Source organism: Acipenser ruthenus, chromosome 5 (genome assembly GCF_902713425.1).
Source record: "Acipenser ruthenus chromosome 5, fAciRut3.2 maternal haplotype, whole genome shotgun sequence".
NCBI classification, from domain to species: domain Eukaryota; kingdom Metazoa; phylum Chordata; class Actinopteri; order Acipenseriformes; family Acipenseridae; genus Acipenser; species Acipenser ruthenus.
This window is the reverse complement of record NC_081193.1, coordinates 31,977,281-32,099,667: the sequence shown is the minus strand read 5'-3', so window position 1 is coordinate 32,099,667 and position 122,387 is coordinate 31,977,281. Positions and strand designations below refer to the sequence as shown.

Below are 122,387 nucleotides of genomic sequence, written 5' to 3'. Positions count from 1 at the left end.
TTTAATATACTATAAGGGAACTGTCTGACCTTTTATATGGAATTGTGTTATGTACAGATATGTGTACATAACACAATTACTCAAAGAAATGTGCAATCAAGTTTCTGTTTGTGAAATCTTTCTGCGGCTTGCAGATTACACGATACAGTTGTAATCTTGCGACATCTTTTATTTAGTATTATATATATATATATATATATATATATATATATATATATATATATATATATATATATATATATATATAATAGTGCCTTGCAAAAGTATTCAGACCCCTGACCAATTCTCTCATATAACTGAATTACAAATGGTACATTGAAATTTCGTTCTGTTTGATATTTTATTTTAAAACACTGAAACTCAAAATCAATTACTGTAAGGTGACATTGGTTTTATGTTGGGAAATATTTTTAAGAAAAATAAAAAACATGAAATATCTTGCTTGCATAAGCATTCAACCCCCACACATTAATATTTGGTAGAGCCACCTTTCGCTGCAATAACAGCTTTAAGTCTTTTGCGGTAAGTATGTACCAGCTTTGCACACAGTGTCGGAGTGATTTTGGCCCATTCTTCTTGGCAGATTTGCTCCAGGTTGTTCAGGTTGGTTGGACGACGCTTGTGGACCGCAATTTTCAAATAGTGCCACAGATTCTCAATGGGATTGAGATCAGGACTTTGACTTGGCCACTGTAGGACATTCACCTTTTTGTTCTTGAGCCACTCCAATGTTGCTTTGGCCTTGTGCTTGGGATCATTGTCCTGCTGAAAGGTGAATTTCCTCCCAAGCTTCAGTTTTTTAGCAGACTGAAGCAGGTTCTCTTGCAGTATTTCCCTGTATTTTGCTCCATCCATTCTTCCTTCAATTTTAACAAGATGCCCAGTCCCTGCTGATGAGAAGCATCCCCACAGTATGATGCTGCCACCACCATACTTCATTGTACGGATGGTGTGTCTTGAGGCACACATAGCGCTTTGAGTTTTGGCCAAAAACATCTGACCACAAAACCTTTTCCCACATCGCAGCTGCGTCACTCTCATGCTTTCTGGCAAACTCCAGACGTGCTTTCAGATGGTACTTTTTGAGTAACAGCTTCTTTCTTGCTACCCTCCCATACAGGCCAGTGTTATGCAGAGCTCTTGATATGGTTGACTGGTGCACCATTACTCCACTCCCAGCCACTAAACTCTGTAGCTCCTTCAAAGTGATTGTTGGCCTCTCTGTGGCTTCTCTCACAAGTCTCCTTCTTGTTTGAGTGCTGAGTGTTGAGGGATGGCCTTTTCTTGGCAGTGCCTGGGTGGTGTGATGCAGCTTCCACTTCCTGATTATTGATCCAACTGTGCACACTGGGCTATCCAAACACTTGGATATTATTTTGTACCCTTTCCCTAATCTATGCATTTGTATTACTTTATCTCTAACTTCTGTAGAATGCTCTTTGGTCTTCATTTTCCTTCAGATTCACAGCCTGACCAATGATCCTTCAACAGTGGGGTTTTTATCCAGAAAGTGTGACAGCAACTTTAATGGTGCACAGGTGGAGGCCAATGGTAAGGTAATTGTGTCCTCGTTAGGGCAATTTCTTTCATCGGTGTAAACTGGGAGCTTCCACAGCACAGGGGTTGAATACTTATGCAAGCAAGATATTTCAGTTTTTTATTTTTCTTAAAAATATTTCCCAACATAATACCAATGTCACCTTACAATAATTGATTTTGAGTTTCAGTGTTTTAAAATAAAATATCAAACAGAACGAAATTTCAATGTACCATTTGTAATTCAGTAATATGAGAGAATTGGTCAGGGGTCTGAATACTTTTGCAAGGCACTGTGTATATATATATATATATATATATATATATATATATATATATATATATATATATTAAATGTATTTCCACTGATGAAACAAAAAAACTACTTAGGCAACCATTATACTTTTTTTTGCAATGTTTATTCATTGGTTTTGTTAATGTGTTTTGTGTTCATTTTGTAAATAACATGATTTGTTCTCCTTTCAAAAACAGGAGTTAATTAAAGGATGGAGGAAATGCTTTGAAAATAAGGCCCTGCGTCTTTTCAAGGGAGGTGAGGTTAGGTTCTCATCCCTATAATATCATTAAACACCATTAGTGCATAAAAATGCATTCCACACAAGTAGAACAAATGCCTACTTAACATCCACTCCCACTCATAAGCCTTCAACAAAGAAAAGGAAACACATGCAGTATGTATCACATACTTTTGTAGAAATTGTAGATACCCCTCAGATGTGTATTCTAGCAAAGCTACATGTTCCCATTGACAGCCAGTTTCAGTCAATGTAGACAAGACAACACATTTGGCAAAATTTGATCGAGAGTTGATAGTAGGCACTCAGTTGATCAGATATTTGTAACAAAAATTATCAGTAAGAAATATAGAGCATATACAGTACTTAACGCTATATTAAATCTTCTAAATTAGGTGAATGAGTACTTTTTTGTGATTGAGTTAACCCCACATTGACAAGCAGCTCGTAAAAAATTATTATTATTATTATTTATTTCTTAGCAGACGCCCTTATCCAGGGCGACTTACAATCGCAAGCAAATACAAATACATTCAAGTGTTACAATACAACTCATACAATAAAAGCAAGAAATACAATAATTTATTTCAAGTGTGAAAAAATGTGGTGCATAAGGTCAGCAAGCAAGTGTGGGTGGTTGTCATTACCTTAATTGAGTGTGAGAGGAACAAAGAAATGGCACAGGATCCAGGGTACCAGGCTGAACAGGAATACTGATAAAAAGCCATGCTCCACAGATGGGGCATGAAGGAGCAAAGTACTGTGTGTATGAGCAGCAAATAAAAATAAACAGAAACACTCCGTTGCCATGCAAACAAATCTGCATGAGCACTACAACAACTATAACAAGAGGAATGAGTATGACTCAAATTACATCAATGTATAGTGGCAGCAACAAGTATTCATACAGTCCATCATTGTGTCATTCTTTAAATATCAGAGCTTGTAAACTGAATGCTCATGAAATGTGTAGGAACCAGAAGAACCTCCCTTTCTCAGAGCACATCTCACTCATGACTTAAACATCCCTTGTCCTTTAATCCTGGGTTTCTTTTGAGCGGCTTTGGCAAATTGTGTTGTGGTTTTGTGATATGTACTAATGGTTAGGCCATTTCTCTTGTGATCTCAGACTGATACAAATTGGAAAGGCAAGTGAATTCGCACACTATGCCATTTAACCCCTTTACTCTTAGCTCAAAATCAACAAGTGGTGTGGGTTACTTGATTCTAACATAGCTCCCCCATAACATAGGGCTTTGTAGCTAAGTACTATAGCAGTCTAGTAGTAATCAGGTTTAACCTGAAGTGTTGTGGGCCACTCTTATGTGAACTTATACAGACATGTAGAAAGATACTGTACACTGTAGAGTATGATACCTAGTTATACCAAATTAGGCTATTTACTGGCAGTCTTGTTTTTAGTTTTGTTTATGTTATTTTGTGTTATTGTCTCTGCACAATAGTGCTTAAAGCAATGGCAGGCAATTTGTTCCAATACAGTGTCACTGTAAATGTGTTTTTCAATGTCAAAAATACAAGGGTGTTGCTCACTTCACTTGTTGCAACTTGTTGCACAAATAATTCAATGCTTATTAGCATTAATACAAGCAACACTATATTCACACCCTTTTAATTTGGATAGCACACATTCCTGTCATTTTTATCGACTGACTCTTTGGTAAATGTTCAACATAGGCGTCATTCACACTGGGTTTGTTTCAAACGGTCTCAATTCGGTTAATTTGCTTTGAAACAATGTATCCATGTACTAGCTGTTCACACTGTCCTTGTGTATAAATGAACCAAGTTCGTTTGGATGCAAACTGGAGTTTGTTTTCTTGGTTCACTTCTGTGTTTTCTAAGGACTCAGTTCACTTGTGTTCACATAATAATCAATCAAACTCGGTGCCTTTCTTATGAGAAATGGACCGGATTTGCAATGTGGAATGAAGAACAGGCATACAAGGACATATAGATCCACTAGGAATGTGATCTAGATCATCGACATGAATTTTGCCTAAACGTATTTGTAATGTTGTCAGACTCCCCCCGCACTTTATGTACAATGTACACTTTCACCTTCACACGTCTGTATGCATATAAAATGTTCTTATAATACTGTAAGTGTTCGGTGGCTACTTCTAATCAAGTTGAGTTTATTTATAAACACAATTGTGTATTGGGTAGGCCGGGAGTTCTATCATAATTGTAAAGGTTTAATACACATATAAAGAACTGTTATACACATGGTATACATATATAATATAACTAACAACAACAAACACAAATGGCACCTCAATCGTATTTATTTATAGCCTACAATCGTACATGCTAAAATGCATACAAAATTAGATATCAATATAAGAAAATAAATTTCAACCAATATACATACAGACGTGCTCAAATTTGTTGGTACCCCTCCACAAAAAACGAAGAATGCACAATTTTCTCTGAAATAACTTGAAACTGACAAAAGTAATTGGCATCCACCATTGTTTATTCCATATTTAATAGAAATCAGACTTTGCTTTTGATTTTTTATTCAACATAATATTGTAAATAAGAAAACAAATGAAAATGGCATGGACAAAAATGATGGGACCCCTAACCTAATATTTTGTTGCACAACCTTTAGATGCAATCACTGCAATCAAATGTTTTCTGTAGCTCTCAATGAGACTTCTGCACCTGTTAATAGGTAGTTTGGCCCACTCTTCCTGAGCAAACTGCTCCAGCTGTCTCAGGTTTGATGGGTGCCTTCTCCAGACTGCAAGTTTCAGCTCTTTCCATAGATGTTTGATAGGATTCAGATCAGGACTCGTAGAAGGCCACTTCAGAATAGTCGAATGTTTTGTTCTTATCCATTCTTGGGTGCTTTTAGCTGTGTGTTTTGGCTCATTATCCTGTTGGAGGACTGTCACAAAGACGGCCGGAGTGGGTGGCGTCAGACCAGACAGGAATACACACACAGACAGAGACGGTGGTGATGATGAGCTGAGTGCAATGGCTGCACTCAGCGTTTATTTAACAAATAAAAGGGTTGTAAACAGCACAAAACAGGACACGGCACTGGTAGCCAAAAGAAACATATAAACAAAACGGACTAAACACTTAACAAACGGTGCACGGAGACAAACAAACACGGTGAGTACAAACAACTATTATATTTACGATCTTTCTATTTCAATTACTCCTCTCTCTCTCTCACCCGTTCTCCACTCCCGAACACCTAACCCCGACTGAGTGAAAATGTGCATCTATATATACTGTTGTGCTGGGATTCAATTACTAATTAATTATTCACTTGAATCCCAGCACGTGAATTAATTCTGTGCAACCCCGTGCTCACATATTACATTTAACCAGCACGTGAAGTGATTTGTGCTCTCCTCGTGCCTAAATACAAATCTACACTTTAAATATACGTGAAACACAGACCCGTTTATATCCCGTGTACCAATCTATACACCAACATTAACACACGCACGCAACATACAAATGCACACAGGGACGGGGCACATTGCCACATATACCCCCCCTTGTGCGCAGCACACATGGCCTCAACGGCCACCTCCCCCCTTAAAAATCCAGCAGTCCAGGACAAAGTCTCGGGCTGGGAAGGGAGGCTTCAGTGGGCCCTTGGCTGGCAATGCTGTCAGCACCCCTGCCGGTAGTGGCACGGCTGACAGCCTGTTGGTTTGCTCCTGCAGCGAAACTGCTGCAGTGGGAGCAGGTCTCCGGACCTCCCCCACGATCTCCGGCAGCGAAACTGCTGCTGGGGTTGGTGGTCTCCAGACCTCCTCCCCCTTCTTCGTGGCCGGCAGCTCCCCTTTCTGGGGCTCCGGCCACCGTACTCCCTGCGGAGGTACGGGCAGCAGAGGCAGCTCCTGCTCCTCTGCTCCGGGCGGTGGCGGAGGCAGAGGCAGCTCCAGCTCCTCTGCTCCTGGCGGTGGTGTAGGCAGAGGCAGCTCCAGCTCCTCTGCTCCTGGCGGTGGTGGAGGCAGAGGCAGCTCCAGCTCCTCTGCTCCTGGCGGTGGTGGAACCAGCAGGTATTCACCCTCTGCTGGTGGAGGTGGGAGGGGCCAGCAGTCCTCCCACTGCGGTGGAGGTGGAACCAGCAGGTATTCACCCTCTGCTGGTGGAGGTGGGAGGGGCAAGCAGTCCTCCCACTGCGGTGGAGGTGGAACCAGCAGGCATTCACCCTCTGCTGGTGGAGGTGGGACCAGCAGGTATTCACCCTCTGCTGGCAGCTTGGGTCCTAGGGCTGTGGAAGCCCCGACTTCCCTCTCTTCGGGCTGTGGACGCACCGACTCCTCCCTTTTGGGCTGTGGACGCCCCGACTCCTCCCTGTTGGGCTGTGGACGCACCGACTCCTCCCTGTTGGGCTGTGGACGCACCGACTCCTCCCTGTTGGGCTGTGGACGCACCGACTCCTCCCTGTTGGGCTGTGGACGTTCGGGCTCCCCCCACTCAGGCGTAGGACGTTCGGGCTCCTCCCACTCAGGCGTAGGACGTTCGGGCTCCTCCCACTCAGGCGTAGGACGTTCGGGCTCCTCCCACTCAGGCGTAGGACGTTCAGGCTCCTCCCGCTTGGGCTGTGGACGCTCAGGCTCCTCCCGCTTGGGTTGTGGAGGCAAAACCAGCAGGCATTCTTCCTCTGCTGGTGGAGACGGGGACAGCAGGCATTCTTCCTCTGCTGGTGGGACTGCTACCTGGGCTGCTGTTCCACTTATAATTGCCTCCAGGTAGCTGAGGACCAAACCCACACCTTCCTCCCAGGTGCTTACGGTCTGCTCCCTTGCATAAGCCTCCCATCGTTCCCTATCCATAAACTGCAGGAACTGGACGACTACTGGTATAGACTGGGCCTCCAGCCCAGCATTTTCCAGCATCCAGTCCCGCACTTTGATGGCGTCTTCTGCCATTTTTTTTTTATTTTATTTTTTTTTAAATCCAAAACTGCGGTTCCTGCTCTGGCCTGAGTCCTGGAGGCACTGTCGATCCCACGCAGGACACCACGTGTCACAAAGACGGCCGGAGTGGGTGGCGTCAGACCAGACAGGAATACACACACAGACAGAGACGGTGGTGATGATGAGCTGAGTGCAATGGCTGCACTCAGCGTTTATTTAACAAATAAAAGGGTTGTAAACAGCACAAAACAGGACACGGCACTGGTAGCCAAAAGAAACATATAAACAAAACGGACTAAACACTTAACAAACGGTGCACGGAGACAAACAAACACGGTGAGTACAAACAACTATTATATTTACGATCTTTCTATTTCAATTACTCCTCTCTCTCTCTCACCCGTTCTCCACTCCCGAACACCTAACCCCGACTGAGTGAAAATGTGCATCTATATATACTGTTGTGCTGGGATTCAATTACTAATTAATTATTCACTTGAATCCCAGCACGTGAATTAATTCTGTGCAACCCCGTGCTCACATATTACATTTAACCAGCACGTGAAGTGATTTGTGCTCTCCTCGTGCCTAAATACAAATCTACACTTTAAATATACGTGAAACACAGACCCGTTTATATCCCGTGTACCAATCTATACACCAACATTAACACACGCACGCAACATACAAATGCACACAGGGACGGGGCACATTGCCACAAGGACCCATGACCTGTGACTGAGACAGAGCTTTCTGACACTGGGCAGTACGTTTCGCTCCAGAATGCCTTGATAGTCTTGAGATTTCATTGTGCCCTGCACAGATTCAAGGCACCCTGTGCCAGGCGCAGCAAAGCAGCCCCAAAACATAACCGAGCCTCCTCCATGTTTCACTGTAGGTATGGTGTTCTTTTCTTTGAAAGCTTCATTTTTTCGTCTGTGAACACAGAGCTGATGTGACTTGCCAAAAAGCTCCAGTTTTGACTCATCTGTCCAAAGAACATTCTCCCAGAAGGATTGTGGCTTGTCAATATGCATTTTAGCAAATTCCAGTCTGGCTTTTTTATGTTTTTCTGTCAAAAGTGGAGTCCTCCTGGGTCTTCTTCCATGGAGCCCACTTTCGCTCAAAAAGCGATGGATGGTGCGATCAGAAACTGACGTACCTTCACCTTGGAGTTCAGCTTGTATCTCTTTGGCAGTTATCCTTGGTTCTTTTTCTACCATTCGCACTATCCTTCTGTTCAATCTGGGGTCGATTTTCCTCTTGCGGCCGCGCCCAGGGAGGTTGGCTACAGTTCCATGGACCTTAAACGTCTTAATAATATTTGCAACTGTTGTCACAGGAACATCAAGCTGCTTGGAGATGGTCTTGTAGCCTTTACCTTTACCATGCTTGTCTATTATTTTCTTTCTGATCTCCTCAGACAACTCTCTCCTTTGCTTTCTCTGGTCCATGTTCAGTGTGGTGCACACAATGATACCAAACAGCACAGTGACTACTTTTCTCCATTTAAATAGGCTGAATGACTGATTACAAGATTGGAGACATGTGTGATACTAATTAAAGAAACTAATTAGTTTGAAATATCACTATAATCCAATTATTTATGATCTTTTCTAAGGGGTACCAACAAATGTGTCCAGGCCATTTTAGAATATCTTTGTAGAATAAGCAATAATTCATCTCTTTTCACAGCTTCTTTGCTTTATTCTATGACATACCAAAGTATACATGATAAAATAGCTTTTAATTTCATCACTTTTCAGGAGGAATGAAGCATTATTTCAATGAGCTGTAAGGGTACCAACAAATTTGAGCACGTCTGTAGATGGCTTATAGTATTTTTTCCCTTTTAACCAAAAAAAGATTTCAAAATGCACATTAAAAGAGTTGTATATGGTATTAGTAAGCTGTGGCATAATATCCCTCTGAATGAGGGTAAATGACTGGTGTGGTTTAATTATTATTATTATTATTATTATTATTATTATTATTATTATTATTATTATTATTATTATTATTATTTTTAAGTCTATGCTGTCCGATTTTTAACCACACGCCAGATAATCGTAAATCAGCTTCCCTTTCAATTCGAAGACGACCACCAAAGACATTACGTATTGGATATGCCTGCCCATTGGGTAGGTATCGCTCAGCTCTCTATACCAGAGCTGCCGATAGGCCCCTTCCTTGGATGATGCACTCGGTCCCGCCCACCGAGGGGATAAAACTGCCACCCGGGGGCTCCCGAGTGGTGCATCCAGTAAAGGCGCTCCATGTGGAGTGCAGGATGTGCCCTATAGTCTGGATGTCGCGAGTTTGAGTCCAGGCTGGCCATTCCAAATTGGGAGAAAATAATAAAAAATAATTGGCAACGACTAAATAAAAAAAAAAAACTGCCATGCAAAGGAAGCCTTTTCTCTTTTTCCTTCTCAAGACGGTACGGTAAGACCTCTATGTTAAGCTGAGTTTATTGATAGAAAAGAGCTTCTCGAGTCGAATCGAGTCGATTGTATTTCCCTGGCATTCGTGCTGAAAGCTGCCTTTTTCAGCACAACAGTATCATTAGGTTACCTAAATCATTAGGTAACCTAATTAATTTATATGTGAAGTGTTCTAAATAAGTGTACATTCTACATGACAAAATGCACAATATTAATTTAAGTTAGACAAATTATACACAAAATAGATATTCCCATTATTTTTTATTTCCATTTGGCTGCTGCTCACTAGTGGGATAGCCGTCTCCTTGTACACTAGTAGTTTCCATAACCATAGCAAATTATGCTTCCATTCAATGATTCATTTTTCTTGATCTCGTTAACATGCATTTTGATTAACAAGTTCCCCTTATTTAGTCACTGAGACAGGAAGTGATGTACGTGACCTGTGACAATTAAGCTTTTTAACGAGAAATGCGTTCGTTAACTACCTCATCGACTCAATTTCAAAGCAACAGATTGATTTAATTAACAGATTTTGTTTGAAAATCACTTGCTACTTAAGCTCTCGTTACTATACCACGAGTTCGATACAGTAACACTGGTCTTTGAAAATCCTGCCCAATGTATTGTCTTCAGATAAAATAGAGAGCTTAGTTTTATTCATGGCTTCTACAATGCTGATATACTTCACACTTCCTCTATAAATAAAAACATAAGAACATAAGAAAGTTTACAAACAAGAGGAGACCATTCAGCCCATCTTGCTCGTTTGGTTGTTAGTAGCTTATTGATCCCAGAATCTCATCAAGCAGCTTCTTGAAGGATCCCAGGGTGTCAGCTTCAACAACATTACTGGGGAGTTGGTTCCAGACCCTCACAATTCTCGGTGTAAAAAAGTGCCTCCTATTTTCTGTTCTGAATGCCCCTTTATCTAATCTCCATTTGTGACCCCTGGTCCTTGTTTCTTTTTTCAGGTCAAAAAAGTCCCCTGGGTCGACATTGTCTATACCTTTTAGGATTTTGAATGTTTGAATCAGATCGCCGCGTAGTCTTCTTTGTTCAAGACTGAATAGGTTCATTTCTTTTAGCCTGTCTGCATACGACATGCCTTTTAAACCCGGGATAATTCTGGTTGCTCTTCTTTGCACTCTTTATAGAGCATCAATATCCTTTTTGTAACTAGGTGACCAGAACTGAACACAATATTCTAGGTGAGGTCTTACTAATTCATTGTAAAGTTTTAACATTACTTCCCTTGATTTAAATTCAACACTTCTCACAATATGTCAGAGCATCTTGTTGGCCTTTTTTATAGCTTCCCCACATTGTCTAGATGAAGACATTTCTGAGTCAACATAAACTCCTAGGTTTTTTTCATAGTTCCCTTCTTCAATTTCAGTATCTCCCATATGATATTTACAATGCACATTTTTATTGCCTGCATGCAATACTTTACACTTTTCTCTATTAAATGTCATTTGCCATGTGTCTGCCCAGTTCTGAATGCTGTCTAGATCATTTTGAATGACCTTTGCTGCTTCAACAGTGTTTGCCACTCCACCTATTTTTGTGTCATCTGCAAATTTAACAAGTTTACTTACTATACTAAAATCTAAATCATTAATGTAGATTAGGAATAGCAGAGGACCTAATACTGATCCCTGTAGTACACCACTGGTTACCTCGCTCCATTTTGAGGTTTCTCCTCTAATCAGTACTTTCTGTTTTCTACATGTTAACCACTCCCTAATCCATGTGCATGCATTTCCTTGAATCCCTACTGCGTTCAGTTTGAGAATTAATCTTTTATGCTGGACTTTGTCAAAAGCTTTCTGGAAATCTAAATAAACCATGTCATATGCTTTGCAATTATCCATTGTCAATGTTGCATCCTCAAAAAAAAAGTCAAGCAGGTTAGTTAGACACGATCTCCCTTTCCTAAAACCGTACTGACTGTCTCCCAGGATATTGTTACCATATAGGTAATTTTCCATTTGGGATCTTATTATAGTTTCCATAAGTTTACATATAATAGAAGTCAGGCTTATTGGGCTGTAGTTACCTGGTTCGGTTTTGTCTCCCTCTTTGTGGATCGGTATTACGTTTGCAATTCTCCAGTCTGTCGGTACAACCCCTGTGTCAAGAGACTGTTGCATGATCTTGGTTAGCGGTCTGTAAATAACTTCTTTCATTTCTTTGAGTACTATTGGGAGGATCTCATCTGGCCCAGGGGATTTGTTTATTTTAAGAGCTCCTAGTCCCTTTAACACTTCTGCCTCTCTTATGCTAAAGTTATTTAAAATTGGATAGGAACAGGTCGACATGTGGGGCATGTTGTCCGTGTCCTCCTTTGTAAAAACCTGTGAAAAGTAATCATTTAATATATTTGCTATTTTTTTTTTCTTCATCTATGATTTTGCCATTTGTGTCTCTTACACATTTAACCTCATCTTTGAATGTTCTCTTGCTATTATAATATTGGAAAAACATTTTGGAATTGGTTTTAGCCCCCTTAGCAATATTGATTTCTATCTCTCTCTTGGCTTTTCTAACTTCCTTTTTGACTTGTGTTTGCAGTTCCAAGTACTCTTTCTGTGTACTTTGTTTTTGGTCCCTTTTAAACACTCTGTAAAGTGCCTTTTTTCGCTGAATATTTTTTTTAATTGATCTATTAAACCATTTTGGCCATTTTGTTTTAGATTTAGATTTGTCTACTTTTGGGATGTAATTGTTTTGTGCCTCTAGTACTACATTTTTGAAAAACAGCCATCCTTTTTCTCTGGATGTTTTCTCTATTTTACTCCAATCTACTTCTGTTAGTCTCTGTTTCATACCTTCATAGTTTGCTTTTCTAAAATTGTAAACCTTAGCTTTAGTCATTACTTTTGGGGTTTTAAAAAATACTTCAAATGAGACCATGTTGTGGTCTGAGTTTGCCAATGGCTCTCTGACCTCTGTTTTAGTTATTCTGTCTTTGTTATTTGAAAAGACTAATTCAAGGCATGCCTCCCCTCTAGTCGGTGCCTTGACAAATTGCGTTAGGAAGCAGTAATTTGTCATTTCCACCATTTCAATTTCGTCCGTCGTGCTCCCCACCGGGTTCTCCCATTTTATATGGGGGAAGTTGAAATCCCCCTTAGTATGGCTTCTCCTTTTCTACACACATTTCTAATGTCATTGTATAACAGATTAAATGTCATTGTATAACAGATAATTTTGCTCAGCATCTGAATTTGGCAGTCTATAGCATGCTCCTATTATTATGCCCTTTGAATTTTTGTCCATTATTCTGATCCATATTGATTCACCGTTGTTTTCTTTGTCCAGATCTAACACATGGGCTTAAAGACTATTTCTTATGTATAGCTCTACCCATCCGCCTCTTCTGTCCTTCCTGTCTTTCCTATACAGTGTGTACCCACTAATATTATATTCGTCTCCATTCGTCTCTCTGAATTTGTTTTGCAGGGATCTTGGCCTGTCTCTTCCAATGTTGTTTGTACCGATGTGGACGACTACTACCGGGTCGTCTCTTGTTCGTTCTAGGAGCCTGTCCACGTTCTCAGTGATGTGCTTGACAGAGGCTCCTGGAAGGCAGCACACTGTTGTAGTAGGGGGGTCCAAACTGCGAACTGAACTTGCTGTGTTTCTCAATATGGAGTCCCCAACAATCATGATCTCCCTTCTTTTTGCTGCCTGGCCAGCACTGTTTATAGGGTCCTGGATGTTGTTCCTTTCATTCTCTTGATGTTGGTTTTGGTCATCAAAATGTTGAAGTGGCTCAAATTTATTGGATGTTTGGATTTCTGGTGGTTGTGTTTGACGAAGTTTCTTTTTTCCCTGCTTCTGCCTATCTGAACCCAGCTGTTTCAACTCTCTTCCACCTCCCTGGTGGCTTTCAGTCTGCTAGGGGTGCAGACTTCCATGAATTGTGGGTGTCCTCCTGTTGCTGTCTCATTTCCTCCAGCTCCATTTCTAACAAACTTACTCGTTGAAGCAAGTCCTGGATCGTGCGGCACTTTACACGCACTTGGTTGAGCTCTGTTGGGTTTTCTCGGATTTCCCACATCATGCAGTTGTCACAGATTACTGGCTTGAAGACCATATTTTTTTTTTTTTTTTTTTGGAAGTTCAGTTTAGCTTCTGCAGCTGCCAACCTGCTTTCAAACTGCTTCTAACTGTGCTGTACCTGTCCACGACTGTACTTCTCCCACGCTGTCGCTTCCACACGCTGTCGCAGTGAACACTGGCTGCCTTCTGTTTGTTTCTGCGTTGTGCTGCGGGCTCCGCACCTCCCCAGTGTCTCAGAATGGCACGGAATTTGAATCAGCTGCTCCAAGTTTCAGCTTGTTATCAGAAAAAGACACACAGCTGTTAGACTTTAAGCTGCAATGTTTTCTGATTAAATCAATTCAAGATGTAATTTTCAGATGTAATTCCTCCTTTCTGCTTCTAACTGCGCTTTACTTGTCCACGACTGTACTTCTCCGACGCTGTCGCTTCCACACGCTGTTGCTTCCACACGCTGTCGCTTCCACACGCTGTCGCTGTGAACAGCATGTGGAATATTTGGTTGTATCCTGTTCGCATTGTCAGTGCCGCGTCACTTCCGCTTAGCCAATCAGCTAATTTACAATAATACACAATGCGATGGGCATTAAAACAGGCCTCATGATTAAATCAGTAATGTTCACTTTTAATGTGTTATATGATTTGAACATTGTACAGTAGAAAAGACATTTACATTTAACAAAAAAAATAAATGGTTTTGCCAAGAGCAATGTTGTCCCCGTTATCAGTTTATAGTTGTGGATTAAACAAGGAAACTATACACCATAGATTGACTCTCTCATGCACAGCCATCTTCAGTAGTCCTTTCTAAATTGCAAGTGATCTTAGAATTGGAGCTGAACAACCATAGACTCAATGAAAGGTTTACTAACACATTGGAAAACCACATTCTGTCTTTAGCACACCAAACCTCTAAGATCAACTGGAGCAAAGCAAAGAGAGGATGTGAGTACGAGTGGAGGAGACTATTTAAAATGGCATTAACCACATATGAATATTAAATATACATGTATATATTATATTTCAGATATGCAGTTAACATCTGATTATCCAATGTCTCCTTATACAGTAAATTTAATGCAACTTTAATTCTTCAAAAACACCCATTTATCAGAACAAAATTGTGTAGCCAAATGTCAATGTTTCTTAAACGTGCATCTTTATTAAGGAAAATGTCCTTCACAGTTATAGATGATCTATCAACAATGTTCAGGATTGGCTGCCACATTCCACACAAGAAGTTGTATTATTTTATATTACAATATTAATGTTGTTTTTAGTTTAAAAAGTATCATTAAAGGATTTGTTATGTGAAATACGCATAAGATGCATTGTAGTGTACGTAACTATTAAAACTATATTTTATTTTTAGACTAGCTTTAAAGCACATCATACATATGTTAAAAAAGTATATACATTTTCTATAATTGATATCCCCTTGAAATATTTATTTTATTTAATTGCCTTCTCTCATTTTTTAAATTAAATTTAGCTTCAATGCAATTTAGTTATTGTGCATTTCCTGGCCTGCACCCAGTACTAGAAGAATAGACTGAACACCCAGCCTTACTGTGGTTTGTCTCCCCTCAAGCTCGGGCTGCTATATCCAAGTATGGAGGTCCTGACATACTGATTCAATCTCTGAGCTACAGAGCAAACCAACTGGGAGTGGGGTGGGTGAAAGGTGGGAATGAGATTACAAGTGCCTTCAGTTTCAGATACTGTGCTGTTTACGATGGTTTTGTAGTATTTTTTAATTTATAATCATTTTGGAATGCCAAATTTTTACATGAAATCCATCAGTGATAATAAAAAAAATAACAAACTGTTTGTTTTTCGCACATTTGAAAACAGCGGTTCTGCAAAGATTTAATAAACCAATTGGTGTGCCTCAAGACACTCTGGTGATGACAAGTCACTTTTGAAAAAACGGAATAAACCATTTTAATTTAAGTTTGATGATGATAAGTTATCAGGTTACAAAACATTACTGTATCTGTTGTGAACAAATTGCTATTGGTGCCAAGATGTTCTTTTAAGAGAAGTTCCTGTTCCTTTAGCTGGAGATTAAACAAAGTGGTGGTTTAGGCAGGGAACTCACTTTTAATCCGTCAGTCAAATCAAGTCATCAAGCATCAATAACCAGACATTGTCAATAGAAATAGGAACACTTATCGCTAACAGCGTCATTATTTGTCCAGTGATTATCAAGGAGGCAATTTAAATCTCACCTGATCCATTACTTTCCCACTGTGAGTTAGAGTTTGCCTCCTCCTCCCCAGGCTCCATCTGTTTTTTTTTCTCGTCTAAGGGGGAGGGCAGCTATCCTGCACCCTGCCCACGGCTTTCCTACAGTCAGCCTCTCCACTTATCAGCAGGAACATTTATGAGCAGGGGTTCCCCAAGGCGAGGCCAAAGATGTATTATATATGTTAAATGTTTTATCCAAGAACGTATAATATACATAAATGTGTTATAGTGTCTAATTTGTAATAAATATTTGATCTATCGCATGAGTTCCCTAACTGAACATTTACAATGGGAAAAATGTGTTTCACCACAAGGGTGTTCCCTTAGGCGAAGTGTTCTCTTAGGAGGTGCTCCTATACACAGAGACTACTGGTTTTAATTGGGGGAGCAACTCAAACCCTCCCACCCTCTGCTGAAGCACTGTTTTACTGATACGCTGGAAGGAAAGTTTGACCAGAAAAAAAAGAAATCCATCATAACGGTAAGAGAATAAAAAAAACACATCTGGGACGGTAGACAAAAAATAAGATGCGTCACAGCTCGAAGCCAGCGTTCTTGACATGCGTGGATTACGGGAGTTGTAGTTTTCCTCTGCATTTCAGCTAATTGGAAACAACTTTCACCGTGTACCAAATAAACTAATATTCCCAGAATACACTGCGCCAGTATGCCCAATGCATTGTGACACCGGTAGCACCTGTTAGTGTTTGTTGAAAGCCGGATTTATATTATTTTAGCCCTTCCCTAGCAGTATTTGTTTATTTTCCCCAGCACAATACAGTATATCATTAGTTTGTTGGTCATTTATTTAAGTTTAGCAAATTAATTTGATAGGATGTGCTTGCTTTTTTTGTCTGTCTTTCTCCTGCCTTAACAACTTTGTTTAGAAAATATTGTATGCAAAGTATTGTAACGACCTGGCAGCCTGCATTAACTAAGAGGACTTGTTTTGCTGTTCGGACGTGGAGCATGTTGAGCAGCATGGGGCAGGCGAACATTCCCGAGTCTTAAAGATTCAAAGAAGAGAGGTCGAGCTGGCAACAGTAAAAATGGCAGAAGGGTTTGGTTCTTGAGAGAGAGAGAGAGGAGCCAACATAGGGGGTTAAATCCAGTAGTACACGTAAAAGAGGGACATCAAGACATTCATCCAGTTAAAGCGCTGCCACTGGGAGCGAAGGATGTCTTACAGCTTGAATGGCACCAGTTTGTCTGAGCTGTGGAAAGAGGCTGAACTTTGCTGGGGACTCCAAAGGGGGCGTCACATTGGCTCTGACGCTTCCGGGGTGGAGGATGGGAAACTGGTAGGGATTCCTTCTCCTCATCTCGAAACAGTGAACTCTACTTGCCAGACACCGAGTACATTCAGAGTAGATAATAAGCAGGGCTGATCTCTGCTCTCCGGGATCAGCAGCCCGCCCACCTCTACTCTGGATTGCTCGGTGTAAAAGCTATTGTGGGTTTAGGCTTGTGAGATCGGAGGATGCTCACACGCCCTCAGAACGTCTGTGCTGTCCTGACTCCTACCCCCGTGTATGCTACACTATGTTAGTGACGTGGTCTTGAAATCTAAATGCTATATATTTATGTTGTAGATAGTGCATTTTTAAACTTACTCTGGCAGTGTGTAACAGTTAAGTAAATTATAGTAAACTATGATGGCTAGTGGAGAAAATGCGTTTAACAGCTGAATTGGGGTAAAACCTGTTTATACTGCACTTGTAGATCTCTTGATCTACCCCTATGCACTGGACTTACCTGACCTATGCATAACGTTAGTGGATCCTCAGCTGATGCACTATCCTTGCACTATTGCACTACTAATATGTAATTGTACCTATAACTTGTTGTAATCCTAACTTGCTGCATCCTAGTTCATATTGTATTTAGTTGTATTATTTATTTGCATTTACTGTAAACTATACTGTATTTAAATATTAATCTTGTATTGTAACCCTGTATTCCCCTGTAACACTTATGTCACCTTTGGGTAAAGGCCTCTGCCAAATAAAAAATTAATAATTAGACAGTGCTCCCCCTTTACAAGGTGGTCCTTTATACTGCGGTACGGTCATGGCTCCCATTTGCCCCATAATGCCATTACACTAACACTAGTATTCTCGTTATAAGCGGAACACAAATAGCATGGTCTCTTAACTATGGCTCCCGACTACAGCGTTATAAAGGGGGAGCACTGTAATAATAATATGAAAAGTGTTGTCAGTCAGTTCAGGTTTTCCCTATTAGCACAAAGAGTGCAACATGTTTTTGATTGTTGCTTTTTAAAATAATAAGAACAGTAGTCTAAGTAAAATACCATGACCTAACTGAAACAATAGACTCAGGCCTCTTTTTATATCTAAAGACAGCTCACAAAATATCCTCCTGTTTCCCCATCTGAGGAACTACTGAATAATCACTTTCAAAGCATGGCATTACTGCAAATTTAACACCCTGAAATTAAGACGATACCAAGAAAAGTGCCACATTTAAGAAAGAATGAAAGTTCTGGTTCACCCCAATAAATAATTGCAGTAAATTAGCGAGTGCTATGCAGGTTGTCGATTATTCTGGCATCTGTTGTATATAATTGTAAATCATTTCACTCAAACCACTGGTGGACTGAATAGCAATTTTTCAATCTGACGGTGACTTTAAGGTTAGGAAGTTAAAGATATGGTGTAAAATTGTGATTTTGGGTTCGGATTAGGTTCATGTGTAGATATTCCAGGATGCATGGATGTTTCTGAAGCCTTCAAACAGATTGATAACATGCAAATACTATAGGTAAGTGTTCTGATATACATTTTAACATTTTTGGGTATGTTTTTTAAATAGCTGTTGACTTTCCAGATATAATGGTAGTGTCTAACCCTGGCCATGGATGGGTTTGGTAGGTTTACCATGAAACAGGCATAACAGGTCAACAGCCAATCAGGTGGAGCTTGTGAAAAAGTATTGCTTTCATCATGATTGACGCTCATTTACCTTTTATGGAAATGAATTTGCCGCAAGGGGTCGCTGCTGTTAATGTATCCATTTGAATGGAATGTAAACTGACGTTTAGTGAAGTGAAACAGAATACAAAATGCCAGATGAATCTGACAAACAATAGGCAGCTGGATGCTTTGTTTGATTTTTAACACGAAACACACACGCACATATATAAACATGTACAGCTGACCCCATCTCCCCGTCTTATGGTATGAATTCTCATAAGAAGCACAAGAAAAAGTGTGAACAAGAAGAATAGTCTTACCATAAATGACAAGGTGAATGAATCCCTGTGAATGAATAACAAAAAAGGAATGTTTGTAAATGAGCCTTAAGGTGCTCAATGATTTTAATTATAGCCTTGTTTTTGTTAACCTTTTGTTAAAAGCAGATAGTACTATGTCCTATAAACCCTTATTAAGGTTTACCGTAGTAAAAGCATGGCAAAGTGTAATAAAGCATATTGGAAACTTTTTAAAGCCTAGAGGTATGGTAAAGAATATTTTAAAAAGAAACATGGGAGACGCTTAGCATAACCACGGGAAAAGCTTGGGAAAAAACGGCAAAGTTATGGTGTAAATTTACTGTGGTAAACTTTATCATAAGAGAACTGATTGGAAGAAATGTGTTTGTTCTTTTGCCAGGAGGCTAGTCGGGTTCACTGTCATCATGTCCTATCAACCTCTCTACATACCACACAAGCTCACCTTCTACTCATCAGAAAGCCTTTGAACTATTAACCTCTCTTCTTAATTGCATTTGTGTGCAAGCTGAATCTAGAGCAAGTAAAGAAAGTAGCACAAGCTGTAAACACCATATAAGGAAATCAAAGCCTTGAACTAGTGTAGGAGCCTGGATGAGCCCCAGAGATATTGCTGAACCTCAGGTTAATGTTTACCACAACTCTGATTGATTTAAATACAGTGCAATTCATGTAATAACAGCAGCTAGGCAGTGAAGCCGTAGTAAAATAAGTGTTGTGATCGATGCAGTCTTACTGTAACGATACTGTACAGAGGTGGCCATGATGATTGCATTATTTTCCTTTTGTCTTACGGCTCATTGACAGCAGTGCAGTTAAAAACTAAAAAAGTAAAAAAAGAAATGTTATGAAAATACTACTGTAACCCAAGTATGGTAGATGAAGCTTATGGATACATCGCCACCTAGTGTTCATTCTTGATTGTTGCATCTGAGCAGCATTAAAACTATGTTTTTTTCATTACTATACAGTTTAAATGATGGATTGATGTAAGTGATGAGTTGATGCCTGCATGCTTAAATGAGAAAACATAGGAGTCAGACTCACACTATATATAGTTAAATGAGAAATGAGAAAACACTATATATATACACTATATGGGCAGCAGTGTGGAGTAGTGGTTAGGGCTTTGGACTCTTGACCGGAGGGTTGTGGGTTCAATCCCCAGTGGGGGACACTGCTGCTGTACCCTTGAGCAAGGTACTTTACCTAGATTGCTCCAGTAAAAACCCAACTGTATAAATGGACAATTGTATGTAAAAATAATGTGATAACTGTATAATGTGAAATAATGTATAATGTGATATCTTTTAACAATTGTAAGTCGCCCTGGATAAGGGCGTCTGCTAAGAAATAAATAATAATAATAATAATAATATATGTAGCTGCGGCCATTTTTTTTTAAGATTGAGACATAATTAAAAAAACAATATCTATGAACATAATTTAGATTCTTTTATTCACCATCATGTAATCAAAGAAACTACAAAATTACATTTCAAAAGTCTATCGGAAGCCATAATAGTAGTATAGTATTTCATGTTTGATTTAGAAATCAATTTTTGTCAGTTTCTTGTTAAGTATATTGAAAACTACAAAGTGGTATGCAATTAAATATGTTAACATAACATTATTCTGCAGGTTTCGTTCGACTTTATGAAGCAACATTTGTTAATTCCATAGGGTGATGCAAAACATAGCTGTACAGCACAGCACACTAGATTTTAATAATTGTTTAGAAAATAATATATTTTAGAGCTTAGATGCATAATATATTTTAGAGAACTATTTGAAAAAATATGAAGAAAAAAGTTGGATTTCTTTGTACTGGGGTTATTAATCTTTTTGCAAATTCAGCCAACCCGTATTATCCAAAAAAACCACAGTATAACCCACAGTATTCATCACCACCAAACAAAAAATTACACATTACATAATATTATCATTATTTCCTTTAGTAAAGGCACAATCAACCATTTTCTGTTCTATTAGACATGTTTTAAACAATGTAAACAATAAGTTGGGCTTTTGCTCCAGTGCCAAATTTGCTCCTCAGTGGATAAAAAAAAGTCTTGGTATAATTAGTTCTAGTGACAGCACTATTTCATCCAATCAGATCAAGGATTTTTATAATTACGATTTATCAGTCCTATATCAATACCAACAATAATTGTACAGTTTGAGGTATTCTAGAACATTCCAGAACCCCATCACCATATTACTCTTCTGTGATCATTTCCATATGAGACTGCTGTTTCTTTTAATTTATTTTCTGGCATAGGACAAATAGCTTCTGAATAACATGTTCTCTAATACTCCACATTATTTATTTAAAGTCAAATTTATCTCTGAGGTTCCAAATTTTAAATTCTGCCCCGCCTCTCTACAGCTGATCTATGTAGTCTGGTGCAACAAATAGAAATAAAAGGATAAACTACAAGCTGCTGTGATCCCCAGATTATGATACACACAATAACATGCACGAATAGCAAGTTTCATTACAATTGCAAAATAGTTTTTATATATGTAAAAATGTAAGCGTGACATTGAGATAGTTTTCATTGACAACCAGATTGTGACACACACAATAATCTGAGCTAAATAATGTTTTTTTCACAATTGGACATAGATGGACACAATTGGTCTAGATGTTAAACTCAATAAAGAATAGCGTACACCAGTTTGTATGCCTGTCTGCCTTTGACTATATCCTTGTTGTCTGGGACATAACGGGGGATGAGAACCAGAGTCCTAATGAGCTGCTACTGCTTCTCATGAACGCTCATTTTGATGGGTCATCTGATTTCACGGTCTATTTTGCCATCCACAGGAATATCTTTTAGAAAGAATATTTCCTGAAATACACACAAAAAACCATATTGGCTTATTGCTTTCAAATAATATATTTGAGAAATGCTTCAAATCTCTGAAATCTTATTTACAACAAAACAGATACACTGTCTGCTTCCTTCTGTTTGTGATATTGGTTATTTTGTCAGATAAAAGCAAACGTTTTGACCTTAACTTCAAGCAAAATACAACATTTGTCCTGCCAGCACTCCAAATTTTACAGCAAGAGCATACAAATGGAAAAGGTTCAATACCTTCCCAGGTACTCTGCTTCATACAAAGAAGCCAAAATGAGGATTTTCATCCTGAAGATATAACGGCAACATTAACCTTTTTATGTGTTTCTGAATCAAACACATCTAGGGCAGAATGAACATTTCCTGAAATAATTACATTATTTAATCCCCTGCTAATATTCACAACAAATAATGCTAGCATGTTTTCTACTAATTTCATGCACTGAATTAAAATTAATTAAACTGTGACAATATGAACCCAAGCTCTTGTACTCGCTGTTTAGTTAGTAAACCACAGTGAGTTAAGAAAATAATACTTTTTGGGATTAGTCATCATCATCATTAGATCAGCCTCCTGATAGTTCTGGTTTTATGGCAAAACTGAGTCACTTTCCATGGACACAGTATTAAAAAAAAATTATATATATATATATATATATATATATATATATATATATATATATATGTATATACAGTGCCTTGCGAAAGTATTCGGCCCCCTTGAACTTTGCGACCTTTTGCCACATTTCAGGCTTCAAACATAAAGATATGAAACTGTAATTTTTTGTGAAGAATCAACAACAAGTGGGACACAATCATGAAGTGGAACGAAATTTATTGGATATTTCAAACTTTTTTAACAAATAAAAAACTGAAAAATTGGGCGTGCAAAATTATTCAGCCCCCTTAAGTTAATACTTTGTAGCGCCACCTTTTGCTGCGATTACAGCTGTAAGTCGCTTGGGGTATGTCTCTATCAGTTTTGCACATCGAGAGACTGAAATTTTTGCCCATTCCTCCTTGCAAAACAGCTCGAGCTCAGTGAGGTTGGATGGAGAGCATTTGTGAACAGCAGTTTTCAGTTCTTTCCACAGATTCTCGATTGGATTCAGGTCTGGACTTTGACTTGGCCATTCTAACACCTGGATATGTTTATTTGTGAACCATTCCATTGTAGATTTTGCTTTATGTTTTGGATCATTGTCTTGTTGGAAGACAAATCTCCGTCCCAGTCTCAGGTCTTTTGCAGACTCCATCAGGTTTTCTTCCAGAATGGTCCTGTATTTGGCTCCATCCATCTTCCCATCAATTTTAACCATCTTCCCTGTCCCTGCTGAAGAAAAGCAGGCCCAAACCATGATGCTGCCACCACCATGTTTGACAGTGGGGATGGTGTGTTCAGGGTGATGAGCTGTGTTGCTTTTACGCCAAACATAACGTTTTGCATTGTTGCCAAAAAGTTTGATTTTGGTTTCATCTGACCAGAGCACCTTCTTCCACATGTTTGGTGTGTCTCCCAGGTGGCTTGTGGCAAACTGTAAACGACACTTTTTATGGATATCTTTAAGAAATGGCTTTCTTCTTGCCACTCTTCCATAAAGGCCAGATTTGTGCAGTATACGACTGATTGTTGTCCTATGGACAGAGTCTCCCACCTCAGCTGTAGATCTCTGCAGTTCATCCAGAGTGATCATGGGCCTCTTGGCTGCATCTCTGATCAGTCTTCTCCTTGTATGAGCTGAAAGTTTAGAGGGACGGCCAGGTCTTGGTAGATTTGCAGTGGTCTGATACTCCTTCCATTTCAATATTATCGCTTGCACAGTGCTCCTTGGGATGTTTAAAGCTTGGGAAATCTTCCAAATCCGGCTTTAAACTTCTCCACAACAGTATCTCGGACCTGCCTGGTGTGTTCCTTGTTCTTCATGATGCTCTCTGCGCTTTAAACGGACCTCTGAGACTATCACAGTGCAGGTGCATTTATACGGAGACTTGATTACACACAGGTGGATTCTATTTATCATCATTAGTCATTTAGGTCAACATTGGATCATTCAGAGATCCTCACTGAACTTCTGGAGAGAGTTTGCTGCACTGAAAGTAAAGGGGCTGAATAATTTTGCACGCCCAATTTTTCAGTTTTTTATTTGTTAAAAAAGTTTGAAATATCCAATAAATTTCGTTCCACTTCATGATTGTGTCCCACTTGTTGTTGATTCTTCACAAAAAATTACAGTTTCATATCTTTATGTTTGAAGCCTGAAATGTGGCAAAAGGTCGCAAAGTTCAAGGGGGCCAAATACTTTCGCAAGGCACTGTATATATATATATATATACACACACACACACACACACAGACACATACCAGCTATTGCTTTATATAAATTAATTATATAAAGCAAAAATTACTTATTAGGCATTTTGTTCTACTGAACCACCGAATGTATCCCATACATTATTGTGTCTCAGCTGCTTTAGCTCATTTCTAGATTTCTTAAGACATCAGCCTTAAATTTGTATTTTAAAACTCTTATTGAGTTACACTTGACACATAAATAGATAATTAAATCCCTTCTTGCTGTTCCTCTTATTTTTACTCTCGCCCATTAATATGCAAAGATAACATTTAATTTCCAAACACCTGGGCACGCTTCACATCTTTCCCCATTTCTTGGCAGAAGTCCAGATGTTCAGGCGATAGCAGGGGTGCGGTCTTCTGGTTGTTTGCCAAGATGCCCCACATACGTGTTCTGTTCAGTACCTTTCATACACTGGAAATGTGGCAGGTTACACTATGCTGTAGAAAGAGAATATTCAATGGAGACAGACAGAACACTTCATAGTAGTGCATGGTACAGTATCTTTGTTTATCCAATAGGAATTTTTGGAGAAGCAGAATGCGTTTGTAAATATGTCATAATTATAATGTACTCTCAATTGTCATAAAATTTAACAAAGCAGCCCACAAAAACAGTACCCTATCAAGTACGAAATGTTCTGGTTTCTGCTTGCAGTGTCATTGCGAAGGCTGTCAGGGCTCTGACAACAGGCTTCCTCCAGTTTTAGGGCTGTGCTGGCTAGCCAGAAGCTATACAGGTAGGCATCCCTATATATTGCTTCTTCAATAACTGTAGGTCACAGACTTACCTCCGTTCCCAACCTGGTATATGTACCGTACCAGTACCACAGTACCGTGGGTACCGTGCAGCGGGCACCATACCGATTTGTTTGTCTGCTCGGTTCAACTTCAGTTCATCACAGTTCAGACTCGATTAAAATGGCACCAGCTCGGTTTAAACAGTGGTATCACCCCTGGTCCTTGACTCACCCTGTTTAAATCTTTTTTACAGTATTTCTGACTGTAACATACTGTACAGCGTTGTTGCTGATTGTGCTGTCTGAGACAGCGGGTTTATTGTTACTGAGGTAGCAGTTTTTACAGTACTGTATACTGCAGACGCGTCCAGCCTTCCTAGAATGGCAGGGGGGGCGCAGGGGAAGTGTAACCGCCATTGTGCATTAATGTACCTCCCGGGGCTACAGACACTGAACCGGTACCAAACCGATCCTCTATCATTGCCATACCGACCAGGTTCTGACCTGCTACCGACCAGTGTTACATCCCCAGTCTTGTCCCAAGCAGGCCTTGTTGACAGTCCAGTTGCTGTCTTTAGCAAACTGAGGCAGCAACTGTACATTCTTACTGTAGATTGCTTGCTATTTGCATAATGCCTGGGTTTTATCCCCGTGCCAGCAGCCTCAGGGACCGGTACCCGGCACAGAGGCAAGAGCCTCAGGCTGAGGCACAAGGTGAGCAGTGGCCCGAAGGGTTGGCTGCCACAGGCCCAGGGTCCCTTCTCAGGGAGCCATCTGGAGTATTGCCGTCAGTGCACCACAGACATCTGGGTGCGTACTGCCGTTCAGACCAGCTACTCAATGCAGTTCAAGCACGGTCACCCTCCCTTGCAGGGCGTGACTGCAGCATCAGTCATAAACCCATAGGACCCTGTTGTGGTGTCTCAGGAGGTAGCAGCTCTGCTGCAAAAACAGGCTAGTCATATGGTACCATAGGTGTAATTTACACAGGAAATGTGGGGGACATGTCCCCCGCTCACTTTTTCAATGCTGAGAAAATGCCCACCTCACATTGCAGGATTAGTAAAACTTTTATTTCACGATAATTTATTGGTATAATCACTAGTCAGTATGGAAGTCAATGGGAAGAAAAATGGGATCGGATCTGGGATCACTGGAGCCAGAACATGAGATGGTGTTTTACTATGAGGATTTGGATCAGGCTTCACTGATCCGTAATGTTGTTCCGATCCTGGAGCTGCACACACCTTAGCTAGTGACCATAAGTGACGCGTAGTTTAAAGACCCCTGCTGACAAATCTGTATACAGGCTGAGATCACAGTAATGTTAGGGAAAAATGGCGAACGGATGGACAAAGATAGAGGAGGATGCACTACGTTACTGTGTTCAAAACACAGGAAAATAGTTTAAGTTTGTAATTCACCATAGCTTGTGTTATTTACTAATATTATCACACTGAGATTTCTGAATAATCTTCACGCATACCCCAGCTACAGAAACTGTCCCCCCCAACACTTTTGAAGCCAAAGGCAGATTAACGAGCCTTACAGAATTTGTTGCAGAAGGTTCGAGGGAGGCATGTGTTTGTCTAGGCAGACAACGCAACAGTGGTGGCTTAAGTCAACCACAAAGGTGGCCTCAGGTTGCTCAGTCTCCATTGCATGGCCCATAAGCTTTGCTCTGGGCACACGAGAAGCTACGCTCACTGCAGGCAGTACATCTGCCCAGGGGGAAAAAAACTGGGCAGCTGACCTCTTCTCAAGAAGTGTCCCAGTGCCTCAGAGCGGAGGCAAACCCTGAGGTGGTAGCCTAATTTGGGAGAGGTTCAGGGGAGCAGAAATAGATCTCTTGGGTCTGACCCCTGAATGGCGGCAGTGAGCCTATTGACACCTTGCAAAATGTCACAGCGGCATCCACACGTTTCCAGTACGGGTAAGTGGATCATCTTGCAACTTAAGACTTAAACTGGTTGTAAGATACATTTAAAATATATTCTGACAAACTGCTTTTATATCACCGTGTTACAATTTATTTTATTTTTTTTGTTCCTGGGTAGTAAGTGTTATTTCCAAATTGCTTATGCCTCAAAAGTATAGAAAATGGCTATTATTCCCCACAAACTTTGCTTTTGTGACCAGGACAGTGATATTTTGAAATTTACCTATTTTCCAGAACATTCCAGATAGATTCAGTGCTGAGTAAACCTGGAGTAACTTCTAGAACTTTCTAGAACTTTCCAGTAATATAAATAGTAGTATAACTACAGGGGCCTTAAGCCCACCAGTTCAGTTTAGTTCCAGCTGCCTAAGTGGATACATATCTGCATTTTTCTGAGATGGCATCAAGAGGCTGCAAGCATCCGGCAGACGCATTTTGCTATGTCTGCGGCCAATTTATCAAGACAAGAGCGAAAAAGTACTCAGTGGAAGCATCTGCTAAGATGTGTGAGGCCTACAAGGCATATTTCGGCATGCCTGTCGGGGATCAAGACAAACCCTGGGCACCTCATTTCACCTGCGAGCACTGCAAAAAAACTCTGGAAGGTAAGATGGACAATTGTTGCTCGGAATTTTATGTTATAAAATTTGTTAAAATTTTTTAAATTGTAAAAGTTTTTAATTTTAAAATGTTTTACAATGTTCAATGTTATTGAAAAAATATATCATATATGAAAAATGTTGCGAGAATCTCTTACACATTAGTCATGGGTGAAATAAATGTATTTTTGTAGGATGGTACAGAGGGGAAAAGAGAGCCATGAAGTTCGCTATCCCAAGAATTTGGCGGGAACCCACTGACCACTCAAGCAACTGCTACTTCTGCATGGTGGACCCTTCCAAACGTCGGACTGGCAAGAATGCACCTGCTATCACGTATCCGGACCTTCCTTCATCCATCGCCCCGATGCCACACTGCCATGAGATCCCCGTACCCACTCCTCCGGAGAGAGAGCAGCCATCTTTAGAAGAGAGCAGCAAGTCAGAGAGCGAGGAAGACGTTGTAGATCCAGATGACAATTTCAGAGGTGGAGCTGAGGAGAGAAACCCATACTACCCCAACCAAAAAGACCTCAACGACTTGATTAGAGATCTTGGTCTCACCAAGTCCAATGCCGAGCTTTTGACGTCTAGGCTCAAGCAGTGGAACTTGCTGGATGAAAGTGTGCAAGTCGCAGATCAGAGGAAGCGTCACCAACCTTTTTCCAGCTTCTTCACCAGTCAAGATGGGCTCTGCTTCTGCCACAATGTGACCAGTCTGTTCGAGGCAATCGGAATCGCCTGTAACCAGAATGAGTGGCGCCTCTTCATTGACAGCTCATCCAGGAGCCTCAAAGCCGTGCTGCTCCATAATGGTAACAAGTACCCGTCTCTTCCCCTGGCTCACACGGTGCACCTCAAAGAGGATTACAACAGCATCAAGACCTTGCTGGACGCCTTGAAGTATGATGAGTACGGCTGGGAGGTCATAGGAGACTTCAAAATGGTGGCATTCCTGGTGGGTCTCCAAGGCGGTTTTACCAAGTTTCCCTGCTATCTTTTTCTTTGGAACAGCAGGGACACCAAGGTGCACTACCACAGGCGGGACTGGCCACAGCGGACCGAGTTCTCTGTGGGGAGGAACAACGTCAAGTGGGAGCCACTGGTGGACCCCCGGAAGGTGCTGATGCCACCACTGCACATCAAATTGGGCCTTATAAAACAATTTGTCAGAGCTCTAGATAAGGAGTCGGCAGCCTTCAAGTACCTTCAAGACTTCTTCCCTAAGCTGTCTGAGGCAAAGGTCAAAGTCGGTGTCTTCGTCGGACCACAGATAAAGTAGATCCTGGAGTGCAATGAATTCCCCAAGAAGCTCACTAGTAAGGAGAAAGCGGCTTGGAACAGCTTTGTCGCAGTGGTTCGGGGCTTCCTGGGCAATCACAAGGCCGAAAACTATGTGGAGCTGGTTGAGACTCTGGTGAAGAACTACGGCACAATGGGCTGTAGGATGTCCCTCAAAGTCCATATCCTTGATGCTCATCTTGATAAATTCAAGGAGAACATGGGAGCGTACTCGGAGGAGCAAGGCGAGCACTTCCACCAGGATATACTGGACTTTGAACACCGCTACCAAGGACAGTATAACGAGAACATGATGGGAGACTACATTTGGGGGCTGATTCGTGAAAGTGATTTACAGTATAATCGTAAATCTCGAAAAACTACTCACTTCTAAATCTTTTGTAGTCATTTTTGTATTACTTTAGTATAAATACATGTTAATTTAGATTCATATGTTGTTTTTTTCTGACTTTATGTGAACGAAAAGACACAAATTCACCCGTTTTCTCATTTGGAAATAGGTAAATTTCAAAATATCACTATCCTGGTCACAAAAGCAAAGTTTGTGGGGAATAATAGCCATTTTCTATACTTTTGAGGCATAAGCAATTAGGAAATAACACTTACTACCCAGGAACAAAAATTGTGTTACATAGTGTATTCATTTGTATTTGTCTTTTAAAATCTGATTTACATGCTGTAATTCACAGGAATCGCACCTTGATAAAAAATGTATTGTATTAAACATTCAGTTTCCATGCACCTTTGGTTTTCTGATTGCAAATACAAATGGGTTGAGAATGAACCAGTTTGTAAAATTCAATTCTCAACCCACAGTGTTGTTGGTAGTTGGCTGAATAAAGTTTTTCATGAAGTTCATTTGGTTAAAATAAGTATATCTTATTTTTCTGTAAATGCAGCACCTCTACAGAAAGCTGTGCTATGGTGTACTCTTTTACCCCACACCATATTTTTGGGTACAGCAATAGTACTGTAGTTAAATATCTTAAAACAGAATACACTGTGCTACACTGAGTAATCCTATTGTTTCAGTTGTGAAATAAAATATCAAAAGGCACACATGTCTAGTAAGAAGCAGCATAGCACATGTGCATAAATTATTAAACTTCATTCTGCCATGTAAGGTATTTTACAGGCCTCAAATAATTGCTCTTTGTTCAGTTTTAACAATATTTTTAATAACTTTCCTAGTAACCCAGTAATCATGTAAGCACTGGGGTTCCAATTACTGATACAGTAGTCTCACTACAAACTCACTACACCCTGTAATGTGTTAGGGGACACTGTGAGGTGCTGGCTTTTGCATGGAGTGTTAAACAGGTGTCCCATCTACTCTATGTACATTACAGAACCAAGAGTCATGGATAAATCCCAATACAGGTCAACAAAATAAGGTACAAACTGAATTACAAATGTTCTTTGCAGTGACCCACTTAATGGGTAACTTTCTCAAAACAGTGGTCAAGTAAAGCAATAGCTCTAGTTTCTCCAAGGTACAGGTGCAGTACAAGCAAATCTACTGTAAGGTGTGGATAAGAATCTGTGCTGTTGTGAAATATGAATCCACTCAACTGCAGCGTTAACACTGGAGGAGTGAGACTCAACCGTAAAACATAGAACCCTCCGATTGGATTGCAGACCATTTGATTTATCATTCTACAGATTGTGCACGTAGAAAATGAATCACTGGGATATTAAAGTTCTTTGGATTTACACATGATGCAAAACATACTTAAATAAAATTTCTAAGGAAATTCAACACAAGATCAGTCAGCAAGGTCCAAATCTACCATTACTCACCTTGAGATTTCAGGATACAATTGCCTCAACAGTTGAGCTTTAAAAAAAAAAAAAAAAAAAAAAATTTTTTTTTTTAAATCCCACAACCATGAGGATCCTCCTTGAACACCACCCTGCCAAGGAAAGCAAAACCACAAGTAAAAAAACATTCCCAGCTGAGTAGGGATGTACATTAAAATGCCAGCACACGTCAGTGCAGGTCCTTGGATATGTCAGGTGTGATCAAGGATGCTCCAACTAGTTATTCTCTCCCTCTTCCTCCTCCGTCACAGGCTGCTCGCTCTTCAGTTGAGATGCTTGCAAGAACTGTGGAGTGCGAGTGGGACAAGATTGCGACTTCAGTCCGATTTTCTTCTTCAGGTGGAACTGATCTTGGATGAAGTAGTAAAAGTCATATTCATATTTCATGCGCTGGTAGAGCACCTGGAAGGCTTCCAGCGAAGGAGTGTGCTTTGTCACTGTCCCAGTCATGTTCCCCAACTGCCTGTATTCTGCAAACATGAAAAAGGACAGCATTATTAAATTGTATGTTTTATATTACAAACTGAGGGCCTCATATACTAGGAGAGAACCAGTGCCTCAGGTACTAAGCCACATTACAAAAACTAGTGTTGGCTGTAGGCAACTGGATGCTGGAAAGATTGATGATCTCCAAGCTACCAGTTGTCTGGTTATATGCAACTGCCAACTTTCCTGTATACAAAGAGAAGCTTGATATCATGAAGCCTATTATAAGCAACCAGTTGCTGTGAGTGTGCTTAATAGGGGCAACTTGGACACATGTACCAGAAAGTACAGCAATATCATTCACATAATACCCATTTTATCTATACAAAGCCTTTACTTAAATTTAAAAAATGATTTGACTTTCAAATTGAAGGGGTTTTCTATCATTGGTAGATTGTTACACATGGTGCTGTATGGAGATAGTTCCACAATTCAGATGGTGCGCTTACCCCCCCCCCCCCCCCCCGCCCCGCTTTGGTTAATTGTGACATTTGTAATCGCACTGTCTTCCACTAGGTGGCAACATTCAGCACGCTCACAAATGACCTCAGAAATACAGATAACAAGTGAGATCACTACAAAGAAGCAATTTGCCATTTGTTTCCAAGCAGCAAAAGAGAGAAAATACCTCCAGATTTCTGAGCTATTTATTATTGTTCCACATGTATTAGTACTCCCACTTTCCAACCCTTTCACCTTACCCCCTTCATCAGCCAGCATAATGGAAAAATTCTACAGATTTGGACAGAGGTCAGGACAAACATTTAGGGACTGTCATGTAAAACCGAGCTGTTCAAAATACAAGACCGGGTTCCCTTTTTTACAACGTACAGAGAAGGCCAATTACAAGAAAAAGGTTTTGGGGGGAAAAACAAAACAAAAAAACAAAAAACATAGTCAAACATACTGCACTGGATTAGCTACCCCCTTCACTTTACCATTAGTGGAACATTGTGGAAAGATAATATTTACCCTCACTGCAGGCGCGGACTGGCCATCGGGAAGTGCGGGAGAATCCCCGGTGGGCCGGTCTGTTTGGACCTGCGTGGGCCGCTAGTCTACGTTTGATTTATAATTATTATTAATATTTTTTTCCCCCCATTACATGCTGAGAATTACACTGTTATTAACTTGACAGTCTTGTTCTGTTGCGCGCAAACATCACCACACCAGTCATCTCTTGGGTAGATCCAATATCACAATATGTAAGGGGGGACGAGGAGTGGCCACTCCCTGATTGGACTTGCCCGGATTTTCTTAGAACGGGATTGGTCAACCAGATTTCGTCTTTCGTTTGAATTCATAGTGGATGAGTGTCAGTGTAAAAAATGGAGAGAAAAGAAAAGGTGTGACAGAAAATATTAGAGACAAACGGCAACGGTCTCTCGAGGCAGATGCCGCAAAGTGCACAAAAATAACTGACATGTTCCTTCGGCCGACTGGTAGTAGGGAGAGCGAGGGACGTCAGGATGCCAGTGTTAATCAGCCGACTCAGCCTAGGGAGCCCACTGAAGAAGATGACGCTGTGGCAGGGTCGAGCACAGCAGGTACAAGCAGTAGAGTTTATGGTTGCATTAAAATAGATTAAAGACTCGGCTGCGCTCATACCTAATGTAATATTTGGGTTCGGATGTAGTGAAGAAATGACTCTAATATCAACAACTCAATTAGATGCAGACAGATTACAATCCAACAGTTTTATTTAAAACAGCTCACACGATGTCAACAACAACTGCCACCCCTTACCCACTCTTCCTGGTGTCAATAAAGCTTATCAATACAAAACCTTTAAATAACTTTATACAAACAATTAGAAGGCAAACACTCATACACTATTAAAGCAATACTGCACAGCAAGCTTAATGCTGCCAGGAGAGTTTAACCAACTTACTTGCTAGCCTTTTAACAGTAAGTATTTTCCTTTATTATTAATATCTTATTAATGCTGTTTTAAATTAATTATTAATTTTGTAAATATAAATGTTAACCTAATTTTTAAATACTTAATAATCCTAAACAAAAAAAAAAAAAATCTTACATTTCTTCCCCCTCCTCCTTTAGAAACGTCCTCGTTTCTATCAAAAACTGTTACAACCTATAATCCTTAACTGTAAACAAACGGGATGAATTAACAATACATTGTAATCAAGAACTGGAGGGTTAGTCCACACAATATTATTATTATTATTATTATTATTATTATTATTATTATTATTATTATTATTATTATTATTACTTATTTATTTATTTATTTATTTATTTATTTATTTACTTTAAGTTGAAGACATTACGAAATCTTGAAAGCGTTTTGGGGGTTTGATTTGACGTCTCTCATGATGGACTACAGGACTTGGAGAAATTTCAGTTGGAGCTGTAGGCCCTTTGCCTGTTACTGGGAAACGATGCGAGTTAGTCCCTGGTGGCGAGTGAGTGGTCTGCTCTGCTGAAACAGATGGGCAGGGGTCCCTCACTGATGGGTTTGACTGACTCCTAGGTTGTTCAGGGACACTGCTCCCAGACAGCTGTTCTGGACATTTAAAAGGCAAGGCTCCCAACAAAGCTGTTAACTGTGGCGTCTCTAGGGATAGATGGGTGTTCTGCCAATCTCGTCCTCAGATGCTGGGGTACAGGGGAGGTATATTTCCGAAGGCGGTTATAATGTACCACCTGAGATTTTCCTGTAGGTTCCAGCAAATATCGAATCAACCATACCATCCCCTTGTGGATGATATGGGCTTGTTCTGGTCTTCTTGACACCAAGCAACTGACATAGATGGTGAACGAGGTCTGACTCAAACTGACGACCCTGGTCTGTGTGCAGACTTTCAGGAATACCATGTTCCCTAATGTAGTTCTCAAACAAGCATTTTGCTACAGTCGTAGCTCGTTGGTCTGGGAGAGCAAAGAGATTCACATACTTTGTGAAATAATCTTGTACTACCAGGACATATCGGTTTCCACGATACCACTTGGAAGGGTTCATGCCAATGTATACAGAGAAAGAGATACTGATGGCCCTAGACAGTGATGGAGTTATTGACAGGATTGCAGAGAAGTGTGCACTGCTGCGACGTCTGCTGGCAACGTAAGGTAGGACAGTCTCGTTTACTTGTATTTGGGTGAAGTAGTTGACTGTATTTTGAGATATAATTAGGGGTTCTGAAACCCTGTTGTAATTTTGGGTTGCTATTGGTGCTGAGTGCTGCTAATGGTTTCTAGAATTGCTAAATATGAGCCGATGTATTCAGAATTTTTTTTTTTTTTAATTAGGCCTATTGAGAGACCACAATCTGTGTGATATGTGTTTATACTTTACAGTTTATTATTAGGCCTACTGAGGTTGGTTTTGGTGTGCAGAGAATGGTTTATTTCTACGTGTTGCATTCACTGACCACAAAGTGGTGGCAGACAGACGTGCAGATTCAAAGAATAATGAATAGAAACGTATTTCGTAGACGAAAAAATCTATGATATTTTCAAAAGGATAGCCTATTATTTGTGACTTCTATATCATGAAGCCATGGTATGGCAACTGCTATAGCCTATACTTTGCCATACCTAAATCGCCCCTAATATGTTTGAAAACCTGGTAGTAGCTATAGCCTACAATGTACAAAGAAATTTTACCCTAACAATTTAAAACTCTATTTTTTTTACCGATACTTCATCATGATGGCGCGCTGCGTGCGCTGACTTAATTATTATTTCGGTATGTTGATTTTGACATAAATGTGGGCCGGTGGACCCGAACTTCCCAGGCCGATTTTTGGTCCCAGTGCGCCCCTGCCTCACTGTGTATAATTCACAGTATTAGTACATTACATGCATTGACCGTTATCATTATTAGTGTGGTATATCCCAGGAACTGGTGACTTAAGCTTTAGTTCAGAGTTAATTCAGAGTGTTTGTGGTTTGAGTGTCTACGTCAGTGTGGCAAAATAAACAGCGTGCTTCAGAAATATGAACACTCCACCACCCTTTTATGTTGAGCGTTAGGGTTTAAAATATTCCACATACATCCATGCTGCATCTTGTAAACTGAGATTTTATTATCTGTACTATACCATTAAACAAATATTTGTACATTCAATTCTATTAAGTAAAGCGATGGTTGAGGCAGGGAACTCACTTTTAATCAGTCAATCAAATCAAGCTTATTAAGCATTAATAACCAGACAACTGTCAATCGGAATAGCAGTACCTTATCACTAACAACGCAATTACTTGTCCAATGATTGTCTGGGAATGGATTTCAATCTCTCCTGATCCATTACCTCCCTGCTGTGAGTTAGAGTTTGCCTCCTCCTCCCCAGCCTCCACCTGTTTTTTGACTTCATCCAAGGGGGAGGGCAGCTATCCTGCCCACTGCCCATGGCTTCCCTACAGCCTCTCCACTTATCAGCAGAAAAATTTATGGGCAGAGGTCCCCCGAGGCAAGGCCAGAGATGTATTATATGCATAAATGTGTTATCGTGTCTAATCTGTAATAATTATTTTATCGCATGAGTTCCCTCACTGAATAGTACTTCCTGCAGGCTAAACATCTAACAGCAGAAACCTTAAATATTGAAAAGTAAATCATCCTGTGGATATTTAGACTGCTGATGAACATTTTTTACAGTTCAGACATACCAAGAGCTGCACTTAAGGCCTATATTATTATTATTTATTTCTTAACAGACACCCTTATCCAGGGCAACTTACAATTGTTACAAGATATCACATTATTTTTACATACAATTACCCATTTATACAGTTGGGTTTTTTTACTGGAGTCATCTAGGTAAAGTACCTTGCTCAAGGGTACAGCAGCAGTGTCCTCCAGCTGGGATTGAACCTACAGCCCTCTGGTTAAGAGTCCAAAGCCCTAACCACTACTCCACACTGCTGCCCAATTATCAACAACGCAAATTTAAATCTCCAACTACTCATTTGTGCATTGATACTTATTAACTTGGTCCACATTTTTTTTAACACTGCCAGCTTTCCAAAGTACTTATGTCGAAGACAAAGGGTGGGCAACCACAGACCCACCATCACTTTAGTTTTCTTGTCAGAAATCTATTCTCCTCTACCCATACTGACAATTTGCTGCAACAGAGAGAAATAACAAAGGTATAGTGCTACATGTAGTTTTCAGTAACACACCCAATTAGACAGAATAAGAGAATTAAAAAATAACAAAGTTAGAAACAAAAGGAGGCCATTTGCCCATCAATGCTTGTCCGGTTCCTCGTACATACAGCCACAATTATTCACTGCTGGCTGATCCTGAAATGTGTGATTCCATGTTCTAACGGTTCTGTATTACAAATCAAGTTGATTGTAGATTACTGTAACTTCATTGCATTTCAGCTACTGAAACATTATCATATGGTGCCCTTCCTTTTTTTCTAGAAATGATTTAAATCTAACTCATGCCAGAACCACCATTAATATGGTGTTTATTGGGGACTCATGGAAAAAGGTGGCCAATCCCAGTGACATGGGGTCTGTCATCAACTCCATGACCCAACCCCCTGCACCTGCTTCCAATTATCCTGCTACAAGGTAGTTGCTTGTTTTACATTTGCTCTCTTTTGTACCTGCAAGCAGTACCCTCTCTCCTCCTGGTGAGATCCCTGGAGTAGAAGCAGTGTGTAGCACTGTAGAATTGACTGGATAGATATAACATGCTCTGTTCACATTTTTTTATTATTTATTAATTTTTTTAATTCAGAGTGCCCAATTATTTTACCCCCGATTTTCTCCACAATTTAGAATATACAATTATTTCCCCCCTCACAGCTCAGGAGAACTGGAGGTTCAGTGGGCATCCTCTGATCCAATAACCAGGAACTCAAGAGCCAGCCCTGCAGGTGTCTGCCCCAGCTCGCTAGGTGCCTGGCCAGTAGGGTCAGCTGTAGCGAGATGGAGAGAAACAATCCCTGCCGGTTTTGCCTACCTTACCCGTGGGAGCAACAGAGCCAATGCGACGCTCCCTCTGGAATCTCCAGCGAAGACCGGCTACTTCACACAGCCATGACGCAAACTCGCACTCCCCTGACTGTGTGACTCACCCTGCACGCAGCACATCTGTGCTTTTACTAGGTGAGCCATTCAGGGATCCCACTGGTCACCTTCTTTGTGGCAAGAGGTGGTAGTTTTATTCTGAATTGGAAAACTCAAATACGCACCTCATGTGGGTGCAAAAGGAACATGCATCTAATATCACAAGTCTGGAGAGGTCTTTGCTCTTATGGTTTATCAAGGCATCAGGACATTTCCTTCATGAATTATAGACTTGTTGTATAAAGTTTAGGGCACAATAGCTGGCTTTCATTATTAGTCTTTATACAAAATATCCCTTAAGTATTTCATTTGTTAGCCCTGGCAGGTCAGAAGGACACACACTCTTCTGTCCAGAACACTGTACTATCGTGCAGCACATGGTATTCTTCATATAGCCATCACATTACTGCTTTAGAAAACACTACTGTGTTTGCATCAGCACAAGGAAAAATGATACAACATGATTGGCATTGGTCTGGTTTGGTTAAATCTTATAAAAAGTAAGCAGTAACAAAACAGACACTCCAAAAAGGGTGTTTTCTATAATATCTATTTAACAGACACACAGGAATGTAAATTGTATATATAATCTATACATTTTAGAAAGCTTTAAACCATACCATATTTGATTCACAAGCTCAGTGCTCCCTCCGTTTCAACCTTCCAGCCAGTCATAGTCTGGGCAGCTTTGAAGCCCTGGAGCATCCTGGTGGCGACATCTTGAAGCAATCCCCTGGCTCTGGAATATGCAATTTGCCTGGATATTAGCCCAAACTGCAGGATGTAAGGGTTTGGCAGCAAGCCTCACTGTGGTTTGGCGTTCAATCTGGGCTCTACATATTTGTGCTGACACTCCAAAACAAAAATGTGCTCTCTGCTGTTGTGTGTAGGTTATTTTGTTTCCTACTGGGAGTGCAATCTGAATAAATACAATCTGATCTATTTTAATTATCTCAACACCGGTGAATGTTATTACCGCTGCCCTGTAAATTGGTGTCAGTCCTGCTGGTGTTTTCCTCTCCTCCGAAGATTTATTAAGCTCTTCTTAACTTTACTAATAGCAAGACAAATACAAAGGAAAAAGGAGCAGTTTTCTGGGTGTCGCTATAAAGATCTGTGCACCAAGTCCTGTCAATTGATCGAATTACCCACTTCTACCCCTAACAAATGTAACAAGTGTACAGCATTCCTAATGTGTCACTGCACAAACTGGCATTATTCATTAGAGTCAAAAACTACATACCAGTTACATAACTGCTGCCAAGAAAAGTTTAAATACCCCTGTAACAGGGTGTTGTTACAGGTGTGGGTGTTCACTGTATTAAGTTGCCGGACAGAGCAATTGCACTTGTCATGTTGCACAGGCGTGCTGGTTTATTAAGAGCACAGTTATTGCAGTAGCAATGCCAATGTGCGGCCACAAAGGTACCAGCAATGGTAGCACCTAGGGCAGGTAAGGCAGAGCAGGGAACCACGTCACCATACGGGCACATATACACAAACAGGAATCTAAACAAGGTGCAGACAAATGGCAGGAAAACAATGCAAAAATAAAACAGTGAAAACACAGCTAGAAAAATAAAAAGTTGGCCAAAGCAAAGCAGAGGCTGAGCGCTACCTCCACTTAAAAGAAGGGTCCCGTTAACAGAGTATGTGCGCTACACACCCTCGTGACACTGATTGGGGATCGTTCCCTGATCCCATAAACTAACCCTAATCCACTGCAATTACATGTCCAGGTTATACACACAGCGACTCGTTGGATGCACAGATTAACAGGTCAGCAGATGCTTACTATTTTGTAGTTTTGACTGTCCCGAGTTCAGCGGCTTGCTTCACTCTCTCTCTTTCTTTCTCTCGAGCAGGCATTCACCTTTTGGCTGAACTTGGAAGGGGTGTGTAGCGCTCTTCACCCCAGCCCACCCGCACAGTGATCAAATATTTAACTAAAACATTAGGGGCCACCATGTTCCTAATGAAACTACATTGCAATCTTCATGAAGGGAACACTGCTCCACCTTCTGTACACACATTTAAACTTTAGCTGCATAAGTGTTGTCATGTATATTACAAGTTTTTTTATATCTCAATACAATTATTAAATGTTTTATGGCTTTCAAGTTTGGAGCACTTGCCATTTTCAAAAGGGACATCAGCCAAACAGGCTTAAAAAAAAATTGACCAAATGTTTACAAAAAAAAATTGGGACAAATTCATTGCGTATTAACAAGTAACAAAAATATACTGCATATCATTATCATCATTATGTGCAAGTGATTTTTCTTTTTTTTTTTTTTAACCCAAATATGAATGACTGCCAAAAACTGGTCAACCTCTTGAAGTTACTTTGAGCCCCCAATTTGCAAACCATTACTGTAGGACAACAAAACTGAAAAAAGTCAATAATGTTGGGGACAAAATATAGGCAATTCAATAGTCCCACGGTGTGCATGGAGTCAGTGATATGAAGCAGTTGTCACATCAAATGCAAATGGCCAAATGAACTTAAAAAAAGGCCAATACTCTCTATTCATAGATTTTTTGTTTTTAGCTTTTCTTTCTTCCTAAAAATGTATGGATGTTATTTTCACAGGCCATTACTATTTTGGAAACGGCAACTACGTTTGTAGATCTTTTGTTTTTTCTGTCATCTCTCTTTGGACTACATTTTTTCATTGTCTTGTCAACAAACTGAGGCTGGTAGACCGACATCCAGCTGAGGTAAACAAATATATTGTCAATTTTCCACTAGCCCTGTTTTCAATTGTATTTGATTAATTGTATGAGGCTGTCATTAGATTACGACTTGATTGTGGTTATTTTATTTTTCTGTTAATTGAATAAACTACCAGTACAAGAAGAGGTTTAAAGTCCATACAAACAAAGAGTCACATTCATCGTGGATATGTTTATATTTCATATATTAAAGCAAACATGAGAACCACAGCATTTTTATATTTTAAGGGGGATTAAGGAGCAACACATTTTAGAAATCGTACACAGGGCAGGCAGCCAAAACCATTTATTTAGTCTATTCGGTATGAAGGAGAGAAGCATATAGAGTTGATCTGATAGCTATAATTCATTTTTGCCTTAAGTCAGGGTTAGGGCTCTGGACTCCTGAACGGAAGGTTGTGGGTTCAATCCCAGGTGGGGGACACTGCTGCTGTACCCTTAAGCAAGATATTTTACCTAGATTGCTCCAGTAAAAAAAAAAAAAAAAAAAAAAAAAAAAAAAAAAATAATAATAATAATAATAATAATAATAATAATAGGAAAATAGGTTAAAAGAGTTGTAGCAATTCCCATGCTACATAATGTGGGTGTAAGTCTCACCCACCTGTCCCTTTAATTAGGGTCAGTAGCCTGGCCAGGTCAAAACTTCATTTCCCATAGTTCCTTGCAACCACCCTCTATTCATCCTCTCTCCCCATTGGCTCATTCAGATTTCCACCCCTCCAATCTCAGAGCTCCTTAGTAGCCAGCACTTGTATTAAAGCTGGCTAATCAGGCCTGAGGGAGACTCCCTTTCTCAGAGGAATCCATTAAACTACAGCATTTTCTTTACTTAAATTTCAGTGAATCCATTACCATCCTTAGATAATTCCAGTGCATCCGTTTATTTTCTTTTGTCACTGCGCTTTGTCTAAGCTGCTCTTTTTGTTTTCACTGTTACTTGTTTAAGTTTAGCTGTTTTTCTAGGTCTGTTTAGTGTTTGTTGTTTTATGTGTGACAGCCTCCATTTTTTCCTGATCCTCCTGATCTTTTCCAAACAACTGTTCACCATTCAACTCAACACTACTGGACAGTCTCAACAATTTCAACGTACTCAATGTTTTCAACCTTCTACAATCATCATCATTTCGGGACACTTTGCTGGACTGCATTATTTGTGGGTGAGATCATTTCTTTTTTGTTTGGATTTTTTCTACTTTAATTTGATACTTTGTTTCCTGTATTTTTGTTATTTTGTTACTTTGTATGGATTTCAATTACCCTACTATTACTGGACTTGTTGGGCCTACCTGTCATTCTCCCACCATTGCCACAGAGACTGTTAAATGTAATTGTTTCCACATCTGTATCTATTTATTTATCTTTTGTCTATCTGTGTGTGTTGTGTTTGTGAGTGTGGGTTTATTGGAGACCCTCCGGACACTACATTCATTTCTACTTTGTGAATCTGTTTAGCCTTCTGTTTGTCCCTACATCTGTACCAGATTTATTCTTACCTGTTACCTGCAATTATTTGAATTCCTTTCTTATCATTATTCATTTCATTCATTTGTTCATTTTTTCATTTGTTGACATTATTGTTCACAATAATAAACCGATTGTTCTTGAAATTGACACCTCTGACGTCCCTGCTTTTGCTGTCTGTCACTCTTGCTGACTTATTTAGCTATAGGAATAGGGCCAGTAGTCTCTCCTTAGGGAGGACAGTGCAACTGCTTCTCAGTTGTGCAGAGTGATCGTTACAGAATTGGTGGCCCGTACGGGGACCCTTTGTGTCATTAAATTCATATCTAAATTCATCAGTTTAAATTGTTGGGAACTTAATGTCAGAAATGGAAGATCAGACCTTGACTTCGCTAAACTTCTCTGAGATTGGAGATAGACCCCATGTGACTATCAGAGAGCCTATAATAGAGATAACCACCCGCATTAGTGACCTGTACATTACCCAGGAAGGGGCAGATCTTTCTGGAGGCGATGATGATGAAGGGAACCTTACTGACAGTGTTGTGATAGGGCAATTGACTGAGTACTGTTCCCATCTCACTGACCGTGTTGAGCAACTGGAAACACAGCTGTCTGAGTTACAGGAGAGCAGCATTAATCGTGAACAGGTCCTGCGAGGTTACATCGAAGGACGCTTCGCAGATATGGAGAATCGAAGGCAAGAGGCCCTTGACGAAATGGATCTGGAAGTGGTGAAGTGCCTGAAACGCCGCGATGTGCTGTGGGGAGAAGAGATTAAGAAACTCTTCAAAAAGACCAGCACCCCTCGTCTACCACTTTCTTTGCCGTCTCTCTCCTCTAGAAAGCGTTCTGCACCACAACAATTCTCCTTGGATGGTGGGTCTGCTGATTACCATGGCTCCAGAACTGAAGGAAGTCTTTCCCAAGCAAAGCTGCCCATTAAAATCAACTTCCCAGAGTTTGGCAGGGAGGCCAGCAGCGATGCCATTGACTTCCTGGACAAATGTGATGAATTCCTAGCGCTACGATCCATGACACCAAATCAGATCCTGGCAACCATGTCCAGTGTGCTGAAAGGCTCAGCAAAGAGCTGGTGGGTTGCAGAGCGCAAGGGAATCCACTCCTGGGAACAGTTCAAGACTGTCTTCCGTCAAGCCTTTCTGCCGTCTGACTACCAGACCGAAGTGGAAGACCGACTCTGCTCCAGAGTCCAGCTGCCTGACGAGCGAATCCTTGACTTCGCCTATGACTACCGTGCCCTATGTCTGCGCTGGAAGCCAGACTTGGAGGAGACTGAGTTGGTTTGTCGCATTCTCAACAGCTGTAATCCCAAACTGGCAAGCTCCCTTAGGGGAACAGTGAAGACAGTGGCAGAACTGGTGCGCATCGGGACCCAGGTGGAGAGAGACAACGCTGCCCAGCGGGAATACTGGGTCAAGGCAAACTCCAGCAAAGCCGTTCAGGACAAGAAGAGCCATAAAGGAGCTACGAAGAAGCCGGCAGAGGTCAGCATGGTGAGAAGCCAGGAGAAGAAAAATATAGTTCCTGCTGCAAGCCTGACTCTGCTGATCGTGGATGTGGGCGTTCGAGGGATCCAAGGGCCTGCAGTCCTGGACACTGGGAGCACCTTCACTCTAATGAGAGAGAGTCTCTGGAGGAAGATCGCTCATCCAGGGGAAGAGCTGGAGTCTGCACAGGACCAGTATTTCATGCTGGCGGATGGACAGTCACACCAGGCCAAAGGTCAAGTTCGCCTCACTTACCTTCTCCACGGAGAGATCTGGTTTCTAGGCACATATGTCCTACAGGATCATCACCTGACGTTTCCCCTTGTTCTAGGCTTGGATTTCTTGGAGAAAACTCATACCCAGATTGACATTGTCAATAGGCAGTATGGTGTCAAACATCAGAAGGATTTCTCCTACCATCCTTTTTTGCCACGGTATGAGGGGGAAGCTTCCTGGGACAGGTCCTTATCGAGTGTCAGCCTCTACTTCCATACATCTTGCCAGCCACCTACCACCTCTGATCCAAAACCATGCCAACCGGCGAAGGTGACCATGACCATCACCTCAGCTGAACCATCTCCTGTCGAGCAACAACTCCAGAACCTCCAGCAAAAGTGGTCTTCAGTCTGCACTGATAAGTTGGGAATGACAACAGTCACCCGTCACTCCATCTCCACTGAGGACAAAGTCCCTGTTCGGGGTCGACTGTATAGAGCGTCTCCACTGAAGAAGGCTTTAATCAAGGAACACGTCCAAGACATGCTGCTGGACGGAGTTATAGAACCATCTAACTCCCCATGGTCCTCTCCAGTGGTGCTCACAGAGAAGAAAGATGGTGGTTACAGGTTCTGTGTGGACTACAGAAAGCTGAATGCAAAGACTGTCTTTGATGCATATCCCATGCCCCTCATTCATGACATCCTGGAGTCCCTGAGTGGTGCTGCGGTATTCAGTTCCCTTGATCTACGCTCAGGTTACTGGCAAGTGGCGATGGACTCAGCAAGTAGAGCGAAGACTGCGTTTACCACACCCTTTGGTTTTTATCAATTTAATGTAATGCCATTTGGGTTAAAAAATGCTGCAGCCACTTTTCAACGGCTGATGGAGAGAGTGTTAGGAGACCTCCGAGGGAAGATCTGTTTCGTCTACATAGATGACATCATTGTCTATTCACCAAACTCCGCACAGCATCTTCAAGACCTCGAAGCTGTCTTCCACAAACTTCATCTGGCCCGTCTTACTCTCAATCTCAAAAAATGCCACTTCTTTAAACACACTCTCCATTTCCTTGGTCATGTGGTTTCAGGTGAGGGTGTAGCTGCTGATCCCCACAAGCTCCAAGCCATCCAGGAATATCCCATTCCTACCAACTTGAAGGAGGTTCAACGGTTCCTAGGTTTGGCAGGGTGGTACCACAAGTACATCCCCAGGTTTGCGGATATTGCTGCCCCACTTAACAACTTGAAAAAGAAAGATGTCCCCTGGAAATGGACAGGAGAGTGCCAGAAGAGTTTCAAACTCCTCCAGGAAGCTTTGATCAGTCCTCCAGTCCTCGCTCACCCGGACATCAACAAGACGTTCCGAGTCTTTACTGATGCCAGCGATGTAGGACTTGGAGCGGTTCTGACTCAGCTAGAAGGAGATGATGAGAAGGTAATAGCCTACGCCTCCAAATTACTGAACTCTGCCGAAAAAAACTACTCCACATCTGAAAAGGAGTGTCTCGCTGTCGTGTGGGCAGTAGAAAAATGGCGGCATTATCTGGAGGGGATGGAGTTTGAGGTTGTCACTGACCACGCTGCACTCTCCTGGGCATTCAATAACCCAAAAACCTCTTCCAGACTGACCCGCTGGACTCTTCGCCTACAACAATTCACTTTTACCGTTATTTACAGGAAAGGTAGTCTGAATCTTGTACCTGATGCACTCTCCAGAGCTCCACTTGTACCACCTTCAACTCCTTCTGCATCAGTGTGTGCTAGCAATGCCCCTGCGAGTAGCATGGATCTTCCCACCACCATGGACCAGATTGCGGCCGCTCAGTCCAAAGACCCAGCTATCTCTGACATCATCAATGACATTGCTTCCAATACTGCCAATGATAACCGCATCTCCTTCATCCAACAGCAGGGACTTGTGTATCGCCGGGTGCCCATTCCTAAACAAGGATTCCGATACCAGCTGGTAATTCCGGAACAGCTGACGGATTCCTTCCTCCACCACTACCATGACAACCCTTTGGGAGGTCACCTGGGCAGGATGAAGACCCTGTTGCGCATGCTGGAGGTTGCATGGTGGCCCTCCATCCGTAAAGATACATGGCACCACATAAAGGAGTGTCAAACCTGCCAGAAGTACAAACCGTCCAACACCAAACCTGCAGGTCAACTCCAGTCCACTACTGTGAAGGAGCCCGGAGAGATGCTGGGTCTGGACCTAATGGGACCTTTCCCAAGAAGTAAAAAAGGTAACACTTACATCCTGGTCATTGTTGATTACTTCACAAAGTGGGTTGAGCTGTTTCCATTGCGGGACAGTAAGACCACCAAAATTGTGAACATTTTGACGCAGGAAATATTCACTCGATGGGGAACACCGCAACACATTCTTTCAGACCGTGGACCTCAGTTCACGAGCCAGCTACTCGCAGAGGTGTGCAAGACCTGGGGAGTAGTACAAAAACTCACCACCAGCTACCACCCACAGACCAACCTGACAGAACGCGTGAACCGCACCTTAAAGACCATGGTTGCATCTTTTGTCGGGAAAAACCATCAACTGTGGGATCAGTGGCTACCCGAGTTTCGTTTCGCCCTCAACACCGCCAAACATGAAACCACTGGCTTCTCTCCTGCAGTATTAGCGCTCGGAAGGACCATCAGAGGCCCATTGGACCGATTAATCGCTGTTGCTCCTGCTCCATCCACCGATCCCTACCAACTGCTAGATCGCCAGCAGCAGATTGCCGAAGAGGTGAGGGATCACGTTGCCAAAGCTCAGAAACGGCAAGCTCGGAATTACAATGCCCGGAGAGCACACTGTCAGTATGAAGAAGGTGAGTTAGTCTGGATAAGATCTCACCCCTTATCTGATGCCTCTGGGAAGTTTTCCGCAAAACTTGCCCCTAAATGGTTTGGGCCTGCTCTTGTAACCAAGAGACTTGGACCCAACAACTACAAAGTCAAGTGGGGGGAGCCAGATTATTTCAAAGAGGATACCGTCAATATTGTTAATTTAAAACGCTACTATGGCGTTCGTCCCTTGCACCTCCAGTGTGGGGGGGGGGAATATGTAGCAATTCCCATGCTACATAATGTGGGTGTAAGTCTCACCCACCTGTCCCTTTAATTAGGGTCAGTAGCCTGGCCAGGTCAAAACTTCATTTCCCATAGTTCCTTGCAACCACCCTCTATTCATCCTCTCTCCCCATTGGCTCATTCAGATTTCCACCCCTCCAATCTCAGAGCTCCTTAGTAGCCAGCACTTGTATTAAAGCTGGCTAATCAGGCCTGAGGGAGACTCCCTTTCTCAGAGGAATCCATTAAACTACAGCATTTTCTTTACTTAAATTTCAGTGAATCCATTACCATCCTTAGATAATTCCAGTGCATCCGTTTATTTTCTTTTGTCACTGCGCTTTGTCTAAGCTGCTCTTTTTGTTTTCACTGTTACTTGTTTAAGTTTAGCTGTTTTTCTAGGTCTGTTTAGTGTTTGTTGTTTTATGTGTGACAGCCTCCATTTTTTCCTGATCCTCCTGATCTTTTCCAAACAACTGTTCACCATTCAACTCAACACTACTGGACAGTCTCAACAATTTCAACGTACTCAATGTTTTCAACCTTCTACAATCACCATCATTTCGGGACACTTTGCTGGACTGCATTATTTGTGGGTGAGATCATTTCTTTTTTGTTTGGATTTTTTCTACTTTAATTTGATACTTTGTTTCCTGTATTTTTGTTATTTTGTTACTTTGTATGGATTTCAATTACCCTACTATTACTGGACTTGTTGGGCCTACCTGTCATTCTCCCACCATTGCCACAGAGACTGTTAAATGTAATTGTTTCCACATCTGTATCTATTTATTTATCTTTTGTCTATCTGTGTGTGTTGTGTTTGTGAGTGTGGGTTTATTGGAGACCCTCCGGACACTACATTCATTTCTACTTTGTGAATCTGTTTAGCCTTCTGTTTGTCCCTACATCTGTACCAGATTTATTCTTACCTGTTACCTGCAATTATTTGAATTCCTTTCTTATCATTATTCATTTCATTCATTTGTTCATTTTTTCATTTGTTGACATTATTGTTCACAATAATAAACCGATTGTTCTTGAAATTGACACCTCTGACGTCCCTGCTTTTGCTGTCTGTCACTCTTGCTGACTTATTTAGCTATAGGAATAGGGCCAGTAGTCTCTCCTTAGGGAGGACAGTGCAACTGCTTCTCAGTTGTGCAGAGTGATCGTTACAGAGTGCAAGTCTGATAAAATGAAAAACATTGAGTGAAAATGTAAATATGTTAGCCTAAAGGCAACTATACACCTAGCACAGAAAAGGCAAGCCAGAATGTATTGGAGTCAGCAAAAATAAAAAAATAAATAATTCCTAACAAAATCACTGTTAATGCATTCAACAATGGATGCCCCATATTATTGTAACAGCAGGGACGAGTGCAGTTGTGTGTCCTTTAACTGCATTTCACATGAGAATATGTCGTGTCCCCGTCCCCCCCCATTTGATTAAAAGCTCAGAGCTCTATCTTGTCTCAGTCTGGTATCCCACTCTTTAACCCCCTTGTTCTTGTTTATGACGACAAATTACGCCTGCACTGTACAATGAAAGAGCCACACTGTAAAAAGTAAAGGTTCTAGTAAGAACCTTTTAGGGTTCCTGGGGTTGATACTGTGGAAGAACCTTTTAAGGTGCTTCGAAGAACCTTTTTACAAGGGTTCCATGAGGAACCTTACAAATAAGGATCTTTTAAGAACCTCAAGGTTCTACTTGGAACCTTTTATGTTTATTTACAAACTTACATGCATAATATTATATATATATATATATATATATATATATATATATATATATATATATATATATATATATATATATATATATATATATATATATATATATATATATATATATATATATATATATATATACACACACATTATAGATAGATATATATATATATAGATAGATATATAAAAAATATGCGTGTCTGCATAATTTGTCTGGTTAAATAACATGCTAGGAATTACTGGTTTGCAATATCAATAAAAACAAAGAAATACTTTTTATAGAAACCCTTTATTACAGGTAGAGCAATAAAATAAATCAATACAGTATAGGAGTTATACTTTTAATTAGAACACATAAATAAATGCATACAAATAAAACAGTCTGTATATGTTTCGTTACTCTTAGAATAACAAATACACAAATAAGTGAAAGGCTGACAACATTTCTTGACAGGTAGATATATAAATATATTAATAACTAATCATAATATATTATCCATAATGTAATTAATTTAATTACAAACAAAACAAGCAAAAACCTAACTTTAGTCACAAGTATTTTATAAAACAAGTATTATAAAAAATATTAACACATTTATTTTTATTTATTTATTTATTGCATTTATATAGCGCTTTTTATACAAAAGTATCGCAAAGCACTGTATAGTACATAGCAGGAAAAAAATCACAATCCGTTTGTATAGCAGGTCACACATATAACTGCTACACTCAGCCCATTTAAATACAGATTTAAACAGTATACACAATACAAAAGCACCAACTTTAAAGTTACATTAAAACCCACTAAGATAAGCGAGCCATTTTATAAAAGTGTGTTTTTAGTCTTGACTTGAAAACTGTAATGGACCCAGATTTCCTGATAAACGAAGGCTGAGCATTCCAGAAAAAAGCCCTGCCTCCCGTGTTGTTTTGTTGACCCTAGGAATAACCAGCAGCCCCACATCCTGTGATTTCAGAGTGTGGTTTGGAAGACACGGTGTCAGTAACTCCTGTAAATAATGAGGTGCTAATCCATTCAGGGCCTTATAAGTTAACAGCAAAATCACCATTTAAAAAAGTACATTACAATAATCAATTCTAGATGAAACAAAGACATGTATTATTCTCTCGGCATCAGATACAGAAATAATTAGAACATAAGAAAGTTGTTTGTTTGGTTGTTAGTAGCTTATTGATCCCAGAATCTCATCAAGCAGTTTCTTGAAGGATCCCAGGGTGTCAGCTTCAACAACATTACTGGGGAGTTGGTCTAAGTTTGGCTATATTTCTCAAATGGTAAAAATATACTTTAGTAACTTCCCTAGTATGAGTCTAAAATGATAGATCAGACTCAAAGATTACCCTCAAAATCTTAATTTCGAGTTTAAATTTTGATGAGAGACTGCAAGGGTCGTGCTCATGTAATCCTACATTTCCTTTTAGTTGGTTCTGTGAGCCCACTAGCATAACCTCTGTTTTATCTCAATTCAACATTAGGAGATTCTGTGACATCCAATGCTTGATGTCTGTAAGGCAAGTAGCTAATAACACCCAGGCAGAAGAATGTCCTTGCTTTACGGACAGATAATAGCTGGTTATCATCAGCATAGCTGTATACAACTGTAAGTTGCCCTGGGTAAGGGTGTCTGCTAAAAAAAAAAAAAAAAAAAAAAAAAATAGTAATCCCTGGGCCTGTGGTTATTATAGCACAACCAACACCCTTATTGCTTTCCCGACCTGGTGCCTGACAAAAGAAAGTTTACTATTCCCACTATACTAGGTGGAGTTTTCTGATCTTTTTGAGTACCCAAAATACATTTCTCAATATAATATTAGGCTGTTTTTTCTCTGTGGGTATTTGATATTGTACACAAAATACAAGGAAAAAAGAAGCCCAAATCTCTGGGTGAGGGCCTCAGGTTATTATTATTTGTTTATTTAGCAGACACCTTTATCCAAGGCTTACAGAGACTAGGGAGTGTGAACTATGCATCAGCTGCAGAGTCACTTACAATTATGTCTCACCCGAAAGACGGAGCACAAGGAGGTTAAGTGGCTTGCTCAAGGTCACACAATGAGTCAGTTTGCTGAGGTGGGATTTGAACCGTGGACTTCCTGGTTACGAACCCTTTTCTTTAACCACTGGACCACACAGCCTCCTCAGCAAGTAGATGTTGTCCATTCATTCTCAGACCAATTTTTGTATCAAGATGGAAGGGGTTTCCCCGGATAATAACAGGTGTGGGAGTTGTAGGGTTCTTAAAAAAACAAAAAAAACAAAAAGAAAAACAGAAAAATAAATCACTTACACTGTATTTTAAAAATAAAATGCTGACGCAGCGTCTCACGTTATATTGTGATCATCTTTATTTCCATATTCCCATTCCCTTAATTCTTCGATTTCAACACCATCCCTCTCCCATGATGTAATAATTCATAGCTGTTAGTTTTTAATACTTTTCATGTATTGTATTTGATGCCATGGGCTAGAAGAATTGGAGGTAATTCTATTTATAAATTCACTGTTTGGCAACAGCAGTTTAAAATTATATATATATATATATATATATATATATATATATATATATATATATATATATATATATATATATTCCGAATGTTTTCGTTAGACAAAAATCCAAAGTTTTTAATACAGGTGATTTATTTATTTATTTATTTATTTATTAATTAATCATTTTCAGCATCTTTAAACAGCTTGTTCAGTGGTAACCACGCACTGGATACTGAAGTAAACTGCAGCTACGTTCCAGCATGAATGAGACACGGACAGTGCGCCACGTTCAACCTTGACCTCTGTACACCAGAAGCAGTTTAAAGTAGATTCATGTACATTTAAAGCAACATTGTCTTTGTTCATGATTATATATGATAAGTGTATTAGTTTGGTTCTCAAACAAACAAACAAAAAAATCCTTGCATGTTTTTTGCCCCGCCCCAAGTGTAAAACCAAATATTCTCTGACAGCATATAGACAGTACGTGTTTTCCGCAGCAAACAGATTCTTACGGTCTCTGTTCATGATGAGAAAGAGTTTAACTGAGTGCATTGTTTTGGTATGTTTGATTGGTCTCGCAGCAGTATGGGTAGAAATAGACTGAATGGCCTTGCCCTGCTAATAGGTCCGGACATGTCCCAGGAGGAAGTGTTACAGCGTTTCGATAGATCAGGCCATAGCAGGATTAGCAAACCCTGATTTAAAGTAAAGTCTTCTAAATCAGTTTTTAATTGTGGCATCATACAGTCTCAGCAGTCCGATCAGTCTTAGCATTAGTATCAGCAATCTTACCAGTCCCAGCAGCACCAGTCTTACCAGTTCCAGCAGTAGCAGCACCAGTCCTGCCAGTCCCAGCATCAGTTCCAGAAGTAGCAGCACCAGTCTTACCAGTTCCAGTTGTAGCATCAGTGTCATCAGTGTCAGCATTAACTTCTATAGCAGTGAACCAAACGCATGTCTCTCAATGAAGGTATAAACCCATCTACGTGTTCATATCTATAACTTCTATTCTTCTTGTCCTTTTAATATCACATATTTCTAACAGTGTGAATAGGGTAATTTTAGAAATTTGTTGTATCGCTTTGCAGTTTGCATTAATAGTCTCCAGGCTTTAAAATATGATAAATTTCACCTTCGTAACATGAACAGGGTATGCACAGGGTTTTGTTTGTTTTTTTAGACAAAAATTTGATTTTTGCCTCAGTAAAAATCTATTCCTAGCTAAGCCCCTGGTAACATTAAACTGGTAAGATGGACCATGTCTAGGCAAAATGATCACATGCTTGATATGATAAAACAAGCCCCACCTTGCCCAGACTTAGAGCCAAAGGATTGTATGAACATGTGCCCATACTCACCTTGCCCAGTCAAGCAAAAGGATCAGCTGTTTCATATCATACAGCATAATGCATCTTGACCAAACAACATGGTCAATAAAGTCTGCTATGTGAGCCAATTAATATATATATATATATATATATATATATATATATATATATATATATATATATGTTTCTCTACAGCAGTTGAATTGACAGTAGAAAGTTATGTAAAATAGTTTTTGAAAGAAAACCTTTTTTTCATGAAAGAATATTTGTCTGTTAGTTAAAAGGACGGCTTGAAATTGTGTTTAGTTTTTCCTGAAGCTTACAGTACTCCCGAAAACATTTGTGGATCACTCACTTTTTTCCTTTGCACTTTAAGATATATGCTGTTTGTTGGCAACTGAAACTGCCCCTCCTCTAAAGTGATCAGATTGATTAGAGGTACAGTACTTGTGTCTCCCAATACCAATGCATCAAATTAACTTCATATGCAGAATTACATTGATTTTTTCTATCATGTAATTGAAAAACCCTGTTAGAAATAATATGTAGTGCCTCTTTTTCTTATTAAATCTGTTTGTGTGTTTACGTCTTTGTCTACATGCCTGGTGACATACGAACAGAAAAATATTATCTGCTCTTTGATTTCCTCTCAATACCGTATACAAACTTATAACCATTTATGGTGTTTACCTTTTTATGACAGACTTTTTCTCTCATCATGTATTGTGTATTAAAAATTGCGATTTGCACATCAATATTGTAGAGCACAATTTACAATGTATTGATATAAAGAGTTCTAAGATGAACCCTTTGCAATATTATATTAGACAGAGCAACCAGAGGTTCCCAAACGAACCCTTACTGAGAAAAAAAAACTTGCAATAGAACCCTAAGGTTCCCTGAGGAACCATCAAAGAACCCTTACTTTTTAGAGTGTAGTTTTGAATGTTATTTCCGAAAATATCCTTTAACATGTCTGAAGGGGACACTGTATTACTTAAAAATTGAATTAACGTCTTAAAACGTGTTAACAGTGAGCAGTTACCTTAGGATTACACACCAGGTTCAGACGCATTGATTGGACTAATGTATCCGTATACAATATTTTTCTGTATGCATTCTTTTCTGTTGAGCACTACTGACACCGTTGAAACGGTGAGTCTTAGGTCGCCTGCGGATACATTAGTCCAATCAATGCGTCTCAACCTGGTGTGTAATCCTAAGGTAACTGATCACTGTTAACACGTGTTAAGACGTTAATTCACGTTTTAAGTAATACAGTGTCCCCTTCAGACATGTTAAAGGAGAGATTCGGAAATAACATTCAAAACTATGCACGAGTAAATACCATCCTAACTCCTAACATCGAAAAAAAATAAAGAAAATAAATAACAATAATATATATATATATATATAATTGCATGCCCCGGAAGCTACGATATGAAGTCTTTCCATCCACCTCCGGTTGCTTCATTCCGGAGGTGCATGCAATTTTTATATATATATATATATATATATATATATATATATATATATATATATATATATATATATATATATATATATATTTGCATGCCCCGGTAGCTAAATGCTTAGTTACGGCTCTGGGCAAAACCAAAGCCCATGGCCAGTATACAATATTTTTCTCTATGCATTCTTTTCTGCTGAGCACTACTGACACCGTTGAAACGGTGAGTCTCAGGTCGCCTGCGGATACATTAGTCCAATCAATGCGTCTCAACCTGGTGTGTAATCCCAAGGTATCTGCTCACTGTTAACACGTTTTAAGACGTTAATTCACGTTTTAAGTAATACAGTGTCCCCTTCAGACATGTTAAAGGAGAGATTCGGAAATAACATTCAAAACTACACTCTAAAAAGTAAGGGTTCTTTGACGGTTCCTCAGGGAACCTTAGGGTTCTATTGCAAGTTTTTTTTTCTCAGTAAGGGTTCGTTTGGGAACCTCTGGTTGCTCTGTCTAATATAATATTGCAAAGGGTTCATCTTAGAACTCTTTATATCAATACATTGTAAATTGTGCTCTACAATATTGATGTGCAAATCGCAATTTTTAATACACAATACATGATGAAAGAAAAAGTATGTCATAAAATGGTAAACACCATACATGGTTATAAGTTTGTACACGGTATTGAGAGAAAATCAAAGAGCAGATAATATTTTGTCAAATATTTAACTAGAATTTATAATAGTATATGTATGTATAACATGTGTATTGTAGTTTATTTCCATTTGTATCCATCTTGAACAGAACCTTTAATTGGATAAATATGTAGGAGAAACCCATATGACGTTCAACACAATAATAAAACCTCAGGGCAAGATGCCCCTGCACAACACAATACAACATAAATAAATAAATAAATAAATAAATAAATAAATAAATAAATACATTATGTTATCGCTGGCAAAAGGCTGTTTGAAATGTTTTAACTACTAAATGTAGAAAAAGCGCGGTCCACGAAGAAATGCCCCAGCAACAGCGGTTGCCCTCTCAACCAATCAGCTGCCATCGCAACCCACAGCGCGAGGCAGGTGTTCAACGTTTCTTCACAGGCGGGAGAGCTTTCTTCACTGAGAGGTGAGTAAAACCTTTTAATAACGCTAATTATCTTTATTTGTGTGAATGAATGAAAAATATAAACTAAAGACGTACAGACAGTTGTACAACATCCACGAGTAAAATAAAAAAAAGGTTATTTTGCTTTTGTTAATGATGCAGGTCAATGATAGAATTTCTGAGGTAATTTTTTTTATTTATTTATTTTTTTACTAAACCTGATGACGATAATCAATTGGCCTGAACTGAGAGAGGAAAAAGGTAATACTTATGATACTTCTGGGAACTTTCTGACGTAAAATGTTTCATTAAGTCTATTAATTAGTGACGATTTCTAGGATACATGAGTATTAAGTATGAGGTAAATATAAGATTTGCTTCACTGCTACGATTTCTCGGGCGATTCTGGTACGAAAATAATAAAACACAAATTACTGTATCTTTTTCTCTTGACTAAATGAGACTTTTTTTAACGACGTTCTTTTAAAACCATGGTGTTTAATATAATTTGTCACTCATGCAAACTGAAAACAATTTTATTTTAGTACTACTGTAAAAAAAAAAAACAACGTTAAAATACAGTACTGAATAATAATTCCTGGTAATTGTGTGACAAAGCATTAAGTATTGTAGTTTACGGTGTCAATATATGACAGCGTCTGAAATGGTGCGCATCACTTGAACAGTTGTGTAAACGTTCTTTCGCGGGCTAGGATGTAGGCTACACCGCCTTGCAGGTCCAGTGTGCCTAACAACAGAACATTAACATAACATTAAACACCAAATCACAAATCACAAAGCGCACACACACACACACAGTCCAGTGGCCACGCCTTCCTGCTCGCACACAACATTATAAACATAAACATTTGCCTGCCGAGAAAAGCTTAGCTATTTTTCTGTTCGTATGTCACCAGGCATGTAGACAAAGACGTAAACACAAACAGATTTAATAAGAAAAAGAGGCACATGATAGAAAAAATCAATGTAATTCTGCATATGAAGTTAATTTGATGCATTGGTATTGGGAGACACAAGTACTGTACCTCTAATCAATCTGATCACTTTAGAGGAGGGGCAGTTTCAGTTGCCAACAAACAGCATATATCTTAAAGTGCAAAGGAAAAAAGTGAGTGATCCACAAATGTTTTCGGGAGTACTGTAAGCTTCAGGAAAAACTAAACACAATTTCAAGCCGTCCTTTTAACTAACAGACAAATATTCTTTCATGAAAAAAAGGTTTTCTTTCAAAAACTATTTTACATAACTGTCTACTGTCAATTCAACTGCTGTAGAGAAACATATATATATATATATATATATTAATTAGCTCACATAGCAGACTTTATTGACCATGTTGTTTGGTCAAGATGCATTATGCTGTATGATATTGTGGCGACCGCCACATAAATGATGTTAAAAATACATCATCATCTGTTCTTTAATTAGAATGGATTATACCTGGCCAGGTTAGAATAAATTGTTCATTTCTGCCTTGTTTATTAGCCTATCTCCCGTTTGGCTTAGTTGTCCAGGCTTGGGGGGGGGGAATTCATCGGGGTTCATTTTATTTCTTTTTTCTATGTGAAGGCTCTTATATTCTGCCAGTTACGGTAATTGTTTTAATTCAATCCACCTGGGTTTCATTGATAAAGAGCGTATTGTGGGAAATGAGAGGATGGCCTGGAAGGAGAGCTGAGTGTCGTTTGCAGTTTTGTTGCGGTTTCTTTTTTGCTTTTTAAATTATTTAAGCTTATCTAGAAACGATGTAACATTTTTTATGGAGTGTCACTGAGCTAATTGTCCCGAATACAGCTTTGGAATACCGTTCGTTTTATATGGATTATTTGAAACTGAAGAAAACAGATCGATTTACGTCCCAGGAACAACGCGCAGCCGGTCCTCGGACACACGGCAGGAAGGGGTGAGACGGTCTGGTAGACTTTTACTTTTTGTGCTGGACAGTGCTGGATTACAATTGTTTTTTTTTTCTTCATAGTACTATGGGCGTTTATTTTGATACTTTATTTTTCTCTGGAATATGTTTTTTGCAAGTTTGTTTTGTTTTGAAGCACGTTTGACTTTGTTTTTTGGATTGACTTTGTTTGGTTTGTTTTTTTTCTGCAATAAGGAACTTTATAACCGCATTAATTTACATGGACTGGTTAATTTTTGTTAATACTACTTCATTGTGTTTCAAGCTGTTTTTGCGAATCGTTTTTACCAGTAATACCCAGGGTTAACAGGGTCATTTTGACTGTTTACTGTATTACTTGCTGTTTCACTGCCAAAATATTTATATCAGTGTATACACTATGCATTCTATTGTGCTATGAGGTTTCTTAGAGCAATGTTTAAGGTATATTTTGCTTCCTTTGTATCGACATTGTACTGTTCTACAGTTTTTTGCCACTATAAAAAGGTTACTGAAGATTATGACACTCTTACCCACGAACTTTTGGTCCCATTATTTGCTGTCAATCAGTCTTTAATTATCTGTTTTTGAAAACAGTTAGTCTTGGCTTGTGTCTTAAAAGTCTGGTTGTTACAATATGAAACAGCTGATCCTTTTGCTTGACTGGGCAAGGTGAGTATGGGCACATGTTCATACAATCCTTTGGCTCTAAGTCTGGACAAGGTGGGGCTTGTTTTATCATATCAAGCATGTGATCATTTTGCCTAGACATGGTCCATCTTACCAGTTTAATGTTACCAGGGGCTTAGCTAGGAATAGATTTTTACTGAGGCAAAAATCTAATTTTTGTCTAAAAAAAACCAAAACCCTGTGCATATCCTGTTCATGTTACGAAGGTGAAATTTATCATATTTTAAAGCCTGGAGACTATTAATGCAAACTGCAAAGCGATACAACAAATTCCTAAAATTACCCTATTCACACTGTTAGAAATATGTGATATTAAAAGGACAAGAAGAATAGAAGTTATAGATATGAACACGTAGATGGGTTTATACCTTCATTGAGAGACATGCGTTTGGTTCACTGCTATTGAAGTTAATGCTGACACTGATGACACTGATGCTACAACTGGAACTGGTAAGACTGGTGCTGCTACTTCTGGAACTGATGCTGACACTGCTGGGACTGGCAGGACTGGTGCTGCTACTGCTGGAACTGGTAAGACTGGTGCTGCTACTGCTGGAACTGGTAAGACTGGTGCTGCTACTGCTGGGACTGGTAAGAGTGGTGCTTCTACTGCTGGAACTGGTAAGACTGGTGCTGCCACTGCTGGGACTGCTGGGACTGGTGCTGCTACTGCTGGGACTGGTAAGACCGGTGCTGACACTGCTGGGACTGGTAAGATTGCTGATACTAATGCTAGGACTGATCGGACTGCTGAGACTGTATGATGCCACAATTAAAAACTGATTTAGAAGACTTTACTTTAAATCAGGGTTTGCTAATCCTCCTATGGCCTGATCTATTAAAACGCTGTAACACTTCCTCCTGGGACATGTCCGGACATATTAGCAGGGCAAGGCCATTCAGTCTATTTTTACCCATACTGCTGCGAGACCAATCAAACATATCGAAACAATGCACTCAGTTAAACTCTTTCTCATCATGAACATAGACCGTAAGAATCTGTTTGCTGCGGAAAACACGTACTGTCTATATGCTGTCAGAGAATATTTGGTTTTACACTTGGGGCGGGGCAAAAAACATGCAAGGATTTTTTTGTTTGTTTGTTTGAGAACCAAACTAATACACTTATCATATATAATCATGAACAAAGACAATGTTGCTTTAAATGTACATATCTACTTTAAACTGCTTCTGGTGTACAGAGGTCAAGGTTGAACGTGGCACACTGTCCGTGTCTCATTCATGCTGGAATGTAGCTGCAGTTTACTTCAGTATCCAGTGCGTGGTTACCACTGAACAAGCTGTTTAAAGATGCTGAAAATGATAAATAAATAAATAAATAAATAAATAAATCACCTGTATTAAAAACTTTGGATTTTTGTCTCTAACGAAAACATTTGGAATATATATATATATATATATATATATATATATATATATATATATAATATATATATATATATATATATTAAACTGCTGTTGCCAAACAGTGAATTTATAAATAGAATTACCTCCAATTCTTCTAGCCCATGGCATCAAATACAATACATGAAAAGTATTAAAAACTAACAGCTATGAATTATTACATCAGGGGAGAGGGATGGCGTTGAAATCGAAGAATTAAGGGAATGGGAATATGCAAATAAAGGTGATCACAATATAACGGAAGACGCTGCGTCAGCATTTTATTTTTAAAATACAGTGTAAGTGATTTATTTTTCTGTTTTTCTTTTTTTTTTTAGGACCCTACAACTCCCACACCTGTCATTATCCGGGGAAACCCCTTCCATCTTGATACAAAAATTGGTCTGAGAATGAATGGACAACATCTACTTGCTGAGGAGGCTGTGTGGTCCAGTGGTTAAAGAAAAGGGTTCGTAACCAGGAAGTCCACGGTTCAAATCCCACCTCAGCAAACTGACTCATTGTGTGACCTTGAGCAAGCCACTTAACCTCCTTGTGCTCCGTCTTTCGGGTGAGACATAATTGTAAGTGACTCTGCAGCTGATGCATAGTTCACACTCCCTAGTCTCTGTAAGCCTTGGATAAAGGTGTCTGCTAAATAAACAAATAATAATAATCTGAGGCCCTCACCCAGAGATTTGGGCTTCTTTTTTCCTTGTATTTTGTGTACAATATCAAATACCCACAGAGAAAAAACAGCCTAATATTATATTGAGAAATGTATTTTGGGTACTCAAAGATCAGAAAACTCCACCTAGTATAGTGGGAATAGTAAACTTTCTTTTGTCAGGCACCAGGTCGGGAAAGCAATAAGGGTGTTGGTTGTGCTATAATAACCACAGGCCCAGGGATTTCTTTTTTTTTTTTTTTTTTTTTTTTTTTTAGCAGACACCCTTACCCAGGGCAACTTACAGTTGTATACAGCTATGCTGATGATAACCAGCTATTATCTGTCCGTAAAGCAAGGACATTCTTCTGCCTGGGTGTTATTAGCTACTTGCCTTACAGACATCAAGCATTGGATGTCACAGAATCTCCTAATGTTGAATTGAGATAAAACAGAGGTTATGCTAGTGGGCTCACAGAACCAACTAAAAGGAAATGTAGGATTACATGAGCACGACCCTTGCAGTCTCTCATCAAAATTTAAACTCGAAATTAAGATTTTGAGGGTAATCTTTGAGTCTGATCTATCATTTTAGACTCATACTAGGGAAGTTACTAAAGTGTATTTTTACCATTTGAGAAATATAGCCAAACTTAGACCAACTCCCCAGTAATGTTATTGAAGCTGACACCCTGGGATCCTTCAAGAAGCTGCTTGTTGAGATTCTGGGATCAATAAGCTACTAACAACCAAACAAACAACTTTCTTATGTTCTAATTATTTCTGTATCTGATGCCGAGAGAATAATACATGTCTTTGTTTCATCTAGAATTGATTATTGTAATGTACTTTTTTAAATGGTGATTTTGCTGTTAACTTATAAGGCCCTGAATGGATTAGCACCTCATTATTTACAGGAGTTACTGACACCGTATCTTCCAAACCACACTCTGAAATCACAGGATGTGGGGCTGCTGGTTATTCCTAGGGTCAACAAAACAACACGGGAGGCAGGGCTTTTTTTCTGGAATGCTCAGCCTTCGTTTATCAGGAAATCTGGGTCCATTACAGTTTTCAAGTCAAGACTAAAAACACACTTTTATAAAATGGCTCGCTTATCTTAGTGGGTTTTAATGTAACTTTAAAATTGGTGCTTTTGTATTGTGTATACTGTTTAAATCTATATTTAAATGGGCTGAGTGTAGTAGTTATATGTGTGACCTGCTATACAAACGGATTGTGATTTTTTTCCTGCTATGTACCATACAGTGCTTTGCGATACTTTTGTTCAAAAAGCGCTATATAAATGCAATAAATAAATAAATAAAAATAAATGTGTTAATATTTTTTATAATACTTGTTTTATAAAATACTTGTGACTAAAGTTAGGTTTTTGCTTGTTTTGTTTGTAATTAAATTAATTACATTATGGATAATATATTATGATTAGTTATAATTAATATATTTATATATCTACCTGTCAAGAAATGTTGTCAGCCTTTCACTTATTTGTGTGTTTGTTGTCTAAGAGTAACGAAACATATACAGACTGTTTTATTTGTATGCATTTATTTATGTGTTCTAATTAAAAGTATAACTCCTATACTGTATTGATTTATTTTATTGCTCTACCTGTAATAAAGGGTTTCTATAAAAAGTATTTCTTTGTTTTTATTGAAATTGCAAACCAGTAATTTCTAGCGTTATTTAACCAGACAAATTATGCAGACACGCATATTATATATATATATATATATATATATATATATATATATATATATATATATAAAATATTATGCATGTAAGTTTGTAAATAAACATAAACGGTTCCAAGTAGAACCTTGAGGTTCTTAAAAGATCCTTATTTGTAAGGTTCCTCATGGAACCCTAGTAAAAAGGTTCTTCGAAGCACCTTAAAATGTTCCTCCGCAGTATCAACCCCTGGAACCCTAAAAGGTTCTTACTAGAACCTTTACTTTTTAGAGTGTATGCATTATTTTCTGTTGACCACTCCTGACACCGTTGAAACGGTGAGTCTCAGGTCGCCTGCGGATACATAAGTCCAATCATTGCGTCTGAACCTGGTGTGTAATCCCAAGGTAACTGCTCACTTTTAACACGATTTAAGACGTTAATTCACGTTTTAAGTAATACAGTGTCCCCTTCAAACATGTTAAAGGAGAGATTCGGAAATAACATTCAAACCTATGCGCGAGTAAATACCATCCTAACTCCTAACATCCAAAAAAAAATAAAAGAAAAAAAAAATAACAATAATATATATATATATATATATATATATATAAGTAGTAATAGTACTATAGCTTATGTCAAAAGTCTAATTTATGACCCTTTTGACCTTTTTTTGACCTTATAGGTATGAATTTATGAATATATAATGAGGGGCATGGATTTATGAATTTATGAATATATAATGAGGGGCGGGGATTTTATATAAACATTTGGAATATGGGTAATGATATATATATATATATATAAAACAGCCCTTTGTATTTAATAAGTGCTTATAAACATTAAATATTTATAAATGTAAAAGAGTATGAAAATAAAATAATTACTGTTGGGAGGATTCGAACCCACACGGACAATTAAGTCCTTTGCCTTAACCACTCGGCCACAACAGTTTTTCTTAAAATATTAATAAATAAAAAATAAGTATTAAGCTTACCCTGGGTTTCAGAGAATCAAGGTGGTATGGTGTTTGAGCAGAAGGTTGAACAGGTAGAGACTACGAGGAGTTTTTTTTTTTTTTTTTTTTTTTTTTTTTTAAAGGGGCATGTCTGGGCATGTATTTCAGACCTTATAAAAAGGAGGAAAATATTTTGCCAACTTATTAGAGTGTTACACAAGATGTCTCATACCGTTGTTAGTGGCTGCTCAGAGAAAGTGGATCTTGAGGATCGGGAAATGTCTGAACTTATAAAAGCTTTTAAAAAATTGCACATTAGCCCCTCCACAGATACAAAAGAAACCACGGCTTGTAAAAAAGTTTCAAGAGAGAGTCCAAGCATGGGGCCTTCAAGCATTCTTCCCAAGGATCGTCTGTGTACTGTACAATCTCCTCTGTGGACTGAACTGAAAACAAACATCAATGAGAGAGAGAGGGGCGGATGTAATAGGGTAACTCTGAAAACGCCCACAGGGGCGGCGCCTCAAGGACCATCCATTCAAGGATCTCTGATAGGTCATCTCAAAGGATCCCCCGCGGTGCCTGAGGCGTCAACACCCTCATAGGCCGAAAACTAATCTTGGGGAGCATACTAAAGGGGCTCCCCACATGTCCTTTTGATTGAAGGAGTCTGACACCATGGCTTCTGCAAACTTTAGATACTTCTCTGAAAATGCCGTTCTTGAACCGTGCGATCTTGAGATGGATTGGACCAGTGAAGAAATGACACAGCTTATAAAAGACTTTGAAAATGTCCCGCTCCTCAATCCTGCAGAGTCTGACGACGTTGACGGGGGCCTAGGCATCTCTTTTGAAAAAGTATTAAAGATCTCTATGGGTCTCGTGGCTTCTCTATTGGAAGTGATCATTGACCGTGATATGGTGAAAAATTGCCGTGGTTGTGAAATTGACCACCCGAGCCAACTGAGACACAGCTGCCTTTTTGAAGCGGCCCCCAATTATTTTGATCAACATTTTGAAGAAATACTAGAAAAAATACACGTCCCGTGGCTGAAGCTTCTGATAGCTAAAGCTCTAGCGTGTTTCAATTTTCATCCGTCTTTAACAAAACTTCAGAAACTGGTGGAAGATATTTTAACAGAGCTAAGACCAGAACACAGCATTAGACGTAAACTGATTCATCTACAAGAAACCCTGGATGACAAGACCCGAGACATTGTTAACAAAATTACCAAAGCTTTCTACCATCGCAGTTTTACTAACCCGCGCACGCCATTAGCATATTACGGGGCCTGTGACTTTGAAAATGGGGAACGTCCAGACTCCAGCAAAACTGAGGAAAACCATGGAGGGGCTGTTGTTTGAGTTATTAGCTGAGAAAGTGGCTTGCAAGAGACTCTCTCAAAACCTGATCCCCGTAAATGTAAAAATGTTTAGCAATTTAAAAAGTGTAACTGATTTAATCCGTAAAGATATTGATACTAAAGAATGGTCAGAGTTGGTAATTACCCATGTAAAACACTGTAAACCCTTAAATGCATTTTTAATGAATATATTACCTATAATGTTTGATGAAATAGAAGATTGCAAATGTACACATATCCTTGTTTTGTATGCTTATGTGACTGATGTATGTTTTTATAACATGGCCAGGTTTTTAAGAGATGAAGATATATCAATAGTTGTGCAAAATGTCGTGGATTATTTAGTGACTAATCATGAATGTTTGTGTAAAAACTTTATAGCTCTTCTAAAATGTCCTAATCTTCTTGATAAACTGTGAATAAAACTTTTGAACGTCCCACATGTCTCTGAAGTGTTATGATAACCTTTGAATAAAAACTTTTTGAAAGTCATATTGTTCTCAGTGGTGTTATTTTGGTTAAAGATGACACACCAGCGTATGAAAAAAATATACTACGATCCCTCAAATCCTGGAGGTTTAGGGGGTTTACAGACTCTTCAAAGAGCTCTGAGGTCTGATGGACCTAAAGTCTCTGAGAGGGTCGTAACTGACTTTTTATCAGAGCAAGACTCATATACGTTGCATAAGCCCTCTAAAATAACCTTTAAAAGAAACACGGTATTTGTATCTAATATCGACACACAGTGGCAAGCTGATTTAGTGGATATGTCTAGCTTGTCAAAAGAAAATGGAGGTTATAAGTACATGTTAACATGTATAGATATCTTATCCAAATATGCATGGGTCTTACCATTGAAAAATAAGTCATCTAAGGCGGTGACAGAGGCGTTCAAGAGGATCATCGGCGCTGGTAGGAAACCTAAAAAACTACAAACTGATAAAGGGGCAGAATTTCTAAACAAAGCATTTCAGAACATGCTAAAAAAACATAATATTCTACACTTTACCACGGGGAATGAACTAAAAGCATCTATTGTTGAGAGATACAACAGGACTCTTAAAACAAGAATGTGGAAATATTTCACCGCTTTTAACACGCATAAGTATATGGATAAACTACAAGAAATGGTACATGCATATAACAACTCCTTCCACCGTAGTATTCAAATGAAACCTTCAGAAGTTAATGAAGATAATTCATTTAAAGTGTTTAAAACTTTATACTCTAAGAAGAAAAGCCCTAAACATATAAAGTTTAAGTTTGCCGTCGGTGACAGCGTAAGAATTTCAAAGTTAAGAGCTCCCTTTATAAAAGGCTATGAACAGACGTTTACATCAGAGATTTTTACTATAACAGAATGTATACCAAGATTTCCACCGGTGTATAAACTATGTGATTATGATGGAGAGCCTATAATGGGCACATTTTATGAACCAGAATTACAGAAAATAAATGTTAAGACTGATAGGCTGTTTAGGATAGAGAAGATAGTTGCCGAGAAAAAGGAAAATGGTAAAAAGTCTTATCTCATAAAATGGGCCGGTTGGCCTGAAAAATTTAACAGTTGGGTCGCAGAGCAGCAGGTGGTGGATCTAAAGAGTTAACAAGTACAGAGTGTATTTAATTACACTTAAAACATTATTCAAGATGTCTCAAGACTCTTTTTATGTAACTCTGCCTAGTAATGCTTCACAGGAGGTTTTCCCTAAAAATGCAATATCAAATTTTACTATCAAATTGGTTAAAACATTGAATCTACCGGGAAAATGGGAAGTTTGCTTAGCAGAGATTCAATATCCCCATACCTGGGATAATATTAGCCTTAAAGACAGCACTTTTATTACCAATGATATAGAAAATGCAATAAAACGTGAATATACTATACCAGAAGGATATTATGAGACCCTTCAGGATGTAATAACGACCATGAACGATGTCCTGCTCGGAAAAGGACTAGATCAGAAAGGTGACAAGGCTCCCGATGAACAAAATAATAATGATTTGAAATTATTCTATAAACCTATAGAAAGACGAATTTATATAAAAAGTACTAAACCGTATATGCTTTTTACCAAAGAACACCTCGGACAAATGTTGGGATTTCGTGAGACTATAAAGGGTGAAACTATTAGCCTATTAGGTCCTATTGAGGCTAAAGTGTATTCTGCTTATTTGAGGACCAACTACCCAGCTGACATCAGAGCGGGATTTTATACCCTGTATGTCTATACTGATATCATTACACATCAAGCCGTTGGAGATAGTTACGTGCCTCTTCTAAGATGTGTTCCTATTAAAGGCAAAAACAACGATATAATCATGATAACTTACGACAGACCTCATTATGTGCCACTCAGCAAGACCACCTTTGACACATTAACTATACAAATTAAGACGGACCAAAACAAGTTAGTGCCATTCCGTTTTGGGAAGGTTGTAGTGAAGTTGCATTTCCGACCTGTAAAGCCTCTTTTTTACACATAATTGAAAATGGGCCCTAATGGATATGTCAATCCTTATATTAATTATTACAAAAATCAGGCTGGTAATGGATTGCCAGGATTTTCTGGAGCTCCAGTAATGTATGGGGCGGGTATAGGGGGTATTTTTAGAAGTCTTTTCAGAAAAGCTTTACCGTTACTTAGAAGGGGTTTTGAAATAGTTAAACCTCATTTTAAATCAGCAGCTAAAAATATTGTTAGTGACGTGGTGTCAAATGTCCTAACAAGTCATAACCCTCATAGCCATAACAAGAGCCAGTCAGGTGAGGGCTTGATGGTGATGTCCCGAGGATACAAGAGAAAACGTAGCAAACCCCCAGGATCTCGCTATCATCCACACAAAAAGGCTAAACCAGCTACATTGAGGTCATTTAGTACCGGTAACCGGAGAAGGAGTAAGAAACCAAAGACTCCCAGAACAGCGAAAAAGAGAAACATCTTTTAAATCATGACGCTGGTACATCATATGTCTCAAGAATGTGTGAAATCAGAATTGGATCTGTTTACTATACCTTATACCCAGACAAGTATTGAAAAAAACCTTTATGTGGAAATTCCCCCCCTGTCTGCCTTGTCTGACACGGGCCCCATCGAATTTTACATAGCGGGAAATGGGGAAGATTATCTTGATTTGAATAATACTCTTTTAAGACTTTCATGCAAAATTACTAGGGCTGATGGCTCCGATTTAGTTGGAGGTAGTATAGTCGGTATTATCAATTACCCTGTAGCTACCATGTTTTCACAAGTGGATGTAACTTTAGGAAATTGCTTAATCAGTCAAAGCAGTAATACTTATCCTTACAGAAGCATTATAGAAGCAATGCTAAACTTTAGTAAGGACACTCTAGAATCACAGTTCACTGCCGGCTTGTTTTACAAAGATACCCCAGGACATATGGATGAGACTGATCCTGCAGGGGCTAATGAAGGTTTAGTTAAACGGCATGCGTTTACCAGAATGAGTCATACTGTTGAACTTTTAGGACCTCTGCATGCGGATATATTTTTTCAAGAGAAACTCATGCTGAATGGGATTGACCTGAAAATTAAAATGGTGAGGGCCAATGACACTTTCTGTTTAATGTCTGATGCTGCAGAAGAGTTCAAACTTAAAATTTTAGAAGCATCTCTCTATATTAAAAAAGTAAAAGTGTCCCCTGAGGTCAGAATTGCCCAAGCTCAGGCCTTGATGACCTCTAATGCCCGATATCCTATTGATAGAGTGTCTATGAAAGTTTTTAGCATTCCTAGAGGGAGTAGGGTCTGTAATCAGGAGAATTTGTTTCTGGGGCAGTTACCAAAGTTTGTGGTTATTGGTTTAACAGATAATGATGCATTTAGTGGTTCCTACGCTAAAAACCCATTTAACTTTAAACACTTTGCTGGGAACTTTATAGCTATGTACGTCGATGGTGAACAAGTCCCCTCAAAACCTTTACAACCCCACTATACAGCAAGACACAACCCAGTCAGGGAATATTACAGTCTAATACAGGCCACAGGTAGACATCTCAAAGACAAACCGCTGATAATTGATAGGTCAGACTTTATTAGAGGCTATACGCTCTATGCATTTGATTTGACCCCTGATCAAGAATGTGGAGATCATTCTTCCTTAGTGAAAAATGGTAATATGCGCCTTGAAATGCGTTTTGCCAATGCTCTGCCAGAGACGGTGAATATGATTGTATATGCTGGTTTTGAGAACGTGATTGAGGTTTCCCACCAAAGAGCTGTTCTCTTTGATTACTGAAAAGTTTGATACAACATTGATCCTTTTAAAATGAATACCACTCAGCTTACAGCGCTGCTAACCAGCAACCCATTGACTGCAAAGTATTTTTATGGGGTTCTAGCTAGTGATCAACTACCTAAAGGAAAAATAAAAAAATTGCCTGCAATACTCATTGTCAACACGGACCCCCAGAATTATCCGGGAGAACACTGGCTAGGGATTTATCTAAAAGAAGAGGGAAAGGGAGAGTTTTTTGATTCTTACGGTAACCCCCCAGATTTTATTTATTTTCCTAAGACTATCTCAAACTTTTTATACAACAACGTCAAACAAACAGTGTACAATAATCAGCCTCTACAAGGTCTTATGACCACGACATGCGGCCATCACTGTGTTTTCTTTGTACATCATCGATCCAAAGGACTTACTTACCCTGAGGTTATGGGTCTCTACAGCTCTGATTTAAACAAAAATGATCTGATGGTGTCCCAATTTATACATTGTATGTCTAACCCTAAAAAACAGAATTGTATAAATATATTTTCATGCGTGCAGTGTGTCAAGACTCATCATGATTTTAAAAAATGTTATGAATGTTAATCTTCAAAAAAAAAAAAAAAAAAAAAAAAAAAAAAAACTTATGACATTGTAAATGGTGAATAAATATTTTTATTGCTGTAAATATATCAGACATTGTTTATATAACATATGCATGAATATACAACAAAATGTATCAGACAATGTTTACACAACATATGCATGAATATACAACAAAATGTACAAATATGTAAACTCAATAAAAACAGTAACATCTTAATAACTTTCCCATAACTGCTGTCTTTTTTTCTGCTTCTTTTGCATGGGAGTCTCTAAGGGTCGTTTTTTATAAGCTTCTATGAGTTGTCGTGTTTGAGAATTAGGTACTGTAGAATAGGGGACATTTATTACAGACAAACCTTTGATGAATTCGGACCATCCTACAGGCAACCTATGTTCAGGGATATGGGTATGCCCCGTTGCAGCCCTGATTAAATCAACCATATGCGACCCTCTAATGTTCTTGCCCCTAAGAATGAATTCCCCTTGATCATTCCATGAGGTAACCAAAGCATTCTGAGACATAGCGTTTAAAATAAAATTAGCATTTTTCTTAGATCTGGAGGGCACACTACTCATAACAGCAGTCACTATCTTAGATTCAGATTCTGCTGCCGGTTGGTCCGTTTCCTCAGAGGGGGGTGTAATTAATGTAAGGGTATTAAACTCTTTTTCACTCTGTTTAAGCAGGGTTAGATATCTCTGTAAGGAGTTGGTGTATAGCTTAACTTTCTCATGGTCACTGATGTCGCTTCTAAGTAGAATGCTTTTCATTTCAGAGTCAAGTCGGCTTTCAACTGCTTTTTTAATAGGCTCGGGGTTTTGGGGCTCAGGCTGCCGAAGTCTATCAAGTTGATGCTGGGGTATCAGAAACATTTTCTGGGAGTGAGTCATTATTACAAATTAACTTTGATGCGATAAGAGTCCTGATAAAAAAGGCAATGCAATCCTTATTAAAGCTCCGATAAAACCACCACTCTGATTCACAGTTTTTTTCTTCTTTTTAATTGAATGCTTCTTATTGCATAGGCTCTTTATAACACGTCGCTGCTTTTTGAGAGTGTTTAACTGACTCGAAGTTAAGGGGATGTGACCCTTTAAGGCATTTAAGGCAATTTCCCCAATCGATTTGATAAAATCGTCTGAGGCGTTTCGTAAAATTGCTCTTCTCTGATGAGCAGAGCTATGAACTATGCTCTTTAAGAGATGGAGGTTACGTTTTATTCTAGCCGACATGCTGCGCTGTTGCATAGCCTAGATAAATAAAAGTTTTAGAGCAATAACCGGCCGTTTATAGGTGTTTTGATTTGGTATTTCTCAGGATGTACGCAACAGGCCAATCAGGAGTAAATAAACCAGTTCTTAGACGAAATGCTTCAGGGGTTTGGGCCTTTAAGTCTATTAAAAGATAACCATAGGGTTTTTTTGTCGCATCTTCAAACGCTTCTAAGAAAAACTTGGAGTTCCCGGGGTACATCTGACGGGCTAGTGTGTTGATTTGAAGTTTATCTCGAGGGTTTTTAAACAGAATAAGGTAATTGGCATTCAAGTTTATTGTGCGGCTCATTTTTCCTTGAAAAAAAAAATTTTGAACCAAATACAGTACGCATAAATTCCTATGATGAACGTATTTTGTAAAAGCTTTCTGTATTTCATCATTTTCGCTAGCTGCTTCCATCAAGTCATCTATAATGAGTAAATTGATTTTGTTAGGAGGCATTAAATTATCATCGGTTAATGAATCTGGTATGCCTTCAATAAATTTGATATTTTTAAATTTAAGTGACAATTCATTGTATATTCCCTGCCAGCAACTATAACTCCAAATGATATTCTCAGGGGGTTTGGAAAAGATCTGTTGAGAGTTTTCTAAAAGCTGCTTCACAAAGTAACTTTTGCCTGAATTGGAGGGTCCCGATATTATAGCTGCAAAAGGCACGGATAGTCTAATATCAAAACCTTCTTCAGAATCCATAAGGAAGCGATGTGAAATCAGAACGCAAGACTCGCTTATTGTATACTATTTGAAAGGTTTTCTGGAGTGGTTTGTTTTCCAATTGAAATTCTTTTTTATTACGATGAATCTGGGAGCCGCGAATCATGATATGCTCAGTGGGGGTGTTTCTATCATGATTCACAAAGTTTTGTACAAGGTCTTTTAACGAAGCGAGGTTAATTAATTTGGAATTCTCATAGTTTAGGGTAATCCCCTTTACTTTGAGACATGTTTTTCCGCTGTTTGTAACGTAACCGTATGTTTTAGGGCCCCCTGACACAAACTCGGTAATGTATTCCCCCGGCTTTAACTCGCTAGTTAAGTCACCAAGATAATCGCCTAGTTCGGGACGCCAAGCCTGGGGCCTGCTGACAAAGATTACAGAGTCCGTATCATGATACAGACATCGATCCTGCAGCCGATCCAAGAGGTTATAAAGCTCTAGCCTGGCGTACGCTGTTGTAAATGCCGCTATAAATACGTTTACATTACCTGTGGGAGTATAGGTATCAGAAGCGTAACGCCATTGAACCTGAGCCACAGTATCACTTACAAAACAAAAATGCGAAACCTGATATCTTTTTGAAAAGAGATAATGGAAAAACTGGTCAGGATCCTTAACCAAACTTGTAGAGAGTTGGTTAGTTCTCTGGGCAAACTTCCCCCATAAACTGTTGAGGGATAGTTTGGAGATTTGTCTTTTAGCAGGATTAACATTGATGTTTTGAGGATCTAATTGAACCCCCTCTTTCTGAAAATATTCAGCAATATAACGCTCTTTACGCTCCTCATCGGTACAATGAGCCGGGTAACCTGAACTTTCCTGTTTCCCCTTGAGATGACTGTTAATGTAACCTGTAAAGAGAGTGTCAGATTTCTGAGGAAAGTGCCAAACTTCGTGTATTTTAGACACTTTGTAACCTTTCTCAAGAGCTTTGACTACCTCTACACTGCACCATGTCCCTGTCAAGGCTCTTTCTCCAGAGGTATGATTACATACCCCTGTCTGGTTTAGTGTTTCCGCGCATGAACGGCATAGGGTAAACATTAATTTACCACTGATGCGGGCAGGCAGTACAGGGAAATAAAGACCCCTAGGAGGCAATACAGTTAATTTGAACAATCCAAAGTATTGGCTCAAGTCTTGAAAATTATGGTAAATTATGGTAGGGTGGTCTACTGGGTACAATTTTGTCTTGTTAACAAAAGGATACAAGCTAGTGAAATCAAAGTATTCCACCCTTTCATTTTCCTGGGCCACATAATGTAATGTAATGGCATTTGTACGGCCCCCAAACAGAGCCTCGCGAGGACTGATGCGTTCTGGAAAATCAGAACGAACCAGAAAATCGTGCACTTTAGGCTGTTTTTTCAGTGTGTTCCATTCATGTTCCCAAATAACTCTGACTTCCAACCCGTAAACCTTTTGCAATGTTTCAATCTTTTCATCAAAGTGATGCCGCATCGTACCACACGATACTTTGCTTAAGGGGTTTACATCGGCCGAATCATAGCACAAGGGACATCCATGAAAAAAACACCCTGCAAATTCAAAAGCCGTACGCTTACCATTAATCACAGCATAACCGTCCAAGAAAAAGGGGCCTATTTTAAGCTCTCCGTAGTTTAAAGCATGTTGAATGAAAACATTTTCAGTTTCTGCGACATACATTAACCATTGTATCGAGGCATTTGAAAAGCTTTTTTGCTGGGCACTGTAATTGTCGGGAGGAATGACAGCTATTGTGTCTTTAGGCAGGAATTTACTTTTATACATAGCCATGCACAGTGAAGCAATGGTTGTACATTGGAAGGGGTCTATCTGCCCTATTGCATAAACCTCGGTACGAAATTTGATACATGCCTCTCTCAAAATTTCAACATCATTTTTGCAGTAGAACGCCATTTCGTCTCTGAAATTAAAAACACCATTCTTAATCGAATCATACCATTTGTAAAAGTCCTCACGATCTTTAGACATCATTTGCTGAACACCATAGTAGCGTGGTTCTGGATATATCCCCACATAATTCTGGTTTTCAGCAGTATTGAAAAAATGAGGAAAATATCCTTTTCTGGCTTCAAACCCCATAGCTGCAGGCAGGGCACTTAACTTCATAGGCAAAAAGTTAAAGGAATCAATGTAACGCATCTTAAAAGCCTCGTCTGTAAAACACATCAACTTGCTACCCTGAGCTATGATATTTGGGTTAATTCCATTGGTTACTAAATAACTCATCAGTAAATAACTGTCATAAGACTTTGCATTGTGTGCCAAGAAAGTATAGCCTGCATAACAAGGTCTGCGATACCGCTCAATTTTTTCACACATTCCTCGCCCTCCCAAAACCATGATTCACCACCCATATGCATGCAGTACAAATAATTAGGAATGTGCACACCAGCTTCCTGCCGACATTCAAAATCATAAAACACATATTTGTCTGTGGGTTCCTTAGGTTTAAGCGTTTGAATGAAACATTTATGATCACTGTGAGGTAACAACACGGCTTTACATAGCTTACAGTATGGAGTAAGACATTTATGAGTCTGGGGCTTTGTCGGGTCACATTTATAGAGAGAATAGCACCTTGTACAAAGTTTTAAAATGTCACACATAGAAACCTGTTTTTCACTGTTGGCTTTATCTCGGAGAATCTTATGCTCATCATAACAGAGCTGCGATCGACAATAACGATTGCAGTCGTTACATTTTACCTTTACAGAGGACTCGCTGTTACAGGCTGGTGAAAAACACACATTACAGTGTCCTTCACAGCGATGTCCAGATCGGTTACTGTAGGCTGTGTAACAGTAATTACATAGATAGGCAACACCCAGAAAACCTTTCAAGTTAACAATACCATAGAAATGATTCTCATGAAGAAACAGAAATACAGTTTTGTTTTTTGCTCGAGTATCTGTTTGGTGTTTCAGGAACACATCCTTTTGAGGACATCTGTACCACACCACAATTTTAACATCTAGGACCTGTTCAAATTTATCTATGTCTACAAACGACACCATTTGATGTTCACTTAATCCCACACTCTGTTGAAGTTTTAAAGCCTCAGCCATACACGTATCATTGGCCTCCCTAAATTCTTGAAATAACAAGCTCAGAACGCTGTAGGCAAAACATAATTGATTGTCTCTGTTGTAACATATAATCAGATGCTTGGCTTTTTTTCTAATAAGCTCACTTTTCATTAAGGTCTGCAAACCTCTCCTAACACCACCTCCTTCTGGACACCTAACAACCTGGACAATCAACATCAAAGAGTCATCAGCTAAAATTTCACTATGACTTTGAAGGAGAGCTTCAATCTGACTGAGAAAATCGTCTAGACTTAAATTGTCTCCAGTCATTTTTACATACACTGGTATATCTAAGGATCCTGCTCGTAATTCAAGCTGAACTACGTCTGCAGGTCTTAGCGTTCTAGAAACCTCACTCAACATATTCTCTAACGTTTCATGCAGCACAGTAAAAACTTCAGCGTAGGAATCCAGATCATACAGATGTGTAAAGTTAAGAGATTGCTTCAATTCGAAATTGTTAAACATATGTCTATGTCTACGCTGTACACCTGCCCCCCCAATTCTACCACCGTCACTATCACTAGGGTCCTGTAAACCAGAAGGACCCGCCACTTGATCATCATGTATTACTCCACCCCCCGGGACTTTTATGCTAAAAGAATCATCAAGGCAACCCCCTTCGTTTAAGCCTCCCCCTATTTGTTTTTCCATAGCACCTACACTCTCTAGAGTATCATGATTCTCTCTATACATTTCATGCAAAAGCATATCCAAAGAGTCAAAATTGATCTGAGTCAATTTAGCATCATTAACAAACCCTGGGCACTGGGAATTATTGGTGTCGGTATTAGTGGAGTTGTCATTTATAGGGGGAGAAACTGTAGAAATTTCATCAATCAGAGCCCTGATTGACGGTAAAATATCTGCATTATAATTTAAATCATTTAGTAGTTTGTCTAGATAGTCAAAATTCTCAAAACCGTTTAAATTTTGGGGGTGAACAGTGTGTGGTATGCAACCGGGGTCTGGAGACATACTATGTGTATGGGAACCTATTGAGGGAACAGAATTTAAGGTATTTCGGGGGACGCTTCTAGAATTAAACACAGAATTTGACACAGTTTGACTCGGATCAATTGAACCCTTTTTATTTTTTCGAACACCATTCACAGCCTCATCATTGTCAGAATCATCAACAGTAATTTCAATGTGTTTCCTTTTACATGTTTTTTTGCGATGTGGTTCCATTGTAGCTCTACAAATACACTGTTACTGTTTTAAGAAACCCAGCGTTTTCAATAGGGTAATTAATGTAAGTATATTCTGAGACACTTCAGGGTCAGAAACTAGGGCCCTTATAGCGGGGTGTCTGTAAATGATCTGCTCTATAGTCAGATGTACATGTTTCAATAGCTCAGAGCTGTGATACCTAACAGTAGTTGAAGTTGAGGGGCGGGTCGGTTTTAGCCTTTGTGATACTTTGGAGACGGTGGGGGTGCCTCTTGATTGTAGCGAAGTATGACACCTTTCGGAAAATTTACGCGGCCTTTTAGACTTTGGGTCTCTGCTGAAGGAGGTGTCGTCCTCGGAAGATTCGCTTTCCACAAGAAGTGTACGTCTAGTGGGCCGTTCTAAATTAAAATATGCCAAAATATACAATCAGCCCAAAATGCCTTAACAGATGTTTGAAATATTTAACACACTTTAAAAAAAAACAAAAAAAACAAACAAACTTCATTTTAAATACACTTACTTTTGAGAGGTCTTTTTGCAGATTTTTGAGGTTTATTGGGAGGCTCCAAGGGGGTATACGCATGTATAACCTGTCCCTCCTCCGAAGTACAGGCCACGTCGTTCCTTTCGGCTTTTTCAAGATCTAAAATAATAAACGGTTGAATATGAATGTTTTAACCTACAAATAATTAATATTATGAAAAACGCTCAAACATATTTTATTAATCTATAAAAACAATACGGTTCATACTTTTAGACAATTCAGAGTCTGACGCTAGGTCGCTGAATGATGTCTTGAAGTACTGTTCCAAAAGCTCAGAATCTTCAATATATTCAGCTTCTAAAAACAGAATGAATCAGTTATGTTTTTAAAAGGAAATCATAATAAGATAAAAAATAATGTCTAACATGTAATATCATTCATGCACTATATATATATATATATATATATATATATATCATAAGTACATTTATGTATTTGTTATTAATAAAACAAACAGACAAATATGTCTACTATTTTACTCACTTTCACGCGTTTCTGGTATCACTGAGAAATTATTTAAAAAGTCCTCAGGCACGATTAGATCGCATGGTAGCTCAAGGGAAATGCTATGACCCGGGATTGTATCTGCAATTTAAATGGAGGTATTTATAGTTTGACCAGAAAAAATAAATAAAAAATAAATAAATAAATAAATAAATAAATTAAAAAAACATCGCAATATTTTGGTTTAGCAAATGAAAAAACTCACCATTCTGACTCTCCAAAAAACATGTTGGGGACAATGGAATGATTATAGGTGAGAGGGGAATGAGCATAGGAGGCTGCTCAATTACTTCCTCCTGATGTGAAATTAAATGTTCTTCAATAAATTCCTGGATATCTGTAAAAATGAAAATATATAATTTTAAATAATATTAATGACCACATAAAATAAAATACATGCCTAAAATTCACCGTATTAAAATGTGTATTTATAGTGATCATATATCTGAGTTACATGCCTCATCTTAACTCTTAAAATAAAACCAGCATCACATCCATACCGCACATAGGGCCTCATTCCTAAACAGTAATAACAGAAATAAACCGCGTTTCAAACATTTTACAGTACATAGACCCTTAACCGCCATTTTTAAAAACAGACCGTTCAACAAAAAAAAAAAAAAAAAAAAAGGCCACCGATTACCTTACATCACAGACACGCCGCACAGTGTTCGCTCAAACAGAAATAAACCGCGTTTCAAACATTTTACAGTACATAGACCCTTAACCGCCATTTTTAAAAACAGACCGTTCAACAAAAAAAAGACCACCGATTCAGTGGCGACGCGTAGGGGGGGCACGCCTGGTCACGTGCCCCCCCAGATTTCCAGACTTCTGCCAGGTTTTATTATTAATATATATATACATATATAATATTTTTTTGTTTTGTTTTAATGTTTTTCGTAAGTGGGTAGAGAATGTGTGAGTGCGCAGTAGTTTATTTCAGACTTTCAAACCTTATTAACATAACCACACCGTTATATTTGTTCTCGCGAGAACGAGTGTCTGACCGTTCACCGTTATACTTGTTCTCGTGAGAGACACTTTCAGTCAGCGCGGCATTCGAAAATATGTTAAAATGGCAAAAAGACAGCTAAGTTTGGAGTTTTTTTACAACAAAAAATCTAAACCACCAACGCCAGAGAAATCAACAGAAACTGAACCTGACTCTTCTGTAGTTCAGAATGTTAGCAGCAACGAGAGTGACGATACCATTTCAAACGCTCTGGTTAGTGCGGGTGCAGCAGCTGTCGAGTCTGTCGATAGGAGACCCTTGCCTTGGACCGGATGCAGCTTTGGAATATATCGAAGAAGGTCCGTATCAGCCAGTAATTGATTTTCCAGCCAGTGCCTGTGGGATCAAAACCAGAAAATTCAGGCAAGTGTGGTACAATGAGTATAAATGGCTTGAATACAGTGTACATGATGACAGAGCTTTCTGCTTTTGCTGTCGAGCATTTGGCAATGGGCCAAACAGTGACCTGGCATTTCGAGTTACTTGTTTTAAAACATGGAAGAAAGCAAATGAAAGATTTCGGGAACATTCAAAGTGTGAAGCTCATCTAGAGGCCGTTGCTAAATGGAAGGGTAGGCTGCAGTCCTGTAAAACAGGGAGTGTTGCGTCCCAGCTTGATAGTCAAAAGAAAAAAAGAGTGGCGGACAACAGAGCATATTTAGAAACTGTAATAGAGAGTACTTTATTTTGCGCTCGCCAGGGTATACCTTTGAGGGGACACGAAGAGGGAATGGATTCCACAAATCAAGGCAATTTGCGGGAATTGATGAAACTGCGTAGTACAGACAACGAACTGATTCAACGATTTATGGTTAACCGAGAGAAATACTGCACCTACCTTCACAGCTCGTGTCAGAATGAAATAATCGAAATCATGGCTTCACAAGTAACAGATTCAATCGTAAATGAAGTAAAAAAAGCTGAAGTGTTTTCCATCATTGCAGACGAAACAATGGATCTGTCAAGACACGAGCAAGTTGCTCTCATAGTGCGCTACGTAAACCAGTCATTTGAAATACAGGAGCGGTTTATTGGCTTCTACAGGACGCTGCAGACGGACGGGGCTTCACTTGCCACACTGATCAAGAGTACATTATCAGCCTTGGGACTTGATATTTCAGCTCTAAGAGGTCAATGTTATGATGGAGCCGCCAACATGAGAGGACCCTACAAAGGTGTGGCCACACGGATACTTAGCGAAAATCCTCTAGCTTACTATGTTCACTGTTATGCTCATATATTAAATCTGTGCGTAGTGGACATGGTTTCCTGCATTCCAGTTGTCCGAAATGCTTTCGGAATTCTCCAGGCTCTACGAAATTTCATTGAAGTAAGCTCAAAGAGACATGCTGTGTTTGAAAAAATTACGTCACAAAAAACGTATTCTGCGGGGCCAGCTACTCTTAAATCACTCAGCGACACTCGTTGGAACTGTCGAGTCGAGGCTATCAGAGCTGTATTGGAAAATTGATGAAATGGTTCAAGCTCTGAACGAAATTGCACATGGGGGTTCAAAAGCTGGAACTGAAGCTTATGCACTTCTCAGAAATGTGCAAGACTTCAATTTTCTGTACTGCATGTTTTTTATGCGGAGAGTGCTAATGCAAACAAACCACCTGTCCAAATTTCTTCAATCAAAAGACTTTACATATCAAACAGCAATGGCGATGGCTAAATCCACAGTGTCTGTACTAAAGGAAATGAGAAGTGATGATTTTGCATCCCAAACCTTTAATCACGTCAATGAACTGTGCCAGAAAAATGGTTATTCTGGCCCTTGTGTGCCACGCAAACCGGTTATTCCCACAAAACTGGGAGGAGGGGTAAAGTCCTCTTTTGAAAAGCCTGAGGACTACTACAGGACTGAAATACTGTACAGCACTCTGGATACCCTTATTGAGGAAGTAGAAGACCGCTTTTCCGAGAATGACCTGTTCATTTTCAAGTCCCTTGCAGACGTTCTCTCTTCTGAGAGCCCATCAGATGAAAGTGTTGGCGCTGTTTCCACCACTTACAGTATTGATCAAGAAGATCTGAACTCTGAAATCAATTTGTTTTCCCGGATGTTTAAAGATGGCATTGCTGACAAGAGTAATGAGGAAGAGGAGCGCACCCAGCTGGAAAAAAGACTGCGATTCTTTCGTGAAATGGCACTGCGTGACACCCTTCCAAATCTGTCCAAACTCTACGTGCTTTACTTAACTATCCCAGTGACTACAGCATCGGCTGAGAGAAGCTTTTCTTCTTTGCGGCAACTGAAAACTTACCTGAGGACGACAATGACAGATGCTCGTGTTTCTAACCTGGCAATACTACAGATTGAAAAAGGAGGACACGCTGTTAACATGCTGGACGTTGTAACAAGGTTTGCAAGCAGAAAGGACCGACGCCTACAATTCTTTTGACAAGGTAAGGTTTTTAAAGCATGTACATTTGTTATTGAATTTGTTATTGTCATTTACATGTGTTATTTTTTAGCTAATGGTTATTTGTCACAATAATAGGATTAGGTCATATGTTTGTTAAAGCATTTCGTATTGGGAGCCGCAAGGTGGCGTGGCTATGTTTATTATGAATGGAAAGTTAGCACGCCACAACCCAGGAAGTCGCTCTGTTTTCTTTCTGATTTAAGAACACCCGCTAGTCGTCTCATTACTGTGGTGCAGTCGTCGCTGTGTTATTTTTTGGAAAACTTGCTATGTGGTTAACAAATACCCGAGAGATTTGGGGTAATTAAAACTACTTTGTCTACTGACCCTGAACATTGCATACCACCAGGAACTTTAAATTGTGCCCCCCCACTATCAACAGTTACGCGTCGCCACTGCACCGATTACCTTACATCACAGACACGCCGCACAGTGTTCGCTCAAACAGAAATAAACCGCGTTTCAAACATTTTACAGTACATAGACCCTTAACCGCCATTTTTAAAAACAGACCGTTCAACAAAAAAAGACCACCGATTACCTTACATCACAGACACGCCGCACAGTGTTCGCTCAAACAGAAATAAACAGCGTTTCAAACATTAAACATAGGCCTTACCGTTTAGATCCTCATTGTTGTGGCTTGATTCTCCGTCCATTTAGCTGAAGTGGTTCTTACGGGATAAGGTATCTTGAGAGGAAGCGTCCTTTCCAGAAGTGTAATACATAGCTCTGTATGTGAACGATTTATACTCTCAAAGATCGCGGTAAATGCTTTTGTAACGACAGGGGGCCGGATCAGGAAAAACTATCCTATGGGAGATAAACACGACACCTGAGCGCTACCTATACAACGCGGCGCCTCAAACCCCCCCCCCCCCCCCCCCTCTCAAATCACGGCATCCATGTCCTCATATGTAATGCCGTTTTCCAAAACTAACCGTCATATTCTGAATATTATGCCTAAATTATGTTTTATTGTGCTTAAATTACGTTTTTATTGGTATGCCGTTAATAAACATGAATTGGTGAAGCATTTACATATACATGTATGTTTTGTTTTATAGTTAAAACGTTGGCTTAGTTAATTTTCTTTACTCAGTATTACATGCAGAAAATATTCTCGTTCGTTTTGTAAACGACTTTATACAATGTGTTTTATAACACGATTCATTTTAGATACACGTAAAGGAGCATTACAACAGGTTCGGGTTAACAATCGCAGTTTTTTAAAAAGAAAACATAACGTTGTACTATGCTCACATTAGTTTTAAATCTAAAAACAGTAAAATCGTGTTAATGATTGGAACGATCGTCAGAATAGTTTGACCGTGTATGAGAAGTTATTGGAGATTATCCTGAAGGTATGCTATTCAAAAATGGGCATTGATAAAGCACTTAAATAGGTTCTCTTATTTTATTTGCAATATAACACAGAATTTTCTCTTATTTTATTTTCTAATTGTCATGCCCCAAAATATATCCAGTTTGAAATACCAGGAGTCTTATTGCCCCTAGCAGACTACATGACGCCGCTGTGATCAGCGACCCATGTTTCTCAGCGGGGTGTCTTCCTCTAACATGTGCTATCTGTACTTTTAATACACCATGGGCTCCAATCTGCTCCTAACGTGTAAAATTGAATAAAAAATATTTATCCCCTATATATATATATATATATATATATATATATATATATATATATATATATGTTCACATTGAGATAACATCGTGCTTTCCAACATCAGCAGCCATACAGCCAACCTAAGTCTGATATGTTAAAGAATTAGACTAAATGGGGCCACGATTCTCACCTCACAAATGATTTTCGGTTTTTTTCAGACACGCAAAATACCCTACAAAAACCGTAACCCTTGTTCCTTAAGACATGTTTAACTCTGTTTTATTCATTTACATTAGTGTTTAATTTTCACTCATTTGTTTCCTATAGATTCATTATTTTTTGTTTTATTCAGTTATATGCAATTCCTGAAGTTTTATTGGTATGGAGCGAATAATCAAGCATATACTCATACCTGTTTGTTTGTTTATAGGTGAACGTATGCTTAGTTAAATATACTTTCTTTACGCGGTATTACAGGCGTAAAATGTTCATGCAATATATTTTTAATACGTCTTTCATTTGAGCATTTTTAATTTTACTAGCGTCAGGATAAAAAGGCTCTCATTTATCTTTTTAAAAAAAGCATACAAACAACCAAACACGCATAAACAGTTTTTATTTATAGAATTGATTCCAGGTTTTAATCTTAACAGAAGTATGCACTTTTAATCTTAACAGCAGTATAAAGACGGTATATTCATTTGAAATAGTCCTAGATGTGTCTACCATGCTGAGACCAAAACTTAAGGCATTACAAATCACACGTTTCACAAGCCTTCTCTGCAGGGTACCTTCCTCTAACAAATAGGTATCGGTGCTTTTTATTACATCGAGACGCTTGTCTGTTCATAGCGGGTGGTTAAGGGTCTGTGAGTGTCTGTGTCTGTGGGGGCTGGGGGAGGACCCCTTGCCTGTGGTCATGTGCGCGTGCATGTAAGTGTACCTATAGGACGGTGTGCGCATGTTCTAAGCCAAAGGATCCGCCCCCTATTTAAGTCACAGAGCGAGTTTGCAGTCATTCTTCTGCTAAAGTTTGATGAGTGCGGTTGGTTGCGGTTGTCTGCGAGGGAGAGAATTCACACTGTACTTAAGCGTTTGTCCTGGGGAGTTTTTATTGAAAACGGTAAGAGACAGAGAGAGAGAGAGAGAAAGAGCTTTTTTTCAGAACTTGTCCTCGGGTAGATTTTGTTTTGTTTTTTGTTCTTTTTTATAAATATTTAATTTAATATCTAATTTATTTTGTTTTAGCGATACACTTTCAAAACGACTAATGCTCAGTTATTCCGTGATTTATATGTGTAATGTTTAAACGCATTTTAAATATAAATTGTTTTTCTTTATGCTTTTAATACCCTCTTTTTAAACGTTCTCTTTTCATAAACTGTCTATATATAAATATATTGTATTTCTGTGACCCCTTTTTTAAAACGCCAAAACACTCCAAGTTTTAGTGTGTATAATGTTTGATTACATGCTTTTAAAGGGGGAATAATGTGTTTTCTTTTCTTTTTGTTTTTGTTTTTTCTTTATGTTTTTTAATAATTTCTTTTTAAACTTTTTCTTTTCATTATGTGTGTCTTATGTAAAAAAAACAAACAAAAAAACTTTAACGTTGTCTGCACAAAGCATAAGTTAACATAAGCATTTATAAAAACATGGGTATCCCACTATTCCGATTACATAAATAAACATATTAAACATGAATTTTTTTGTCCATATCTTATAAAAATATGTGCCATAAGTTTATAGGTATATATATATATATATATATATAAACCTATATTCAATAAGCATATCTGTCTTGTAACAACCATAAAATCCCCGCCCCTCATTATATATTCATAAATTCATAAATCCATGCCCCTCATTATATATTCATAAATTCATACCTATAAGGTCAAAAAAAAAAAGGTCAAAAGGGTCATAAATTAGACTTTTGACATAAGCTATAGTACTATTACTACTTATATATATATATATATATATATATATATATATATATATATATATATATATATATAATTGCATGCCCCACTAGCTACAATATGGAGTCTTTCCATCCACCTCCGGTTGCTTCATTCCGGAGGTGCATGAAATATATATATATATATATATATATATATATATATATATATATTTGCATGCCCCGGTAGCTAAAAGCTTAGTTACGGCTCTGGGCAAAACCAAAGCCCTTGGCCAGTATACAATATTTTTCTCTATGCATTCTTTTCTGTTGAGCACTACTGACACCGTTGAAACGGTGAGTCTCAGGTCGCCTGCGGATACATTAGTCCAATCATTGCGTCTGAACCTGGCGTGTGTAATCCCAAGGTAACTGCTCACTGTTGTAATTGTTTGCCACAAAGGTCAGTGGTGTCTGGGATTACGCAAGCACGGAAGACGTGACATTGCTAAAATTCCCAAAACACTATCAGCAAGGAACGAAGAAACAGATTTGTAATAAGGAAGACCCTTTAAATAACCCTCCCAAAGGAAATGCATATACAAAACCATCGTCAAAGAGGAGATAAAACAAGTCCATTGACCTAAACTGTCACCATAGCACGGGGAACAAGTTTAAACTGTCGTTGTGAAACATTGAGGAGCACAAAGTTCATACGAAGTTTCTAGTATTACGAGAAGACGAAGCTTCTAGTATTACGACAATGAAGAAGTCGTTTCTGTAAGTGAATGAGGTAAGAACCAAGAGAAGTGTTATTCATTTATAAGTGCTCTCTCAAGTTACGGGATTCAGAGGTTGTTTACTGAAGAAAAAAACGAAAGTTGAATATATTGAAGCTGCAGTTGATAGTAAATGTGTACTTGCAATGAAGAATGATCGTGGTTAAGACGTGAGCTGTTTTGTATTACTGTACATGAAGGGTGTGTGTTCTTGTTAGGAGTATGTATCGTAATTGCACAAGTGGAACTGTACTGTGTCTTGTAATTAGTGAAACTAAAACATTATTCCCAGCACTCTGATACGTCTAACCACGGTCAGTTTACCAAATAAGTCTAGGAAATGCCAATTGTTTTCACAATATTTCAGTTTTAGATCCCAAATTCATTTTCTGAAGGAGTCTAATAATAGCTGGGATGAAAGCCTACTCCAGTAAAGTATTAGGGCAAGGGCGTTTATGCTGAAGTATCCAATGCGTACAGTTCACATTGTCAGGCAGCTTTAAACCCTTTTTTTGATAACAGGACAGTAGCCTGCTACACATTAATACGCTTTGTTCCTTGTCATTGGGCTTTGGTGTTTTTTCCTTATTGAGGCCACCTTCAGTCTTAACTACATCAGAACACTCCAATTGTCTATTGCTGATTCAAGATTTGGTTTATTTATTTAATAAAATGAACTGTGCTACTGCAGCATTTTACTCCAGTATTTTGCTGTAAACACTATACTTTAAAGTGGTAATTTTTATTATACAACAGTAAACTGTAGTGGCCATACTTAGTACTGTAGTCTACTATAACATCCTTGAATAATGCATACTTCAGTGGTTATAGAAATTTTCAGAATTTACTATAGCATACTTTCAAGGAGGTGTAATTGCCAGTAGTATTTACTACAGTGCCTGTATGTTATATAAGTTGTGTGAAGTTTAGATTTTATTTTTCATAGAACATAATCCTGAATAAGGGACACTGCAATCACCACAGAGAGCATAGGGAAACTAGTACCTCTTCTGCAGACCTTCATAGCTGATAGCTTCTTTTTTTTGTACTAATTGTTACTCACATGGGACTGTAAGGATGTAACATTTTATTTACAAATTCGTCCCTCGCTGAAGCTGGTGTTTGTGAAAGTTTAACTAACTGACAAGGGGCAGGGAAAAGCTAATAAAGGGAATGAAAATTGATTATACCATACTACACCTCTTTTTAATAGCCAAAGACAAACCAGTTAACATCTTTTCTTTGAAATCTGGTGAGGACACATGGTGAGGACTGTTAAGATGGAGCAGGACTGTCAAGTCGGAAAACCCATGCCTGCAGCTGATCCCAATCTGACAAGCCCAGACAATCATCATGACCTCACTGCCAGTGCAAGAGAGGAAGTGTAAAGCACCAAGGAGAACGAGGGTGATTCCACACACATGGACCAGAGCAATGCCCAAGAGAAGCCAGTCATGAAAACTAAGATGGAACCCTCCTCCACAAAACTGTGTGGATACCTGAACAAACTGGGGGGGCCCTTGAAGGCCTGGAAAGCCCGCTGGTTTGTTTTCGAAGAGAAGAAGTGCCAGCTGTACTACTACAGAACGTCACAGGATGTCAATCCCTTGGGAAGCATTGACCTGGCTAACGCTACCTTTGTCTATCCAGCTCAAGCTCAGGAAGGGACCTTTCAAATTCAAATCCCAGGATGGGTTGTTGTGCTGAAGGTATGTCTTTTTAAAATTAAAGCAATAGGAAATCCCCTAATCTGTGAAGGTACTTGAAGCAGTAACAAGCCAGCCAATAAAACTTAATCATATACATCTTGCACTTCCATTCGTTGAGTAGAACACACAAGTGCAGTTCTGAGTTGAAACAAACACAAGTTACAGCAAACATGTATTTTCATTAACAAAAAAAAAACACTGTTTGTGCCTATACTGATGTCTTAATTAAGTTATTTTGTTAGATACAACCGCTTTGGTTGAGGATACACTAATCAGTTTGGACATCCACTTACTGTCATTTTTTTTCAAATAACCTTAAAAAACGATGTATCATTTTAAGAAAGTGCCCTTGTGCAATACCAAGGGTTCCCTTATAAATGTAACCACAGTAAATTTAATGCAGGAATTTAGCATTTTTCCCATGGTTCTACAATGCATTTACTGTAGTTTACCATGGTATATTAATGTTCTTTACCATACCTCTGTGTTCCAGGGATGGAAATAAGACTTCCATTGCATAGCAGTTTGATCCATTCCTGGTTTTACTTTGAGTTTAATATGACACATCGGAACTTGTTACTTATACACTGTGGCTAATCAGGCTAATTTTAACTGCAATGCAATAGGGGTTTGAATGTCTGTCATTTGGTGCAGGGTGTAAAATTAGCTTTTGAGCACTGGGAACCTGAAAGTTTTACATATATATATATATATATATATATATATATATATATATATATATATATATATATATATATATATATATATATATACAGACGTGCTCAAATTTGTTGGTACCCTTACAGCTCTTTGAAATAATGCTTCATTCCTCCTGAAAAGTGATGAAATTAAAAGCTATTTTATCATGTATACTTGCATGCCTTTGGTATGTCATAGAATAAAGCAAAGAAGTTGTGAAAAGAGATGAATTATTGCTTATTCTACAAAGATATTCTAAAATGGCCTGGACACATTTGTTGGTACCCCTTAGAAAAGATAATAAATAGTTGGATTATAGTGATATTTCAAACTAATTAGTTTCTTTAATTAGTATCACACATGTCTCCAATCTTGTAATCAGTCATTCAGCCTATTTAAATGGAGAAAAGTAGTCACTGTGCTGTTTGGTATCATTGTGTGCACCACACTGAACATGGACCAGAGAAAGCAAAGGAGAGAGTTGCCTGAGGAGATTCAGAAAGAAAATAATAGACAAGCATGGTAAAGGTAAAGGCTACAAGACCATCTCCAAGCAGCTTGATGTTCCTGTGACAACAGTTGCAAATATTATTAAGAAGTTTAAGGTCCATGGAACTGTTGCCAACCTCCTTGGGCGCGGCCGCAAGAGGAAAATCGACCCCAGATTGAACAGAAGGATAGTGCGAATGGTAGAAAAAGAACCAAGGATAACTGCCAAAGAGATACAAGCTGAACTCCAAGGTGAAGGTACGTCAGTTTGTGATCGCACCATCCGTCACTTTTTGAGTGAAAGTGGGCTCCATGGAAGAAGACCCAGGAGGACTCCACTTTTGAAAGAAAAACATAAAAAAGCCAGACTGGAATTTGCTAAAATGCATATTGACAAGCCACAATCCTTCTGGGAGAATGTCCTTTGGACAGATGAGTTAAAACTGGAGCTTTTTGGCAAGTCACATCAGCTCGATGTTCACAGACGAAAAAATGAAGCTTTCAAAGAAAAGAACACTGTACCTACAGTGAAACATGGAGGAGGCTCGGTTATGTTTTGGGGCTGCTTTGCTGCGCCTGGCACAGGGTGCCTTGAATCTGTGCAGGGCACAATTAAATCTCAAGACTATCAAGTCATTCTGGAGCGAAATGTACTGCCCAGTGTCAGAAAGCTCTGTCTCAGTCGCAGATCATGGGTCCTCCAACAGGATAATGACCCAAAACACACAACTAAAAGCACCCAAGAATGGATAAGAACAAAACATTGGACTATTCTGAAGTGGCCTTCTATGAGTCCTGATCTGAATCCTATCGAACATCAATGGAAAGAGCTGAAACTTGCAGTCTGGAGAAGGCACCCATCAAACCTGAGACAGCTGGAGCAGTTTGCTTAGGAAGAGTGGGCCAAACTACCTGTTAACAGGTGCAGAAGTCTCATTGAGAGCTACAGAAAACATTTGATTGCAGTGATTGCCTCTAAAGGTTGTGCAACAAAATATTAGGTTAGCGGTCCCATCATTTTTGTCCATGCCATTTTCATTTGTTTTATTATTTACAATATTATGTTGAATAAAAAATCAAAAGCAAAGTCTGATTTCTATTAAATGTGGAATAAACAATAGTGGATGCCAATTACTTTTGTCAGTTTCAAGTTATTTCAGAGAAAATTGTGCATTCTTCGTTTTTTGTGGAGGGGTACCAGCAAATTTGAGCACGTCTGTATATAAATGTAATTTTCACACGCATACAATTCCATTAAATTAGCCATTGTATGGTCTCATGTTATGCTTTACCTAAAATAAATACATTCATCCTAAACTGGTATAGAAATGTATTCCCTGTATCTACTGGCATACATTTCATCAAATGGGCAGCAGTGTGGAGTAGTGGTTAGGGCTCTTGACTCTTGACCGGAGGTTTGTGGGTTCAATCCCCAGTGGGGGACACTGCTGTTGTACCCTTGAGCAAGGTACTTTACCTAGATTGCTCCAGTAAAAACCCAACTGTATAAATGGGTAATTGTATGTAAAAATAATGTGATATCTGTATAATGTGAAATAATGTATAATGTGATATCTTGTAACAATTGTAAGTCGCCCTGGATAAGGGCGTCTGCTAAGAAATAAATAATAATAATAATAATCAAATGCTCTTATCAAATGCTCTTGTCAAATGCTCTTGGTTGTGAACACAAAAATAAGCATTACAGTTCTAGCTTTGTTGTTCTCAGTCTTTAAAATGTATATTAACAATCTAACAGCTTGCAGCTAACATGCTTAACACTGTGCGTAATAATGATCTACGGATAAGCTTGATCAATTATGAAAGAGATTGTTGAATTAATTTGAAGCAGTAGCAATTTTATATATAATGTATGTTCCGTTCTAATATCCCAATATATAGTCACTTATAAGTTACGTTGCAGTACTCCACACTATTCTTCCCATGGCCTGAACTCAGAATAAACTGTCCAGCTAACAAGTTATAAATGAAAGAAAGAAGGGGGTTCTTACTAACTTTTCACTTGTAATCTTACATGAGCATCATCCAGCCAGTTGTGCAAGAAAAGGCTCTGATTGTTGTATGATAATGTGGGAGAGGAATGTTTCCAAAGAAAAGACAAAAACTTAGTGTATGGTGTATTGAGGGTTTAGTAAGTTGAAGGTAAAAGATTAAACTTCAAAGTATATTGAATTTGGTATTTGACTGCATTGTGACCACTTTAAAATCCACAGCCTTCCTTTATAGTTTGAGTTAAGCGAACAGAGCAAGGCTATCATTTTAATCTTTTTTTTTTCTTATAAAGCTATAAAATAGCAGCTCTGTAAGTGTTTGCTGTAAAAAGGTTGTCAGTATAACAAAGGGAATCCTTTTCAGATGCTGCTTTGATAATACACAATAGCATCCCCCAAGCAGGTTTCCCTACATCTAAAATTTGTGCAATGATAAAAATGGATTACTGTGAAGGAATGGTTTGCAGTGTGCAGGTGTAGTGATGATGCAGTGCTCCAGAACAAACACACACAAGACAGTTCACAATTAACAGCTCTTTATTTTCAGCTGGGTTGCGTGCCAACAACACTTTAAATAATAAGCATGGGCTCTACACATCAATGTGTATTGCGCCATGCAAAAGGAGGGTTACAGTCCCAAAATAATAAAAACACTTTTTAAACATACAATACACAGACACAGACATGTCTCTCTGGGTGCTCTAGTGCAAGTGAATGGTGAAAGACAAACACAGAGGTAACAGTAGGTCAGTGTAGTCCGGGGTTTGGTGCTGGCGTGCAGCGACAGCTCCTGGTTCGTGTTAGCCGTCTAGCCAAACAAACAATGACAGTTAGCTGACAAACAAACAAAACACAAAACACTCACAGTACTTTTAATTCTCCTGTGCATACGGTCCTTATAGTTTAACCATCAAAACTAAGGAACAGATCACTGGGGCCACTTCCCCTTAAAACCCTCCATCATGCCCTCTTTCGGTGGCGCGGCCAATCATGTCTCCTCCAATCCGTGACTGACACAACACCTACCGCATTAAGGCATTTAAAACGTGTAGACCGGTCTGGAATAGTGTGCTTGTATACAACTTCTTGATATCTTTTATGCTTTTTAAACTATTAAGCTTTTTATCCTTTTTTTGTCCATCTTCATTCACTTTAATGGGACTTTTTTCAACATTCTAAAGCTCCCCATTGTTTAAAAACTCCCAGACTTCCAACATTCAATTTACTGTAAACGATGTAACTTTTGACACAAATCAGCTACTTTGACCACTTTCCCAACAAGTAAGACAAAAAGTTAGAGCATATGGAATCTTCCTCTACTTCTCTGCTATTCAAAACAGAAATAACTTTTACCAATCAAGAGATACAGCTGTTTTAGTAACCGCATCAACTAAAATGTTCTCTAACTTTTTATAAACAACTGAAATTTTGACCACTTTCCCAACAAGCTAGACAAAAAGTTAGAGGGTATGACATCTTTCTCTACTTCTCTGCTATTCAAATTTGAAATCAAAACATAAATAACTTTTACCAATCAAGAGGTACACCTGTTTTAGTAACTGCACCAACAAAAATTTTCTCTAACTTTTTATAAACTGCCATTTTGACCACTTTCCCAACAAGTTAGACAACTACTTAGAGCAAATGAAATCTTCCTCTACTTCTCAGCTATTCAAATATGAAATCAAAACAGGAATGGCGTCTACCAATCAAGAGGTACAGCTGTTTTAGTAACTGCATCAACTTCTTTCAGTAGGCTACTTCCCACTGTTGAATTAACTGTCATAGAACTTTGAGAAATATCAAATTCTAGCACATTCTAAGCATGAGACAATTAATAAACAATGTGACTTTTGACACAAATCAGCTACTTTGACCACTTTCCCAATAAAGCAAGCCCCACAACTTGTAAAGTTACCATCTAGTTTGTTTTGTTTTTGTTTTACAGGCATTAAACAGCCAAGCCATGCTGTATTGGTTGCAGCAGCTGCAAATAAAACGGTGGCAGCACAATACCATCCTGGTGAAAATACCTGCAGAGCCCTCCACTACCTCCACACAGCTCTGCCAGCTGCCTTCTGCACCTTGGGAAGGTAAGCTCACTGACAGCCCAGTTTTAATTCTAGCTCAAGTCGACCAAATTGTGTGTGGGGTGTGGTTCTTCAGTTTGTGATCTGATGGAGAAAAGGGTTCCAGGGTAGGTGTTGTGTGCATGCGAAACAAAAGAGCTGAACCGGAATAACCCAATTTAAATTATTTATTCTAAACGCTTACAAAGTGTTGCTATACTCTTGTAACCACCACATATTTTTTCATGTTTTGCCCTTTATTGTAATTATATCTAAGATATTTTCATGAGGTGTAATGTGAAGCAAGAAATGCAATGCTTTAATTAGGTGAGGTAACAAAAGTACCAGGACTTTGTTTATTGTGTCTGGTGTCAGATATCTTAATGAATTCAAACAATCAAAAATGATGATCATACAGGAGAATGTTGGTGCTGTGTGGTGGAAAGAACTCAAAATAACAAAAGGGTGATTTCAATTCTGCCCCATACCCATGCTGAGAATGTTCACAGTGAGAAAGTCTCATTTCTGCCGATGACTCACCGGCTCTGTTGTGCTTGAAGCCTTGAAGCAGGCTTAGTTGCTGAGAACACAAACATGGTAACTAGACAGGGATTCACTTTGTGATGTTATCTTCTGCCTTGTTTCCATTTTTATAAAAACAGCGTTGTGTGGAGGTGACTCTGGCTGTTCATCTGTCCATCTGTATGTCACACCTGTCTAATTTTGGTTAAACTAGGTGTACACATTCTGTGGTAATATTTATTGTGCGTCCATTCATGTCTTGGGACTTTTCAGGAAACTGCATTGCCATTTCATAATGCTTATGTCATGGTCATGAATTTACAGTCATGGTGGGGAATGTATGTTAATGAAATACTTGGTTCATACTTGGATTCAGGTTAACCAAATTGGGTTAATATTGCTCCCTCCCAATGCTGTTTTATTTATTTTTTCTCAATTTACTGCTGTGATAATAAAATTGTCAATTTTTATATTTTACAGTCCTTTTGCCTGTCCAAACTACTCAAAATTTACAGAAGTTATTCAAACCTGTTATGTAAACTAGTCAGCCCTATCCAAGAGAAGCAACCAGTTGAGCTTTGGATTTTGTTATTGTACTACTTTAGTTTGTGTGTGTGTGTGTTTGTTTCTATGCATTTAGTTTTGTTTTCTCTGTACTTTGCCTTCAGAAGTCAGTTTGTGTTTCCTCTGCCTTGCCCTTACAGGAACACAGTCCTCAATATCTGTGGAAACAAGCCAGCTCAGGAGCTGAGGCGGAGTGTGTTCAACTTTGACAAGATTCAGCAGTCGGAAGACTGTCCCTGTGAGGATCCTGTGACACAGATACTGGGGGAAACAACAGGTGCATCCTTCAGTTGACAGGAAACTGCCCTGCAAAGTCTGTGTCTCTGCTTAGTTCATGTCTGGATCAGTTCAATGCGGGGACCACCACAGTGGCTCTGAAACTATTACATTCTTCTCATGCAGGGTAAGAACTCTTTCTGCTGTTATAAATGTGCAGAGGTTTCCTGTTCCTAAAAGGTGAACCATGCAGGAGTAAAGCTTGTTAATAAGATAAAGAATGAGTGTCAATAAAGCCTATTTTTAAGAAATTTCTAGAAAACTCACTAGATAGCTCACAATTTCACCTTTCATTGAAAACAACAGCTCTTTTTAACAACTTTTTTCTTTTGCAGCAAATTGTAGTTTTGGCTAGGCACCCTAGAATTAACATCGGTACTATGGGTTCTATGATGATTTTTGTGTGTATAACAAATTTGAATGCCAGAAATAATCATTATTTTCTTTTTTTTGTTTAATGATTATGAAGGGTATATTGTCAGGTAGGTGGCTCCAGAATAAAATAAAGAACCAGCAAGTTTAAGAAAAAAAAAATATATATATATATTGTGAGATAGAGGGTTGTGAGAGACAGCAGGGAGGGGGTTAAAACCTCCCTGCGAAAGAAATGCACCTTTTTGTTTGATTGTTTCTGCTTTTTCAGTTAATCAGTTTTGTCAATTGTCTTATTGTTTTGTTTAATTGTTTAATTGTTTTATTATTAATTATCATCCGCACCTGGGCGCTATTGGAAATTAGGCCCAGGTGCGGGGTTTAAAAGGAGAGCAGGCAGTCTGCTCCGGGCTGCTAAAGAGAAGGAGGCAGAAAGGAGTGCTCTGCTTCCTGGCAGTCCCGAGGAAAAAGGTACAGTGCAAACCTGTGTGGTTAAGTTTTGTGGAACAGGGAAACGGCTTAGCCGTCCTGTGGTAGTTAGGTTCCTGCATGTGTAGTTAGTGCTCAGAAAGAGCTAGGTGTTTATTTTGTGTGCTTTGTTTTACTTTTGTGTTTATTAAAAAAATAGCGCAACCGCGCTGGAAAAAATCCATTTGAGTGTCCTGGGTCGTATTTTTAAAGGGGCAACGAACCCGAGTGGGTGAGTTCGTTTACTATATATATATATATATATATATATATATATATATATATATATATATATATATATATATATATATATATATATATATATATATATATATATATATATATATAAAAATAAATATTCATGCATTTCAAATGCTTTCTTTGCTTGCTCTCTTTCCTAGCACCTCCAGCACCTACAGTCCTTTCAGCTCCTTCAGTTTCTTCAGTTACAAACGAGTCTGCGCAGGAACCAAAGACTGGAGGAAAGAGTTCTCCATCAAGCAGCATGAACAAGAGGGAGAAGAAAATGACCAGTTCTCTTCAGCCTTCTGGGGAGAAGGTGTCAGGAAAGGAGGGGAGCCCCGTGGACAAACTATCCAGACTCCAGCACGAGGTGTTCACGCTCACTGAGGAGCTCAAGTCACAAAAGGTATATGTTTGGTTTGGGTGACTGAAATATATTTAAGCACATAACAACTGATAACTGAGTTATTAAATAATATGTCTTGTGAGGCACTTGTACAATGAATGATTGAACCTTATAAATGTTTCCTATAGTAAAATCATAAAGCATAGTGGTACAGCATAGGTCAGCATTGTAAAGACCAGCTAGGTATGGTAAAGCATAGTAATAAACATGGAAAGCCAGGGTACACTGTGGGAAAATAAGTCTAATCATGGGGAAAGCATGGGAAAACTGTAAAATACTGTGCAAAAACACAGTGGTAAACCTTTATAAAGTTGTATGATAGTATTTAAATATGATGTTGTATCTATAATAAGCATGGTATGAACGAACATAAGACAGAAACAGTGGATTTAGTCAAGCAGTTACACAAAGTAATACAAACTCAAATCCAAGACCAGCAATAATTTTGCCTAAACTGATTAAAGTACTGATCTACTGTATTTACTGTGTGATGTCTTAACTCTTTTTCTATGCAAGTCAGAAACCTGCATGCTGACCACAAATTGGTTGCTTTACTGTGCATTTTCTTTCCTCTTTGGCTAAGGTGTCAAAGGGTGTGAAGGCAAACGCATTTAGCAGAATAACTCATGCATTACCTAACGGGAGAGCTTTTTAAAAGTGTGATAACTGTATTGCTGATAATCCAAATTGTTATAAACATGGTGGTATGATGTTCTATAGTAGCTGTGTATGTAAAATAGGGTTGAAGGGCACTTCTGAAACAGTGAAGAGAGTCTGTTGTTGCTTCATTGTCTGTAACTGAAACTCTTGTGCTGTACTACTGTTCCTATGAATCCATAAAGGTTACAATGTAGAATTTTTTTTTTATTATTTTGTCATCAACACATGCAGTACAAGTGTATTAAAATACAAAATCTCTGGGACCCCCGAGGGGCTCAGCTGGTAAAGGCATGAGTGCATGGTGTGCAGGGTGAGTCAGGAAGTAAAGGGTAATTTTGTGCCCTGTGCATGGACTGTTTCTGCAGGGCTAGATCTAAACAGTCACAATAGAGCTCCTGAATGCAATTCTGGGTTTTCGCTCATGACTCCTCTGTATCTTATGATGATAAAAAGACATGGTCACAAAACTTCCTTTTACATTTTTATGAGCTTCAATAAGCATATTTTATTGCTTCCCAAACAAACTTTAATCTTGCATCGCCGCCTTCTTGTTTCCTGTTAGTAACCCATACGACTTTTAACGCGGTGCTCAAATGCACCTGATCTGCAACATGCAAGATGCATGCTAATTGTATATTTGATCTAAAATTAGACCAACAGACACAATCTTTATTTGTGCACAGAATTTATTCTGCATGTGCATTTTGACTTATTTTATCATTAGTTTTTGTGTCTTGATTAAAGACACGGTTATCCTGGACCTTATGAAACCACTTTACAAGACACCATTGCTCATTATTATTGTAATACTGGGACAGTATTTCCAGTGTTTGGTACTTTTATTGCATTATCATTGTTTTCTTCTTTCAGAGTACAAAGAACAGAGCTGCAAAAACCAGGTCTTTTTTGAGCCTGTTAAAAACACACAAGTTAAGCTGATCTCCTGAATGGTTTGAAAAATGACCACCAGCAGGCAGTGTGCAGAATTCAGTCATTTTGCTGGTCTTTTCTAAAAACACTTCACTGAATTCATCTTTTATAATTGGTTAAAAAAAGGACATTGTTATTGAAATAATAGGCTGTGTGGTCCAGTGGTTAAAGAAAAGGGCTTGTAATCAGGAGGTCCCCGGCTCAGATTCCAGTTCAGCCACTGAGTCACTGTGTGACCCTGAGCAAGTCACTTAACCTCCTTGTGGTCCGTCTTTCAGGTGGGACGTTGTTGTAAGTGACTCTGCAGCTGATGTATAGTTCACACACCCTAGTCTCTGTAAGTCGCCTTGGATAAAGGTGTCTGCAAAATAAACAAAATAGTAATAATAATAATGTCTGATAATTGGTTTTAAGGCCACTGGTGTATAATATAGGGCAGAGCTTCAGAGCCTTTTCTCATATGCACTACTAATAAATACTGCAACAGGCTGTTTTTTTAGGGAAAATTGTACAGTACACTATTGCATTGTACAGTAGACTATTTGAATTTACCTGTAGCTATAACTGTAATTAAATGCATGATGTTAATAGCTGTTCTTATATGATAAGTAAAACAGTATTTTTTTATTCAAAGGGATATTACAGATTTTTCAGGAAATGCAAGAATCAAAAACCTAAAACAAATACTATACCAGGCATTTTTAGTATGGTACAGTTTATTATCAGTACTCCAAACAAATCACTAATCTGAACAGGTCTGATCCCACCTGGTTCAGATTACAAAGAAAGTACAGGTGCATTATTCAGGGACCACCTACAGTATAATTTATTTACGGGACCTCCAACACAGCTCATGAAGCTTCACCTTTAAGAGTAAATGACCATAGTGTTTTTGTTTTGAAATCAGGAGCTGGTGCGACTCCTTCACAAGGTCCTGGAGGCAGCACAGCAGGAGAAGAGGACCAGCAAACAGTTCCTGGCTGGAACTGGTGCGGCACAAAGAGAGGTGTATCGCGGACCTGGACGGCCGCCTGGAGGCCCTGCTCAAAGACAAGGAGGAGCTGGAGCAGCGGCTGGCCATGCAGGACTGCCAAGTGAATGAGCTTGAGCTGCAGCAGCACGTGCAGCTCATGATGGAGAAGAACAATGCCAAGCAGGAAGTCATCCTCAAGCTCTCCGAGCAGGTGGCCGCCTGCATGGCTGACCCCCAGCGTACCGTAGCCAACTCCATGGGCACAGAGACCTTCTGCAGGCTGCAGGAGAAGATTGAGCACCTCAAGGTTATTTTAAAAGTTACTTTTACATTACAGCCATGGGAAGTACGTCAACTCTTGTTTCAAGAAACACGGATAAAACCACACTCTTTTTTTTGGTTTTGTTTGACCACCATGTAATCCTGCATGATGTGAAAAAGCAGTAAAGTAACTGATCCATGTTTTCACTGCTGGGGTGTCACATATGGTATTCTGCACCTTCTCTGCATCCAATAAGCATTACAAACATGACATCTTAACTAGCTTTTATTAGCATTGGAGCAGACACACAATTACTGTTTGCCACTCCAGTCTAAGTGATTCATTTATAGTAGAACCGGTCCAGGGGTCCAGCGAATATATACTAATATTGTATCTCGGAGGAAGTCGTTTTAGTATATTGTAGTTTCTTTATTAACGTCGGGGCATTATAAATGAACAACATCAGGTACATCAGTGTGCCTAAAACACCAAAGTACGACACAGCATGTATTCTATACAAAAAAATCTGTGAAAATGACTGCACAAGCACTGAAGTACAGTATTTCTCAGTTTACAAAACAGCATTCCAAACAGTTCTTAATGTGCCTTCTCAGTGTATGCCAAAGTAATCTGACAGGTTTTTTTTACATTGTGTGTGTGTGTTAACCTGAGACATAAACAACAAGGATGCACGCTTTTTAACAGTACAGTAATTTTATGAATCCTTTACTTTTCTTTTATTTACTATGGTTAAACTGGGCAGTTATGTGAAGTGACAGCGTGTACAAATTCTGACCTGCTAAGAGCTGAATATACGGTTTTAGACCCATAATAAAATGTGCATTGGTCAGTTTCCATCAGTACCATTCAGTTGGTAGCAGCATATGTAAGTCACACATGGCACAGGTCCATTGGGTAATGATGGTGTCATATCTTACAGGATCAGATACGACAAGTTCGACTGTACTTTGTATCACGTTACTGTGATTTTGTACTCTATAGGTCAGGCTTGCACAGTGTTGATGTGATGTTACAATGAACAGCAAAAATTATTATAACATAAACATACTGTATATAAAAAAAAAAAGATCCCTGTGTAACCCCAGGCTACTAGGCATGAGGGGGTACACTGCTCTCTGATAAGTTAGGAGACCAGTTATCTGCTTATTAGCAAAACTTAAATCCACTAATATAAAGTCAAATAATAATTCCAGACACGTGATCAGTTGGCCAACTATTTTTTTTTCTTCTATTTCTTGGTTATTAGAACAAAACAAGTATATTGTTTTTGTACAGTGTATTAATTGACATGATTTAGCCACACTTTTTTTTTTACTCAATTGGCCGAGCGCCGCCCGGGGGAGGGAGGGTTAGGTCGGCCAGGGCGTCATCGGCTCACCGCGCACCAGCGACCCCTGTAGTCTGGCTGGGTGCCTGCAGGCTTGCCTGTAAGCTGCCCAAGAGCTGCGTTGTCCTCCGACGCTGTAGCTCTTGGGTGGCTGCATGGCGAGTCCGCAGTGTGAAAAAAAGGGGTCGGCTGACGGCACACGCTTCGGCCATTCCAAATTGGGGAGAAAATAATAAAAAATAATTGGCAATGACTGAATTTAAAAAAAAAAAAAACTGCATTGTTTCTCAAGTGTGTGTTTGTCTTTTTGTGTCTTTTTATGAATTTAATTGGCACACCCATACTTTATTGTTTATTTATTTATTTGTGTATTTTTTGAAAGGGGGGAAAATGCAGAGTTCCCATGTCCTTTAACTTTGCAGTTGTTTCATCAGTGGCATTTTGTTTTCTCTGTATCTTCTGTCTTTAGGAAACTAATGAACATAGCATTTAATGATATGAATCCCTTCCCTATGAAGCTGCTGAAGAACAGACGAGAGTTTCACATGGAGAGGCTGACAGCCGAGCTGCAGGAGCTGGAGAGGATACAGGAGGAGTTTGTGAAAGAACAACAAGTGGAGCGCAAAGACAAGGACCTGGACACTGCTGTCAGCGAAGACGAAGAAGTAATACAGACTGCAGTTAGCTTGCATCACACGTCCTGAAGTTATTGAAAAATTACACATCACTGATACTATTTAAACTAATTTGTTTGCCTTATTATTCCCTGCTGTGGAATATAGTGGGGCTTACATATTGTGTATGTCACACATAATGATTTCCATTACACTTCATGCTGATTTGAACTCGGCTCTCGCCAAGATAAGCACCAACTAAGACGTAGCTTTACAGTAAACTAATGTGATCCATATGTGTCTCCATCCATTTACGTTTCCTTCCATATGATGATGTAGATATCCTTCTGTCTGGTGTTAATGGCTGAAGTGTAATGCTGGCTCCAGGGATCAGCTTATTTTGCCTCCCTGGCGCATCAGCACACACAACGGCTGCGATGCTGGCTCCGGGGATCAACCAAAGTGCGGCCTCCCCAGCGCATCAGCATGACAACCGTCTGGATTGAGCTAAGTAGGGTACATCTCTGGGGTTTTCAAGTGGGCACCTTCCATCCTCAGTGTTTCGTCGACTAGCCCACGACACCTCAAGAGGGCTCGACGGTGATTCTGGCGTCCCAGCATCACCCCCCTCCGTCCCCCACTCAACTCAGCCCAGCTTACTTACCTGTCCCCAGCCAGAATCTTTCCGTCTCAACCACAGCCAGTTGCTGCTCCTCTCTGCTGCTTCAGATAAGTTCTTCACTGTGCGACGCAACTCTTGGCCACTGAATCCGACGTCTCTGAGAAACCGGGTTGTAGAGTGTGCCACAAATCCTCGACAACCCACTTCCACTGGGTAAACCCGAACTCTCCATCCTCGCTGTTCCGCTTCAGTGGCTAGTTGAGCATACCGCAGTTTCTTCCTCTCATACGCCTCATCTACAGCACCCTCCCATGGCACTGTTAACTCTACCAGGTGAACAAGGCGTGCTGATCCAGACCACAAGACAATATCTGGTCGAAGGTTAGTGGTGGCAATCTCAGGTGGAAAAATAAGCCGTTGACCAACATCTGCCAGCATATTCCAGTCTCTAGCAGCTTCCAGTTGTCCTGGGCGAGGATTGGTTTTAACACCTTTTCTTGGTGGTTGCTCTCCTGGGCGGAGGAATGTTGTCTTTTGTGTGTAATGTTTTGATGGAACAGGTGGCAACTTATTGGTCATGTTACGCTTGTCTTCCAATGCTAAGGCCAAACATCGCAGCACCTGGTCATGGCGCCAAGTAAACCGTCCTTGGCTAAGAGCCACCTTGCATCCTGTCAAAATGTGCCTTAATGTTGCAGGTGTTGAACACAAAGGACATGAGGGATCCTCTCCTACCCAGAGGTTTAGGTTCTGTGGTGATGGGAGAACATCATATGTTGACCTGATGAGGAAACTGATCCTGCTCTGTTCCATTGACCATAGGTCTTGCCAGCCAATCTTGCGTTGTTCCACACTCTCCCATCTCATCCATTCTCCCTGTTTGGCCTGGGAAATGGCCTTTATACACCTCATCCTCTCCTCCTGCTTTTGCACCTCATTGACTACCAGCTTCCTCCTTTGAGCTGGGGCCGCCTTGTGCCATGTAGGAGGAGTTGAACTGAAACCAAGACCCCCTCTTCCATGCTGAACTTGCCCCATGATATCACCAATTCGAAGGGCAGCCTTTGCATCTTCCACAGCTTTCTTTGCCGCCCACTTTCTTCCAGTTTTCAACACAGGTGCTGCCTCCCTTACGCATTTATCGCGTGACTCTACTAATGTCATTTCCAGTCTGACCTTGGTGCACTTAAACTCCTCGGTTAGAGCAGAGACTGGTAGCTGCAGTATTCCTTTACCATAAAGTCCCACTCTGCTGAGGCAGCGTGGAACTCCCAACCATTTCCTGATGTATGAACTGATTAAAGCTTCCAGCTTCTCTACTGTTGTCAAAGAAACCTCGTACACAGTCAGTGGCCACAGCAACCTCGGCAGTAGACCAAACTGAAAGCACCAGAGTTTTAGTTTACCTGGTAGAGCGCAGCTGTCTATGCTCTTCAACCCTTCCACTGCTTGTTGTCTAACTTCTCCCACACGAACTGTGTCCTTTAGATCCCCGTCGTACCATCTCCCAAGACTCTTCACTGGCTTCTCAGACACTGTTGGTATTGCCTCACCATTAATGAAGAATGTTTTATCTACTACTTTGCCTTTAATTATAGAGATGCTCCTTGATTTAGTGGGCTTGAATTGCATTCGTGCCCATTCAATGTTATTGGTTAATTTGCCCAATAATCGATTAGTGCAGGCTACTGTTGTAGTCATGGTTGTCATGTCATCCATGTATGCTCGAATTGGTGGTAGTCGCATTCCAGAAGCCAAGCGCTCTCCTCCTACTACCCATTTTGATGCCCTAATGATTACTTCCATTGCCATGGTAAAAGCCAGTGGAGAAATGGTGCATCCTGCCATTATTCCAACCTCTAGGCATTGCCATGTAGTGCTGAATTCTGAAGTTGAAAAACTGAATTGTAAATCTCCAAAATAGGCTTTCACTAAATTTGTTATTGTCATCGGTACACTGAAAAAATCAAATGCTGCCCAAAGTAGTTCATGTGGCACTGAACCATATGCATTAGCCAAATCCAGGAATGTCACATGGAGCTCCTTCCTCTCCTTTTTTGCTGATTGAATTTGTTGCCAGATCACATTGATGTGTTCTAAGCAACCTGGGAAACCTGGAATGCCCGCTTTTTGTATTGAAGTGTCAATGAAGCAGTTCTTTAATAGGTAAGCTGACAATCTCTGAGCAATAATGCTGAAGAAAATCTTGCCTTCTACGTTTAATAGGGAAATGGGACGAAACTGACTGATGCTTGTAGAATCTTTTCCTTTAGGTATAAAGACTCCACCTGCTCGGCGCCATGCTCTTGGTACAACCTGTTTTTCCCATGCCACTTTCATCAATTTCCACAGAATTCGTAGAACTCCTGAAGCACTCTTGTACACTCTGTACGGAACTCCATTAGGCCCTGGAGATGATGAAGCCCTTGCTTTTTTCACAGCTTGCTCTATTTCTTTCCACTTAGGTGCACAGTCCTCCATTTGGTATTCTGGTGGATTGATAGGTGGGATGTCTGACGGAATTGACATAGGCTCCTGCCTTTTTGAATCTGTATGTGTTTCCTCCAAATATCTCTCCAGCTCAACCTTAGATGCTTTTAGTGTGCCATTCTTCTCACTGGTGAATAACTTCTTTACAAATTTGAATGGGTCTTTATAAAAGTTAGCTCTCGCACGCTCCTTCTTTTTGTAGCGTTTCCGTAGGCGCTCAGCTCTGCGCAATGTTGCAAGCTTATCTTTTATGACCCTTTGTAAGAGATTGAGTCCCTCCTTCTGACTTTGTTCTGCTCTTCTCCATTGGTTCCTCAGCTGTCTCCTTTCTCTAACTAAGCGTTCAATCTCCTGCTGCCGTCTAGACTTTCCAGGAATAGTTTGTACTTTTTCCTTCCTTTTTTCAACTCCAAACCTCTCACTTCCATATGCGTAGATGATGTCCCCAAATTTATCCAGCTTCTTTTCAACTGTTCCACTTAATCTTTCCAATGCAACGCAGAGATCTGTGTTTACTGTGTCCCATGCAGTTTTCTCACAAGCTCTTGGCCATTTAACTCCAGGCTTGTGCCCGTTGAGGTTCTTTTCTCTCTTATGCTGGTTTGTCTGACCGGGTTCACAAGGATCATTAGGTTCATCACTAACTGTGTCCATGCAAGTCCTCCTCACATCTATGACAGGGGTGCTGATATCCTGCGAACTGTGGTTTGCTTCCTGTCGCTGGATTTCATTCGACTGACTTGACTGACTTCGTAAGAAGTATTGATCAATGCGAGGCCCTTGTCCCTTCTCCCTCAAGCATTTCATTCTCCCTTGATGAATCTTCAAACCCCTGACCGTTGTCGCCTTGCTCCAGCCGCAGACACAAACCTGGAGTTCCATGTCTTTGTTAACTGCAGATCTTGAACTAGTCTTTTGTGAAGTACTCTCCATACTCATATCCGTTTCCGTTCCTAAGTCGTTAACCGTGTTGTCCAACGTTGAGTCATCTTCCGCCCCCGCTCTCGCAGACTCTAGGGGTATTTTTCTCTTTAATTTCTTAGAAGCCTTGGGCGGGTGTCTCCAGCATCCTGTAAACACAGAGCTGGATACTGCCGACAAGGGTAGCTAACCCTTACCAGCCCCAATGGGGTCTCTTTCCTCCTGTCAGCTGTCTCTCCAGGCTGTCACAAGGTCTTTCCCTTGTTGCCAGCTGCATACATCTAACTGTTATCCTTTGTCTGTTCGAGTATATAGGTATGTCAGACTTACATTTTTACATGTACAGTTCGGCTCTTATTTTGTAATGGCGTGTGATGTACCGACATACTTGTTTTAGAGTCAACAAATTAAGTTTACCAAACCTGTCAAAATGCAGAATATTAATGGAAATAGGTGTGTTGGTAATACACACACACTACATCTCTGAATGCTTGACTTCAAATCCAGTTTAAGTCACACATGAAAGGAGTATGGTGGTCCTAAGCCCTCGGCTTCCACATCACAAAACCAACACACAGTGCAGCACAATTGGCACAAAGGATAAACCTGTTTCTTATCTCATAAAACAGCCTTTTACTATAATTATCTGTCAGTCTCTGAATGTCTTCAATCCCCAATTTTTTCCACTCAGATCAGTTCAGTAAATTAATTATTTTGTAGTTTCCCAAGAAAACAAAAACTCATTGGAGATCTTGAAAATTAATGTCTTGAAATGTGATTAATTTAGGCCAGTCTAATCTGAACAAGTACAGAGATTCCAGTTACTTTTCAGACCGGCAACCAGGTTCCAGATTTTCTAAACGAGACTATCTCTTGTTTATATTCCTGTAAATTGCATAGTTCAGTTATTGTTAAGTTAAGAGGAAGACGTTGCTTTGTTTAATTGTTAAATTGTATGGCAATCCTTCATGATTTGCATGCATTCACTTAGGTTTAGAGGTACAGTTTTAATTCATGTACCTCTGATAAACCTAAACTAAGTGACGAAAGCAAAAACACAAACGTTTTTTTACTTGAGCTTGAAAAGGAAAAAATAGAATGAATACAGTGCTATATATACTGTGTATGTGTGTGTGTGTATATATATATATATATATATATATATATATATATATATATATATATATATATAAATTGATCGCTACATATAGATTTTTCAACGCTGGTAAAATGTTTAATTCAGTAATGATTTTAAAAATGTTTACTTTAATTTTTTAGGGATGCAAGACATGTAACAACTTTGTGTCTAAAGTTTTTAAATGCCAACTGTTAAATAGAATTATGGATATTAATGTGTTGATAGTAGGGATAGCTTTTGTGACTGGAGCATGGCTGCATTGTCTATTGCGCTGAATTTTAACTAATTTTAACAAATTGTTCCCATCATTCTTATTTTTTATTTGAGCTTTTCTCTTCAAATATTTTTTAGAAAACAAAAAAGCACAAACAAAATCTCAGCGTGTTTCGTCTTATTCATGAGTAGACTTAATTTGATACAGAGGAACACCCCTTTTTTATACACTCAATTTTCCACAGGTGATTAATCACCTTTTAAGAGATGGCTCAGCTGACAAACAACTCTTGAGAAGGGAAACTTTTGTGATATTATTTTTAATTCTGTTCCACCACATGGCCTTAATGAAGACTTTAAATATGGGTATTTTTTGTAGAATGTATGTTTGTATGTATACAGTATATACCGCTGTTCATTATTCAAGTTGCAGAGTAAAAAGAAAAAAAGTAACTTAGTAAGAATATTTAGTGGTATGAAAAGTTTTGTGTTGACGTACAGATTGAGTGTTTAAAATAATATAAAAAGTATGGTCTTCTGCCTTCTGTTGTCATTTCTGTACCTAATTACTTATTAATTTCAGTTGTTTTTGATTGTTCTGATTGTCAATTGAAGGTTTGTGACGTAAAGGTGATTAATCGCCTGTGGAGAATTGAGTGTAAAAAAAAAGGGGTGTTCCTCTGTATCAAATTAAGTTTACTCATGATTAAGACTCTGTCAAAACACGTTGAGATTTTGTTTGTGCTTTTTTTGTTTACTAAAAAATGTGAAGAGAAAAGCTAAAATAAAAAATAAGAATAATGGAAAAATGTGTTAAAATAAATTATTTTTGTGAAGAATGGGTTGTCTTTTTCACTGGAATCACTGTATAAGGGCCTGTTGGCAACCAATACAAGCTGCCTTTATTTTCTCAGGTGTTGCCAGGTTGATTACCTGGTCAAAGACTAAACACATACATGTAAAACATTTAGAACATATTTGTATTCTGTATTTGTATATTATGATATTTGATTGGTTTTTTTATGTACGTATTATTGCACAATAGGAAGAATTAATGAGAACATTTCTAATATTTAGGCGTTCATTTTTGTATTGCTGTTTTATAATGTGATGGCAATCTGAACTATAGTCAAAGTCTCTCAAAGTGAATTATTATTTTAGGAAAGTATTACGGCACAAGCACTTATATATTACCAGTGTCACTCTCCTCACAAGGTTAAACTGTGAAACCCAGAACATACTTTAACTGGCTGAGATGAGCCCTTTTCAAGGCATTTTCTCTGCTGTATAATATAACAGAACTTGTTTTTTGATGAAATGGTGTGCATTTTTTGCATCCTTTGTGTAAGGTATTTGAACTGAAAAACATCAAATACTGGTATTATCATTGTGTTTTAGATTTGTTGAACAAAATCTTATTCTACTGAAAATATTTCTCTTTTGTTTCTATAAAGGTTTATATAAATACAGTAATAACATTTGCTGACACTGCAGTGGAGAAACACTTCATGTATTAATTTGTCCCACAGCAAATTCAGAAAAGCTTGTTCTACAACAGTGTTAATACCTCCCTTTAGTTTACTGATAATAAATGTTAATAAAAAACATTAACTAATATTAAACTGCTGAAACGTCTGTATTTCTTTTCCCCAATATATTTCTGTTTTACTCAATGACATTCCAGTTAATTATTCAACAGCCAAGCTTTTATGTTGTGTATCCTGATGCAGTCAACATTTTAAAATTATAATTTTTTCATCTATGTTTGGAAAAGGAGACCATATAGAAAAAAGGTAGTCGAGGATCAAATGATGATATATGAGCCTCTAATACAATCACTAATAATATATATCGTAACAAAAGGCTGTCACTGGGACTTTGTGCATGCGCCTGTGCTTGAAGTGCTTTGCAGAGCAAAGTTGCATGGTCTGCGACCGTGCTTCCCATGCGTAGGAGCACTTACCCTGCTGCAGACACTGTTCCCCTATATTGGATTATTGGTGCAACCTTGCAGGATCATTATATGTACCTTGCAGGAGCCAGGGGGAGTGGGGCTGATAGTGGCCACTGATTGGTCGTGGTTAACCTGCAATGTTGTACGGGTTGTGGGCTGTAAGAGGCAGCTTGCATGCTAGACAGGAGTGGAGAGCTGGAGAAGTAACCTGTCTTGCTAAGAAGTATGTAGCCTGTTCTTTAATGCAAAATAAAAGTGATTGCTGCTTTTGAAGAACGCCTGTTTCACACTTCCATTCTTACCAAGTCATTACTATATATATATATATATATAATATATATATATATATATATATATATATATATATATATATATATATATATTAGACGTGCTCAAATTTGTTGGTACCCCTCCACAAAAAACGAAGAATGCACAATTTTCTCTGAAATAACTTGAAACTGACAAAAGTAATTGGCATCCATCATTGTTTATTCCATATTTAATAGAAATCAGACTTTGCTTTTGATTTTTTATTCAACATAATATTGTAAATAATAAAACAAATGAAAATGGCATGGACAAAAATGATGGGACCGCTAACCTAATATTTTGTGCACAACCTTTAGAGGCAATCACTGCAATCAAATGTTTTCTGTAGCTGTCAATGAGACTTCTGCACAGGTAGTTTGGCCCACTCTTCCTGAGCAAACTGCTCCAGCTGTCTCAGGTTTGATGGGTGCCTTCTCCAGACTGCAAGTTTCAGCTCTTTCCATAGATGTTCGATAGGATTCAGATCAGGACTCATAGAAGACCACTTTAGAATAGTCCAATGTTTTGTTCTTATCCATTCTTGGGTGCTTTTAGCTGTGTGTTTTGGGTCATTATCCTGTTGGAGGACTGTCACAAAGACGGCCGGAGTGGGTGGCGTCAGACCAGATGGAGGAAATAAATAAACAGAGAGATGGGGTTTTGGTAAGCTGAGCGCGTGATTGCGCTCAGCATTTAATAACAGACAGAAAATAAAAGGTTTGAAACAACAAAAACACAGGACACGGCACTATACGCCAAAGTAAAAAGACAAACAAAACGCACTAAACACAAACGGTGCACGGAGACAAACAAACACGGTGAGTACAAACAAAACACTTATTATATTTATAATTACGCTTTTAACTCTCCTTCTCTCTCACCCGTTCTCCACTCTCTGAACACCTAACCACCAGTGAGTGAAAATGTGTCTCTATATATACTGTTGTGCTGGGATTCAATTACTAATTAATTATTCACTTGAATCCCAGCACGTGAATTAATTCTGTGCAACCCCGTGCTCACATATTACATTTTAAATGCACGTGCGTGATGTGCAATCCCGTGCCTAAATACAAATCTACACTTTTTAAACACACGTGAAACACAGACCCGTTTATATCCCGTGTACCAATCTATACACCAACATTAACATACACACGCAACATACACAAATGCACACAGGGACGGGGCACATTGCCACATATACCCCCCCTTGTGCGCAGCACACATGGCCTCAACGGCCACCTCCCCCCTTAAAAATCCAGCAGTCCAGGACAAAGTCTCGGGCTGGGAAGGGAGGCTTCCAGGGGCCCACAGGTGGCAATGTTGCCAGTAGCCAGGCTGCTACTGGCCATGCTGTCAGCAGACGTGCTGACAGCTCCCAGACTGACTCCTTCAGCAGGGGCAGTCCTGGCAGCGGAAAGGCTGCTTGGGGGATGGTCTCCTGACCTCCCCTCTTCGTAGCCGGCAGCTCCCTCTTCCGGGGCTCCGGCCACAGTCTCTTCTGCAGCACAAGTGCTGCAGTGGGAGCAGGTCTCCGGACCTCCCCCACGATCTCCGGCAGCGAAACTGCTGCAGTGGGAGCAGGTCTCCGGACCTCCCCCACGATCTCCGGCAGCGAAACTGCTGCAGTGGGAGCAGGTCTCCGGACCTCCCCCACGATCTCCGGCAGCGAAACTGCTGCTGGGGTTGGTGGTCTCCAGACCTCCTCCCCCTTCTTCGTGGCCGACAGCTCCCCTTTCTGGGGCTCCGGCCACCGTACTCCCCGTGGTGGAAGTACGGGAAGCAGAGACAGCTCCTGCTGTTCTGCTTCTGGCGGTGGTGGAGGCAGAGGCAGCTCCTGCTCCTCTGCTCCTGGAAGTGGCAGAGGCAGCTCCTGCTCCTCTGCTCCTTCCGGTGGTGGTGACGGAGGCAGAGGCAGCTCCTGCTCCTCTGCTCCTTGCGGTGGTGGTGGCGGAGGCAGAGGCAGCTCCTGCTCCTCTGCTCCTGGAGGTGGTGGAGGCAGAGGCAGCTCCTCTGCTCCTGGCGGTGGTGGAGGCAGAGGCAGCTCCAGCTCCTCTGCTCCTGGTGGAGGTGGAACCAGCAGGTATTCACCCTCTGCTGGTGGAGGTGGGAGGGGCAAGCAGTCCTCCCACTGTGGTGAAGGTGGAACCAGCAGGTATTCACCCTCTGCTGGTGGAGGTGGGAGGGGCAAGCAGTCCTCCCACTGCGGTGGAGGTGGAACCAGCAGGCATTCACCCTCTGCTGGTGGAGGTGGGACCAGCAGGTATTCACCCTCTGCTGGCAGCTTGGGTCCTAGGGCTGTGGAAGCCCCGTCTTCCCTCTCTTCGGGCTGTGGACGCACCGACTCCTCCCTTTTGGGCTGTGGACGCCCCGACTCCTCCCTGTTGGGCTGTGGACGCACCGACTCCTCCCTGTTGGGCTGTGGACGCACCGACTCCTCCCCGTTGGGCTGTGGACGCACCGACTCCTCCCTTTTGGGCTGTGGACGTTCGGGCTCCTCCCACTCGGGCTGTGGACGTTCGGGCTCCTCCCACTCAGGCGTAGGACGTTCGGGCTCCTCCCACTCAGGCGTAGGACGTTCGGGCTCCTCCCACTCAGGCGTAGGACGTTCGGGCTCCTCCCACTCAGGCGTAGGACGTTCGGGCTCCTCCCACTCAGGCGTAGGACGTTCGGGCTCCTCCCACTCAGGCGTAGGACGTTCGGGCTCCTCCCGCTTGGGCTGTGGAGGCAAAACCAGCAGGAATTCTTCCTCTGCTGGTGGAGACGGGGACAGCAGGCATTCTTCCTCTGCTGGTGGGACTGCTACCTGGGCTGCTGTTCCACTTATAATTGCCTCCAGGTAGCTGAGGACCAAACCCACACCTTCCTCCCAGGTGCTTACGGTCTGCTCCCTTGCATAAGCCTCCCATCGCTCCCTATCCATAAACTCCAGGAACTGGACGACTACTGGGATAGACTGGGCCTCCAGCCCAGCATTTTCCAGCATCCAGTCCCGCATTTTGATGGCGTCTTCTGCCATTTTTTTTTTTTTTTTTTTTTTTTAAATCCAAACTGCGGTTCCTGCTCTGGCCTGAGTCCTGGAGGCGCTGTCGATCCCACGCAGGACACCACGTGTCACAAAGACGGCCGGAGTGGGTGGCGTCAGACCAGATGGAGGAAATAAATAAACAGAGAGATGGGGTTTTGGTAAAGCTGAGCGCGTGATTGCGCTCAGCATTTAATAACAGACAGAAAATAAAAGGTTTGAAACAACAAAAACACAGGACACGGCACTATACGCCAAAGTAAAAAGACAAACAAAACGCACTAAACACAAACGGTGCACGGAGACAAACAAACACGGTGAGTACAAACAAAACACTTATTATATTTATAATTACGCTTTTAACTCTCCTTCTCTCTCACCCGTTCTCCACTCTCTGAACACCTAACCACCAGTGAGTGAAAATGTGTCTCTATATATACTGTTGTGCTGGGATTCAATTACTAATTAATTATTCACTTGAATCCCAGCAGGTGAATTAATTCTGTGCAACCCCGTGCTCACATATTACATTTTAAATGCACGTGCGTGATGTGCAATCCCGTGCCTAAATACAAATCTACACTTTTTAAACACACGTGAAACACAGACCCGTTTATATCCCGTGTACCAATCTATACACCAACATTAACATACACACGGAACATACACAAATGCACACAGGGACGGGGCACATTGCCACAAGGACCCATGACCTGCGACTGAGACAGAGCTTTCTGACACTGGGCAGTACGTTTCGCTCCAGAGTGCCTTGAGTCTTGAGATTTCATTGTGCCCTGCACAGATTCAAGGCACCCTGTGCCAGGCGCAGCAAAGTAGCCCCAAAACATAACCGAGCCTCCTCCATGTTTCACTGTAGGTATGGTGTTCTTTTCTTTGAAAGCTTAATTTTTTCGTCTGTGAACATAGAGCTGATGTGACTTGCCAAAAAGCTCCAATTTTGACTCATCTGTCCAAAGGACATTCTCCCAGAAGGATTGTGGCTTGTCAATATGCATTTTAGCAAATTCCAGTCTGGCTTTTTTATGTTTTTCTTTCAAAAGTGGTGTCCTCCTGGGTCTTCTTCCATGGAGCCCACTTTCGCTCAAAAAGCGACGGGTGGTGCGATCAGAAACTGACAGTCTTTGGCAGTTATCCTTGGTTCTTTTTCTACAATCCTTCTCTTCAATCTGGGGTCGATTTTCCTCTTGCGGCCGCGCCCAGGGAGGTTGGCTACAGTTCCATGGACCTTAAACTTCTTAATAATATTTGCAACTGTTGTCACAGGAACATCAAGCTGCTTGGAGATAGTCTTGTAGCCTTTACCTTTACCATGCTGTCCTTTGCTTTCTCTGGTCCATGTTCAGTGTGGTGCACACAATGATACCAAACAGCACAGTGACTACTTTTCTCCATTTAAATAGGCTGAATGACTGATTACAAGATTGGAGACATGTGTGATACTAATTAAAGAAACTAATTAGTTTGAAATATCACTATAATCCAACTATTTATTATCTTTTCTAAGGGGTACCAACAAATGTGTCCAGGCCATTTTAGAATATCTTTGTAGAATAAGCAATAATTCATCTCTTTTCACAGCTTCTTTGCTTTATTCTATGACATACCAAAGGCATGCAAGTATACATGATAAAATAGCTTTTAATTTCATCACTTTTCAGGAGGAATGAAGCATTATTTCAATGAGCAGTAAGGGTACCAACAAATTTGAGCACGTCTGTATATATATATATATATATATATATATATATATATATATATGTGTGTGTGTGTGTGTGTGTGTGTGTGTGTGTGTGTGTGTGTGTTCTAGTGCACTGATGGTGAATTAGGATCACTAACCACATTGTCAAACAGGTTATACAGCAATAACGATCCATGATGTGGTACGGAACAGAAAAGCCAGCGCTCTTCCTGCAGTGATTTAGAGGACAGATCTCAAACCCCAGTGCACTAGAGTGGCCATGTATAAAAGAGCTTTGAAACAGACTTTAAAGTTATAAGTGTAAAAAGTTGTCAGGATGTTAACAATGAAAACAAAAATTAGAGGTACCTTATTTAAACAGTTGTAGCAACAAGTGGGGACATATTTTTTCGGAATACAGCTACTCTTTAAGATTGAGCTTTATGTTAATTAGCCATGAGGTTTTTGAATGCTCTGTACTTCCCAACACAGAAGCACATGTGTGTGCAAATATATTTTTCTTATGTGTTTACTTTTCTACCTTAATAGAAAAGTGTGTAATGTGTAAATGTGAAATGATCTTAAATGACCAATTGAAAGGTATTGTTTTTTCTGATATTCATTTATTATACCAGTATTTTTTTTTCTTTACATGGCCCCAGACATCGTTTAAATGGTGCAGTTGAGTTTACCACAGGTTATATGCACCTTTACAAAAGAAAATGTAAAAGTAGCAGCCTTAATATAGAGAGGAGTGTTCTCATTAATGGTTTAAGATTTAGTACTTAGTTTTGGTTTGTATAAACAGGGTGCACAACGTACAAAAAGATCTGAGACCTGGGTACCGATTTTGATACTTGTGAGGGAGACGGTATTCAGTTCTGGGCACATATTTTATCAAAGACCCCCCCCCCCCCCTTGAGTCGACCAAGGTTCAGCTAATTGGAACATGAACATAGCACAATAATTGCTTTAAATTACAGTCACAGAATCTAATAAGTAAATCACTCCCTACCCTAGTCTTAAACATCTGGTAAAAAGAAAAGCTTTAAAATGAAATATGAATGCCTCACAGCCAAGGGCACTGTATATTGGTCCTAATTCAAATTCATTTTGCCTCTCTTACTAAATGACATTCTTCATCACATGTGACATCTTGGCCACTCATTAATGAGGGCATTTAACAGCACTTTCAAGAGAAGAATGGCCGAAGGGTTACCTACATAGTTTCAGAAACAAAGGTCAAACAAGGGTTAAAGGATTTTGCATTATAGCAAGGAAGTGGACCAATCTTACTTTCTAATAAGGAGATTTGTTTTACTATACATTTTCCCAACATACAATTGCACTTCATAAACAGTGCTAATGTGGCACTTCTTTTCTTTCATAGCTTTCAAACAGGATGCAACTAATTGCAGAGTACCAAAATGTAAGGAGCCTCCACCCATGCCAGGTTTCTGTCTCCAGTGAATTGAGTATTGAAAAATTATGCAGTAGGTCTAAAGTATTATTCATTTCTGCCAAGGCCACACCATATAGACTGCAGATCTCCCTAAAGTTTTTATTTTTTTTATTTTGACTACAGCTACAGATTACAACAGCGTCTACTTGTGCCGTTATGAAAAGATTCTTTAAGTATTTCAGTGAGTGACATCAAAATAGAGGCATCTCATATTACAATACTACATTTATAATTCTAAGTTCATTATGCAAAGCGCCATGATCAATGGGTAGGTATTCTATTGAAATGGACGGGTAGCTGGGAAAGTGTAGGGCATCAACAAATCTACTTCACAGGCACCCGGAGAGCAATCGTGAATATGAATTACAGAATATGAATATGAATTACAGATTGTAATACTTCATTAATACTTAGAAACAACAGCCATCATAGAATCAATAAGGGACAGGGCCGCCATGGGCAGCCAGGATGACACTGGACCATCCACAATGATTAGTTGAAGTTCTTGAGGAAAGCTGGCGGTGAAAATCTGCTGGTCCTGAATGACTCATCATTTTTTTTTTTCAGTTTAGTAGTCACCAATTGTTTTTATTATTTTCTCCCCAATTTGGAATAGCCAATTATTTTTAGGCTCAGCCCACCGCTACCTCCGCCACGCTGACTCGGTACGGCGAAGACGAACGCACGCTGTTCTCCGAAGCGTGTGCCATCAGCCGACCGCTTCTTTTACACACTGCAGGCCCACCATGCAGCCACCTCAGAACTACAGCGTCGGAGGACAATGCGGCTCTGGGCAGCTTACTGGCAAACCCGTCCGGCCAGACCCAAGCCCCCAATTAAATTGAAAATTATATTTATTTTCCCCAACAATAATATGAAATTAAATATTGTAATGTCCACTAGGCGGAAACATAATTCAGTTTCTAACACACCAGTACGTTCTTTTTATACAGTATGCACAGTCTTAAACATAAATAATGTTATCTGCAAAAGTGGGTTACCATTGTGATATCTTAATCAATATTTCTTGATGAAACTGTTCTTGTTATAACGTGTATTCTAATAACATTTGTACTTCTTTTTCACATTTTGTATTGTACTACGTTTAGTATTAGATAGTAACTTTGCCTTTGCCACTTGTGTGATATTAGGCTAGTCATGAGTGATAGTATTATTCCATAATGAACCATGCAGTATATAAATTGCATATATATATATATATAATTGCATGCCCCGGTAGCTACGATACGGAGTTTTGCATGCCCGGGATATATATATATATCCATCCATCTTTCCATATATATTTTTCCGAATCTCTCATATATATATATATATATATATTTGCATGCCCCGGTATCTAAATGCTTAGTTACGGCTCTGGGCAAAACCAAAGCCCATGGCCAGTATACAATATTTTTCTGTAAGCATTCTTTTCTGTTGAGCACTACTGACACCGTTGAAACGGTGAGTCTCAGGTCGCCTGCGGATAAATTAGTCCAATCAATGCGTCTGAACCTGGTGTGTAATCCCAAGGTAACTGCTCACTGTTAACACGTGTTAAGACGTTAATTCACGTTTTAATTAATACAGTGTCCCCTTCAGACATGTTAAAGGAGAGATTCGGAAATAACATTCAAACCTATGCGCGAGTAAATACCATCCTAACTCCTAACATCCCAAAAAAAAAACGAAAAAAGAAAAAAAAAAAACAATAATATATATATATATATATATATATATATATATATATATATATATATATATATATATATATATATATATATAATTGCATGCCCCGGTTTCTACGATATGGAGTCTTGCATGCCCCGCTAGCTACGGTATGGAGTATTTCCATCCACCTCCGGTTGCTTCATTCCGGAGGTGCATGCAATTTATATATATATATATATATATATATATATATATATATATATATATATATATATATATATATATTGCATGCCCCGGTAGCTAAATGCTTAGTTACGGCTCTGGGCAAAACCAAAGCCCTTGGCCAGTATACAATATTTTTCTCTATGCATTCTTTTCTGTTGAGCACTCCTGACACCGTTGAAACGGTGAGACTCAAGTCGCCTGCGGATACATAAGTCCAATCATTGCGTCTGAACCTGGTGTGTAATCCCAAGGTAACTGCTCACTTTTAACACGTTTTAAGACGTTAATTCACTTTTTAAGTAATACAGTGTCCCCTTCAGACATGTTAAAGGAGAGATTCGGAAATAACATTCAAAACTATGCGCGAGTAAATACCATCCTAACTCCTAACATCCAAAAAAAAAAAAAAAAAAAGAAATAAAATAACAATAGTAATAATAAAAATTATATATATATATATATATATATATATATATATATATATATATATATATATATATATAATTGCATGCCTACGATAGCTACGATATGGAGTCTTTCCATCCACCTCCGGTTGCTTCATTCCAGAGGTGCATGCAATATATATATATATATATATATATATATATATATATATATATATATATATATATATATATAAATATATATATATATATATATATATATATATATATATATATATATATATATATATATATTTGCATGCCCCAGTAGCTAAAAGCTTAGTTACAGCTCTGGGCAAAATCAACGCCCTTGGCCAGTATACTAGCGGTATATCGTAGCTAGCGGTATACCGGCTCTTAAGGTAGCTTGTGTTGGAGCAGCAGGACAAGCTTGCCATCCCGCCCGCTGCTTTCCTGCATTACTGCTCACCAAAAAGCAACGCACCCAGGGGAGAGATACCATGGTAAATAGGTAACCTATTTACCATGGTATCCCTCCCCTGCGCCGGCTGCTCTTGATCTCCGTGAACGCACCCGCTGTCTCCAAACCTTGCAGAGCAGCACATTGAAGCGATTGAAAACACAGCACAACATTCCCTAATAACACTTGCAATGCATTATGACTTCAAAGGTATGACTTTAAGTCTATGACATTATTATTTATTGATTTTATTTTGTTTTATTTCTTTGATCACCAACTGCCACGACAACACACTCGTTTTTTTATGCAGTACTCCTGACGAACTTCACCCATTGCCCGCATCATACCGGCTCTTAAGGTAGCTTGTGTTGGAGCAGCAGGACAAGCTCGCCATCCCGCCCGCTGCTTTCCTGCATTACTGCTCATCAAAACACAAAGCACCCAGGGGAGAGATACCATGGTAAATAGGTAACCTATTTACCATGGTATCCCTCCCCTGCGCCGGCTGCTCTTGATCTCCGTGAACGCACCCGCTGTCTCCAAACCTTGCAGAGCAGCACATTGAAGCGATTGAAAACACAGCACAACATTCCCTAATAACACTTGCAATGCATTATGACTTCAAAGGTATGACTTTAAGTCTATGACATTATTATTTATTGATTTTATTTTGTTTTATTTCTTTGATCACCAACTGCCACGACAACACACTCGTTTTTTTATGCAGTACTCCTGACGAACTTCACCCATTGCCCGCATCGTACTGGCTCTTAAGGTAGCTTGTGTTGGAGCAGCAGGACAAGCTCGCCATCCCGCCCGCTGCTTTCCTGCATTACTGCTCATCAAAACACAAAGCACCCAGGGGAGAGATACCATGGTAAATAGGTAACCTATTTACCATGGTATCCCTCCCCTGTGGCGGATGCTCTTGATCTCCGGCTGCTCTTGATCTCCGTGAACGCACCCGCTGTCACATTGAAGCGCTTGAAAACACAGCACAACATTCCCTAATAACACTTGCAATGCATTATGACTTCAAAGGTATGACTTTAAGTCTATGACATTATTATTTATTGATTTTATTTTGTTTTATTTCTTTGATCACCAACTGCCACGACAACACACTCGTTTTTTTATGCAGTACTCCTGACGAACTTCACCCATTGCCCGCATCGTACCGGCTCTTAAGGTAGCTTGTGTTGGAGCAGCAGGACAAGCTCGCCATCCCGCCCGCTGCTTTCCTGCATTACTGCTCATCAAAACACAAAGCACCCAGGGGAGAGATACCATGGTAAATAGGTAACCTATTTACCATGGAATCCCTCCCCTGCGCCGGCTGCTCTTGATCTCCGTGAACGCACCCGCTGTCTCCAAACCTTGCAGAGCAGCACATTGAAGCGATTGAAAACACAGCACAACATTCCCTAATAACACTTGCAATGCATTATGACTTCAAAGGTATGACTTTAAGTCTATGACATTATTATTTATTGATTTTATTTTGTTTTATTTCTTTGATCACCAACTGCCATGACAACACACTCGTTTTTTTATGCAGTACTCCTGACGAACTTCACCCATTGCCCGCATCGTACCGGCTCTTAAGGTAGCTTGTGTTGGAGCAGCAGGACAAGCTCGCCATCCCGCCCGCTGCTTTCCTGCATTACTGCTCATCAAAACACAAAGCACCCAGGGGAGAGATACCATGGTAAATAGGTAACCTATTTACCATGGTATCCCTCCCCTGTGGCGGATGCTCTTGATCTCCGGCTGCTCTTGATCTCCGTGAACGCACCCGCTGTCACATTGAAGCGCTTGAAAACACAGCACAACATTCCCTAATAACACTTGCAATGCATTATGACTTCAAACGAATGACTTTAAGTCTATGACATTATTATTTATTGATTTTATTTTTTTTCATTTCTATGATCACCAACTGCCACGACAACACACTCGTTTTTTTATGCAGTACTACTGACGAACTTCACCCATTGTCCGCATCGTACCGGCTGTTAAGGTAGCTTGTGTTGGAGCAGCAGGACAAGCTCGCCATCCCGCCCGCTGCTTTCCTGCATTACTGCTCACCAAAACAGAACGCACCCAGGGGAGAGATACCATGGTAAATAGGTAACCTATTTACCATGGTATCCCTCCCCTGCGGCGGCTGCTCTTATTCTCCGTGAACGCACCCGCTGTCTCCAAAACTTGCAGAGCAGCACATTGAAGCGCTTGAAAACACAGCACAACATTCCCTAATAACACTTGCAATGCATTATGACTTCAAAGGTATGACTTTAAGTCTATGACATTATTATTTATTGATTTTATTTTGTTTTATTTCTTTGATCACCAACTGCCACGACAACACACTCGTTTTTTTATGCAGTACTCCTGACGAACTTCACAAATTGACCGCATCGTACCGGCTCTTAAGGTAGCTTGTGTTGGAGCAGCAGGACAAGCTCGCCATCCCGCCCGCTGCTTTCCTGCATTACTGCTCACCAAAACACAACGCACGCAGGGGAGAGATACCATGGTAAATAGGTAACCTATAGGTAGGTAAATAGGTAACCTATTTACCATGGTATCCCTCCCCTGCGGCGGCTGCTCTTGATCTCCGGCTGCTCTTGATCTCCGTGAACGCACCCGCTGTCACATTGAAGCGCTTGAAAACACAGCACAACATTCCCTAATGACACTTGCAATGCATTATGACTTCAAAGGTATGACTTTAAGTCTATGACATTATTATTTATTGATTTTATTTTGTTTTATTTCTTTGATCACCAACTGCCACGACAACACACTCGTTTTTTTATGCAGTACTCCTGACGAACTTCACCCATTGCCCGCATCGTACCGGCTCTTAAGGTAGGTTGTGTTGGAGCAGCAGGACAAGCTCGCCATCCCGCCCGCTGCTTTCCTGCATTACTGCTCACCAAAACCGTTCGCCGAAACAAAAATAGGTAAATAGGTAAGTTATTTACCATGGTATCTCTCCCCTGGGTGCCTTGTGTTTTGCGTTGGCTGCTCTTGATCTCCGTGAACGCACCCGATGTCTCCAAACCTTGCAGTGCAGCACATTGAAGCACTTGAAAACACAGCACAACATTCCCTAATAACACTTGTAATGCATTATGACTTCAAAGGTATGACTTTAAGTCTATGACATTATTATTTATTGATTTTATTTTGTTTTATTTCTTTGATCACCAACTGCCACGACAACACACCCGTTTTTTTATGCAGTACTCCTGACGAACTTCACCCATTGCCCGCATCGTACTGGCTCTTAAGGTAGCTTGTGTTGGAGCTGCAGGACTAGCTCGCCATCCCGCCCGCTGCTTTCCTGCATTATTGCTCACCAAAACACAACGCACCCAGGGGAGAGATACCATGGTAAATAGGTAACCTATTTACCATGGTATCCCTCCCCTGCGGCGGCTGCTCTTGATCTCCGGCTGCTCTTGATCTCCGTGAACGCACCCGCTGTCACATTGAAGTGCTTGAAAACACAGCACAACATTCCCTAATAACACTTGCAATGCATTATGACTTCAAAGGTATGGCTTTAAGTCTATGACATTATTATTTATTGATTTTATTTTGTTTTATTTCTTTGATCACCAACTGCCACGACAACACACTCGTTTTTTTATGCAGTACTCCTGACGAACTTCACCCATTGCCTGCATCGTACCGGCTCTTAAGGTAGCTTGTGTTGGAGCAGCAGGACAAGCTCGCCATCCCGCCCGCTGCTTTCCTGCATTACTGCTCACCAAAACCGTTCGCCGAAACAAAAATAGGTAAATAGGTAAGTTATTTACCATGGTATCTCTCCCCTGGGTGCCTTGTGTTTTGCGTTGGCTGCTCTTGATCTCCGTGAACGCACCCGATGTCTCCAAACCTTGCAGTGCAGCACATTGAAGCACTTGAAAACACAGCACAACATTCCCTAATAACACTTGTAATGCATTATGACTTCAAAGGTATGACTTTAAGTCTATGAAATTATTATTTATTGATTTTATTTTGTTTTATTTCTTTGATCACCAACTGCCACGACAACACACTCGTTTTTTTATGCAGTACTCCTGACGAACTTCACCCATTGCCCGCATCGTACTGGCTCTTAAGGTAGCTTGTGTTGGAGCTGCAGGACTAGCTCGCCATCCCGCCCGCTGCTTTCCTGCATTATTGCTCACCAAAACACAACGCACCCAGGGGAGAGATACCATGGTAAATAGGTAACCTATTTACCATGGTATCCCTCCCCTGCGGCGGCTGCTCTTGATCTCCGGCTGCTCTTGATCTCCGTGAACGCACCCGCTGTCACATTGAAGTGCTTGAAAACACAGCACAACATTCCCTAATAACACTTGCAATGCATTATGACTTCAAACGAATGACTTTAAGTCTATGACATTATTATTTATTGATTTTATTTTTTTTCATTTCTATGATCACCAACTGCCACGACAACACACTCGTTTTTTTATGCAGTACTACTGACGAACTTCACCCATTGTCCGCATCGTACCGGCTGTTAAGGTAGCTTGTGTTGGAGCAGCAGGACAAGCTCGCCATCCCGCCCGCTGCTTTCCTGCATTACTGCTCACCAAAACAGAACGCACCCAGGGGAGAGATACCATGGTAAATAGGTAACCTATTTACCATGGTATCCCTCCCCTGCGGCGGCTGCTCTTATTCTCCGTGAACGCACCCGCTGTCTCCAAAACTTGCAGAGCAGCACATTGAAGCGCTTGAAAACACAGCACAACATTCCCTAATAACACTTGCAATGCATTATGACTTCAAAGGTATGACTTTAAGTCTATGACATTATTATTTATTGATTTTATTTTGTTTTATTTCTTTGATCACCAACTGCCACGACAACACACTCGTTTTTTTATGCAGTACTCCTGACGAACTTCACAAATTGACCGCATCGTACCGGCTCTTAAGGTAGCTTGTGTTGGAGCAGCAGGACAAGCTCGCCATCCCGCCCGCTGCTTTCCTGCATTACTGCTCACCAAAACACAACGCACGCAGGGGAGAGATACCATGGTAAATAGGTAACCTATAGGTAGGTAAATAGGTAACCTATTTACCATGGTATCCCTCCCCTGCGGCGGCTGCTCTTGATCTCCGGCTGCTCTTGATCTCCGTGAACGCACCCGCTGTCACATTGAAGCGCTTGAAAACACAGCACAACATTCCCTAATGACACTTGCAATGCATTATGACTTCAAAGGTATGACTTTAAGTCTATGACATTATTATTTATTGATTTTATTTTGTTTTATTTCTTTGATCACCAACTGCCACGACAACACACTCGTTTTTTTATGCAGTACTCCTGACGAACTTCACCCATTGCCCGCATCGTACCGGCTCTTAAGGTAGGTTGTGTTGGAGCAGCAGGACAAGCTCGCCATCCCGCCCGCTGCTTTCCTGCATTACTGCTCACCAAAACCGTTCGCCGAAACAAAAATAGGTAAATAGGTAAGTTATTTACCATGGTATCTCTCCCCTGGGTGCCTTGTGTTTTGCGTTGGCTGCTCTTGATCTCCGTGAACGCACCCGATGTCTCCAAACCTTGCAGTGCAGCACATTGAAGCACTTGAAAACACAGCATAACATTCCCTAATAACACTTGTAATGCATTATGACTTCAAAGGTATGACTTTAAGTCTATGACATTATTATTTATTGATTTTATTTTGTTTTATTTCTTTGATCACCAACTGCCACGACAACACACCCGTTTTTTTATGCAGTACTCCTGACGAACTTCACCCATTGCCCGCATCGTACTGGCTCTTAAGGTAGCTTGTGTTGGAGCTGCAGGACTAGCTCGCCATCCCGCCCGCTGCTTTCCTGCATTATTGCTCACCAAAACACAACGCACCCAGGGGAGAGATACCATGGTAAATAGGTAACCTATTTACCATGGTATCCCTCCCCTGCGGCGGCTGCTCTTGATCTCCGGCTGCTCTTGATCTCCGTGAACGCACCCGCTGTCACATTGAAGTGCTTGAAAACACAGCACAACATTCCCTAATAACACTTGCAATGCATTATGACTTCAAAGGTATGGCTTTAAGTCTATGACATTATTATTTATTGATTTTATTTTGTTTTATTTCTTTGATCACCAACTGCCACGACAACACACTCGTTTTTTTATGCAGTACTCCTGACGAACTTCACCCATTGCCTGCATCGTACCGGCTCTTAAGGTAGCTTGTGTTGGAGCAGCAGGACAAGCTCGCCATCCCGCCCGCTGCTTTCCTGCATTACTGCTCACCAAAACACAACGCACCCAGGGGAGAGATACCATGGTAAATAGGTAACCTATTTACCATGGTATCCCTCCCCTGCGGCGGCTGCTCTTGATCTCCGACTGCTCTTGATCTCCGTTTACGCACGCGCTGTCTCCAAACCTTGCAGAGCAGCACATTGAAGCGCTTGAAAACACAGCACAACATTCCCTAATAACACTTGCAATGCATTATGACTTCAAAGGTATGACTTTAAGTCTATGACATTATTATTTATTGATTTTATTTTGTTTTATTTCTTTGATCACCAACTGCCACGACAACACACTCGTTTTTTTATGCAGTACTCCTGATGAACTTCACCCATTGCCCGCATCGTACCGGCTCTTAAGGTAGCTTGTGTTGGAGCAGCAGGACAAGCTCGCCATCCCGCCCGCTGCTTTCCTGCATTATTGCTCACCAAAACACAACGCACCCAGGGGAGAGATACCGTGGTAAATAGGTAACCTATTTACCATGGTATCCCTCCCCTGCGGCGGATGCTCTTGGTCTCCGGCTGCTCTTGATCTCCGTGAACGCACCCGCTGTCTCCAAACCTTGCAGAGCAGCACATTGAAGCGCTTGAAAACACAGCAAAACATTCCATAATAACACTTGCAATGCATTATGACTTCAAAGGTATGAATTTAAGTCTATGACATTATTATTTATTGATTTTATTTTGTTTTATTTCTTTGATCAGCAACTGCCACGACAACACACTCGTTTTTTTATGCAGTACTCCTGACGAACTTCACCCATTGCCCGCATCGTACCGGCTCTTAAGGTAGCTTGTGATGGAGCAGCAGGACAAGATCGCCATCCCGCCCGCTGCTTTCCTGCATTACTGCACACCAAAACACAACGCACCCAGGGGAGAGATACCATTGTAAATAGATAACCTATTTACCATGGTATCCCTCCCCTGCGGCGGCTGCTCTTGATCTCTGGCTGCTCTTGATCTCCGTGAACGCACACGCTGTCTCCAAACCTTGCAGAGCAGCACATTGAAGCGCTTGAAAACACAGCACAACATTCCCTAATAACACTTGCAATGCATTATGACTTCAAAGGTATGGCTTTAAGTCTATGACATTATTATTTATTGCTTTTATTTTGTTTTATTTCTTTGATCACCAACTGCCACGACAACACACTAGTTTTTTTATGCAGTACTTCTGACGAACTTCACCCATTGCCTGCATCGTACCGGCTCTTAAGGTAGCTTGTGTTGGAGCAGCAGGACAAGCTCGCCATCCCGCCCGCTGCTTTCCTGCATTACTGCTCACCAAAATCGTTCGCCGAAACAAAAATAGGTAAATAGGTAACCTATTTACCATGGTATCTCTCCCCTGGGTGCCTTGTGTTTTGCGCCGGCTGCTCTTGATCTCCGTGAACGCACGCGCTGTCTCCAAACCTTGCAGAGCAGCACATTGAAGCGCTTGAAAACACAGCACAACATTCCCTAATAACACTTGCAATGCATTATGACTTCAAAGGTATGTTTTTAAGTCTATGACATTATTATTTATTGATTTTATTTTGTTTTATTTCTTTGATCACCAATTGCCACGACAACACACTCGTTTTTTTATGCAGTACTCCTGACGAACTTCACCCATTGCCCGCATCGTACCGGCTCTTAATGCAGCTTGTGTTGGAGCAGCAGGACAAGCTCGCCATCCCGCCCGCTGCTTTCCTGCATTATTGCTCACCAAAACACAACGCACCCAGGGGAGAGATACCATGGTAAATAGGTAACCTATTTACCATGGTATCCCTCCCCTGCGGCGGCTGCTCTTGATCTCCGGCTGCTCTTGATCTCTGTGAACGCCCCCGCTGTCTCCAAACCTTGCAGAGCAGCACATTGAAGCGCTTGAAAACACAGCACAACATTCCCTAATAACACTTGCAATGCATTATGA

At 39.8% G+C, this 122,387-nt stretch overlaps 1 protein-coding gene and 1 long non-coding RNA gene across 3 annotated transcripts; one reads left to right on the top strand and one right to left on the bottom strand.

The window, feature by feature from the left end:
* Window positions 1–7,167: 7,167 nt before the first annotated feature.
* Window positions 7,168–95,951, top strand: LOC131737118 (TBC1 domain family member 2A-like). Of its 2 annotated transcripts, none has more exons than XR_009328690.1 (2): window positions 7,168–7,321; window positions 95,248–95,951. XR_009328690.1 is itself a non-coding variant. In XM_059023988.1 (2 exons), exons 1-2 carry the CDS (start codon window positions 92,607–92,609, stop codon window positions 95,440–95,442), a joined length of 339 nt encoding a protein of 112 aa, XP_058879971.1. In that variant the 5' UTR covers window positions 92,513–92,606; the 3' UTR covers window positions 95,443–95,922. The 2 variants fall into 2 exon arrangements, 1 of the variants encoding a protein (XP_058879971.1); XM_059023988.1 differs by lacking the exon at window positions 7,168–7,321 and adding an exon at window positions 92,513–92,750 and having other exon boundaries at window positions 95,248–95,922.
* On the bottom strand, window positions 24,161–32,278 carry LOC131737119 (uncharacterized). The gene is made up of 3 exons (XR_009328691.1): window positions 32,083–32,278; window positions 30,604–31,094; window positions 24,161–24,664 (listed from the first exon to the last, which is right to left on the bottom strand). It is a non-coding gene; the product is annotated as an uncharacterized LOC131737119 (long non-coding RNA).
* Window positions 95,952–122,387: the final 26,436 nt, after the last annotated feature.

What these genes read in the sequence shown, in the direction of transcription:
- LOC131737118 (XM_059023988.1), top strand. Translation starts at nt 92,607, where the DNA reads ATGAACAAGAGGGAGAAGAAAATGACCAGTTCTCTTCAGCCTTCTGGG. An exon ending in AGGAGCTCAAGTCACAAAAG is followed by an intron (nt 92,751 to 95,247) that starts GTATATGTTTGG and finishes TTTTGAAATCAG; the next exon opens with GAGCTGGTGCGACTCCTTCA.